The sequence below is a fragment of the Melanerpes formicivorus genome, unplaced genomic scaffold (assembly GCF_026170545.1).
Source record: "Melanerpes formicivorus ecotype bairdi unplaced genomic scaffold, bMelFor1.0.p_v2 SCAF_26, whole genome shotgun sequence".
NCBI classification, from domain to species: Eukaryota; Metazoa; Chordata; class Aves; order Piciformes; family Picidae; genus Melanerpes; species Melanerpes formicivorus.
This window is the reverse complement of record NW_027142378.1, coordinates 5,356,338-5,500,516: the sequence shown is the minus strand read 5'-3', so window position 1 is coordinate 5,500,516 and position 144,179 is coordinate 5,356,338. Positions and strand designations below refer to the sequence as shown.

Here is a 144,179-nt window from a genome sequence, read left to right as displayed (position 1 = left end):
ATAACCTACTGATATCACTGATGCTCCTTACGGCAAAGAACAAGTATGGGATAATAGCCATGAGTGGTACTTTGGATACACATCTAAGAATCTAGAATGAATTCAATTTCTGGACCTCAGACTGGCCTGATATCTTATGGAAAGATTGCTAAGGATCCATACCTAGTGGCTACATCCCATACTAAGGAAAGCTGATGATGGGCAGAAGGCAGAAAACACTTGAATTGTTCACAGGGAACTGCACAATCACTGCTGAAGTGAGGGGCTCAACAGCAACACATGAATGCACAGGTCACTTAGAAAGGGGCCGACACAGGCAGAGAGACCACACCAATTCTCTGCATGGGTACCACAACAGGTGAAAGTCCCAAACTGGGTTGGGTTTGCAAAAGCACAGGGAGAACTCATAGCTGTTCTAGATTCTGTGTTCTTGAGAACTGAATGCAGTTCAGCTGAAACAAAAGAGGATTTTTTTAGTTAATTCCTTGAACTTGAAGTAGGGGCCTCTGGACTCCACCATAATTACAGTTACCTTCAGGAACTGGAGCATTTTCTATCCCCATTGTTTTACCCTTTAATTTCTTTTATAAAATGAACTTCAGATTTTATCAGTCTCATAGTTCAGAATACATATTCTTGGGTGTAGCAGGTGTAGCACTCTCTGAGTTCACAAGATGGCCTTTCACATCCCGCTCCTCTGATGTTTGCCTGCTTCTTCAGAGCCAGCAATGTAAGAGGTGTTGCTAAGTGCTAGCATCATTTTAGTGTCATCCCTGGACCCTTTTGTACATGCTGTTTGGAGGGAGAATCTCAGTCCTCTCTCAAAGGCTGTCCTTGTTTGTATTGCTACAGAGGAGCAGTCAAAGTTTCAGAAGGCTAATAAAGTGACTGAATATTTATTTTGTTTTCCTTTTATAACTTATGTCATAGGTTTAGCAATTAGATATTGCTGTAACCATCATCTTCATCTTCTCTCCTTGGCCACCACAGGCTGCTAGAGAGCGTATATGCAGAAAGGCTTGAAGACTATGATGTTCACAACCAAGGTGGGAACATTTCACACTTATCCTACTAAGATGCAACAGTGAGAAAGAATGATTGAGGATTTTCATGGCACTCTCCACTCTTCTACATTCATTGGCTGTGCAGCCTTAAGGTCACATTAATCTGCTAATAAACCACCTGTAATCACCCTTAGGCAATTTGTTCTGTTGAAAATAATTGAGATAAGAATAACAGGAAATTGCTAGATATTGGCAATAAAGTCATTTATTGTAATTGATTGTATAATATGCCCTATGTTATTATAAGGTTTAATAATCAGAAACACATAACTAAGTCATCTCTAGCTGCGGAGAACCATGAACAATATGTGCCATAAACACAGAGGCAGCTGTAGTCATTGATGTTCTCTGATCTTCCAAATGCACACTGGAAATTATATTATCCAAGATAACAGAAAGGGAAATGTCTTGTTTCAGAAATAGTATGAACATAATCAGATTTGTGAAACTAAATGGTTTGGGTAATATGGGACACTGCAGACTGAAAGCAGAGAAATAGTTTTTATGAATTATAACTCACCACTAGGTCAATAGCAGAAAAGAAGCCACAAGGACTTCATCTTTCACTGTTAGCATGATGGTTATTCTTGACAAACTGGTATAAATTCAGATTTCTCAGGTGCCACATACAGGAAACAAGAAATAGGGAGAATACTTAACACAGTAGGATCAGAGTAACCAGCTACACTAAGTTATATTGGAGGTAAGAAGTGCGTGGATATAAATCAAGTCAGTGAAAATCTGCTGCAGGCATTATGCCTTCCTTAATCAAGTCACACTGATCACAGGCAATTCCTTTGCGCATTTTGATTGTTCTTTTGGTGTCATTCTAGTTTTGGTGTCATGAGTGTGTCATCTTCCTTTGCCACCTGATCCTACTTGAGTAAAAACAAATAAAATGAAAAGTAAAAAAATATATTGGTACATTTTAAGCTGAAAAATTACTCCTATAAGTCAAAATATGCCCTTCACAGATCCTACTGGTCTGTGCAGAGTCATACTACTCAAAACTATTTGGGTCTATACACCAACTATATGTTCATTATAAAGAACCATAATAAATATATTTGAAATCCTGAATTTAACACTTATCTAACACACACTTCATGGATTGAGCTGCCCAACTAGTTCGTTGCAAATTTGCTGTCAGTCGGTGTGACAACATACTCAGAGTTACAAAAGCAAACAGAGAAGGTAACCTCATTTTGCTAACATAATTTGTTTGGAATGTTTTTCTTTGCATTTTTGCTTCTAACTATTACGAAGCTACAGGTGGAAATCACATTGAAGTTCTGCCTCTCTCCAAGCATCATCCATGCTGTTCCACATCAGTCCTCTCAAATCATACTTTCATACTTCTTTTCTTTTAAATTCCAGACTATCAGTACAGTTGTCACCTTTATTCCTTCCATGTTTTCTTCTGTTATGAGATGCTAGTTATTTAGTTTAAATAAGTTTTAAATAGAATGAATCACTTAAAATTGTGATCTTGCATGACTTAATATGTCGTTTGCTTTACTTAGCTTTACTTAGCATGAATAGCTACATTTACTGAAGCCTTAGGCCGCAACTTCAACTAGATATGCTGAACATGTGCAGAATTTGTATCTATTTAGTCATGGCAAGGCCTTCAGAGTCAGCACAAAATAGAGGATACAGAATGTATGGCAAGTGTAAGATGATGGCCTGCCTGAAGACAGTGAGAGAGCTCAATATGGAGTAAAAAAATCTTGAATGATCCCAGGTCACCACTAGACCAAAGGGTGCATGAAAGATTCATGAAGATTGTACGAAGGTCAGATGCATAATCTGCAAAGGGTATAAATGCCCAGGGATTTCTGTGTTTGGAGTCTCTCTCCAGAGAAACCCAGCTGACTCTGCTGCTACACTATAATTATAATGATGCTAAAGATCAGGGAAAAGACTAATGGCAGAAGAAAAATCTCTCCTGTATTGGAATACTCTTTTCTGAAGTAAGTGATGGAACATCATAGGGGAAGGATGAGGAACAAAATGGACTGTGAGTCTGCTTCCTATAAAATCACATAGATGTGAAAAAAAATACAGCACAGACACTATTGTGATAGCCAGAATATGCACAGCTGTGTCAAAACTATACCGCTTGTGTCTGTATGTCAATCTAGTTTTCAACTCCCCCTGTATTAGTATTTTTAATTTTGAGCAATTCTAGTCCAAAACTGAATTTTTATATTTTTTATTTACTTATTTATTATTTTTTTATTTTGAAAATTCTGGCTCATTTTCTATCACTAGATGAAATGACAGCATGGTGAAATCCAGCAGAGAAGAGTAGCTGCCCAATGAAACCATTCATGTTACCATGTCTCAGTGAACTTGTGAGCAATCTGTCTTTTCCCATGGTGGGGCTAATTGAGCAAGCCCCAATTCTAACTACATCTCAGGAAACCCTCCCCAAAGCCAGTTTGCTTTATGTGTTGTATAAGACTTTGGGTGCCAGAAGCCCCTCCCCCAAGAAGGACTGTGTCATATCCAAGTGGATGGAAAGGTCTCATCTCCTCCCTTACTCTTTGCTGTCACTCACTTTGCCCCATTCAAGGGGCAGTCACCATTTGGAAAGGCAGATTAAAAAGCCACCAAATGTTCAGATTACTAACTTCATGTCAAGGGAAGAGGGTAGAGGTTGTCAACCTTAATTAATGCCTGTTTTAAAAGCAGTTTGCATTCCTTGCCTGACATGTGCTTCACAAAAGCCAAGAGCTGTTGTTATTAACAACACATAACATAAACACACTTGGCCTGGTTTTCCTCTCGTTCACAAAAGGCTTCATGCTCGAGTCTTGACTGGGGTGTAATAAGCAAGGCTTTCTGTAGTCAGTGCAAAGGGATGCTTTGGGAGGTGGTGTACGAGAACCTCCAGAGTAAAAGACAGCAGGAATAAAAAAAAGTCTTGGTTAAGTACTCCATTCCTTGAAGGCTGAGCATGGAATCAAAACAACACCAATTGTACAAGCCTTTGCCTCTGTGTGCTTCTTAGTCACTTGAGTGAAAAATCATGTTGTTTGGAAAATTATATTTTCCACAAATGCTTTTTTCCTTTTTATTGTGTCACACTGCTTATGATCCTGCTAGAGCTAGGGAGACATCAAAGAAAATCTGCTGAGATGCTTTGATCAGAAAAAAAGCCAAAAGACAAGACACACACACACAAAAAAAAGGGGTGGGGGGGAAGGGGAGGACACATGGCTTATCAACTTGGGTCATGAAATCTGGAGAGGGGAAAGAAAACCCATCAAAAAACCTAATCAAGTTCTCAAATCAGTCCCAGAGGTTATGAGCTTTACTCTACTGCCGGTCACAGAAGGCCCTTTAGTTTGTCCTTGATCCTTTCAAGTAACTAGAAATGAAAACATGGTGAAGATGCAGCTTCAATTAGACTTAATATTGGGGGGTGTGTGGATAAAACAAACAACAACAAAAAAAAAGGTTGATAGCTCTTCCTTGCTAATGAGAAAGGAAGAAATGCTTTGGAAAAATACCATCCCAACTTGCCATCAATCGAGTATCACACACATCTATGTACTATAATAGTCAGAGTAACTCACAAACATATTTTGAACCTTCTTCCTCTGCTGGCTGGCTCCTTCAGAGATGAAGGTAAATCTCTCACTTTTCTTATAGTTAAAGAAGTTTTTGATGTTTTCTTCTCATCTTTTCAGCACATTACAAAAATCAGATAGGAAAGAAGGTGATGGATTTTTTGCTTGTTTTTCCTTCCTCCTCTAATTAACAAATCACAACAAAGAACCAAATCAGCTACTTCTTAAATCAGTTATGCCAACTGGTAATGCTGACCTAATATCAGAGAAGAGGTCTCTAAGCTTCACTGGACAGATATTATTAATTTAGGAGAAGAGACACATAAATATCAGTAAATATTGGTTTCATTCTCATTCTGCTTAACATGGCTTTCTGTGTGTGCAGATATTTAGGACTACATAAAGCATCTGTGCTTTCCCACCTGTCAGTTTATTGTTTGACTAGCAGAAAGAGATTTGTATTTAACAAACAAAACACAAACAAGAAAAGCCATAGAACAGAAGTGTAAAGGAAAATTACAGGGTCTGCATTCAGTTAGACCAGATCCTGATACCAACCTCCATGAATGCCATGAGGAACAGGCAGCCTTAGCTAATACAATGAATGACAACCATGTCAACTTGGGTCTTGAGATGGTGAAGCTCCATATTCTTAGGATCAGAGTAACATCAAAGCTCGTGCATACCGAGGCTCCATGTAAAACACCAAAATGTTTTATTCTACAGCAAATACCTTACAAACATCCCTCCACTATACAATGGGACTCAGAAAAGGGCCAAGAACATGGACTACTGTTTATTTTTTATTTTTTTAATGATAATTTCTGTGGACCCAGGTAATCAAATCCCTTTCAGTTAAAAGATATTGCCTTTCCTACCTGCAATCAAAAAGTATTAGTTCAGGTATATTTTCCTTCTTCATTTGCAAAAAGATTTTCCTAGCAGAAGGCATTAATGGCTGGGAAGAAACAATGTATTTGCCTGGAAGAAGATTTCCTTTAAAGTTACCTGTAATTTAAATAATATGTCAGTTACTATGATATACTAATATTGTTTTATAGATGATGAAAAATTAACTGGATACAATGATTCTTTTGAACAGTAGCCTACAGCCATTGCTTCACACATCACTCTAGGGTGAAGCGCAGTATGATATAAGGTAGAAAGCTGAGCTCAGTTCTCCCTCAGTGCCCTACAGTTGCTCAAAGATGAGGTGTACCTTGAACAAGTCATGTCTCCTATTTTGGAAGCCAATAGCTCCAGCACATCCCAGCAACAAAGCCTTGCTCCATTTGGCTTCAGCCACTGCTTCCGCAGTGAGCAGAGAAAGAAGAGGAGAGGGACAAAACGGTCACTGAAGACATCCTGCTGAATTGCCACCTCCTTTACCTAGGCAGAGTGACAACTCTCACCATTAATGCCACTTCCCTTGGTTCTGTGCTCCCTTTTTTAAAATGCCAAGAAACTGAGAACTGTGAGATAGTCTTCATTTTGTGACACTGTCCTCTATTTAGAGTGGGAACGGTTGCTCAATTGCTGCAAAAGGGGCAAAAGAAAAATGCTCACATAAATGGATTGGAGAGTCATGGAAAGTTTAAATGGAAAAGCAATTAACATACTGCAAAAATTACAAAGCATAATGGTGAGTGTAGCAAAGCATATAAAGGTAAAAAAAAAAAAAAACAACAACCCAGTCTACTCTTAACACACAAGTCCCTTTACACCAGATCAACACCCTAATACTCCTCTTCTCCCCAGCTGGGGTTCACCAAAAAAGTCCACCACTGCTCAGATGGTTTCAGGCTGGTCAGGCCTGAACTGCCCCCCTTTTTACCCTGGCATTAGTTCTAAACAGGCCAAGATTATGCAGGAAATAAAGTTACTCAGGCCACAGAGACCTCTGATACTCCCCCATTGTTATCAGATTTGAGAGCATCTCTCTCTCACAGGAAGAGAGAGGGAAGAAAAAGATAACAATTTTGCAGCCAGATTTGAAAGGGTGAAGGATTTATGGGTAGAAATACAATATTTCCCATGTCCACCCACTAGGCTGGACACTCTAGACACTGGAGGTATCAACTCTGGGGCTTCTTTTTCTGGAGGCATCCAGCCTAAATGACCACACACTGTTTAGCAGAATGTTCAGGATCTGCTTTTAAAGAGGAATTTACCAGTAAGGCAAAATACTGGCCACTTCCTCAAGTGAGACCTGATTAAAGTAAAAAAAAAAACCAACCAATCAAACAAAAAAACCCACACACACTCTCTCAGTGTATTATATATGTCACCTTCTCAGACAATTTTCAGAGTCTTTAGTAATTCTTACAAGACTTCTAGCACAAGTTGCCTGTGGAATTGCATAGCTATCATTGTTATAATGGAAGGTGTCAGGGAACTTTCTTAACACCCTACTTCTGGGTAGTTATGACTTTGCAAAACCTTAATTACTTCATGGATTTTGTGCCAAGGATGCAGGCTCAATAGATCCTATTAAGGGTACCTTTGAGAATCATTTGTTTGTAGGCAATTAGTAAAGACTTGCTGAACCTTGACAGCTACAATGTCTGAAAATCTTCCTGTGCATGGAGACTGTGCATAGCTCTTCCTATTGAATAGCTTGCACATGCATTAGACTAAAAAGCAAGCTGAACATGCTCTAGCCCTTTGCAGCCCCTTAATGTGATTCTGGGAGAAGGGAAATTGCTGTGCAACTTGCAGACTTCCCTTTTTTCATATACAATGAAAAAGAGAGATGGGGAAACTGCTTCTGTGGAAAGCTCTACCTAATTCATAGTTCACCAAGCATGTTATTCATCTTCATACCCTCTCCTGCTCAACCCCATAAGGTAACATAAGCATAGCTCAGACTCTGAAACTTCATATTTCATAGCTGGAATAGCTAAAAACTCAGCATATTAAGATGTTGAGACCTCGAAGCAGTCTTTTGCCCACAAAACTCAAGCCCAAATTTTCTACCACTTAAAACCAATTTAAAAGGTATTATTGGCATTTTCACCCACAAAGTCATAGCTGGCAGGTAAGCACCACAGAGTTCTAATATTACAAATATACGGAGGCTTTCGAGCATTGTGGCAATGAGGCAGTGCAGAGCAAGCTGGGAACACTTTCAAGCGACAGTTATTACAGCCATTTGTTTCCAGAATTATCACTTCAAAAGTGTTGCTCATTTTAATTAAAAAAAAAATAAAAATAAAAATTTAAAAGTAGTCCCTCAAATATATATCCCTTATTTCTTGCTCTTGTGCATCAAAACATTGTGTGTTTTCAATTTGCCTTTGCTAATATGTAGCCCGCACTGCTCCAATTCTGTTCCTGGGGAGTGACAATAGCTGCGCAAGTTTACTGACTGCTAACAATGCTCTTTAGCTTACAGAAAGAAATAGCAACTGAATAGTAAGACAACTGCCCTTATGGATAGCTGCTCTTTGAGGGGGGAACACTGGTTAGGCCACACCTCGAGTACTGTGTCCAGTTCTGGGCCCCTCAGTTTAGGAAGGATGTTGACTTGCTGGAATGAGTCCAGAGAAGAGCAACAAAGTTGGTGAGGGGTTTGGAACACAAGCCCTATGAGGAAAGACTCAGGGAGCTGGGGTTGCTCAGCCTGGAGAAGAGGAGACTCAGGGGTGACCTTATCACTCTCTACAACTACCTGAAGGGAGGTTGTAGACAGGCGGATGATGGTCTCTTCTCCCAGGCACCCAGTACCAGAACAAGAGGACACAGTCTCAGGCTGCGCCAGGGGAGGTTCAGGTTGGATGTTAGGAAGAAGTTCTATACAGAAAGAGTGATTGCGCTATGGAATGGGCTGCCTGGGGAGGTGGTGGAGTCGCCATCATTGAAGGTGTTCAGGAGGAGACTTGATGGGGTGCTTGGTGCCATGGGTTAGCTGTTTGGGTGGGTTGGATTGGTTGATGGGTTGGACACGATGATCTTGAAGGTCTCTTCCAACCTGGTTTGGTTTATTCTAATAAAGTTTTATTCTAATAAAGTTTTTATTCTAATTTCAGATTTAATTTCAGATAGAATAACTTCTGCTACCGCTTCCTATGGCGGAAAAAGAGGACAACAATTAAGGAGTCTTTTTTTAGGAAAAATGTTTAAGAGGACCATTTGAAATTGTACCTTACCTTCTTGCCCCTAGAAGATAATACCACTACCATCTGTAAAATCTCTTCAGATATGCAAGTGGAAAATTCTGTAAAGAAGTTTTATAAATAAGTCAGCTTTCAGAAATCATTACCCCTCCTCCATATATATTTTTTTTCTTTTCAGAGATAGGAAAGTAGTAAAATGTTTTAGATACCTTCAAGCAATGGTGTGGGGTTATGCTAGCGATATTTTCATGCTTTGATCTTTGCTACATCTCAACAAACCCCAAAAACAATTGATAAGAAGGACTGAAAGAAGGAAAAAAGGGAAGACAGCAGCTCCATGAAACCCTGGAGAGTTACCCATTCATAGATCGTGTGCTATAAAAGGCAAGCTCAGGATGCCTTTGATTAAGTCTGTCCTTAATTATTGAAGAGCGAGGTGGTAGAAATAAGGGAGAGAGATAATGTGCTTAGATCCACAGCATTTTTATACCTCTTGTATATAAACAGGTCATTGTATGTTTAGGTTCTCAGATCACATTAATCAGCACTCATTATGCTTGACTTTCTGAAAGGCTTGCTAGCACAAGAGCTGGGCATACTAGCTTGCAAATCATCATCAAAGATGTTTTAGTTGGAAGTCTTTGAAAATTGTTCTGGATTAACAAAAAAAAAAAACAAACAAACTCTAGAGCTAGATTTGAAATAAAATTTGATATTTTTATACTTTTAAAGTTGGGAGAATTAAAATTTAAACCCAGATGTAGTCAGAGAGGTTGGCTCTTTTAAAAAAGCATGAACCTTTTTCTTCCTACTATACAACAGCAAGTACAAGTTTCAACTGAACTAAAGGGAGAAAATTCTCTTCAGCAAAAGAGATTGTATTGTATTTTATTTACATACATAAACATTTCACTCAATATTATAATTATATAATGTGCTGTGTGTTGTATTTATATTGCACTGTTTCAAAAAAATAAATCTATTGTAACATATAGGAGCTTAGCAAATGTTTGCACCTAAGTCAGTTGAGGTGATAGTTTAAAATAGGCCTGTCCTCTCTAGCAGGTAGAGAACCTAAACAACTAACTTTTAACAGACTGCAGCCAAGATTAATCTTGCTTGATTACCTGATATGATAAATACAGGCCCAACAACCAGCAGTGTTTGTCTGAGAGCCTTTGTTTACTTCTACTCACATGACTGCCCCCACAGCGTTACAGCATGTAACTGGTAAATACATCTGAAGAAATACAAGTCATGGCTTACACTTTGGTAATGTATGGGGATTTTTTAGGGCAGGATGAGTGAAACATTGCAAGATTTTCAAAATGTATTTGCTACTCAGATGTCCAAAGAACTCTAACCTCTAACATAGTATCACAGAATCACAATATCACAGTATAACTTAGGTTGGAAAGGACCTCGAGGATCATCGAGTCCAACCTATCAACACAGACCCCATGACTAGACCATGGCACCAAGTGCCACGTCCAATCTCCTCTTGAACTCCTCTAGGGATGGTGACTCTACCACCTCCCTGGGCAACCCATTCCAATGATGAATGACTCGCTCGGTGAAGAACTTCACAGTATCACAGTATAACTTAGGTTGGAAAGGACCTCGAGGATCATCGAGTCCAACAAGTAGGCAGTGAACGCTTGAGCAGTTTTTCATCTTCCTCTGAAATCTCACATAGGCAGATTGTTTGACTCTTTTCTAATTTTATATCACAAAGAGCATGCCAGAAAAGCATCTCCAAGACATGCAGCTTTCACTAAGTAAACTTTAATTTTCAGAAATAAGCAGCTAAAAGTATACTCTTTAAGTATACACTTAAAATTATTTCTTGCAAGAATTAAATCCTGCATCTCATCCTCAAGCTGTGCCAGGAGAGGTTTAGGATGGATGTTAGTAAGAAATTCTTCATAGAGAGAGAGATTGGCCATTGGAATGGGCTGCCCAGGTTGGTGGTGGAGTCACCATCACTGGAGGTGTTTAGGAGGAGACTTGATGGGGTGCTTGGTGCCATGGTTTAGTTGATTAGATGGTGTTGGATGATGGGTTGGACACGATGATCTCAAAGGTCTCTTCCAACCTGGTCTATTCTATTCTATTCTATTCTATTCTATTCTATTCTATTCTGGCCCCACAGTTCTGGTTTGGAAGGGTTTGATCATCTACCACTCTCAAAATTACTGTGATAATTTGCTTTCTTTGCAAGGTGACTAGAATATTTCCTTCCTTGTAGCACAAAATAAAATTTAAAAAGTTTACTTATTTTGGTTGAAATGTATCTCCAGGGCATGCTGCTAGAGCTCAAAATACATTTTTTAACAAATATAAATTATTCTAATGGCTACTTATGAAAGACAATAGAAAAAACAAAACAAAACAAAACAAAAAATCACACAAACCCATGCATACAACAAGTAATTCTTATGATATTGTTGATGCCCACTCAAGAGTTACATGCACAGTAATTAAATTTAAACTTCAAAGCTTGAAGAAAAACACTGCATATCCTTGGAGATTCCAGCTCTTAAGATTATCAACTACACATGTAAAAAGAAAACCAGAAGTTAAATTGTACTGCTTGTCCCTGAAGCAGCCAGGCAGAAAGGGACCTGGGGGTACTGATTGACAGTCAGCAGAATATGAGCCAGCATTGTGCCCAGGTGGCCAAGAAGGCCAATGGCATCCTGGCCTGCATCAGAAATAGTGTGGCCAGCAGGAGCAGGGAAGTCATTCTGCCTCTGTGCTCAGCACTGGTTAGACCACACCTTGAGTACTGTGTCCAGTTCTGGGCCCCTCAATTTAAGAAAGATATTGAGGCACTTGAACGTGTCCAGAGAAGGGCAGCGAGGCTGGTGAGAGGTCTTGAGCATAAGCCCTATGAGGAGAGGCTGAGGGAGCTGGGGTTGTCAGAAAGCATTAGGTGACTTCTTTTCAAGATACTCTCCCTCTGGTATTGGTTAACATAAGGGTAGCTCCAAATGAAGGTATAGCTTTCTCGAAGGCATTGCTGAAAGCCCAATGTAAAACTCACTAACATGAAAGATGTCTTGCCCCTAATGGTATTTGATCCACACAATCCATAATGGATTTTATCATTACTTCTGGATACCAAGAAATGCAGTATATAACTGATCTCATATTTAATTCCTACCAACTTGTCCAATTAAGCTAATAAAAACAAAATCAGGAAACCAGACTCAGTGAGCCAGGGCAGCAGCAAGGTGAATAGGTTGGCAGCTTTTATTTTAATTTGCAGTGAGCTTAACAGGATAATTACTCCTGAGTTTAAGAGAGTTAGTGTGGTTTGGATTAAATGTTGTCAAGCTTTAGGTTAGGCGAACAAAGAATAATTTGGTTATAGTTTGAAAGTGAACAGATGAAAGAGGATTTGTTTCTTGGAAGCTTCAATAATTTTGTTCTTTAAAACTCTCTTTGCTATTGGTAGAAACAGAACTATATAAAGCTACATTTACAGAGACTGACTGACTGTTGAAAATCTAATTGTTTCTTCAAATCCTGGCCTGTTATCACATTGTTGCATTTTTTTCCTATTAAAATACGACAACTCTTTCCATGGTTCAGTTACATTAATTTCTAGTTAATACCAGTGTTACAGCAGATACACTCTAACCAGCTGTAGCTCCTTTTAGGGCTGTACTATTATTGAGACCATATGGCCATTATGCTGGTGGTGTTTCCTCTTTTGTCCTCTCCTCTTGACAAAATAATTCATCTTTAATGTGCTAACACTCTTCAGATCTGGCCTGAACACTGGTTTATTTTTATCCCTGGAGATGCTAAATGCCTCACAAATAATCAGAAGTCAAGGGAAAGAAGCATGGGTATCACAAAGGTAAAACTTGAACAAGTCTCCACCCCGCTTTTTTTAATTACTTTTTATTTTTTCCTTCATTAAGGATTACAGCACAGTTTGAAAATTAACAATGCAAAGTTATTTTCTGCTCTTATTTAATAGTTTGCCTGCTATTACACTCCCATTCAGATAACCCATCAATCTAAAATTACCAGGAGAAACATCTACACAACTGTCTCCCACTAAGGGGTCAGCTGTGCTATAGTCCTGCTAGTGTGGTCTTGCCATAAACCCCACATATGTGTTTTACTTCTGAGAAGAGCAATCAGGTAGCATTCTTCATTTTGAGCACAGGGGGCATTCTTTTAACCATTATCCTGATGCTTCCATTGCTTTCATAGACACATTTCAGTTTATATTTCATTCATGCCAAATGTAACATTTCCTACAGTTAAAGATAAAAATGTGGTCAGATAATCAGAGTGACCCCAGGAATATTTTCTACTTTGACCTAAATTTGAAGTGAACCAGCTGGCAACACACAATCAATTCAGAGTCTGCAATCACAGTCCCACTACTCATGGCTACTTCAGCTCGTGCCAGAGATGAAGGCGGCTTAATAACCCACATGATCAAGCAGACTGCTCTGCACAAACCAAGAATCTTGTGAAGAGATCTGACTTGGGTTAAAGAGGGCCATTTGTAGCTCCCAAAGCAACAACAAACTGCCTTGTAGTCTGTACAAAGAGCACACCAGCGTGGAAGCAGCTGAGGCAGGCTAAAACAGAGGAAGGAGCATCTAGTTCCCTGGAATGCACAAAGATATACACAAGCATCTGGCAGATGCAAACCAGAATCTAGCAATGCTTGCTTTTTAATCCATTTCTCTGCAGGAAGAATAAATACAACATTTTTAACTCTATTTGCCCACAGTACCTCAGCTGACATCTCTGGGTGGTTATCCAAAAGCCTTTGATTCCAGAAACTATGGTGTCTAGCACAAGGCTTTCTGTGGCCTATTGTAATAGTTTAGTGCTACTATATATATGTATTACAATAGCTTGGTTCAAAGTCAGGACAAGAGAATTCACACAGACGTGAATGGTGAGAACCTGAATGCTCAAGGTGGGGAGAGAGAATATCCTCTTCTAGAGAGATCAAAACCAAATCAAGTGACTAAGTCAACACAGAAGAACAAAGTGATAAACAACAGTTGTTTGAAGGGAGGTTTTAAGTATGAAACCTACACACTTGCTAATTAGGACTGAAAAGGCACAAAGCCACTTAATTTTCTGGTTGCTCATGGTGAGCTTCCCTGAATTGTTTCAGTGTTGTTCCTATATATCCAAAGCTAGTGACGCTTCTGTCAAAACCATATTTAGCAATTCCCAATTAAACAATTCACCTGAGAGCCCTAAGTTTTGCTTTGTTTAAAAAACAACCAATCAACCAAACATATTCAAAAACAAAACAAAACAAAAATAAACGAACCCAAAAGGAACAGTCTCAGGCTGTGTCAGAGGAAGTTTAGGCTCGAGGTGAGGAGAAAGTTCTTCACAGAGAGAGTTGTTCACCATTGGAATGTGCTGCCCAGGGAGGTGGTGGAGTCACCATCCCTGGAGGTGTTCAAGAGGGGACTGGACGTGGCACTTGGTGCCATGGTTCAGTCATGAGGTCTGTGGTGACAGGTTGGACTTGATAATCATTGAGGTCTCTTCCAACCTTGGTGATTCTGTGGGAAAAAAAAGAAACCACAAACCAAAACATGCAAATGGAAACACACAAATAAGACTGGGAATAATGATGTGGTTTTTAGGTACCATTTATGCTGCAACAGTACAGATTGGTAAAGAACAGAATAGAAAACTAAGGCCCAAAACCAGAACTTAAAAGCTAACTCAAAAATTTTCTTCCTTCTCTACTAAAGTGGGGACTTACTTGACTTCTCTTCTGAAGGACAGTTGCACACACTGATAATTGCTTTGTCCTTTCAGTTATATCTGGCAAAGCCCCACATTCATTAAGTAACCTTCAGCAATAAACTTGACAAAGCATTTTTTCGGTGTTTCATCACTATAAAAAATGTGAGGCAGTGTAGCAGGCAGTTCATCTGATCTTGTACAGCAAGGACTGCAAAGAAGCATTTCTCAGCATACTCAGAAAAATATTGAACACTTGTCTCTATTTTCAGCACTTCCATTTTTTAAAATGAGATCTAGAACACAAGAATTCAATGGGGACCTGAAGAAAACTGCAGCTTTCTATCAGATGGCAGAAGCAAGCTCTGTTGCTCCTCAGCCCCCCTGCCATATCCGCTGCAGAGTCACATCCAGTGTGAGCAGGCCGAGGTCACTAATCTTAGACCCTCTCTGATTATCAGAGATATTTTCTTTGCTCCTTTGTTGGCTCTAGGGCCTGAACTGTATGCATGGGGTTCTGGGTCCCTGTCTGGGGACCAAATGCTGGAAAATCAGGTTGTGTGTTGACTATTTTTAGGTACATAAATTCTTTATTGGACCTAAATCTCAGGGCTATACTGAATGAAGGCATCAATTATTAAGTATCACCTCAGTAATTAGTCTTTCATGTTAGCTGAAAAGCTTAGCATTTCTTCATTTGATCATATGTCCCTGTCTTCCAATTTTCTGTCATTTCAGATACTTTTATGTCAAGCTTGATCTTTTAAACTTGAGGGCTTATGAATTAGAAGGAAAATGTTCTATAATATAATAGAAGTGAGGGCTAGAAGTTATTCTCATGCATGTTCATTAAGTTTCTATTTTATTCTATCAAAAAAAGCCCACCCACAATAGCAGTTGATTGGCAATTTTACACATAGTATGAATTCTGCTGCCTGAAGGTCACACATGTGGCAAGACTAAATGAATTAATACCAGTACACGATATTCTAGCCTCATGTCTTGCACTTATGTCATCTTCATGTGATTTGCAAAATGAAATTCAGACACATCATGCCCTTTTCTGTACAGATCTTAGATGCACAAAGATTGACTTTAAAAGTGTTCTTTTGGTTTGTTCAGTTTTGTGAGTTTGGGGCTTCTTCTTTTGTCCTTTTAGACAAGCAATACCATGACCTTTATTTTCCTGCAGAGGCTTGAAAGCTGTGACAAGATCTTCAGACAACCTGAGCAGTGACATTGCAGAAGGAGGAAGGTGAAACAATTCCTCATCATCATACACGCCCTTTCTCCATACTGACTTATTAAAAAGGCAACAACACAAAAAATCCATTTGTAACCTCATCTGTCAACCTATCTGTCCTCCTGCATATGAAATAAGCCAAGAGTGACAAAGATGGGACAGGCATTCCCTTGGGTGGAAAAAATATCTTCAGAAGGTTTGGCTGCTTGCAGAATGTGAAACATCAGGTAGCCCTTCCCTCACTCCTTGCAGTTCAACACACATACCAGCACTGGTTCAGAAAGCAGAACTGCTGAGATGGCAAGAAAATCTCCCAAAAGCTTAGGCAACTCAAAATGCCCCAGTGATGTAACTGTTCTGCTTTCACCTTGAGTCCGTGATTGTAATTCCAGTATGTGAGATGCATCTTACTAGTGAAGGACCAACAGGAGAGGTCTGATGGGAATGAAGGTCACATGGCTTAGAACAGCCATAAGCAGGTCTACTTCAGTGCACCTCATCACTGTAAGACTCCCACAGCAGCTATTTCCCCTCCTGCCACTCAGCTACACTGATGGTGAACTGAGATGGCTGCAGACCCTGACAGACCTGAAAGTGACTAGATTTTGTAGCTTCAAATGCTAAGATGAATGAACATTCAAGCAAATTAGCAGCATCATTACAGTTAATTACACTTCTGTGAAGTTCCAACTCACTGCATAAATTGTGCTTTTGCAAACATTAAGACTTCTGCTTGTTGCAAAGCAAACCCTTTCCTGCAATATCTTCACTCTCCTACTTACCCTGTGGTTTATTGGAGGAGAGGCAATCGTGATATTTGGATGTAAGGCTCAACTGCACAAGCAAATGAGAACAAACTGCAAGAAAAGCCTTTTGTTGGTTTTGCTGTTGCCTCTATTCAAAAACTAGACAAAACCATAATTTCAAGAACAGAGTCACAAAAGAAAATATTGGAAAGGCGCTTTAACAACACACTTCATCCAAACTCTAGAACCTCAGAGAGGCACACATCATTGAAACTATTTTAGCAAACATTGTATTCCTGTTTTCAAGCCCAATTCTTCAGTTTCTTTGGGTAGAAACTAACTTGTTTTGTTCTACTGCAGGAGGAGACCAGGGGACAGAGTTAGTCAGAGAGACATAGCAATGAGACTGTAGCCTGATATTCTGACCAGATAGAAGGACATCCCTTTAGTAGCCTTCTCATAGAAAGCAGAGTTATTTCTCTTGCCTTTAATGAGAGTTTATTTGACATAAAACTCAGGACTGTGCCTCCAGGCTTTTTATTTTTAGTAGCAATTCTCAAAGCAAAGTTCTCCTTTTATATTTTCTTTTGTATATATTTCATTTCATGTACCTGCCACTGGACTCATGAGTAGAACTTCTGAAGCTCTCCAGCAATCTGGCTACCTCATTTATCAAAGAAGCTTCATGTCCAGTCTTTTGCTGTACTTTATCAGCATAGCTTTTAGTAAATTAATAATTGCTTTCATCTCCCATGAAAGGGAATCTGGAGGCAAACACTGCTCCAGATTAAAGTGTAGGACCAAGTTCTATCCCCTTCATACTCTTTCCAAGATTCTGTACTCTGAGGGTTGACTGTCTTTTTGGGGGAAAAAATGTTACATTTAATGAGTAGTGCTTTAAAGCCTGTCATTATGAAATTTCACTGAACCAACAGTTCTGATATGGGGAGAAGGCCAGACCCCAAGTGCTGGCTTTGAATTTGTGTGCCTGTCATTAGTCACTTGACAGATGTTCAAAGTGCTCTCAAACATGACAAACAAAATTAGCATATTATCTGTGGTCCTAGCCATGGTAGTTTTAGGCTATGCCTTTAAAATTTTTCACATATCTTGAATAAAAATTAGTAAAATGCAAATAAATCACTATTGGGTGTAAAAAGGAAAATAAAGATAATTCTAAACAATCCCATTGGAAAAGCTAAAGAACTAAAACTAGTTGTACCAAAACATTCTCTTCTCGCTTCTTCGCTTTGGGAGAGATACTAACTTGCTTATGCTTGACCTTGGCTGCATTGTTTTGGTATTAACTTCTCCGCTTCTCTCTCTTCTCCCTTTTGTATGGGGGAGAAGGGGGGAGCAGAACTGGGGGGTTCTTGTGCTGTTTATTAATTGTAAATACCTGCAAATATTGTAAATCCTGTATATTTTGTGCATATTCATTGCATTCCATTGTAGACTGTAGTGTCGCTTGCAAATACAGCTTTCATTTGCTTCCATCTCAGCTGGTCTGGCAAATTTAATTAACCCACCACACTAGCATATTATCAGTGGTTCCCATACTTTTCACTACAGCAATCTATTAATTTATTACATAGCCACAATCATTCCCAGTAAACTGCATGAGTTAAGAATCACAGCACCACCCTAATTCCACAAATACAGCAGATTTTTAACAACCTGATTCAAAAATATTTCTCCCATGCACAACATTTTCTCCAGACTCACCCTGCACTTTGCTGGGTATCCACAGTGATAAAGTGTTGGTGGCCAAGACAAGGGGGTACAAGTTCCTGGTACTCTGCATGACTGGGATGTTCAAGACCACTCATTTTCCTTGCCACAAGAAAGGAATTAGACATTTGGATATCCAACCCAGTGAAAAGATGAAACTGGATGATGACACTGAGAATCTGCATTACTGTAACACCAACAGCCATGAACAGAGTACAGCAGAGAGCAAAAACATGATCCATGCCTCCAAAGGTTATCATTCCAAGACAACAGAAACTACAGGGATAGAGACGGTTGTGGAGTATTCCAACAAAACAGAAGCCAAATGAGTGACCACAACAAATTTGCTCTGAGCAGAAGAGTAGCCAACGAGTACTCCATCTTTTTATCACAGCAAAAGAGAATTTCTTAGACAAATTAAGGAAAAGAAGGTAAAATACTTGTAGGGAGTTCTCTCAACCACAAAAGAAAGCGTGTGCTGGCACTAACTTGCAGCCATAAAAAGAAAACAAAGTGCTTTCTGTGTTAGATATGCAAAATATTATGTTTGGAATTTATTTATTTTTATTTTTGACAGAGACATCCTAATGCAATTGTTACCTGGGCTAAAGAGGTTCTTGTTGCTGCTGTCAGAATACAGACATAAAAAGAACTCAAAAGGGCTGAGGAAAGAAGGAATTCTGCTGAGCTCTTGGACTGATTTTTTGGTAATCATTTTTCAGGCTAATAATTTTTAGCTCTGGTTTAATCACCATCTGTAGGATGTAAGACAGACACAGTCAGGTGTAAGGGACCTGACTGCAGGGTACCCTGTTTTGTGGTGCTTTGGACTTTCATTAGGGATCATTTGCTTCAGATATAGCTCAAATACAGACTGGCCACAAAAAGCTCCTGAGATAATTATGGTCTTAAGAACATCTATCGCTTCTTCAAATGTGTTTCTAGTTTATTTATTTTAGCATAAGATATAGTAGAGGTCCACAGGCAGTTTCAGACCCAAGCTATGTATTTGCAGTGATGAGATAGCACTTCAGTTGTCAAGCTACATCCCTCACACAGCTTCCAAATAGCACAGGTGGAGGAAAAGATGCATGAGAACTTAATGTAATCACTGCAGCTGCCCCCAGATTCTTTCAGGTCAGTAACCACTGTCTTTCTCTTCTTCAAATATCTTTTTACTGCAATATTACCAAACTGACAGGCAGACAACCTACAAGAGATAGGAAAACAGCTTTATTTTGGTTGCATGCAATTTCAGCAGCGGTCTTAGGACTGCAGAAAATTGCAATGTGGAGAGGTCTGCACATGATCACGTTTTATTCATAGGTCATGCCACGCCACAATCTCCAGAAACCAAAACTATGAATGAAAGGAAGACATCCTGGCTTATCTTTGTAGCTCATTATGCATTTCTACATTCTGGTTTTCTGTACAGAGTAACAATTTGTAATGAAAAGGAGAAAAGGTTCACAGTATGCCCTGTAGTTAAGGGTTCTGCATATTCTCCATTGTAATCTTTTACTCAGAGGCTCTGTTGAAGGACAGTAAGCATGGAGCAACTTAATTGAGGTTAGCAGAGTTAAGCTGATGGGTAAATGCAGCCCTTCAATAAAAATTAGATTCAGTTCCAAACCTGATTTCCATGATGACCAGCTAAGAGAAAAAATTTAGAGGATTTTTCTCTCTGCTAATATTCAAGGAACAGGTTTCTTACACTTTCAGTCTACACAAAGGAAAACCACTTCTAGTGCCAATTCTTTTTGTTAAAGTCTTGCTAATTAAAACACAGGCAAAACTCAAAAGCAGCATGCAGCTGCAGTGATAGAACTGCTGCCTCTGCTCTGATCTTGATTGAGCAAATAGGACTATTCTTTTTTTCCCCACACCCTTTATGTACAGTGTTTTATGGGCTTCATATTGGAACAAGTGGATTTCATCTAGTACTAAGCTATGGAGTGTCTCTTCCCAAAGGCTGCTCCTGTCCTACAAAGGACAAAATTACCTCTTCATAGTCCACCTGTGTAATAAGAGCAAGAGAAAGTTTCTTCCATTTCAGCTGTCCCATTTCAAGCTCTCCCTTTGTCATTAGTCAACCAGCTCCCAGAAAGGTTTGATACATTTATAGCTGGGGCATATTCAGAGCTGGCCAAAGTATTGCAAAAGGGTTAAAGTACATTGATGTAACGCCAGCAACACTCTGACTCTCTTCTGACAGTCTCTAAGGACATTGAGAAATGAAAAAGTCTTTGTGCCTCTACCACCTCCACTTTAGAAAGAGCACAATAGTACATGACACGTTACTCCCACTTTCACTCTTCACAGTGGAGCCTAATTTTTTATTCTCCTTTTTGCTACAAACCATTAAGATATTCTCTATTAAAAAGCATTCAGACTTTGTGACTTTTCACTCTGCAGTTCATAAGGGACTAGACTGCCAACTCTTAGGCTATTACTCTGTCCAAATGTGCAATACAGGGCCATTAAATCTGTACATTTCCTTTTCTTCTGCTACAGAACAAGAAAAGGTGTCAAAAATATTCCAAACACTCTATACATTACGGAGAAGAGTGTGCTAAGCACGGCTGTGCTAGTTAAAGCAGAACCTTTCTTTATCATGTTGATCACCAGCTCTAGTGGACTTGAATCAATGATTGTCTGCTGCAGGGATGTGCTCTACCTTGTGTGAACACAGCTTATAATTTCAAACTATTAACTTCAATGCTCACACAGCCCTGTTGGCTTTGGCACTGAGCTGTCAGGAAATTTGTAGGAAACATAAGGAAACTTAAAACAAAACCATGATGGCGGGGAGGGAATTAGGAATGGCTTTCTACCACTGAACTGTAGAATTACATGAGTGCATGAATACTGATTACTATAATCTTTGGAGAAGATAAAAATCCACAGGAGTGGAAGGAGAAGATTTGTGACAATACAGCAATGTGTTCTCTCATGTTCCCATGGGAGCATTTTTAACTAATAGATTCATATTTCTTGTCATCCAGCAAACATAGTTTCTGTTTCCTCTGGGCCAAACAAAACTCAAATACACTTACTGAGAAAGATGTACCTCATCAGCAAAACTTGTCAGATCTCCCTGTTTAATTCAAAGGATTAAATTAATAGTGCAAGAAGGAAGGAAAAATAAAAAAGAGCTATCACTAAACTACTGTAAGAAGTCATTTCAGGGTGTTGTTCATATTCTGGTGAATATTATTATTTATTACTTATGACAATTAGTACATTCCACTCAGGATCTCTATTATATGCCTTTCTCTGGAGGATGAAGATCTCACTGAATTTAATTAGTCCTGAGAATTAGCGAGAATTACCAACTGAGTCAATAAAGTAAAAATAAAGGAGTTCCTCTCTGAGGATAATCATTTGCCAAAGTCAGACTAAAGATGTCTCTGTAAACACTCCTGTGACATTCCCAAATCAAAACCCAAAACAATGCACAGAATGTAACAAAAGCTACCAATAATAATTATTAACTGAAGACAGAACAACATATTATCCCAGTTGCAGTCACAATGAATTCTAATACCATAAGTCTAGTCATAGTGTATTAATTATAAACCAAAGAGAGATGAGTTGCTTCCACTGTCTACAGTGACTACAAAACCAGCAAAACATTCATAAATAACTAAAACAGGCACTAAATAATATATTACTTATTACATCACCTGTATAGGTAGACAGGTATAATTCATCAAAACTTTGTAAAGTCCACTGGTTTTCTAAGACACTGATTTTAAATTGAAGTTTCTTTTCAAATCACTGTTTACTAAATCAATAATCAATGTACCAACGTGGGGTTTTCAGTCAAGTTAAGATGAAACATATTGAAGGCAGAAATATAGCTTGGTCCAGAACAACAAGTTGTATATAAGCTGCTGTATCAGCTGTTGAGTATTAAGGGTAAAATGTGCTGCTCTTCACTAAGAAATGTATCTGTTTATAAACTCATTCAATGTATTCCTCTGAATGTTTGTGGCAGTATGATAAGTAATGGCCAAAACTGAAGTGTTCAAGTTTCCTAAATGTAATAAACCTATCCAAATCAATTCTTGCACAGGCTCTTTGCAATTGTACATCTCTGTGTAGCTCAACAGCTTTTTATTTCTAGTAAAACTAAACCAGCATCTTCTCTATTCCTTTCAGATGGAACACATTATATGCAAGTTATGTTGTTCATTTAAATCTGCAGGGCAATGTGAAAAAAGAATCTTATTCATATTTCTATGACAAAATAATTCCCTCAGCACTGACAAGTTCATGTGAATGTATATTTTTCTTAATATAGAAAATCCCTTCCTTTCAAACAGTACTTCAAGGTAAAGAAAGAAAATGTAATTGCCACATAAGTGTATGACAGCAATTTATTAGAAATATTACTCCTGTATTTCAACACTATACGTAGTTTCCCTGAAAGGAAAATTTCCTTCCCGGGAAATGAATTTATATATAGAGAGAGACTTGTGATGTGTATGTAGGGTTGACTTCTTCCACAGGGTGTGTTGTATTCCTATTTACCAGGTCATTGGTGTGAAAATAATGCTGGAAGAACAAGAAGTCCAAACAAACATACAGATCAGATTTTCTCCTGTCCTGGTCTTCTGGCTTGCTTAGTCACTTAAGAAAGCTTCATTTGTGTCCAACGGTGGTCCTTTTAGAGGTTTAGCACTTCTGTTCCTAAGTTCCTATGTTGCCCTCCAGCTTTTCTCCTGTTGTATCAAAAAAAAAAAAAAAAAAATTATAAAAAAATCAGCAAGGGATGAAGAAAGGAAGGCACAGCTAGGATGTTCATGGGATTAAGCAAGCTGTTCCAGGCTGGTCGCAGCTCAAACACCTCAAGGCAGCCTAAGTATTAGAAAGAGGAGGAAATACGGCCTGGAGCTCCAAAACACAGACAGCATGCCAAAGTAAGCTCTTATCCTGGTGCTCAGGCACAAATGGGGCATGGAACAAATTCTCTACAACTCAATCACCCTGCCTCTCATGCAAGGGCTATCCAAAAGCTGAGGCTTTGACCAACATAGATGCTTTACCTGATGCAGTACAGCAGAGAATGTGACAAAAAAGCATGACAATCAGGCAAAGCACACTCACTCTAGCTACTTGTCTAACAGATTTTGGATCATTTCTATTACTGTAATATTTCCTCTAACAGAGATATAAATTATTGTGGCACCCGTGACTTTAGATTCTTCTGTGCCAAAACTTGTCTCTCATCCAAAATGCTTTGCTAATGTCTTCTTTTCTTTTAATGGGATTTGCGTGTCAGTACCAAAGAAACCAACCCTCTACCAACCTGAAATGCCATTTTCACAAACCTGCTTAAGTAGCAACTATCCTAACAGTTTGGAAATGTCCCCATGCATGTGTGATAGAAATGAGGTTAACAACCTGAATTTCCTTAAGTTCTAATTCATGCTCCATATTTAAAGCTCCATATTTGGAAAGGAGAAGTGAGCAATGCAAAAAATCTTAAGGTTTTTAGCATAAAGTTCTCTCATAGGAAAGAAAAAAAAACTTTTATAGAGTTCATCAAGTCTTATAAATTCACTTACCTGTTCTCAGTGTTTGTGATCCATCACTGTATGTACAGAGGGAGAAAATGTTTTTCCAATAACATTTGGTCTCTTCTCCCAGGCAGCCAGCACCAGAACAAGAGGACACAGTCTCAGGCTGCACCAGGGGAAGTTCAGGCTGGAGGTCAGGAGGAAGTTTTACACAGAGAGAGTGATTGCCCATTGGAATGGACTGCCCGGGGAGGTGGTGGAGTCGCCATCACTGGAGGTGTTCAGGAGGAGACTTGACAGGGTGCTTGGTTACATGGGTTAGTTGATTAGGTGGTGTTGGGTGATAGGTTGGACGCGATGATCATGAAGGTCTCTTCCAACCTGGTTTATTCTATTCTATTAATGGCACTATATGGTCTTGGATTATTAGAAGACTAACTACTTATACATAGCACTCGTGTATAAGTATGTACAAGTACTTACACCATACTTACACATCTTTTCTTCTTCAGTTATTAACTTACAATTGAAGGCTTTCATTTGCTAATGCTTTATTCCAGACAGGCAAATTTAGTTTGATAAGAGGTAATAATTTAGATCTGTGGCAAATGTGAAAAAAAAAAAAAAAGAAAAAGGAAACAATATCTTTTATACATAAAATAACAGGAGTTCTTTTCACAGATTATATAGAAAGGTTTAAAAAAAATGCTGAATGCCTTAAATAAAATCTAAAATATCTCAAACTTTGTCACAGGGCCTCAAAACAACACACAGTTTTCAGCCAGTCCTGAGATGCCCAAAAAATTCTTTAAAATTAAAGAAACCACACAAGACACTCAATGCTATAGGCTGGTAAATGGAAACAAACTGGTTAGAATGATCTGAGGGTTTAAGCTATGATATCTCATCTCTGAGCATCAAAAAAAAAATAAGCATTAAACATTGCTAGTTCCTTTCTATAATCCTGATTCGAAAGACACTGAGACACATCCCACGCAGATCAGATTGGAACAACGCCACACAGTTGTGGGATATCATTCCCCAAAGAGACCTTTGCAAACTATTCACTGCAGAATGACTGCTCTGGTGTGAAAGGCTACTGCCCTTCAAGCTGCTTCTTTACATACTTCAGCAGAAGGTTACCAGCAGCCACAAATGAACGAGCAGGAAGAAAGGTCAGAGCTCCCCACACCTCCCAATTGCCATCAGCTCTGCAGCGCATGACAGGAGAAACTGCAGCATGCCAAGTGTTTGAAATAAAATAGCAAGAAACACAACTTCAGGTACATCAACCAAAGAGCATTATTTTTAATACCAAGAAAAAGAATTATTTCTGTGCTGGGTGAGTCAAGCTTTTATTGCTAAACCAGCTTAAATTAAAGCAGGTGGCAAACTGCTATATACTCTGTAACCAATGAAAGCACAAAAAAAATCAGTTTCACAAATTATTCCTTAGCATTCCAGTTGTAGCAAGCAGGAGATTCAAAAAAAAAAGCTTATTTTAATTAAAAACTTTATTTTTCATTACAATTCACAGTTTATGCATGGCAAGAGGAACACTTGCCATGCAGACATTCAGAACACTGTGCTGGGGAGACAAGGGTCTTTGTTATAAGAGCATTGCTCAGTGCTGTGTCATGAAACTTCCTTAGTTTTAAAAGCATACTTCTCTGTAAATGTTAATTGACTGATATTTACACTGAATCGATTGAATTTACATATTAACTTATATTTATTAGAAAACAAGCTAAGCATCCAAAAAACATTAACATTCATATCTTGCATGTTACCTAACGGTCTGAGATGCTGTAAGATTTGCCACTTGAATCATGCCCAATCAGCATTCTTATTTTTTTTTTTCCTTTTTGTTTTTAATTTACACAGAGCCTAAATTATTCTTTAAGGCCTGTTCTATTCATTTTATGTACAGCCAGGTTACAACAGACTAATGTAAGAAAAAAAAAATTATACAAAATTCTCCATTCCATCCTGCATTTCTTCTGAATGTCATGTACATCTATAAGCAAAACAGAAAGTACAAAATCAATGTGTTGTCTTAAAACCGATAAAGAAAACCCATAGTCTGTTTTAGGTCTGCTGTTGGTCAGCCTATCCAGTCTGAACAATCATCAGTATTCAGATTGTGCTATTTGTCAGCTCTTCTTCATGCCTGCACTCATATTCAGAGCCATCTCTATTTGAAATGTAGGAAGTCACAGTGATACCAGCTTCAGTTGCATTCCCATGCTAGCCACCGCCCCGGCACAGGCATCCACTGTACTATGTGACATTAGGGGAAGCGCTCCAGCAGGATTCCTGGGTAAAATATCGTATGGAGTCTGGTGTGACTTGACTTAAAGAGGAAGCTAAGAATCCTTTTCATAGAGCAAATATCTGGCAGAAGGATTATGCTCATTAAAAATTGCTATATTTTTCTGCATTGTTCTCTGGATGTGGTAATTAGGATACAGCAATTAAAAGCCTCTCCTCCCCCTCCTCATGATAATAATTTTTATTTGCTTGTCATCTATCAAATAATTCAGTGATAGATACACTGCAGATTTTTTGTTGTTGTTTTGTTGGGGGTTTTTTTGGTACATCTGACAGTGACAAAAAAAAAAAAAAAATGCTGAACTTTGCTGCAAAAAGTAAGACCCCAGGAAGGTCAGCAACTTCTGCATGTCAGTGTGAATAAGTATCAGCTGAACCTGAGTAAAACAAAAACGCTTCTTGGGGATGTGTTTGCAACTTCTGAAACTGCAGTGCCTTTACATTTAGAGCTAAGAATATCATCTGATGATTGTTGAGTTTTGGCATTTGTTCATGCTGGTTGGTATCTTCACCACAGACACCCATTAAAACACCATCATTTCAAGAAGAATGAAAGCTCAAATGAAATACACTTCTTGTGAGGAAAAAAAAACCAAACCAAAACAAAACCAAAACACCAACCAAAGAAAAACCATACAGGAACTGTAGAGGTTCTGGTTCTTCAAAAGATAAGGCACTGACAAAAATTTCTTAGGTAAAAGGCTGCATAAGAATTTCTTGCCATTTACAAATGTGTTGTAGTCCAGAAACGGTCCATTCCTAGGCTCAGTAAGGTAGACCCTGAAATTTTAAAGGACTGATCCCTCAAAGCTACATTGTTAACATAAAGGAGTGTGATTCATTCTTGAGGCCGTATGGCACATTAGTAGTGAAAAACAGTCTGGGCAGATAAAGGCAGAAGACATTCCTTGTTCCAGCATCTTTCGATAACAGAAGTGCCATTCATCTTTGTGTCTTTGAAGAGATGTGATGGTAACTCTGGACTGTAGTTTCTGTGGAACTCATGCACACATATAAAATGCCATTAGCATTTATCATCAACAGGGTGGAGGAAAAAATGGTATATGGCTAGTCTAAGCCAAGAGCTTCTCAAGGACTGGGATCCAAAGTCATGGCTACTTAATATTTTCAATAACAGCTATCTCTTCTGCTGCACAGTGCGGAGTCAAACCATTCATGTAAATGCTGTCTGTCTTTGTTAGAGCTGGCAAGATGTCCTTCTCACTGGTGAGATGGTTGACTGACAGGGTTCTCTTGCAAGGGGTCAGGTCTTGATTGTGGTTGACAGCGAGTTCTGCAGAGAGCTTCCTTTTGATGGAGGTTGCTCGCTGGAACTTGTCATAGATCTCCACGCTCAGGCGCCTTCGAGTTTCTTTGAACTCTGCGGTCACATTGGCTGTCCACTCTGCAGCATGGGCTCTGAATTCCCCCACCTGCAGCAAAAATGAGGGGGGGAGGGGGAAAGTCTTTAGACACTGTTTGGGATCAAAAGCCCAACAAGACCACAATACACCTTTGCACTGGGAAGTTACCACTGCTGCCAGCGCAGATTTCTTATGCCACAGACTCACTCTTTCATTAATAGTAACTAAGCAAGAAAGAAAGGTCACACTACTAAAGAGTTAACCACAATTCCAAAAACTCAACAAAAATACTTTCTGCTAAAGTTTTTTTCTTTAATTATAGGCAGTCATCAATACAGGGAAGCTGCAGTACACTGACATCTGCACAGTACCCAGCTGGTCAGGGGCTGCTGAAATCCCAGCAATCCAGGCTGTGTTATGCATTGCTACTCGGGTGCAGGGTTATATGCAAGTGCTCTTACTGTCTGTGGAAAGATCCCTGGGAGACTTGGCAAAATATTTTCTAAATTTAGACAGAAAAGCCTTTTTTTAAAAAAGAAAAATGTCAGCTGCTTATATTCTCTCTACTCTGTGCTTGCTCAAACGTAGCACCAGCACAGCAACAGTTTCCATCCTGTCAGCAACATGTCTGCTTACTGAAATGGCATACTAAAAAGCAGCAAGACAACTGTAGAGTGGAACTTGGAGAGCTGTTAACCTATCACACCTGAAGAAATGTGGCATGATGTTTGCCATTGCTGTACACTTACCACACAGCTGGAAGGGGCTATTTCCCCTGCTATGTGGAGATGTCCAGTCAGAGTGGCTTCAAGGTGCTGGGTTGTGCCATTTCATCAACGCATGTAGATCCCTGCTACCGAATCAGTTCCTTTTCTCTCTCTCTGTCCTTACATTGATGGCCTTTATGGCAAAGGTTGATCCATTTTCACAAAACAACTACCACAATTTTTATTTCTTAAAACTGCTTTCCACCATTTCAGCACTTCAGTACTAGGAAAACTGGACCATCCCATGAGCCCAGGGTCTGAGGGTTGGGTTGAGGAGAGGGGGAAAAGCAGCTGCTGGCAGAGAATCCCAAATTGTCCTTGTCTGTCCCTCAGATACAGCATGAGGTAGACTGAGCAGCTCACCCAGCTATTAGTCTGAAATGAGCGAAGGCCTTGTAGGTTTTTTGTATGCTATTTATATTTTTGCTGATGTACTTCAACCAAACTACTGTTACAATATTAAACAAGTTACATCATTAATTAAAGGAGGCACCTTTTGAAGAGATTATCTCATTATAGCTGCAAAGGAAATAGATTGTCTCCCTTTAAATCTCTGCTTTGTAGGCAGTTTCATAGTGGGAAGGTATAGCACAAGGAAGATAGACTGCTGATAAATATAGCTGCAAAGCATTTCAGAAGAATTAGCCCACTTAAATAAATTAGTCTAACTAGTACTGCTCAGTCCAGAATTTCAATCATTGGCAAGCAAGCTTGGACTTGATGAGTACAGAAATAAAAAACAACACAGAGAAATTGGGGGGGGGGGGGAGGGGGAGGAAGAAGGGAGGTAAACCATCAAAGAAAAGTGGTCATGGGCTTATTCATGCTTTGCAGTGCAGCAGAAAACAGGAATAGAATGGAGGTAGAAAATAATCAGCTCACACAGGAGCGACAGGGTTTCAGGGAAAATTTCCCCCTCCAGAAACAAAACAAAAAGATCTCTTTACCCAGAGGTCATTTTATTACATCTATCTCAGCTTCAGTGAATTACACAGATGACTAATGTGGAGCCATTATATATATTTTTCTAATCCAGGATTGTTATCTGTAAAACACACAGAGGACTCACCCAGCTGAATGATTGTTAGTATTTAGATTGTGCAATTAGAATCAGACACACTGCACTTCAGATCTGAAAGCAATGAAATCTGTAATGCTGGAATATTTGAGCTGCTACAATATTTTTATTTTAGTAAACAAGTAATAAAAAATATGATAAGCAGTATTATTGCACAGCCTGGGGCAGTTTTGGCCTTTTCCCCAGCTTGACTAAAGACAGGCAGCTCAGGTTCTGGAGCGTGCTTCTATTCAGGGGAGCAAAGAGAGAGTGTATAGGTTCCTATTGTACCCTACGCATTTGTATCCCTCACCAACTGCATAAGCATTTGGCCAGGGCAGTTGTTTTGCTCAGGCACCCATCTCTGGCACTGCAACTGATCACATTCAGGGGGTGTTATTAAATCAGTAGCTTTAAAATTGTGTGTTTGCAGCCAACTAAAAGCTACAAGCATCTTGAACTGTTTCCCTACATGCTTTTTAACCTTCCTTTTACTAGCAATTTCAGTTCCCACTTCTCTCTTGTTTTACCAGTAAACAAAAAACACCTGGCCATGCTTCTGAAGAATACAAGTCTATGTAATCCCTAGGGCAGGTTCCGAATTCCCTTGCCACATGCTAGTGATGAACCTGTCTTGTACAGGGCAAGCTGCTATATTTTCAGTCTTGTGCACATAAGTTATTCAGGAGAATCTTAAAATGGTGGTTGTTAGCATATCTGATGACTGCTGAAGAACATCATTAAATATTCCTTTGGAGGTAGATTCATGTTCCAGTTAATGTGATGTGGAACATGAACAGGGTGTACTCAGTTCTATCTGCCTGTAGACCAGAGCTATGATGCTGCTTGGCATGAGTTCAGTTTATATCAAAATCATTAGAAAAAATTGCAAAATGCAGTTCTATTGCTAAGCAGAACTGAAATGCATTAGTAGCAAAACAGAAGTAATTGCACAGCATGAGAAACTAGAAGTTCAGTGCTGTGTGGGCTGTGTGTGCCCTAAATTACTGCTTTCAGACCCTAGCTTTTGTGTGAACTGAAATGCACTCAAATAAATGTTATTTCTTCAGAATAAAACTCTTAATTCCACAGCACTTACAGACTCAAGCACAAAAGGTTGTAGGAAAAGAAATGAGCAATTTTTCACTACCAGTGTACATAAGCAACTTGCTATTCTAATTTGATCCCTCTGAGTTCCATAGGGACATTTCTGTGTATGTTCAGATTATTGCTGTCCTCAGGGTATAGCATTTTATCACACTGCATTACAGCTCCCCTCCATCTAGGGGCTGACAGCCACAAAATGTCTTATGCAAAGTGATTGAAATGCCAGTTGCCTATTCTGCTCCATAAAACTCTTAACATACCCAGCTAATGTAACAATTGTTTACTTTTCTCCAATTCTCCTGCCTTATTACACAGCGTAGCACACAGCTCTGTAGACTGTGCAGCTGTCATAGTTGGGGGCAGTGTGACATAAGGACAATGCCTCTTTTTCACATAAATTATTGACAACTAAGTACTTTTACATAAGGCTGAATGATGAAATACTTCAAAATTAATAGGAACATGTAACAGTGACAGCACTTCAGCAATACAATAAGCAGCAATAATCTGGTGCTGCTGCTCTCTCCTAAACTTCAGGGAACTGAAATGCCACCGGTACTGGGGGGACAGTCCCAAACCAAGCTCAGGGATTGAGTTTCTCCACACAGAATCATAGAATGGCTTGAGTTGGAAGGGACATTAAAAATCATCTAGTTTGAACCCCCCTGCCATGGGCAGGGGCATCTTTCACCTGACCAGGTTGCTCAAAGCCTCATCCAGCCTGGTCTTAAACACTTCCAGAGAAAAGGAACCCCCAGTTTGCCTCAGCAACCCGTTCCAGTGTCTCACCAACCTCATCGTAAACAACTTCATCCAATTAGTCCAAATTAGACTGGAAGGTGTTAGATATATTTCACAAGGGGTATCAGCTCTAAACTTTGAACATCGCACTCCAAATATCATCAGCTAGTAAATTTATTACATATTTATGAATCAGTAGCTTACTGCTACAGAGACCAGAAAAGTATCAATGACAAATTCTCATGAAATATGTTAATAGTAACACAAGTAAATATTCCGTACAGCATGCTTCAGCACAAAAAAAACCCTAGATATTTTCTATCAAATAAAGGGTGCTCAGTCAGTTCTTTGCCCAGCACAGGTTGTCTGGCCTCCAGTTACCACTGCAGATGGGCCTGGTATCCCATACACTATGCATCATATCTGACAGCCCCATCGGGGTGTCTCAAAAACCATGGGTCATCTCTAGTAAGATCTCTAAATGTCTATGTTAAGGTATCTCTGTCTACCTGTGGTGCAAATGTCACATTTACTCTATTAGGATATAATGAATAATAGCCTCTGAACAATTTTGAAGTGTGTCTACTCATTCCTGATAAAGTCACTTTTGATTTTTCTGGGAGTTTGTTTTCAATCATACATCAAAAAAAAAATACTGCATGAGCTTTCCCAATGACCTAACAGTTCTCCAACTGTGCATATACATTAGCACCAATATAATTTAATGTCAGACATACTAAATTTGACAGAAATAGGGAAAAACATGGACATTAAGCAGCCATTCCTTCACATATTCCTGTCAAAACCTATCTAAATTAATGATGGCCTAAACTTAGCTCTCAGCCAGCATCACTGCTGAAACCAAAACTTTCTATCCATTTGCCTCACCGCCAAATTTTAGCTTTCTCATTGTCTAGCTGAGCTCCATGCTTGGAGACAGGCCAACAGCACAACCCAGAATGCATTTCCATGGGGATGCTACTGATGCTCTGAGGAGACCTTCTTGTGGCCTTACAGTATCTGAAGGGGGCTACAAAAAGGTGGGGAGGGACTTTGCAGGGTGCCAGGTAGTGATAGGTCTAGTGGGAATGGAGCAAAACTAGAAGTGGGGAGATTCAGATTGGATGTGAGGAAGAAATTCTTCCCCTAGAGGGTGGTGAGACACTGGAACAGGTTGCCCAGGGAGTTGGTGGAAGCCTCATCCCTGGAGGTTTTTGCAGCCAGGCTAGATGTGGCTGTGAGCAACCTGCTGTAGTGTGAGGTGTCCCTGCCCATGGCAGGGGGTTTGGAACTGGCTGACCCTTGAGGTCCCGTCCAACCCTGACAGTTCTGTGATTCTCTTCAAAGAAAAAAAAAGGGGGGGGGGGGGGGGGGGGGGACGGGGACGGGGAAGGGAAGAGAACACATTTGAAGATACTGAAGTACCTGTTTCATTCTTCAGTATATTTACTCTAATTACTTGTCAGGAGTTTGAGGATCTTTCTGGTCACTCTGCTCACAGTGGATATCCAAAGAGCGGATATCCAAAGAGAGCTGCCCACCATGCAGGAAGACTGCTCATCCTATGAAGTGTGGTCTGCACAGCACAAGCCATGTAGCCATAGCTTTTACATGTGTAATCTGTACTTTGAACTAAGATGCATCTGTGGTCTAACAGAAAAACTCAAAAGCTTAATGAAGGACATCCTTAAATAAATCAAAAGGAATGCACATTTATCTAACTTAGCTTTGCCTTAATTTTGTTCCTTTCCGTCAGGAAGGAAAAATCCCAGCATTGAAATAGACTAGACATGGAATGGAATGGAATGGAATGGAATGGAATGGAATGGAATGGAGTAGAGTAGAGTAGAGTAGAGTAGAGTAGAGTAGAGTAGAGTAGAGTAGAGTAGAGTAGAGTAGAGTAGAGTAGAGTAGAGTAGAGTAGAGTAGAGTAGAGTAGAGTAGAATAGAATAGGTTGGAAAAGACCTTCAAGATCATCGAGTTCAACCTATCATCCAACACATCTAATCAACTAAACCATGGCACTAATAGGAGCAGTTCGTCTACAATGGGTTTAGTCAGACATGCAGTGTTGGGTAATAGGTTGGACTTCATGATCTCCAAGGTCTTTTCCAACATTATTCATTTTATGATTCTATGTTACTTACAGAGCACAAAGAAATATATTGTTCTTGAATGAAACTCAGATCTGTGATGTGAAAGTTATGGTATGGAAGGAGGTAAACCACTAGGTACCAAACAAGAAAAAAAGTAGCATAGAAATAGGAAATGAAAATATGTGTTTCTTAATAATGCATATAGCTTTCTCTTTCATAGCTAGACTTTGTACTGTCTCCCTTTGGCATCCAGGGTTCATACATTTTACAATGGTCATGTCAGTGAAAATAAGAAAGAAAAAATAATTCAAGAGAAAGTAAATGAGCTGGAGATAACCATCTGACTATTTTAGATTAAAAACCACAAAAAGTGATCTTCATTACAGATATTCATAAGAGTCTAGATATTCCTTAGTATATAATTTCTAACATTTATCCCTAATGCTTTCTCATAAATGGTTTGCAGCTTCATTTTTCCTCTCCAATGTACTTTTTTCTGTTACTTAAAAATAATATCCTCTCCATGATATGCTACTCAGAGACATAACTAAAAAGAGCATGTACATGTCACATTATCCAGGCAGCAGAGTAGAGTACATAGCATTGTCTTAGCTTTCAAGAAACTCATCCAACATTCACAGAAATTGTTCTCAAAGCCACACTTGAAAATCAAAATAGAAAAAAAAGGAAAGAAGTAGGTACAGAGAGGGTTGATGAGATTAACAATGCAGCTCCGGGGTGGCTCCATTCCCTGTATTAATAGGAGGGTTTGTCTACTTGCCATCTCACTTTCCTGCAGTTCTGGGCAAACATATGCCACCTCTGCCCACCTGAGCTACTGCTGGACACAAATTTTTGTTCACTACATTGGTTGTCACAGAATCACAGTATGTTAGAAGTTGGAGAGGACCTGTAGAGAACATTGAGTCCAACCCCCCTGCCAAAAGCAGAATCACCCAGGGCAGTCTGCACAGGAATGCGTCCAGGTGGGTTTGGAAAGTCTCCACAACCTCTCTGGGCAGCCTGTTCTAGTGCTCTGTCACCCTCACTGTAAGGAAGTTTCTCCCCATGTTGAAATGAAATCTCTATGTTCAAGTTTGTATCCATTGTTCCTTGCCTTATTACTGTGACCACTGAAAAGAGATTGGCCCTCTCCACTTGACACCCACCCCTCAGATATTTATACACATTAATGAGATCCCCTTTCAGTCTTCTTCTTTCAAGACTACACAGCCCCAGGGATCTCAGTCTCTCTTCATAGGGGAGATGCTCAAGAATCCTAATCATCCTCATGGCTCCCTGTTGGACTCTCTCTGGCAGATCCTTGTCTCTCTTGAATCGGGGAGCCCAAAACTGACCACAGCATGCCAGGTGTGGTCTCACCAGGGCAGAGTAGAGGGGAAGAACCTCCCTAGACCTGCAGGACACACTTTTCTTGAGGTGCCCCAGGATACCATTGGCCCTCTTGACCACAAGGGCACTTTGCTGTCCCATGGAGAACTTGCTGTCCACTAGGACTCCAAGGTCTTTCTCCATGGAGCTGGTATATGTCTATAGGCTAGAGAAGACTGGAGTGTAGAAGAGGGGGAAAAAAAAAAAGACAAGTTTCACAGCAACTTTTATCGAAGCATGTGCATTTCCTATACATTAATAGTGTAACTAAATAAATTCCCATACCAATTAACTGGCTTTTAGTATTTCTGTAATTACAGCAGTATTAGTAAGAACCCAAACACTGTTGTGCTATAATCTGGGTATTTAAAGAAGCCTGTGCTCTACCTGTCTTTAAAGGCAAAGGAAACCAATAATAAAATTAAATGTAGAAATACCTCAAGCACTAAAGAAGTACCTATGCTGAGCTTTCCCAGGGCTTTAACCACTACCTTCTATTCTTTCATTCTGTCAAGACTTCAGCCCTGTAGCAAAGAACTATTCCACACCAGGTCTTTAAGCTACCAGACATTAATTTTAAAGTAAATGGCACAAATGAAGCAGTATGTGATCTCTTTTTTCTGGTTACCCTCATTGGTATACACATCTGTCTGGGTTTTAAGCATCTATTAAAGGGGACAAGATTCTAGTTTGTGGAATTTTTATCTCCTGGAGGAGGACTTAAATTACATAGTTGTATTTTATAACCATGGTGGTCAGAAATGTTTTGGGAACAATGCTATCTCACTGGAAATGGACTATTCAGTCCGGTTATAAGTAATGTTTGTGAGTTTATTCTGGTTTGCAATAACGGTTTGGTTTCACTCACATAACTCTCACAAGCACATCAGATGCCTGAATGAAATGAACCACATTCTCCAATGGGAATGCAGAGAGTCCATGAATTTTGACTTTTTTACATTTTTTTTTTTTTTTTTGTGAAGGAACATCCATGGTGGCGGCTGTGGGAATATGTTTTGTAGAGATGTGGCAGATGGTAGATACAGAAATGGTCCTTTTGCTCTATCATGGTCTAATTCAACAAAATAAAACCAGGTAGAGTACAAAATTAAAACCAAAGTCACGTCTACAAAACCAGAACCATATATCCTAGCAGTCACCACACTTGTTGGTTTTCCCCCCAGAAATATGAACACTCCTATGCTAGGTACTGCCTCAGAACTATTATTGAATATTGCTCATTGGACACCTCTTTGCACAGAGCCGCATGTTTGTGTGTCTCAGTGCTGTACACAAGTTATTCACCTAATCATCTCAGTCTCTAATGTTCTGCTTTATTAATAAACTTCCAAAGATAAAAATGTTGCTGACATTTTCCTGTCAAAATTGGCTGTTCTGTTCAGTTGTTTCATCTACTTCAGAGAGCCATCCAATCCCTCTTGCACCTTGATGAGTGAACGGCATCCACCTATATTAACCACAAGAAACTACTTAGGTTTACATAAAGCTCTACCATCTGAGTCTAAGGTGATTCAGGGGAACAGCATGTATTTTGTCTGCACTACACAGTCAATGTCTTTGCTGCAGCCAGAAATAGCAAACATTTTAAGAATTATACTAGAAGCATAATGAAACCCAAGCCACAGGCAGTTGAACAACTGTCTCAACTTTCTCCCACAGGAGGCAACTCTTTCAGAAGCTCATTGGACTCTTTTAGCTTATAAAGGTATGCTAAAGAGAACATTTTTTAAAAAAGGACTCTTCCTTTTGTCTTGGCACCAAGTAAAGAATGACCATTGTAACTTCTCCCAGGAAACCAGCACCAGAACAAGAAGGCACAGTCTCAAGCTGTGCCAGGGGACGTTTAGGCTTGAGGTGAGGAGAAAGTTCTTCACAGAAAGAGTTAATGGCCATTGGAATGTGCTGCCCAGGTTGGTGGTGGAGTCACAGTCCTTGGAGGTGTTCAAAAAGGGATTGGACGTGACACTTGAAGCCACGGTTTAGTTAGTCATGAGGTGTTGGGTGACAGGTTGGACTTGATGATCTCCGAGGTCTTTTCCAACCTTATTGATTCTATGATTCTGCATGGTCAAGTCCCAGTATAATTTATTTTTTTTTTAACTAATATCAATTATCTTAAAGTGATATTTGTGTGAAATATTAAATCTCCAGTTCAGTTGTTCAACACTAGTATTAGAACTGCACTTATTAGAACTGCATTAATTCCTTGTAGAGAAAAGCATTCTGTAGTTTCTTCAGTTCCTTTTATCCAAGACTGTAGGGCAGCTTTCTCAGTGTCAACAGAACTTGAAATTGCAAAGGCATTCTGCTGAACTGGCTTTGTCTAGGGTCTGCTCCACAGAACAGCTATCAACTGCATACATACTCAGCATTACTGACATGTTTTGATGCCTTTTCCTAACAATATCCAAGATATTAGCTTCAAAAAGAAAGTACATTTTTCAGGAATATTAATCATGAAAATGTGAGCTGAACAGATACCAGATTAATTATCACTCTGACAATACAGTTAAATCGCAGATACATTTGTCCCAGTAACATCTTGTGTCTCCTAAAAGCAAGATTTCCTCATGTAAAACATGATAATGTACCTTCAGGGCAATTAACTCCAAGAGATGCCACTGCTATAATTCATTCCTCGTTAATCAGTTTCTCTTATTATGAATTATAAGTCACTTGCTCATTTTACTTTTGCATATTCAGCAGCTCTTGCCACCACTACCTGGTTGCAAGTAGCCCAATCTGGAGGCATTTCCACATCCCCTGAACCAACCAGTCACACAATGAGACAAGGAGGAGCAGGGCCAGGTATGGGGACTGGCAGACAAGGTGCCCCCTGCTTTCAGCAGGCACAGTGAGCCATGCTGCTCATGGAAGTGCATTTAGGCAGCATATCTCTTGTAATCAGCTGCACAACAGAATCACTTTGGGACTTGATACTTATTACGCAATAACAAAACAGCTGTCTCTAAATGGCTGTAATATGCCCAGCTAAGAGGTGTAATATAAATATAAACCCCGCCAAAATAACCATGTAGGTATTACACTTGCATGTGTTCAATCTGGCATTACACATCCAAAGTACACAAAGCTCTGAAGAAAGACATCTCAAAAAGAGTGTCAGAAATCATCAGCAGATTCGTTTTTCTGACTCTCAGAACAACATGTTCTTTCGCATCCATTACTGCACATAGTACTACAGTGTACTTGTAAAAGAGGGATCGATACAGAAACTCAGTAGTACAAATGTTGCTAGGGCAGAGCTGAGGACACCAACAGGAAGACTTATACTCAGTCTCTTGAGAAGCAAAAAGATCAAACTGCATTCAAAACCAGGTCAGCCATTTCTACCTACGCCTGACAGCAATACCATTCAATACATCTCTGAGACTCCTGAGCCATTATGAAGAGTATGCTCCCATCTTTCCATGTAGGAGAGGGGTTTGGGTTGTGGGTTTTGGTTTGGGGGTTGGTTGCTTGTTTGTTTGGGTGGGTTGTTTTTTTTTGTCCTGTCACTTGTCAAATTTGACCAGAGAGCTATGGCTGTATTTACTGTAGAAAGACTTTTATATTTTCCCCCATCTCACAGAAATTATTAGAAATTATCACCTTTTTGAATGTAGCTACTCTTTCATGAATGCACTTTTCTATAGTTATTGGGTGGACTAGGAAAAAACCTCTAATGCCAGGCAGACTTCTCTTCAGACAGCTCTTTTGGCATTTCTGTAGCCCTCTGCATTCTTTCCAAAGTTTAAACTACAGGTCTAGGGATTGTTTTCTAGCAATGCACCTTTTAATAACATATGCAGCAGTAATACCACTTCCCTACAAAAATTCATTGATCCCCTGCTTGCACATCCTAGAATTGTGTCAGCCCTATGTATCACTGCCTCACAAAAGGACTTTACATACAATTGCTGTCACACAACAACTGTTGATGCTTCAGCACTTTCTAGGAACACTTACGTCAAGTCAGTGTAACCTGTTCATTGAACTTGTGGATATACAGTTCTTAAAACTAAGGCAATTGTGTTTTTTCATTTTCTGTAAGTAAAGGAAAACCCCCAACAGTTGTTTTCTTCAATACATCTTATTCATAACAATGCACAATGCATCAGCAATTGGCTCAGACCTTCGTAAAAAGCCACTGCTCACCAGGCTGAAGAGTTACTCTTAACACCTTCATCTCTAACTGAACAGGTTTTGCTTCTTAAAACAGTGAGAGATAGGTTAAGAGCTCACTACCATTTAAAGAACTTCTTTCTTCTTGGTCACACACCTTCACAGAACAACTTCTGATGTTTGTTTGCCTGGCATGCCAGTTCAACTCACTAAAACCTTTTCTCACTTGAGTACTCTCATGTTTTCCTCTTTTCATGAATATGGCCTACATTTAGTGTCCTGTCTCAAGGAACATGATAAATGGGTTCAAATTCTCTTTAGGCTGTGAACCTGATGCTGTGTGAGCACCTTTAGCCTGAAGCTAGTAAAATGAAAAGATGTGTTATAGAGAGTGCAATAATGCGTCATGACAAGGTTAATTCTGTTTTGACAGACACGAGTGACAGCTCTGTCACTAGGTGCCAAGATTAAGCTGAATGATGATTCAGATGAGTCAAAGTTGTTTAAGTTGTTTATAAATATCAAAAATACAATTGCCTCTTGAATTTCCACAAGAAATGAATGTGCTATTTCTTGTGAAGTTTTAGGCTTAGTCTTAAGCTAGATCCATATTGTTCAATTCCAAAGAAAGACATCCAAAATGAAACACCATTTGTCCAAACTGAGTCAGTAGTCTGGGCTATTCATATGTAGTGAAGAGAACAGGCTCTTTAAGGATGAAATTCATCTCATACAGTAAATGCCTTAAAAATGTAAATGGATCAGTCTAGAAACACTCATTTCCTTCCACTGACTATAAAAGGAATGTAGATGACTAGGTCAGATGTTGTTATCTACACTGCAGATGAATCACATTTTTATTGACTTGACTGGAGTCTGGACTAGAGCTTAACAAAGAGAATATCGTGAGGCCAAGGGACATAAGCACTTAATTTTAAAACCAGGAATTTTAAATGTACAGTCTAAATGACTGAGATTCCTGGTTGGACAGGCATTTTTGCTGGAAACACTGAGATTCAGAAGCTGCTGCATACTGAAGAAGACAATGGCAAGTTAACTGTTGAACACTGTTGAAATTTTGCCTTCCAAAAAGACTAAAATCAGAAGACTTTAAAAGTGCTCTGAGTAATCATAGAGAATAATGAAGAGGAGGGAATTTAAGGCAAGCTAGTACAGCTAAAGCTGAACTTCAGAGACAGACCGCCTACTTAAGATTACAGCACACAGCATGTTCCAGTGACTTTCTGACACTTCATCTATCTTACTGTATGAACTGCTTCCAGGAGCAGATCTACTCTTCTAAAACTCCCACTTCTGTCTCTACTTGTCTTTCACTTCCATCCCTATTTGATGTATTCAAAACTCTCAGAAAGTATTTCAGGAGACAAAAGCCATTTGAGCAACTGACAGTCATTCTGGTTATCTGGATTTTAATATCAAAATTAAGCATTATTGGGGATTAGTGGATATCTGAGCAGACTTTTTAATTTTCACTTGCGTACAACAAATTTTCCTGGTAGTAACTTGTAAAAAAAAAAAAGAAAGCAAAAGATGCTTTATTTATTAAATATTAATGTAAAGTCTTAAGCAAACTGCTTTTATGAACAATGTAACTGTATTAAGAAAAATGTAAACAGGACTACAGATATAAGGTGATATTCAGCATGCCCACTTCCTGGAATATGGAGGTTTCTTTTCACAGTATACATACTAAATATGCTTTGATTAATTATTTTTCACTTTAGACCACAGGAAAAGGCATAAATCATATCATTACAGATGCCTATCAAAAGATAAATCAAACACCCCTGCTGATACACAGTTTTGGTTGTTGAGAGGAAAAGGGGCTTTTCAACATTTGCAACTGCTCTGTCTTCATCCTAGACTCTGGTAAAATTCGCCAGGCTTGGCTGCTATCAGCTCTTGGTCTCAAACTGCTGCAACCAAGACAAGTGATGACTACTGAATTATCTGCTCCCTCCTTTATCTAAAACATGGCAGGGTACTGCTACCTTTTCCATGAAAAGCATTATACAAATCCTACACAAGATCTTGTTTGCTTGTTGGTGTTGATACCTATAGTGAATCAGTTGTGTGAAGGAAGATTTCAGTGTCTTATGTTTCATAGTAAATATATTAAACTGTTTAAGTTTTCAAAGTGCTTTAGCTATGGTCCTAAAGATTTTACCATAGCCTTTATCACTCAGTAGATTTCAGTATATAACTTTATTTTAATTTCAAAAGCTATCCTTAGGTATAATGAGGTACCTCACTGAATGACAAAATGTTTCCTTAAAAGAGAGTTTAAAAAACATACTTGGAAATAGGTTTTTCCATTACACTAATTTCTACTATTTGACCTCTAGACAGGTTCCTCTAATGTAATCTGCATCCATAGAGGCTGAACAGACCATTGTAAATGTAACTTGAAAAAAAAAGACAATACAAGAAATTCACGACCTCTTCTTGAACAAATGTTATCAATTATGTTATGTCTGTCTGTAACACACAAGACACTCGTGTACAGCAAAATGCTGAATACCTGCAACAGCCAAGAGAATCTGGACATATCTGAAGAATGAGGTTTTCTTTTCTGTAGACAAAATGAATATGCTTGTTTAGGCTACAAAGATGAGAGCAATGGAACGATGAAATAAAACATACATTCCTGATGACTGAGGAAAGAAAGTTTGCCATAGTACTGTGCCATATAACCTGGCACATAGAGTTGTACTTGATAAGAATAGGAATGGATTTAATGTGTTAAAGGAATCCATGAGTTTGCCCTTGTTTCCTTACATCTTTTCCAAAGTTAGTCTATAGTGAAATAGCTTCAGTATGAAATAAACTCAGGATATCATAAAATTCAAACATTCTTAAGATAATATCATAATAATAATATAGATAATGAAACGCTCTAAACAAGATTAAACCCTCAGTGTGCTATGCACAGTTATACAGTCAAGAGAGCATCTTATCCAGAAATCTTACTGTCTGGATAAGAGAGAGTAGTATGAGAAAAGTGAGATTAAAGACCAGATTGATTCTAGTAAGTAGTGTGAAGAACTACATTGTCACCTGTCTCTGAGGAAACATTCCAAATCATAGTGGCACAGTCATATGACATTTCTTCAAGAATTCAGAAACAAGTAACCCAAGGAAACTAAGTGCAGTTTAGAAAATGCTCCAAGCTGAGAACAGTTAGACACTAGGGGAGTGCACACAGTTAACATTATGTGTGCTTGTCCTACTCTTACTTTTTCCTAGTTGAGGCAAAAAATGAGCTAGACAGACCTAATCCTGAAATGCAAAATGATGAAGAAAAGCCATGCAGGGTAATGGCATTTGAAGTGTTCTATTAGTTTCCCAGCTGTCAGTATAAGTCATGTAGATTGTGTGTTACAGACACCCTCAGTGCTTTTCCAGAAAACAAAATGGTGATCCTGCAAACTGTTGAGCGTTGCGTTGCGCGAATGGGAACATTCATGGGATAACTGCTCTCTGTTGGTATCTGTTTAAGGGCACTAGTAAAGCTCATTGTATAAGGAAAGTTATAAAAATCCTTGAAAATTTACAAAAAAGGGGCACAAGATGAAACTCTTTAGTTGAAAGTGATCAAATAGATATTATTATCTGCTTCAGAGCTAAGTGTTAATGAAATGCCGGTAAAAATGTACTCACAACACACCTGCCACAGTGCTGTCTATAAGTATAAAAGCTATGAGCATAGCAAGGGCAATAAAAAAGGGCTGCCCACCCCACATGCCTCACAAAGGGGTTTAATCCTGCCCAAGTACCCAGCTCATGTCCTCCCGCCTGCTGCCACCATAGCTGCTGCCCTCAGGTCAGAAAACAGCAGGATCTGTAATGAGCGAAGGGATGTAGTTGTAAACTACCCTTTATAGCATAGTCTTTGTGAACTCAGGGATTGCCAGGATTACATCTAGGCATTGATGTCATGCCCTACAGCTAGGAAAACCATTTAAAACATTATAAGTAGTAGGCCACTGCACAGTAACCAACGTATTCATTCCATCAAGAAGAAATTAGACTTTTTATAGTAGAGAGAACTGATGCATGTAGACGAACAGGAGTTAAATTAGAGGGAAATAATATGTTGCTTAAAAAAAAAATACAATAAGAAATTCTCAAACTTCCAGTAAAACCTGAACTCTGCTAGCTGCAATCAAAGGAAATTATTTATCCTCTGATGTATTCAAAACCAGGACATTTTCTTAAATGACAAAATTTCAAGTAAAATGTTGTAGCGTCATTGGAATGATAAATACACATTTATAAGTAAAATATGTATGTGAACTGAAAGTAATGCACCTGACTACAAACAACTGCTGACTACAAACAAACTCTTCAACATCAAATTCAACATCTTTGTCAGTGACAAGGACAGTGGCATTGAGTGCACCCTCAGCAAGTTTGCTGATGACACCAAGCTGTGTGGTGCAGCAGACACGCTGGAGGGAAGGGAGGCCATCCAGAGGGACCTTGACAGGCTGGAGAGGTGGGCACAAGCCAACCTCATGAAGTTCAATAAGAGCAAGTGCAGGGTCCTGCATCTGGGTCGAGGCAATCCCAGGCACAAATACAGGCTGGGCAGTGACTGGCTGGAAAGTAGCCCTGAGGAGAGAGACTTGGGGGTGCTGGTGGACAAAAAGCTCAACATGAGCTCTCAATGTGCACTTGCAGCCCGCAAAGCCAATCAGATCCTGGGCTGCATCAGGAGAAGTGTGGCTAGCAGGTCAAGGGAGGTGATCCTCCCCCTCTACTCAGCCCTGGTGAGACCCCACCTGGAGTACTGTGTCCAGGTCTGGAGCCCCTATTACAAGAGGGATCTGGAGGTGCTGGAACGTGTCCAGAGAAGGGCCACAAGGATGATCAGAGGGCTGGAGCACCTCTCCTATGAGGGCAGACTGAAGGAGTTGGGGCTGTTCAGTCTGCAGAAGAGAAGGCTCCGAGGTGACCTCATTGTGGCCTTCCAGTATCTGAAGGGGGCCTACAGGAAGGCTGGGGAAGGACTTCTCAGGATCTCAGGTAGTGATAGGACTAGGGGGAATGGAATGAAGCTGGAGGTGGGGAGATTCAGGCTAGATGTGAGGAGGAGGTTCTTCCCCATGAGAGTGGTGAAACCCTGGAATGTGTTGTCCAGGGAGGTGGTCGAGGCCCCGTCCCTGGGGGTGTTTAAGAGCAGGCTGGATGAGGCTCTGTCCAGCCTGATCTAGTGTAGGGTGTCCCTGCCCCTGGCGGGGGGGTTGGAAGTAGATGATCCTTGTGGTCCCTTCCAACCCTGAATGAAACTATGAAACTATGAAACTATGAAACTGCTGAAGATATTGTGGCGAAATACACGTAGGGATATTCAAATAATTCAATCCAATATCATGTATGATATGAAACATTTATTTTCATACCACTATAAAATGATCAGAGGTATCTTGACTGTAAATACTCAGTTATTTAGTATTTTTCTTTACATACCTGCATTCCCTGTAGAAACAAAGCAGGATGATATTTGCTTCAAAAATTAACAACTTCATTCTACTATCTAGAATAATGCTCAGAAAATTTTTGTCCTGTAAGTCGGATGCAATCATGCATATACAGTTAATCTAGTAATACATTTAACCTAATTTTATATGTAGCCATAATAAAATCACAGTACCTTTGACTAGACCGCAACAAAGTTTGCTGCAGTTTAAGTTGCAGCATATATTTCATACATAAACAGACTTGACCTATGCTCTAAGCAGCTGTAAGCTCATCTGACTTCTGAGCAAAGATTTTTTTTTTGAAGTAGCATTTCTTCCCCTTTGAAAATGTTCTTACCTCTTCCTTTGTCTTTTTTGATATGACTCTTAGCCAGTCTCCAATCATGCTGAGTACAGCTGCAAAGTAAGCAAGCCCAACAAGGATCCAGAACCACACCACTGGCTTGTAAAAATCTAGGTACTCAATATCTGATCCTCCTAAAAAAAAAAATATATAGTCGAAATTAAATCACATTTAATAATTATAGATACAAAACTGCTTTAAAATTCTTTCCATAAAAGAAAACCCAAGCAGTTTCTTACAACTTCTATTTCCTTACCCATGCAAAAATTCATAGAGAAAGAATTTCTTGAATTTATCTAAACAACCACCTAAATACATCCACTCTTGACAGCACAGTTTGGAGAATGTGAATTTTACATAATGATTGCTGATCATTCCTAATAATTAAAAAAAGAACACAAACTGATTCAAATTCTGATAGATCATTATTTTAAGCAATGTCCTTGAGGTTACTGGGGACAACCTGAATGAAAGGAATTCCCACCTGCTCCAAATAACAATGCTGTGCCGAGTTTTAAGTACTGATCTGGATTATGTAATGTGTTCACATCCTGAGAAATCTGATTTTGCAAGACCTGTGAAACCCATCTCAGTACTTACATTAATTCATTAGCCCTAATAAAGAAGAATATCACATGCTTTAACAAATGTCCGTGTTGGACAGGCAAACATTAACATCTCCATCTAGAGAAGGAAATCAGGGTGCAAGACCTTGAGCTGAACTGAGCATACTCAGAAAAAGGTAGACAATAGACATGTCAGCTGAAGGCAGCCTTTTTGAACTGGTGCACTGCTTCCTTTATTTCAGCGTTAAAGTATAAACTGATAAATTTTAGCTATGTCTGTAATGGAGTTTTCAGGTACAATACAGCTAGAGAGAATAGATGCCTTGTATCTAAACACCACTCCTCCCCCCCCCCCCCCAAAAAAAAAAGCAAACCCAAAAAAAAAGAAATTATGTTCATCCAGAGCTCTTGAAAACACAAAATAACTCACATTTCACATTTTGCAGTACAATAAAATAGAAGCCTGGAACTTGCAATTCATCTGTTTTAGAACAAATAAAATCACGCTCCTAGTCTGGGTTGCTGCAAAGAGAAGCTTGATGTATCAGGCCACAGCTGAAGAGATTCCAGAGTGAAATATTTTGAGGCCCATGACAGTAGCCTATATGGGTAAATAATATGTTGCTTTGTGTATCTGCATCCTCTTGAAATAGTTAAAAAATATATACGGCCCCAAAATATCAAGCACCTTGTTGCAGTAACAAGATTAACTCTCGTGAAGACTAACAAATTTTCCTAGCTGTTATTATCTAATCATCACAGAGATTATGTGCAAATAAAGATTTTGCTCCTCTTTATCTTTGTATGGAAGCCTTTGTAGACAGAAATTTTGTTAGACTTATATCATTAAGCCTTTTTTATTAATAAAATCTGTTGAGCTGTAGCAGTTTATTCAATTATCCAAAAGATGAATCCACGTTGCAAAAATGGGTATGCTTCTACACTCTTGCATAGTCACAAGTAAGGCAGAAGACGGGGCTCTGTCTGGACAGAAGACAGCAAACCACCAAAGGGTTGAGTTTGTCACTGCCCAAGACAGGCAAAATATCAGAAATGAAGCTGCTTGTTAACATCATCCACCTCATGTCAATCCAATCAAACAGAATTTAAAGAATGATTCACACAAGATTTGTTGTTGTTCCAAAATGGTTGATTACCTCCATCCATTCTATCAGAAACTAGAAAGGAACTATGCTCAGTGGTTCATCTTCTTCTCCAGCTGTTCATAACAATATACAAGAAAGTATCATAAAAAGCACCCACTTGGTTTCTAATTTTTGTTATGTTACGTTTATAAACTGAAACATAAGTCTGCCAGTCGGCAGGGAACATTTCCTTTACAGTTTATATCTAACTCATTTACAGCAAGGTTAATTACCAGGGCAGGAGTTAGGACACATTCATATTCAGTCAAGAGCTGGCCAGGAGATGGCTCCATCTAGCTATGCCCAAAGGACTTCCTAAAGCTTTCTTTCCTAAATTAGAAAGGGACAGCCAACAACCCTCTATAAAAAGGCTTAAGAGCTAAAATTTTATTAGCTAGGTTCTGAATTTCATTGACTCCTCAGATGAGGTCTCAGTTTGATGGAACAGTAGGAAGAGAAAGACATGGCTAACAATGTTTGTCCTGAGATAACTACCGTCTTCTGTAATGAATTAACATCACATAATTGTTTTGGTTGGAAAAGACCATTAAGATCATTGAGTATAATTGTTACCTAACTCCTACAAAGTCTGGTGTTAAACCAAGGCCCTTAGCACCAGATCTCTGCATCATTTAAACACCTCCAGGGAAGGGAATTCAACCATCTCACTGATCATGGAGTACCATAATGCATTTAACTAGGAATATGATTAAATAGGATTTCACTGGTAGGAAAACACAATCAAAAGTCAACTGTACTGATTTTAAAGTAAATGGAATTCATTAACTACTGACTTACAATTCATAGAAATGGATATCAATGTATTTGGATATGAGTATGTATAGATAAATATTTCTATACTGAAGTTTATGAGATAATTCATCTAATGATTTTACTGCCAACACTGTAAAAAGTGTAACTACATGATACATTTGTATGGATTTTCCATAGCATAATTTTGACTTAATAATGCTATCATGTTTAAGCTGCAAAGTAGATTATTTTAGAAAGCCCTTTAGGAAGCAAAATGCTGAGAAGGCAGAAGATAAATTGTGTTGTTTGTTTGGCAAACCCAGTTTTGTAGGCCAAAGGACAAAACCTTTTTTCAGCTTTGTTTGACCTCAGTCTCAATAGGTTACAACCACAACAAAGAATAAATATATCTCCCAGCTGGAGTGCCCTTAATCTTCAACTAGAAGCCTTGCTGACATAATCTTTTACCAAGAGCAGCCACAGTTTATAGCTGAGATGTTTTGTGGTGCAAATCTTGTTCAAAGACCCTTGAAATCTATGAGAAATCAAAGAGTATGTCTAAGTCTTCATCACAGGCTAGTGTATTGCTGCTGATACCATCGCTATATCTGCCAAACAAATTGTTTTTGAAACACTTGGATTACAAACTCTGTGGCCAGCAGGAACAGGGAGGTGATCATCCCTCTATACTTGGCACTGGTGTGACCACACCTCAAATATTATGTTCAGTTCTGGGCCACTCACTGTCAGAATGACATAGAAGTGCTGGAGCATAATCAGAGAAAGGGCAGAAGGTTCACGAAGGGCCTAGAACAGGTGTCCTATAAGGAATGGCTGAGGGAGTTGGGGGTGTTCAGCCTGGAGAAAAGGAGGATGAGGAGAGACCTCATCCTAACTACCTGCAAGGTTAGAGCAAGGAGAAGGACAGCCTGGTGGCAAGTGATAGGACTAGAGGAAATGGATGGAGGCTGTGCCAGGGGAGGTTTAGGCTGCATACTAGGAAATATTGCTTCACTGAAAGGGTTATCAAACATTGGAATGGTCGGTCTGTGGCAGTGATGGAGTCACCATCTCTGGAAGTGTTTAGCAGCCGGTGGACCTGGTGCACAGAGACATGGTTTAGTGGTGAGCGTTCAGTGATGGGTCAAAGGTTGAACTAGATGATCTTCAAGGTCTCTTCCAACCAAAGATATCCCGTGATTCTGTAAATTATTTGGGAGTTTCAGCACTTTGGAAGGTATAGGTTATTCTTGGCCCCAAACACATATTCCTTACTGAGGTGAAAAGCTCTATGTTTTAATGAAGAATGGCATTAGAGAAGATTTCAGGCACACATTATGACAGATTCTGGTCCCCATTAAAGGGATTAGGTTTTCCAAATAAATGTACTTGATTTTTAAAAGTTTGTTTTATTTATAAAGCAAGTACACTTTAAAGAAATTATTTTATTATTGCCATTCTGTTCACCATTCCTTCTACAGTTAACCAACTCAAAATAGAAACATGCAATTATTTCTGGAAAGTTGACTGGTTTTGTTTGCATTTTTATTTCAAAAGTAGAAGCCAAAAATAGAATGTGCTACTGGCATTGACTACTTTAACTCCCGACCAGTATAGATTTCTGGGTTGTTCAGAAGCTGGCCCTTCAAACCAGGAAATGCCTTTAGTAATTTTTGTCTGCAATACAAATTATTCTAGGTATAGGTATATGATGGAATTCAAACATATTTTTAATTGTAGAGTAACAAATGGCTGTCCTTCATGCCCACTGTGACAAACCTGGCCAAAAGACTTAATCCAGAAACATCATTTGTCCTTGTTTGAAGAAATACTCTGGTTCAGCCATGCAGTTTGAAAGAGGACTCCAAGGACTGCAAATGGGGCCAGGGAAAAGCTAGCTTATGTGGAGATGTGGGAAAGAACCGTGCCTGGGACAAGATCTTGTTGCACTACCTCGAAGAGACAATATAAGTAGGCCATACAAGTCACTTGATGCCAGTCAGTGAAAAAAATGAATAGCTACTTCAGAATACAAAGCACAGCTTATAAAACACTCTGTACACGATGTCCTATAGAGAAATTGAGCAAGGCATCACATGCTGACTTGAACTTAAAAGTAGGCTGCGTGGTTCACACCAGACAGACCCTATTATGGACGTGAAGTCTTGTGGTGGAAAAGAGCGCTTTCAAAAGCCAAAAAAAGATACAAAGCCTGTGGGAGAGTGCATGGCTCTCTTATAGGATTCTTGACACCTGCCTCTTGTTCAACATAACAGCAATTTCTTTCTGTTAGAGGTCTTTCTGCCAGGTAAGTAATACCACATGGTGAGAGCGACCACCAGGTGAAGTGTTCCTGTTCAGTGACATTAAATGAGATGAAAAGATCTCTGTACTTTACAAACTGGGTCTCAGGACAAGCAACATAGTGCAGACCCAGATACCTGTATTACAGTGGCAATACATCAAATTCAATTACAGACCAAAAGAGAATGGAAAAAAATAGGCTAAACATCAGAGCTCAATCAATGGGGGTGAAAATGAAAGAAAGAAAAAAGAAAACACACCAAAAAAACCCTCAGCCAAACAAACAAAAAAACCTCATGCAACAGCCATAGGCACAGAAGGAAGATGAGAAGGGACCATGTCAGGTAGATGTCTACTGGAAACACTTCCTTCCAGCAATGTAGGTCACTGACAGCAGCCCAGCACCACTGTCTTCAGCTACCTCTACTTTGCACAGAGTTCAGAGGCAGGAAAGAGGCAACTCAAAAAAGAGAGAGGTGATTACGCTGAATGAGGAGAAGCATGAGACCAGGCTGAAGAAAGCAAGTCTCAGACTCAGAGCACAAAGCTCTGAATTGCTAATCCTCACATCAACACATCACTCACTCAGATCAGCACACTTTCTCAACACAGACAACACGAGAGAAGTGGTGCAACATTTTTAACACTTTTTCAAGGAAAAAAAAGCCAAAGAAGTAGCCCAAGGTTTTTTTTTAGCTAAGTATGTTAAAGTTATTTGCAACCAATCCAGTCTGGGTTAACAGAACCATAAAATTGGACACGTTAGCTACAGTTTGTGCTAAACCTACTCCTTGCACTGCAAAATGCATACAAAGGAAGAATTGCATTTGTAACAAACGAAAGCAAGCACAGAAGCAGGATCCAAGAGCAATAAAGACAATTCAATGGCAGAAACAGAGCTCTGGAAAAACACTTCGAAAGTAAGAAATGCACAAAAAACCTGAGTCATACAACTTCAAAAAGTAGGGCATTTTAAGCAACTCCAGGTGAAAAACAAACAAACAAACAAAACACAACTTATTCAGCAAACTAAGATATTGTACTAATTCTTGCACTTTACTCAATCTGTAAGAATAAAAAGTCTTCCTAAAAAAACAAGTAAAGAATCTTTGGAGAAAAAAATCAAGTATGCAGACACAGGCACCACAGATTTCACTTTCCCACCTCCTGTCTCTAGGCTGCCACATCATCCAAGATGAGGGCAGGCCCCATCACATGTGCTGACACAAGAATTATAAAGGGTAAAACCGAGAAAGAGACCTCACAGCTGAGATGTATCTGTCACAAAATAATATGAAAATGCAGGACATATATCACAGTGCAAAATATTATAAGATACAGAGCTATGAGAAAAACTTACCTGCAACATAGTCACCAAATCCAATGGTAGTTAAAGTGATAACCACAAAGTAAATTGCATCTAGTGTACTCCAGCCTTCTATGTGCTTGAATATAACTGCAGGAAGAGCAACAAACAGCACGCAGCCAAACAGTATGAATATAATTGTTGAAATTATGCGAATCTTTGTCTGACTCACATTCCATTTCTGGAAAGGGAAGGGGAAAGAGAGGAAACCCATCATTAATAAAACTGCGCCACTGTACACAAGCACCTACCACCCACAGTGACACAGCCTAAGTTGCTCGAGAGGACAATGCATTACAGTTCTCACACAGGAAAATCAAAGCAAGGGTTCCAAAGGAAGGTATTCTTGTATTTAAGTTTAGTGCCCATGAAACCACATTTTAGAGTCAGCATAAGAAAAGTCCAGCTCTGTAACCCAAATCACAGTAGTAATTTGGGTTATTGAAACATGAAATACCCTGCTCTGACACATCAGAATCTCCCACTTCTTCTGTAAGTAAATAGAACAAGAGACTGTTCCAGACTGCAACACATAGATCATTGTTTTCATTCAGATATTAAGAAATGGAGGCAAGATGATGCTTTTTATGTTGAAGCATTCTTGTGCAGGGATACATCTATTGCCCAAAAAATTGGAACTCATTATCTCTATGAGCAAAAGGCTGAGAGACACGTTAATGTCAAATCTTCTGTACTTTTAAGAAGGAAAAAATAAAATTCTGTTATTAAAAAAAAACAACCACAGAATGAATGAAAATAAAATGTTCTTATGGCATGTTTTTGCCTTTTTTAGAGAAATCTCAAAGGAAATGGGTGTTATTCACCTGTATCTTGTCTGGACTTGAACTGATGTTCTTAAAAAGCTTTCAAGCTTGTATTTTCCTGTTGCATGAGACTACTCTGCACAGCCCCAGTTTGCCTTCTTCAAAAATAAAGCCATGGCATATACCCTTTCTGCATAGAAAATGTGTCCTGTCCCCAGAATTAGAGCTTGTTGTGGGAAAAAAAAGTTCTTCTAATATTTGCACTGCTGCTGCAAACAGCTGTAAAGTCAGGCTGCTTACTTAGCTGGATATGATGCATTTTACATCCCAAAAGAGAAATAGTACATCAGAAATCATTTGACCACCAGATAATAGCTCTACATATAACATTTTACCAGAGGTTAGTAATGCATCTAAAGAGCTAATTTGATTAAGTTTCGCTATCCAATTTATCCTATGCTCCTAAATTCTCAGAAAATATCCTTTTAGTAACTGTGGTAGTAAAAACACAAAGTTGAACATTTCCATATGTGAAATGGAGACCAAGTTAAGCAAATGAAGCTCTTCTGCTAGAATTCAAGGCATTTGGTTGTTAAGGTCTGGTTATGGCTGAATTTTTTTCAACAGCTACATATGCTTCTAGTCTTTTTGACAGGTGTCTTCCTCTGCTGAAGCTGTGCCACTTTGCATGAATAATTAAACACTGGTATCCAAAGAAAATGAAGGGCTAAACCTCTAGGCTGTGCTAAGCAGTTTAGTCAAAGAAGCTGAAAATACCTTGAGCTAGAACACCCTGCAGCCTAGTGAAGAGACCACAAAGGACCAATATCAGGGAAGCACCAACAGACTCTCTCTCTTTTAGATTGTTCTGCTTCTGTGAATACCCAAAGCCTTAGCCACCTAGAGACCCATACATCTTGAATTGTAGGTGCTTATATGCTGTAATCATCTCCTTAGGTATGATGACTTCTGAGTAGAGATTTTAAGAACTGAGATTTTAGACTCAGACACTAAATGTCTTCTGTGAAACAACTCAAAGCAGCAGCAAGAATTTCCCTGCAGCTCCCTTCTTCAGTCTCTGAGTCATTGATCTCCCGTCACAATCAATATGAAAACCTTCAAAGGGAAGCATCAGAGCAAGCATAGGAGTATTATAAGTGCAAAGTATTTTGGATTTTGTTCATTTTTGCCAACCATAATTATTGCAGGTAACATTGGGCTTCACCCAGTTCTCAATTAGAGGTATTCAGTAACATGTTCAGACTTCATAAAGATCTTCCTACCTTTAGCTATACATCTGGTTACAACAATGAGGTACATTCTGTTTTTCAGACTTCACACTTGTTAAGTTCAATGAACAGCATGAAGAACAAAGAAGGCAGTCAGCATACTCACAACAAAGGTATCTTCTACTTTGGCAATTCCTTTTCCAAAGATTGTCCCTAGTTGATCTCCAACACCAGCCAACAGAAAACCAAACAGGGGAATTCCCAATAAGGCATAGATGATACAGAATATCTTTCCACCTTGTGTGCGTGGAGAGATGTTTCCAAAGCCTAAATTACAAACAACTTGAGATGTTTAAGAAGTTACATATATTACATTACACATTTTAAAAGGACTGCAGGAACAGAAAGGTTAAAAACAGATTCTACTAGATTAGCCGTATGACACAGCAAACATAAGAAATAAATGAAATGTGGGTCATACAACCATCTCTGAGCTAAACAAGTCACAATCCTGCTACACAATTCAACAACTCACACCATATTTTATACACACTGTGGAGAAGTAAAACTCAGATAATTTTTTGGGGTGTTTTGCTGTTTGTTGTGGTTTTTGTTGTTATTGTTTTTTTGTTTTTAAATAAATGACAGCTTTTCTTATCTGCTACAGGTAGTTAATACCAATTGGTTAGGCTATGCCTTATCCTCTGCTACGTGCAAATAAAGGTCTACTATTGTACTTGTAATTGGTAGGCTGCAGTACTTGTAAACAAGCTACAATTTCTGTGTTTCAAAGTGAAGCAGCCTGAAAACAAAACAAAACAGCATTTGGGTTTAACATACAGATTTTTCTCTATGAAACCTACTATTTTTTAGGTTCTACTCTCATGTAGGTAAGCTACACTGAAAATATGTTGTCAAAACTACTTTTTTCCTTTCAGTACATGGAAGACAAAGTTGCCCTTCACTCAACTCCATTGAAATGAAATATAATTCAGGTTTGGAATATATTTTACTTCCATATATATATATATATATATAAACAACAAATGCAATGTTGATAAAGTTCCATTAGATAAAGTTGTATAAAAGTTAGTATTAAAATTTTCCTCAAATCATGACTTAAAAAACAGTCAAAGAGAAAAAGTACACAATTACAGGAAACACTGTCAATTACAGGTTGTGTAGCCCTCCCGCTTGGTAAATTTTCCATGCACAAATTTAATGAGCAAAAAAACACCTGACTCAGGCAAGTGGAAAACTCACAGCACCTTTGGACCAACCTTATATCCTCTCCCTAACCCAGAGCCATGGACAAACTTACTGATTACCATAATTCAGTAAATTTCAGATACACTTTGTCCCTTCATGCACCAACCAGAAAAGACCCTTGAGTTTTAAAATAAAATTAGTTCATTACCAACCAAAAACAAGGGACAAATAAATCCAAGCTACTTTGCATTCATAAATATGCTTGCTTATGCATCAACAGGAGCTTGAATAGTTGCCAGGGTGTAATTCCTGAAGGGTCTTAATACAATTCAGGACCAGAGGTCTGGATACACCAGATTAACAAAACTCATGCTAGGGGATTTGGGAATTGCTCTCCCTTTTTTACTTCCCTCCCCACACCCCCCGCCCAAGAATATTTGCTCTCAAAAAGTGGTGTCTTGTAACGGTGACAAAATACCAGCCCAGTGAAGCATATGCCAAGCAGGCAGTTTTGCTCACCTGGCTTCATAAAGCAAACTGGCATTCTCTGTGCATCCCACAGCTATTACAGAGGCAATTGCTGCTGTGGCATACTTCTCATCTGCTGCTAATTGACATGAGGATGCAAAGTTAATGTTCAGCTCTGTATATTCTCCTCCCTAAATTGAGTCATGCCTTGCTCAAGCAAAGGATAGTACCTCACTTCTACACTCACAGATCCTTGCTTTTCATCCTGAGAATGAGAAATGCTTTTCTTCCATAAACAGCAAAGAAAGTAATCTTTTATCAATCACACTTTTATGAAAATCTCACACATTACTGAACATTACAAACAGACAGCAGTTGATCTCTATCTAGACACTCGCTGCATATAAACACAAACCATGGTGCTCTCATGATACAACATGTACTTTAGTGAATGGATCTGCCAAGGGATTTCCATCACATATTAATCATATTTCCTACAGTGTCATGTTTTGTAACAGTCTGCTGCTGTACATCACAGCCTACTTTGAGAGTTACACAACTTGTCCTTACATCCTACTCTTGGTTTCTCCAGTGAAAAACTAATCCATAATTTATGCAATAGAAGAGAAAACATATTTATATTTCATAAGGCTAGTGCAATTCCTCAGGTTTTTGTTTGCTACTATGTAATACCCAAGAAAAATCTCATTTTGGGCACTGTGCTTAGAAAGGAGCACATGGCCCCAGGAATGCCACCACTTACTTATGTCTGCATATCACACAGCTCTTCTGCATGTGCAGGGCAGGAACACCTGGTACCTCTGCAGCAGCTCCCTGGCAGAGTGTTGGCACTTCAGAGATACCACTTCTGCTCCAGAGGCTGACATAAGGTCTGTCTATGAATATCTTGCTCACTGACAAACCTCAGGGAATTAGCCACATCACAACATGCTCTCTGCTGCCTCCCCTCTGCCACCTCCAAGCTGCTTGCCTAGAATGGATGGGGATGGCCTAGAAGAGATGGGGATGGCACATGCAACCTCAGTACCCTTGTCACTCTTCACATCCCCAGTCCCAAGCAGCTTTTCTCTTCCACTGTTACTAGCAAGTTGGTTCCTAGAGCCAGCTGCTTCCCCATTACAACCACCACATTTGGTTTTGAACATGGAAATGAACAATACACTTGATTTAAACTTGCTAAATTTATATGGAAGTTTCACTCACAGGGCTTTTAACCAACACTATCTTCAATAAACAATACAGAGTCCAAAATTTAACTTGCAGAATGAGACCAGTTTCACCCAAGATAATGTCAGCACATTTTCAGACTGTCCTTATCTAATGCACTCTCCCCACTTCACTTTCATAATGAGGAGCATGATTTACTTCCTAGTTTCACCAAATTCCTTTCATGTCCTGCTAAATGCTTAGCCTGCCTTTAATGCCCAAAGGATTTTGCACATTTAGAATATGTTGTCTCTGACAAGCAGCTGTGGATGAGAAATGTGTTTCAGAAGGAGCTTCCAGTAACCATTGAGTGAACTAAGCATAAAAGGCCGTTGTAAGTAGATTGTAACTAATTGCGTCATTCAACAAAATAACATATCCACTGTTTCAGCTCCAAAACCCCTACGGCCTCCAGGATTCAAATCAGATTCAACCTCAGTGCCTTTGGTCAGCAACAGAGATGGAGGTAAGGGTATGCCAAATTAAAAGGGAGAATAAAAAATATTTTTAAAACATACAAAGAAACCTAAACCAAATAAAAATAAAACATCAAACCAAGAATTTATGGCAAAATCTATTTTTATTTTCATATCCCCCCCCCCTTTTTTTTTAAATTCATTTCTTTGAGGGTGAAAGTGCCTGTAACTTTCCCCATGTGAAACAGACTTGCTATTAAGTAGGAATTAGTAACTTTGATGACTACAAATACATCACAGGTTTTGAGAAAAATAATGCTTGGAGTTTCAATTTCTAGTTAGGTTCTCCCTCCCCTGCCCTGATTCTGTGCCAGTACAAACAATATGTCTCATGGCAAATATGGAAGGGTTTAAAATGCTAAAAATTCTCATACAATTGACAAGATGCTTTTGCTCAGATGCTGAGACTGTCTTTGCATTCAAACCTTCACAGAAAGGAAGACTGGCAACTCATTAAAAAAAATAAATAAATCATTTCCATTTTAAGTAGAGAAAAATGTATTTTTGCTTTGTAGTTAACTGGTATCTCAGTCTTTCAGAATGCTCTTTTAGATCTGTGTTTTCAAAGTGGAGTGAGAAGAATAGAGACTCCAAAGGAAAATATTTCCATGGAAAATTCCTACACAAAGCAGGGCATCTACTGAAGCTAACTGGCTGCCATTAAGTATTTCTCATGTGAGAGAATATAGGTGATTTTGAGAGTTCTAGGACTAGATTTTGCTTGCAAAATTGATCAGAAAAGAGTGTCACCACTTATGATTCAGTTATATCTAATCGCTCAAGTGGGACTGAAACATCTGGGGAAGGTTTGAAACATTTTCTGTCCAAACAAGAAAATGTAAATTCAAATACCAGTAAATGTTTGCTCACTGTTTTTTGACATAACTCAGATTGCACAAGACATCATTCATAAGGTAGCAAACAAAGTGAAGATTATACCAAAACAATGTCACATCTTTTGAGGTATGAGAAATTGCTCTCAGCTGTAGGTTTGGGTATGTGGGCAATTGATGAAACAGTTCACTACTGAAAGATAAATGAGTTGGTGAACATGCATACACTTAATTACACCCAAAAAAAATGATTACAGAAACTTGATACTGAGAAAATTGCATAGACTCATAGAGGAAAGGCTGAGCTCCTGGCTGCTGAATGCCATGAGGCTGGAGCCAGGTGTGGCTGCTGTGCCCTCAGCTTCAGCCACCAGCTGCCATGTGCAAACCGGTGGCAGTATTGCTGTAGATTCACATCTTCCCTGACTGTGCAGCTCAATTACAGTGATTAGCCTTTTCAAAGGGCACACATGTATTTTGATACTGAATGTCAAATTGATTCAAAGAGATCAAAAGATGCTTTGTCCAGGCCCTAAGGAGTTATTTGATAAAATTGTTATGAAAGGTACCTCACTGTATTTCCCGATGCTTTTTCCCTTTGGATTGTCACTTGGGCTCAGGGAACTAGTATTTAAATGCAAGCCTGCCCATCACTGCCAAGGCAAAGATACACACTTATTCATAGATAAACAAGACATTACTTTTAGTATAAATAATGATCTGGACATAATCATTAAACAAAAAGGCAGTATGCTGCATACTGGCTATGTGGAAATCGCTGCATCACTGCAGAAATACTAAAACTTGTGCATTTGTGTTCACTGTGTGGAAAACATCTGTCCTACACTCCAAACTTTAACATGCCTGTGTTTGCCCATGCCATATAGTTATATATTACAAATAAATACTTCATGAACTTTTATGGCTTTGGTTAGTAATAGTACAAGAGCATATTCAGTCTTCCATGTGATTCCCCCCCTAGTGATGTACACTCTGAAGCAGATTGATAGAAAATTGCTATTCTCCTTTTTCCAAATAGGTAACTGAAGAATAGAGGGAAGGAAAGTGCAAAAATCTCTGTATCATTTAAGTCCATAACTCACACCATTAGGTCCATAACTCCTTGGCTAAGGACCAGACAATCACATTACATCAACCCTTAACTAGGGAAAGTCTGACTTCTAAAGTTCCTCAAAGTGTCTCAGTCAAGCTTCGTCAAGGTCACACAGAAATCTATTGACCCTTGTTCTGTCAGGGCCAACATACATTCATACATTCATGCACATATATTCCCGAGCACAGTGCAAAAGGATGTGAACAATGAATAAGGACAAAGACTATTTTGCAAATCTGAACACATGAATGTGTTGAGCATAAGTACCCTTGCAATGAAAGCCCAATATTTCTCTGTCACATATATACATTAATTCTTTCATACATATATCTTACAACCTTTGCTCAAAATTAACTGAATTCTCTGAGTTTTAGTCCATGATTTAGGATGATATTGCCACAAAGTACTGCTGTTTACTTAATATGACTGCTCAGCACAGCACTCTGTTTGGTGTTATCTATATTCCAACCTATGAAATTCTAATTGTTAGCACGCACCCATAAGTCTGTGTCACAGAAATGTCAACATATTATTCTGAAAGTTATAATGTTCTGGCTCAAGCTTGAAAAAAAATACATTTTATTTTTAAAGCCCTCTCCATTATCAATACTTTTATTATTCAATTATGAATAATGACAGGAAAGCCTAGACTGACGTTGAGAAAATGTGTAATATTTGAGAACTGACAAGACAGAGGCTGATCTCCTTTCAGTGGTTTCTTTTCATCTGTGTTGTGTGGGAGCAGTAATCAAATCAATAAAACTTTCAAAAGAACAGGCTATAAATATTCATAGAAAAGAAGTTTCCTTCAAGTCAAAGTTCTGTACTGGAGAGGTGAAGGAGCATTGTAAGGGAAGTCTGTGTATGGATATGAAGTTGTTGCAGTGTTTAATAACTCATATTTAATAACTCATATTTAGTTGCTAAGGCAGTTTCTCAAGGAACTAAGTAACAATTGTTAGAAGGCTTTTAAAAGCTTAAACACAATTCAGACAGCTCTGCCTCCTAGTACAAGTTGTTCATTACATTTCATTCAGCTGTCACTTTGCCCAGTGAAGAGTATGTACTTATCAGTAGTAAGACTTCTGTCCCTTTTTCAATCAATTCCTTTTTGTTGTTGTTGTTATTGATTGCATTCTTTTTACTTCTAATTCCTATTCTAACAATATTGAATTGGCTCTAAAATCCCAAAACTCCCACTTGCTTTTTACCTTTAAGTGAGATTACTCCATGAGAGCAAGATGCCCAGCTAACAGCTAGCAAAACCATAATGTACTTCAAAGTCAAAAGTTCACAGTACCATGAAACTTTTACCACCCACATAGTCTTATCAGGAGTAAATGCATATCAAATGTGACAAAGCAACAATTGTTCCACATCAAAATCACTGATATCAATATGTAGATTAAGATTCACTGATCAAAGTTATCCACAGAAAAACAACAATTGTGAATTTTAGACGTACTGCCAAAAGCAATCTATGAACAATTTTTCTGATGCTGAGACTTGATAGAAAAGTGAAATAATTTTTTTTCTAGAGTTTCGATGTTTTCTTTTATTATGTTTCATTTTTGATCCCTGTGAGTAATTGAACAAACAGGTCTGGGGGTAGTGTTTACCAATAAAGCAATTCTTGGTTCTGGTTAAAGCAAACTCTTGTTGGCTTCTCCATCCCAGCTACAAAGCAATGCCCATGCTTCCCTGCAGGGTTAAAAGCCCCTTGCCATCACATGTTTCTGTCTGCCCTACAAATAATAAAATGTAGCAAAAGTGTTAGAAAATTAAAACTGTGCTAGATCTACAATAACAAATGAGATGTGAACAGCTAAAACATGTCAAGACCCCAGTACCTGGCCCTTCTCTCCAGGGGCACTGCTATTCCCAGAGGTAAGTACATCCAGTTTCTCCTGTGAAACACATTCCATGCCAGCACAAGTATTCTGTAAACACACCCTGGTTTCAGTAAAGTCACGGATTTAAAACAACAACTAAAAATCCCATAATCCTGCAACCAGCAGACTCAGACCTTGGGTCATGTTAAACTGATACAACTGGCCAAAATGAGTGCAGGTACCTTGACTTATTAGGTAAGCCACAAAGAATATTGAATATTCTTCATGCAGCACTTTAGGAGACCTGTCGCCAACTCAGTGTTCAAAAATGCAGATTTTTTTACCCTTTTCTTTTTTCCTCTTGTATGTCCTGTATCAACTCTTACTTATAAGCTACACACACAGAGCCTGTATATCCAGACCATTAGCCCTGGAACTGAGATATGCAGAGATGTTCTGGGAAACAGAGAGTAGTTGAGGGCAGATGGGAAGCAAGAAGACTGTCAGGAAGGAGATCCTCCTCTTTGCACATATTTAAGCACACAATTGCATGCTCTTATGTATATATATATATATTGCAATAGGACAAGGGGTGATGGTTTTAAACTAGAAGAGGTAGATTTAGACTAGATACAAGGAAGCTTTTATTTTTTAACAGTGAAGGTGGTGAAATTGAATCAGATTGCTCAGAGATATGATAGAAGCCCCACCCCTGAAAAACTCAATGTCAGATTGGACAGGTCTCTGGGCAACCTGATCTAAAGATGTGCCTTCTTATTGCTGGGGAATTGAAGTAGATAACGTTCATAGGACCCTTCCAACCTAAAGCATTCTGTGGTTCTATGATTTTGCACATTATGTCGGAGTTAAACATTTTATTATGAATAAAAATGTCTCTCCTGACACATACCAGTATATTTTAGAGATACAACTGCCTCAAAAGACTTAAGGTTATAAAAGAGCACTACCAAGTTGCTAAACTGAAAAGCTCTGAAAATCTTTATTCATAGCATTATTTTCCTGAAAAAGAAAACAAGATAAATTTTTTTGTCAGTGCAGCTCATTATCAAATACCTGGAGGTGTGAGGTTATTCTCCCATTTCTCTTTCTTGCTTAGCCTGCAGAAGAGGAGGCTCAGGGGAGACCTTATTACTCTCTACAACTACCTGAAGGGAGGTTGTAGACAGGTGGGGGTTGGTCTCTTCTCCCAGGCAACCAGCAACAGAACAAGAGGACACAGTCTCAAACTGTGCCAGGGGAGGTTTAGGCTGGATGTTAGGAAGAAATTCTTCATAGAGAGAGTGATTGGCCATTGGAATGGGCTGTCCTGGGAGGTGGTGGAGTCACCATTACTGGAGGTATTTAGGAGGAGAAATGATGGGGTGCTTGGTGCCATGGTTTAGTTGATTAGATTGTGTTGGATGATAGGTTGGACATGATGATCTCGAAGGACTCTTCCAACCTGGTCTGGTCTATCCTATCCTATCCTATCCTATCCTATCCTATCCTATCCTATCCTATCCTATCCTATCCTATCCTATCCTTTTTTCTTTTTTTTTTTTCCTTTTTCATGGGAAACTCTTTAAAATTGGAATTAATGTGGAATTCAAACCAGAAAAAAAATAGCCACCATGCATAAACATGCCCTACTGACTTCACATTTTGGCTTCTAGCTTCTTATATGCGATATTCCTTATTCAGTATAGCAAATAATAGGCTTAACTTTTAAAATGTTTGTTTTATCACTAATCAGGTAACATTTAAATAGTTGTGAAAGCATGTTCATTCTGTTGGCACATACACCAGTACATATGAACAAACATAAATATTTTGTCAAATGACATCTTTAACAGCTTTGCAATTTATTTTCAACACTGTCATGATGTGTCAGAAAATCATTCCTGGAAATCATGCTGTCACCAGCTCTTTAGTTTCCCAGAATTTTGCACTATGTATCAAAAGTCTTTTGTTAGAATATCATTACACAAGCAACTGAAGAAAGGGCAATTATAAGACTGCAAAAATATTTAAAATCTTTCAAAGGAGCAAGAATTAACTTCTGCTTCCACAGTATTCAATTTTCAGTAACCTAAAACTATGGAAGTGTGTGGGTTTTCCCTTTGCAGTGAGAGTGCTTTAGCAGAAGGTAGTGGAAGATGAGCACTCTGTGGCTCACAAGTGTCCTACCAATCCTCAATGCAAATCCATGTCTACACCCAAGCCACCTGGTGAGAGCTATAACTGAAGATTCACACTTAATTCTTTGCCAAAAAGAGCAGTATAAAGATGGGGATCTATAGAAAAGAAAAAAAAAAAATATAAGTTTCTCATAAAAGTTTGTGATTCTAACCAGAAGTGCCTAACATCAGTAAATGAATAGAAAATGCTCTCTGTGCATAACATAAAGCCATAGACAGCAATCAGGCAGTGCAAAAGAAATTCCAAAATTCACTGAAATATTTTGGATTTACATCCCCAGCTGGGTTTTGAAAGAAGCCAGTGTGATTTACAGTGGACAGGAATTTCAGCAAGTTGCAAAATCATGGCTATGATTTTTCTTTCCTGAGTAAGAGGAATCCTTTAGAAAAGTCTAATTACTTCACTTGCACTTAGGTAAATAATTCAAAATGGGATAAAATTCTTTATGAGACAGAGAATAAAGCTTTACGTTTATATAATCTCACATATCAGGTCACAGATGGGGGAAAATCATGAATGTGTGTCCGTTTGTATACACATATATAAGTATGTGTATGTATACTTCTTCCCTTACCTTCCAAAGTCCTGAGCTGGAATACAAATAGCTACGTTAGTGTAGACTAAGCCATCTGACTACACACAGAGTCTTGCTTAGACCACAGTCTTCTGAAACCAGATATGAAATAAACTCTCAGTTAGACCAAGAGCACCGAGAGTAAAAACTTATTTATTTGTTAAGCAAAGGGGAAAAGAAGAGGAAATTACTTGAAAATTTAACCTCTAAAAAACTCAGAACATCAGCTCAAACATTTAATGCTCCTCTTTGTCAAGAGAGAGGCTGTGAGGGACAAGGCAAGGCCAGTCTCTTCCCTTGCCTTAAGGTATTCCCTAGCCTTAGATCCTTGCGGAAACTATCAGCCTGCTGTCCTATTTAACCCTAAATTACTTGAGGGCATTACACATTAGGTAGGGTCAAATTCTTTGTTTTCTCCATCCTTTGCCTATATGAAACAATATCTCAGGAAAGATAAAAGAGTTACCAGTGACAGTCAGGAAAGTGAAGAGTACCACCTTTGCAGAGTGCATTTTTGTGTCTTTCAGTATAAAAGTTTTAGGATTAATGGATGCAGGTTTGATCTAGTTCCTACTTTGAACAAACATCTTCTCCCAAATGCCAGTTTTAAAATACAGAAGCAGGAAATTACTTTTTTCTCTGTCTCAGGAGACAGTTCATCTTGTAAAAGTAACAGCTCACTTTTCATCAAAAGTACAATATCTCTCTGAACTGAAAGACAAGAAAATACCATTGCTCAGTAATACGATATTGAGGTTTTTCCCCTAAAACCTGAAAGCGTATAGAGGTATGGACAGCACAGCAGTTAGGCAAGCTGCAGACAGTAAATCTTAATGACTTTTAAGCAGAACTGTTCCTGGTAGGAGAAGAGGTCAGTTACATTAATTAAAATACACTCCATGCTCTTATTCAGCCTTAAAAATTAAAAAAAGATGGAGGTAAGAAGAGTAATATTCTTCTTTTAGCAGATGATAACATATATTGACATTCATTTTTCTGCTGTTATTACAGCATTCTGAAATGCATTGCAGAAAAGTTAATTAGCCTTCCTAAAGGTCAGTACTACTCCATTACTACCAGAAATAAGCAACTACTAACTCAGACTCGTCCTTATTTACAGGGCAATTTTCATCAACCTTTTAGCTGCTGTGAATTCCAACAGTCACTTCAGTTTGAATTAGCAAATATGCATTCAATTTAAAACTCCCCAAGCTACATTTCATTAAAAAAATCCTGTATAGAGAAAGAAAACTGCACTCACTTTATTTAAGTACATTTTGCCCTCTCACATAGAAAATATTTGCCACAAAATATTTATAAGGGTTTTTTTTTAAGAAATATTCTGCAGCAGTGTTCATAAACTGTCTTTGAAGATTGGAACTGCCAGTAAGTCTAAGCACATCTCTACTCCTTTGGGCTTTTAGACACTTATGACATTTGTATATAGTGCTTTTCTTCATAAACATATTTACTAAGTTGTTGTCTGGAAGCATTTCCAACCTGAACAGATATTTGTGCTTATTTGACTCATCACCCAGATGGAAAAGTGTGGAAACCCAGACATTACAAATCTAGGTTAATACAAGAGTATTACTCATCATACTTTTATCTACCCCTTCCAAAGGTTTCCATTTTTGTGTAGGGATATATGATCCTGAAAAATCACACCGATATAACCAACACTGTCTGTGTTGAAGGGTTTGGAATAAGCCAAATGCTGTAAATTAGTTTTTCCATTTTTCCTTAAGAAATACTAACAGTTCATTTTAAAGAAGCCTGCGTAATAATCATAGAGGGGAAAAAACCAAACCCAATCCACTCTGTCTTATTTGTATTCAGCTTGAGCAAGGAAATCATAGTAGCTACCTGATATTCAAATACACAAACAAAATTGTCTCCTGTTTAAGTTCTATGAATTATCAGAGAAAGATGTAACTCCAGCTGCTTTTGCTTAAAGGATCTCCTTTTCCTGGAGCAACCACAATGGAACTCAACTGGGATTAAAACAGTGCACATTTTAAAAAAATCCCACTCAAGGCCCAAATTAATTTGTTCAGACTACAATTGTCTGACTCTATTGGACATTGTTCAGGAAAGAGAACACCATAATGAACCGGTTATAACACTTTCGTAGCAAGTAATTAAGCTTTCATGAACTGAAGCCTAACTATTTTTAGCTTGCCTTAAGCAGAACTTCTTTTTTGGGGATCAGAAATATTTGTAAGAGCAATCTGTGTCAGTTTGGTATCTCACAGCTTCATCTGTCAACACAAAGACAGGAAACATATTGTTTGTTGCCATTTTGATTTTCTCAGCACAGCTCTGTGATTCTCAGTAGAAAACAAACCTCTGCAAGAATTCTTTATGTTTACACAGAAACAAATGAAAGCTAAAATATCACGTTTAGTCACACTCCCAAAAACTCAGTGGAAGCCTGATCTTCCTCTCTAAGTGATCATGTACAAATACTTTGATATTCATCAACTGGCATTTTTAATTTTTACCCACCAAAAAAGTATCTTCAGACTCTCACATGGCTACTAAGACATTAATTAAACCCTTACTATATTGCAGGTGCTAAAGTTGAATACATTTTCCCCCAAATCTGACCACAAAATTAACTGCTTCAGTGGTTCAACATACATTAGCTTCAATCAAAAGGATGAAACTCTAAGACCTAAGGGATTTCCATACTATAGTCTCTGAGATCAATCTTAAGTAGTACTTCAGAATTCAAAGCATAATAAAAGTATATTGCCATGACACAAAAAAAGGGTGCAGAAGTTAATGGCAATAACAGTTCTTCCAGACGGGATTGTTGGCAATTTAAGTTACTTGGTAGGTAAATACTACAGCACTACATACATCAAAATGCATTAAAATTATGAATAATCAGACTACAAATATTTATTCTAAACAATTTTATATGAATTTAACTTACATTTAGTTCTACAGTTCAGAAAGATCAAAACAGATGAAAAAATTTGAACAGAAATAAATTCTTAATGAAATGGCTACAGATTAAACTTATTCTCAAAAGTAATACTGTTCCTACATGCATTTTTCTACTAGAATAAAGTGATTATATGTGCCTTCTGGTTGAAGTCACAGAGGTAAAGGTGAATGATCCAAAACTGTCTTCAATTGGAATAGGCATTAAAAAAAATGTAGATGTAGGACTCCCATACAGCTACATTCAGAAACATGGAGAATGTACAAAAATTCTACATAATGATACCCTACTCCTTTCGTGCCTTCAATACTATTCATGTAGCATACACACGCACAAAAATTAAGAGCAACAGATGTGCCTTTTTTTCTTGTCACTGACTTGAAGGAAATTGCTCCAGACATTAGCTCACAGTAAATCAAAGTGCTCCAGAAATAGAGTGCATATTGGGGTATTTATCTAAGTGAAGAAGAAATGCCCTTCCGAGAAGTTATTAAGACTAAGCGTTGAACACTTCTGCCTTTAGGATCCACACATAGGAGTTAGAAATACATGCAGGCAGTAACGAAATGGGCCAAATCAGGAGTCTGCATGCAAAGAGCCAGTCCCATATCTCTTGAAGTTTAAAAAAAAAATAAAAATTAAAAATTTTTAAAAATTGAATTTTAAAAATCAGAATCCTCACTGCAGGTACATAACAACCTTGAAATAAGACCCCACATGTATTTGATTCAGAATTTTGAAAGTGAAATTTCAGGTTATTTATTTTGATTAAATCACAGACTCACAGAATCACCAAGGTTGGAAGAGACCTCAAAGATCATCAAGTCCAACCTGTCCAGAGACCTCGTGACTAAACCATGGCACCAAGTGCCACATCCAATCCCCTCTTGAACACCTCCAGGGATGGTGACCCAACCACCTCCCTGGCCAGCACATTCGATTTCAATGGTGAACAGCTCTCTCAGAGAAGAACTTTCTCCTCACCTCCAGCCTAAACTTCCCCTGGTGCAGCTTGAGACTGTGTCCTCTTGTTCTGGTGCTGGTTGCCTGGAAGAAGAGACCAACCCCCTCCTGGCTACAACCACTTTTCAGGTAGTTGTAGACAGCAATAAGGTCTCCCCTGAGCCTCCTCTTCTCCAGGCTAAACAATCCCAGATCACTCAGCCTCTCCTCGTAGAGCTTGTGCTTGAGGCCTCTCCCCAGCCTCATTGCCCTTCTCTGGACACATTCAAATCCTTAAGTACTTTGACATCACAAGATGTTAATCATAAAATATGAGTCACCTTCCTTATTTTAAGACTTTTGTCAATTAAAAATGCAAACCAACTACAAGAATAGTATAACAACTTTCCATGGACATCTTTAGAAAAATAATCTGCGTTTGAGATGAAATCTCTTTTCAAATGTGTATTGACACAGAAAAGGAATTTCTAAAGAACTGTTTTAACTATCTCAAAATAAGTAATGCCCTTCCCAGTTCTCCATGAAAAGAACATACTCTGAACTGGAAAGTATTCAATACTACAGAGAGAATAGCTAGCTCTGTATTCCACTTTTTTTTTCCCCCTGCACACTTTAAAAAATAAACATAAAAACTCTACTGCATAGGACTGAATCACTTGATGCTACCTCTTCTACCCTGAAAATAGCCTCCAGATGCTAATTTTCATATGTCAGTAGAACTGAAGGGAGAAACCACCACCAACAACAAAAAGATAAAGCCAATGTCTGCAGTGGAGAAATACAATGTGTATTTAACAGAAGCTGGTACAGAGTGCAACCCTCTTCAGCCAAAAACTACATTGTGTGCCTCGGCTGTGTTCTGCAGCCCTGTACTCATAAACTCTTGATAAGCATTCCAGAGTCCTAACAAATATCTAGCTTGTAACCAGTCTTTCCTACAGTACTGTGGTCATAATTTTGCTGAACTGAGAACCTAGAAAATTCCACAGAAACTGAAAACTTGGCTAAACAATTTAGGCTAGGAAATACAGGATTCCACATAAAAATCTTCTAACCTAGTTTTCTCTAGTCAGTATATCATCTTTGAACATGACAGCACTTAGCCAATAAACAATAATTTCTTATTTGGTATCAGTAGACTAAGAGAAACTGGGCAAGTGATATAAGAGTGGAGGAAGTTCAAATCAAAGTTTTAGGATTGGACCAAAAAAACTGCACATTTCTTGAAGTAGCTAGTGTTTTCCATTTACTGTCTCATTTGTTTTAAACCTTTTGCTGGTTTGAGATCAAAACTCCTTGCAAAATTACTGCCATACATATAAAAAATTCAGAGCTCAAGCACAGAAAAAAAATCATATATATATATATATAAAAGCCTTCAGGTCATGTAATAAAACTAGCCGAGAATATAAATTATAATGCACCTTCCTCCTGTAACAGTTCCCTCATGAGCAAAATCATCTCTTAAAAATTCCTCCATGTTATTCACACACCCAAAAAAAAATAAATAATTCCATACACATTGCTAACTCCTTTCCTCTTCTTCAGGGCATCTACGAGTGTGTCCTTTTTTCTCTATATATTTCTAAGTAGGCACAAAAGGACAGGCCTGGTTACACACCATTCCCCAATTTCACTACCCACATAACTGTTTCTGGCTTCAGCTGCCACTTTCCCTGTGTTTCTTGTTATTTTCTAACATGAAGGAAAAAACTGTATCTTGTAGCCTAGTGACATGAGATGTCCCAGATGAAGAGGCTTGAAACAAGGGAGAATGTGAGCAGGAAGGAAAAAAAGGCAGAAGGGTTTTTTCACCCAGTTACCAAATTAGCATTCTCTTCTTTGCTCCTACACTCCTTTCACAACATCTCCTTCAGAGAAAGTTGACAAACTTTTAACTCACACAGAATTTAGCTCCATGAATAACCTCTCTGAACACAAATGAGACCAGGATCCAAATCACAAGAATCCAAATTGCAGAATCATAGAACTGTTGAGAGTGGAAGGGAGCTTTAAGATCGTCAAGTCCAAAGTTCAGCCAGAAGCCCTGGCAGCAGTACCAAACTCTGAAAGGTTCCTAAGGGAGTATCTTATAAAATTTGGATATATTTATTTTTTTTCTACCAGAGACTAGACCTGCATAAGGTAGAACCCTGCTCAAGGCTCCAAAAATTCCTGAGAAATACCTTAGAGGAGTTACATACAACTGAATTATTCTCTAAAGAATTGATAATATGCATCCAATATCACTCATTCAACCAAACACCTCCTCAGTCAAGCTTAGTTCTTACTAGAAGAGCTACACAAAGGACAAAGCTACAGAGCACAAAGTGCCACAGAACCCCTCTCACCCGCTAGGGAAGTATCAAGGCAAAGAGGAGAGAACCAATAGTGTCACCACATCAATGCCATAAGCTACTAGGTCACACAGCCTGTAAAACCCCGTTACCCCAATTCAGGCTGCAACTGCAGAGGTTTTGTATCAGTGTCTACTTACATACTGGTTACATCCCAGAAACAAAGACATTATTCAGCAGTTACCCAGGGATATCAGTTGTATAGGAAGTAACACTCAAAACAACACTTAAGTACACAATTTATACACAAGAGATCTGATTTCTCAGAGCTGGTCAGCCTCTCTCCTCTTTATATTAATGTGAAGAGAAATCTCTTCATGAACAGAAAGTTGTTAGCATACATTTACTTGGATAAAGGTGGGAACAGTAAGTAGAGATGCAAACATAAATATATGCACATACACTTAAAGGGCCTTGATGCACATACATATGTCTAAACATATTTCCATACCTTTAAACATACTGTTTGAGCAGTTAGAGAGTCAAGACGGTTTTTTCGTACAAAGACTGTATTATACTGTTTCTCCTGCACCAGGACTGAGCCATGGTATTGCCAAATACCAGGAAATCATTGTATTCTTACATACATACATGCTTACAGACACACATCCTTCTGCACATCTTTCACTGTTCCAGTTATTTTAAGTCCCATTAGCTCTGAGCAAGCTGAAGGAGGCTATGGGAACATCTGTGGCTGCCCTATGAGCATTTACAGGGAACTAATTGCTCCACTGTTAAAAAAGGTAGGAGAGAACCTCCAAAACCTCCCAGTGCAGAAGTACTTTACTAGACTGGACTTCATTTTTTTCTGCCTTGTCAGATAGGACAGCATATGCAGTGCTTCAAAGCAGCACAGTGGTCTACATCACCAGCTCTGAGTGGGACCTCTGTGGAAAGTACCACAATACAGTGAGCATGGTAGTAACTGAGACATCAGTGAAGCTGACAATAGGTGACTGCTGAATGTATATGCTTTAAAGATACCTAATGTCATGGAGCTGACAGAAACATGCAATTTCTATTAAAAAGAGAACTTTGAAATATATATGAAAGGATGAGTATTGGCAGAGAGGACTTTAGGACTATCAAAATAACTCACCAGAATCTAACATGTAAAAGAGAGAAAATGAGAATAGCATTGATTTGAAGAAATATTAAAGAATAGCCTGTTAAAGAACAGCCAAACAATCTAGAGGTAGTTTCAGTAAAACTACCCTTACAATGGATCTTGGTGGTATTTTCAGATTGAAGGGGGGGAAAAAATTGCTATTTTTTCCCAGTATATTTAAATTCATTTTGATTAACATTAACTAAGAGGGCCTCACAGGAAGCACAAAATGTCATGACTACATAAAGACTTCAGAAACATATGCCTTTTTCACTGATCAAAACTAGAAGAGTTAAAAAATGCTGGGGTTAGACATCACTGAACTTGCAAATACTGAACCTAGCTGTAACACCAGGCATGCTTTCTAAGCCACTAAATTGACTTTTCTGCAAGAGTTCTCCAAGGTCCTGACCCACAGAGAATCTCCCAATGCTCCTCAATCAGGCATACACACAAGTGTTAGCAGACTCAGGACCTTGCATTTTAACTGCCCCATGTGTGACATGCATCATTTTTAAATGTGCATGGGTGAATACAATTCCATCTCATACATGTATTTAGTAGCAGTGTGCATCAATACTGTCAAGTGCTGTCAAATCTGCTTATTCTCTCTGAAATCCTCAAATGTCCCTAGTATTTGTTCACGATCTAGTATTTAGCTATATCATTAACAATAGTACCATATGCAATAAATTATGTAACAGATGTATTATTAAGGGCTCACAACTGAACTAAGATTTTAAAATGCTTTGTCATAAAAAAGAAGCAGCTCCATTGCCACTTGCTGTCTCAAAGCCCCTTCTTTATCCAGATGCAGGCTGCAGCCTTCCCCAGTGAATGTTCTGTTAGGCCTGCAGTTCTTATTCTGGGTGAGTTCAGAGGGAGGGCATACAGCAAAAGATACAAGAAGGGTTGATGTAGAAGAACTTAAGATGAAAAGGATGTCAGAAAAAGATGGAAAGAGAATGAGAGAATGATGAAGAAAGCAGCCAGCAACAGAATGAAGAACATTCACTTGGACTTTCAGACAACTCAGAAAAACAGCAGATTCTCTTGGGGGTTTTGGTTTGTTGTTTTGGGGGATTTTTTTGCATAAGTTAGCAAGCAGATCTCTGTGGGAGCATTTTCATAGAGGACCACAGCTGAAGTTCAAATCCTCTCTCTGTGTGACTACTTAGCATGCTGTTCTAAGAAGCATCTGGTAATCTTTCAGTCTTCCAACAGCTATCAATACTTCATTTCTCTATCCTGTCATTAGAGATAGGTGCTTTAAAAAGAACACAAAAAATTATCTTCTAAAAACTTCTGAACTTTCTAGCTGAGGATGAGAATGTAGTTATAATTCTACATTCAGCATATAAACCATCTTAAGAACTGCATGAGTGCATGGCTAACCAGTGGCAAGCTGCCATGAGATATTTATTGCCCTTCTGAAACACATCACAGCAGATATCCTCAGCAAAGGCATGCTGCTTACTGTTGCATGCATCTTGGCTGGCAAGGAACACACACATGCCCAAGACTGGCAGGATACTTTCATGAATGGATAACGTTATATATCCATATATATGCACGCACACGCACTCACCCATCTGTCAAGGACAGGACTCACAAAGCACCACAGTGTAAAGCTACCCACTCAAGCACAGTGGGTTGATTCCTCTCAAAATCAAACTTCTTAATGTTGATGAAAACTAATGTGGGTCCCATGCTACCATCACAGTCTCTTTTACTGCTAGTTCTAGGGTAAAATCCTCATGTGTTTTTTTCCCTTTGATTCCCACCTCTACTGCCCTACCATGGCTGCAGAGTGCAGGCCAGGACTTGTTTAGCCAGCCAAAGCCTGGAGAAGGGATGTCTTCAATGTGGAAGCCAGTGTATTACAAATTATTTTCTTGACTGACAAATAATTTTGACTGCTTTTATGAATCACGTGTTTAACTTATTCTAAATCTGATCTCTTATTTTCAGCATATCATGGAAAGAATGGTTCTTTCTAATTGGCCCCTACAAGTTACCACTCACAGAGATATTATGCAACCACTAAGGTTGAAGTACTCTATGAAACAGGAAACATAGTGAGGAAAAAAAGAATAAAAAAACCAAGTAGTACAGATGGATTTTTACACTTCCACTGTCAGTGCTGTTCTTCATACTTGCAAGATGATCTAGCAGCATATCACTATGGAAATGTTATTTTAAAAATTAAGTGAGAACACAGGACATGTTTTTAAATGTTTTACTGTAAGAGTGGAGACACGAGTCTCTCAGTATCTGCAAGATAGTTCAAATATTTCATAGAGAGGCCTAATAATAGTTCTTTTAGAATCAGGATGGAAGAAGAGTATAAATGGGATAGCATAATAGAAAAGTGAAATGTCTTTGAGTGTGTGCCAGGTTATGCCCATCCCTGGAGCGAGCTGAAAAGGACCCAGCCTCTCAGGTGGGCAAAGAAAACCTGATCCAGATAGGCGGAGAGAGAGATTTGGGTTTTCCCCTTTCAGGGGGAGGGGTCCCTGGGGTCAAGGTCTATTCCACTCCCCATTACTGTCCAGCAAGCCTATTTAAGGGGAACCATTTTCTTGGTTCTCTCTCTTTTTCTCCTGCTTAACAGACATATCTACAGGAATAAATACCTTGCATATAACATTATCATGCAAGCTCGTTGACTCACTACCTATGAGGTAGCTGGTTACTTCATAAAACAGAATCAAATTGTTTCAGTTGGAAAAGACCTTTTAAGATAATTGAGTCCAACCATTCCTAACTACCAAGACTAGTGCTAAACCATATCCCTCAGCACCACATCTCTGCCTCTTTTAAAGACATCCAGGGGTGGGGATTCAACTACCTTCCTGGGGAGCCTGTTTCAGCAAAGAAGTTTCTTCTAATATCCAACCTAAAGCCCCCCAGGTGCAACTTCAGGCCATTCACTCTCATAACCCAGCTGGCAGATGCTGGCATATTTCTAAAAGCATTTAGTGACATCAAATGCATTTCAGCATATTTATGTCCAAATTTAAGACTACATTCATAGTGCCAACATGACTTTAGAGTGAGTGCCAACAATGTATAATCAAAGACCTTTTTAAACCATTAAAATTACCGAAGTTATTTTCTATAGAACATTACCTACTTAAAAGCCAGAATTAAAGACTCAAGTAGCCTCTGACATTACCTTATTTAACTAGAAGATTATAGCGTAAAATTAGGAGATCCACCTCTAGATTGAAGAAAAGCTTCAATCCTTTTTAGTTAGTCTGTTGTGTTGGTTTGCTTTGGGTTTTTTAATAGTGTTCCACTATCACATAAAATTAGGCTATGTAAATTAGAAGTGTTAGAGATGCTTCATCTCAAAGAACTTTGATGCAGGTATAATTTCAGGCAGCCTCATGACAGTCTGGCAGGTAAGAAGCACCACTAATGTGTTGGTTTTTTTTGAGGTAATGTCATCCTTAACCATTTATATAATCTTAACACTGGATACCAGAATTTAAACATTAGTTTCACAGAAAAATAATAACAAGTACTGTGGAATGAAATAAAGAAGTACAAATGTAGTTACATTCAAATCACTGGAAAAAAAACAAACCCTACCTTTGCTTTGATGGATTTTGTGAAGTATGTGAATTCTCAAGACAGGTTTTCTTTTTCCTACTCTGACTGCTTGATGCTTTCCACCTATTCATCTGAATATTAAATTAACACTTTCATACTCACAGTATCTGGGCATACTGCATTATTGATTTCAGATGGCCCACTGGTTTTGAGTAAGGAATCCTGCAAGTAAGGAGGACTAACTGATTGCCATCAAATTCCTGTCCAACATGCGAAGCTTGACTTTAAATAGTCTGTATCGTTGCTATGAAACATCTACAGTAAAGATGTCCAAATGCAATAATGTTTTTTTAATTATATTTGGCTTTCTCTAGGCTCTGGTTACTGGTCTAGCAAAACACAGCAAAATCCCACACAAGGGCAGAAAAGGGAGAAAAGCACATCCCTAGTAAAGCTGCAACAGTAAAACCACCTGTGTATTTGTCCCCACAGAATCAAAAAGCTAAATACTTAGATGCCAATCTTTTATCAACATTAAAGAGTATTTCTAACTGCTTCTCTTAAAAGAAAACCAACCAACCAAAAATAACCCCATAAAAATATATTAGTCTGAGACAGTCTTAGCTGTGACTTTCAGAAAGTAAATTAACTAGAAGGAATAAGTTGTTATTCTTCCTGATCCTCCTGCACAAGTAGAATCATAGAATCAATAAGGTTGGAAAAGACGTTAGAGATCATCAACTCCAACCTGTCACCCAACACCTCATGACTAACTAAACCATGGCTCCAAGTGCCACATCCAATCCTTTTTTGAACACCTCTAGGGATGGTGACTCCACTACCTCCCCGGGCAGCACATTCCAATGGCAAATTACTCTTTCTGGAAAGAACTTTCTCCTCACCTCCAGCCTAAACTTCCCCTGGTCCAGCTTGAGACTGTGTCCTCTTGTTCTGGTGCTGTACTCATGTTTTACAGTCTAATAGTTATACTCCCACACATATTTATTTGCTTTCAGCTAGTATATAGCAGATAATTGTCCTTTCTTTAGCTTACATCCTAATTCTTTTTTCACACCTGGAAAAACATCAACCTATTTATTGATGAATCCCAGCATGACCAGGAAAGAGTAGATAATGAATGTATATATAATTTTTTTCTGCACTGTCACCTAAAATTTGCATCCTGCATGTCCTATCTTACTATTAACCTGCAAGTAACAGGTGTCATTTGCAAATGTCTGTTCCTCCAAAGTTAAAAACTGAAGTAATCAGAATATAACTTTTGTACTTAACAGTTACACTTTAATTATCAGTACCAAATCAGGTTGTATCACTCTTTACCTTAAGCACTGCACACAGATTAGATGCACATTGCTGTAGAAATTGAGTACTGCATACAGCTTTGGTTCCCTCTATACAAGGATGTGAACAGGCTGGAAAGGGTCCAGAGAGGAGCCACAAGAATGATCACAGGACTGGAAGACCTGTCATATGAGGAAAGACTAAGAGAACTGGGTTTGTTCAGCCTTGAGAAGAGCAGGCTTAGGGGAGACCTCATAACCCTGTACAAGTACATAAAGTGTAGCTATCAAGAGGAATGAGACTCCATTTTTACAAAGCATCACATGGTAAAGACAAGGGGTGATGGGGACAAGTTGCTACTGGGGAGGTTTAGACTGGATGTCAGAAAAAAAATGTTCACCATTTGAACTATTAAACATCAGAATAAACTCCCAAGGGAGCTGGTGGATTCCCCTATGTTAGATAGTTTCAAATCCCAGATAGACAGGGTTCTGGGCCATCTCATTTAAACTATTCTGTTACCCTGAAAGGTTGGACTAGGTGATCCTTGAGGTCCCTTCCAACCTGGTATTCTATGAAGAAAAAAAATAGACTTGTACTCCTGAAAAATAAGGATCTCTAACCCACACCAAGATGCGAGCTACAAATTTTCTTGCAGTTATACTGACTGATGCAGATCTTGCAGAAAAAAAAGGGTGACACCAGAGGGTGAGATTTTCCAAAGCACCAGAGGATTCAATACTGAAAGAAGTTAATGGATTTTGTTAATTTCCCCTTTGTCTGTATTTCTGCCCAGATTCCCTTTTGGGTTGCTTGTTTGGTTTGGTTTTTTTTTCAGTTTTTTTTTAGTGGAAGCAAGCCTGTGGCTATAATAAGAAGCCTATAAAATATAGAGAGGTCTTAGTGTATAACCCACTTGCTTTTATAAAATGCTAGTGGATATTCTCACACACTGTAGTGATAATTTCATGTCATTTTAGAATAGAATAAACCTTTATGAGAATAGAATAAACCAAACCAGGTTGGAAGAGACCTTCAAGATCATCATGTCCAACCCATCAACCAATCCAACCCACCCAACAGCTAACCCATGGCACCAAGCACCCCATCAAGTCTCCTTCTGAACACCTTCAATGACGGTGACTCCACCACCTCCCCGGGCAACCCATTCCATAGCGCAATCACTCTTTCTGTATAGAACTTCTTCCTAACATCCAACCTGAACCTCCCCTGGTGCAGCCTGAGACTGTGTCCTCCTGTTCTGGTACTGGCTGCCTGGGAGAAGAGACCATCATCCGCCTGTCTACAACCTCCCTTCAGGTAGTTGTAGAAAGTGATAAGGTCACCCCTGAGTCTCCTCTTCTCCAGGCTGAGCAACCCCAGCTCCCTCAGCCTCTCCTCATAGGGCTTGTGTTCCAAACCCCTCACCAACTTTGTTGCTCTTCTCTGGACTCGTTCCAGCAAGTCAACATCCTTCCTAAACTGAGGGGCCAAGAACTGGACACAGTACTCGAGGTGTGGCCTAACCAGTGCAGTGTACAGGGGCAGAATGACCTCCCTGCTCCTGCTGGCCACACTGTTCCTGATGCAGGCCAGGATGCCATTGGCCCTCTTGGCTGCCTGGGCACACTGCAGGCTCACGTTCAGCCTACCATCAACCAGCACCCCCAGGTCCCTCTCTGCCTGGCTGCTCTCAGCCACTCTGACCCCAGCCTGTAGCACTGCATGGGGTTGTTGTGGCCAATGTGCAGAACCCGGCACTTGGATGTGTTAAATCTCATGCCGTTGGATTCTGCCCATCTGTCCAGCCTGTCAAGGCCCCTCTGCAGAGCCTCTCTACCCTCCAGCAGATCAACTCTTGTGCCCAGCTTGGTGTCATCAGCAAATTTACTGATTATTCCATAATTCTAGTGGCACAACACATCAGATTTAATCCTACTGGAAGTTCACATTTTCAAGGAATCTTGAAGCTCTTCCAGCCTATCAGTACAACTTATTTTACATAATCTTTGGGTTTGGTTTTCTGTCATGTGTTTTTTTTTTTGGGTTGGGTGGTTATTTTGGTTTTTTAGGTAGCTATATTTCAAATGTCATTGAAATAGAATCCATCGGATTTTTCATTCCAGCCTCGTTTGCATACAAACATTTGAATGAATAAGGATGATCTGTCCTGGCCAGCTGAGTCTTTCCTTCAGCAGATCCTAGATGTCCAGTTCAGTAGACTACAGACACAAGCCTAGCAATTACCCATAAGCACTAGCACTAGTTCCTGTGCCAGCCACAGTGCCAAGGGGCATTCCTGGGACATACAAGCAGGTGCACAGTTGATGTATACACTGCATTACCCAAGCTATTTCCAGATCTTAGTTTTCATGAAGGAAAACCACCTCATCCTACGTTCTGGTCAATCTGATAGGTGGAGTGGGGTTTATATTTAAGCAGGGTCTCACTTGATAGAAAACAGTATGCTATTAAACTGATGTATTAAACTGATCAACAAGAGATCTTCAAGGGTCCAGAACTTTTTGCACTTTCTACAGCAACCAGCAAGCAGGAACACCAGGTGAGCTGGTCAGCTCCACTTTCAATGGAGGTTACAGTCCAACACACTACTCTCATATTGTTAATTATCAAAATAATAATAATAATAATAATAATAATAATAATAATAATAATAATAATAATAATAATAATAATAATAATCTGTCATTGATTACAGCTGCCTTTATAAATCACCTTTTTAAAAGCTGGTCTTGTTTAGTAGCTCAACTAAACAGTAAGTGCAAACACCGAGGAAAACAAGCAGCACATAATGCTCAACAGCTTGACATGGTCAAAAGGGGAACTTACCAACAAAATCATCCTGATAGAATATACACACTACATATAAGTGCTTTTATTTTGACCTCTAAACCCTTCACACTCAGTGACTCCAATTTTGTTACTTCATTTTGTAGAAACAAAGCACAAAGCATTAACCTTTTTCTGTATTTTCCCAAAATCAGGTGCCTCTGTTTGCTCATAGGATTTGAGGTTCTCATGGTTGGTTGGTTGCACTGCTCCTGATGCAATTACAAAAATAAACAAAAAGGGAAGCAGGAAATAATTGCATTCATTCTAGCATTTTGCAAAGAGTATAACCATTTTCAGCAGTTCTTCCTGGCAGCCTTTTGTTTATTGATAACAACAAGCTTCTGTAACCTGGAAATTACAGCGGACATAATCAGCAGGCTCAGAAACCCTCCACTGATCAGCTAGCAATGAGAAATCTGAATGAAGAAAACAAAATCCAGTTCCATTATCACACTAGCAGTAACAGAGTAAGCTGTGAAAATTTCAGTGCTCATTTGCAGTGTAACTTGGCAATTTTGTCACAGCCAATGAATTTTTTTCACTCTACTGCAAAATGGCATTAAGTGTAAGTTTGTAATTTAGGAACTCACAGAAGGTACAAGAGAGAGATGGAAAGCTGCATACCTGACAATTTGTTTTAATACAACATTTTACTGGGTTTAAGGAAAAGGAAGATTAAAAGGTCAGAATGTACAAGCACACCAAAATGGTATGTCTTCCTCCTTGCTTTGCAGGATCCAACAATAAATAGATGTCACACCAAAGTAAAACCACCAGTGCTGCCTCCCAAAAGCTCACTGATAAAATTAAAAAGGTTTGTCAGACAGGGGCAAAAAAAAAAATAAATGAAACCACATAGAAGTTGAAAAACATTCCACAAAGTTGGAAAAAATATTCCAGAATATAAACATATTTGGAAACTTGGTGTTACAAGACAAGTAAGAAAAAATGTGCAAAAAAAATAGCAAAACAAAAACAACAACAAAAATATGAAAAGTGATATGAAATGTCTCTGTCTGATGCCATCATCTTCCCTAATGAGATAGCAACCCTTTATACTATCCATTGCTAAGTTTCTTGTCTGGAATTCAGAATTTACCAGGTCAACAACTCCCACATACATTTACACTCCAAGAGATTGCATTGCTATATGGCCCACAGAACATGCAAGTTACAATATACCTGCATGTCTGAGACCAGTGTATCAAACCCACGTGCCTAAGAAAAACAGCATTTCTCTGTGTAATTAAATCTGTGTATCATCCCATAAACCTGCCCTTCTACAACTTTGAGGCTACCCTTAGTGTAGTTGAGAATTCTAGTATGTGAACATAAAAACAAATGGTCCTGCCCTTCTCTTACCTTAGTCATTTTGGTTAATCAGGCTCAATTTCTTTTCTCTGATTTGCTCATTCAATTTAATTTTTCTGATATACTAGCCCTCAATGTCTCTAACTGAGCTCTTCATCTATTATTATTTCATTTCAGCTCTTCACCATGGTTCTTTCTCCATCACTGTTTCAGGTTCTGTAGATCTCAGCACCCTTATTGTAATCATTACTTCTGAAGCTTGTACAGTCCAAGTTCTACTTCCTCACTGTTCAACTATAATAAGCCCTCTTTCTCCCTGCCTGAACAAATGCAGGAGAAAATAAAGGGCAGAGTGGCAGTACACTAGCTACTTGATGTTCCTGGGAGAAATAATTATAGAGGAAATCTTGTTTAGTTGCTTCTGTCCTGGGAGAGAATATGCTCGGTTCAGATGAAATATATGGAGACTGTTGTTACCAAATCCTAGCAGGGCTCTCCAGGGCACAAGCAAACCACTATTTGTCAACAACTGATAAGTGGGTCAAATTCAGACACCTTTTCACAGGAGCAACAGAAGCAGCAAAGGAGATAAATCATAAACAAACAGACTAAAAAGCTATTTTAGCTCTAACATTTCCTATGAAGAACAGCACTACAGGTATGGGTAGGTAAGCACAGTGCTGACCTTCAGAAGACATCTCAGGGGGATTTGTTTTTTTAAACAAAACAGTTCTTTCTTGTGACGTTTTATCATATGAGATATACATATTTAACACACTTGGAGAGTTGCTAGGAAATCACATTAAGACAGAAAGAGCTTTCAGTGGAGTCTTCTACAGGGTAAGGAATAGAAGGAGCATTTCCACCTGATTCCCTAGTGACCTCTTCAGCATGTCCCTCACTACCGCCTTTTCGCAGGCCATAAATCTTAACCACTCATTTTCTGCATTCCTCTGCAGCTGCCTTATCATCTGGTTACACTCAGCTTTGCCACACACATACCCCTGCTACAAGCTATCTGAAATCTGGACACGTGCATCCAGGCTGCGAGTGGAGGGTAAGATTCATGACCTTGCCTTAATAAAACTATACCTGGTGCTTTGGAAAGGGAACCAAAGCAGACTACTTCACATTGAGGAGCCTTGAAAGAAACAGGTCCTCAGAATCCATATAGCCCAGTGTCCTATATAAGTCATAGTCTCAATGCAGATTTGACTGCTGATATGATGGGGAAAAATCACACATCAGAATATTTCTCAGACAAATGTAATTTATGGATTTTACTTTTTGGAGCTTTTCACCAACCCCCTCCTCGATCCCCTCAGCATTTGCACATCACTCTCTTTTGCTTGGTTCTTCTCTCTTCACTTTCAAATATACAAACAGAAATCCCAGCATTTATATTCTGATAAGCAAATTGGAATAATCTTTTCAAATGAAAATTTGATGCTCTTCCTTAATAGTTCTGTTTCTTCTCTGGTGACCAAAAAAAAACCAACAACCCCCCCCCCCAAAACATTCCAACATAAGTATGTGATGTTTCTTACTTTTCTAAGGGAACATATATTTTCAACATAATTTGCATTTGTTTTGCTTATTATCTGACATAATAGGTAACATATTTGATCATCAACAATATTTGTCTTTTTCATCATATGTACTTTGCATATTTTCTTATTAACACATTATTCTGTTATTTTGCGTTTAAAAAATGCAGTGAAATGGTGCCAGAAGGGACAGATTTAGCAGCAGGATTTTGTTATTGTTTCAATTCACTAAGCAGTGTAATAAGATGTTTCTAAAATACCCTGCCTTCCAAAGAAAAGACTGTGCCCAAGCAGTAGGAACATGACAGAAAGAAGTATTCCTTACAGGGAAATTGCATTTGAAGAAACATAACTAACTGCAATTCTTCAAGTGACAATCAGGTGCAGATTTCTAGTTAATTTTTTTTGTTTTCAGAATTTTAGTTTAGTTTTATTTGCAACTGCTCTCTAAATCATAAATATCTAAAGATTTTGTTTGGTTTTGGTTTTATTTGTTGGGTTTTGTTTGTTTGTTTTTAAAGAGTCACATTCCTTTGCACTCTTTAATAATGGTTGCTAGGCTTTTCAATCAAAACAAAAAAATACTCTCAAAACATAACTCTATTGCCATTGATAGATGCATGAAGCTAAGTTAAAGGCTTTAGTCACGGGTGAACTTATTAAGAGGTTTGGTGGTTTTCTTATGTATGAGAAGATTGGGTCCAAAAATTAAGGGCTGGTGAAGAAAAGTGGAAAGGGAAATATACATAGTCCTCATTTTTTTATTTTTTGACTCAGTTACTAGTAAATATTGGATTTGGACATTAATATGACATTAATTGGGCAGTGACTGGCTGGAAAGTAGCCCTGAAGAGAGAGACTTGGGGGTGTTGGTGGACAAAAAGCTCAACATGAGCTCTCAATGTGCACTTGCAGCCCGCAAAGCCAATCAGATCCTGGGCTGCAACAGGAGAAGTGTGGCTAGCAGGTCGAGGGAGGTGATCCTCCCCCTCTACTCAGCCCTGGTGAGACCCCACCTGGAGTACTGTGTCCAGTTCTGGAGCCCCTATTACAAGAGGGATGTGGAGGTGCTGGAACGTGTCCAGAGAAGGGCCACAAGGATGATCAGAGGGCTGGAGCACCTCTCCTATGAGGACAGACTGAAGGAGTTGGGGCTGTACAGTCTGCAGAAGAGAAGGCTCCGAGGTGACCTCATTGTGGCCTTCCAGTATCTGAAGGGGGCCTACAGGAAGGCTGGGGAAGGACTTCTCAGGATCTCAGGTAGTGATAGGACTAGGGGGAATGGAATGAAGCTGGAGGTGGGGAGATTCAGGCTAGATGTGAGGAGGAGGTTCTTCACCATGAGAGTGGTGAAACCCTGGAATGGGTTGTCCAGGGAGGTGGTCGAGGCCCCGTCCCTGGGGGTGTTTAAGAGCAGGCTGGATGAGGCTCTGGCCAGCCTGAACTAGTGTGGGGTGTCCCTGCCCATGGCAGGGGGGTTGGAAGTAGATGATCCTTGTGGTCCCTTCCAACCCTGAATGAAACTATGAAACTATGAAACTATGAAAAATATCCTCGAGTGCTAAAATATTAATCATATTAATGATATTCTGTGAGTTCACCCCTATGAAGACATGGCTGGCTTTGAAAGGAAGTGCTGTGGCAAGCCACAGCTACCAGTGAGCTTGCTGGCACTCCCAACATGCTCACAACTGCTATTCAAAATATTCCATCTTCCAGGATTCTGAATAAACACCCTTTCCATTGTATGTCTACTTGCAGTGCTTAAAAAAGTCATTACAGGTTGGCTGGAATAACAGCAGAAAAAAATACAGCTATTTTAGATAAAGATCCATGGGAGTGTAATAGAGGGTTTCATGATACATTTTCTGCTATTACAGTTGATGCTACATTTCTAATGTGCTAAGACACTAAGCACCTGGGGAAACAACTGCTAAGCTCAAGGCCTTGCCATGTCAACTTTGTTTGATACAGGTATCAAGTTGGCAGTAAGAGAGGTCTCTCTTCCTATGCTGCTGCTAATACAAAACTTTCTCAATTAAAATATAAGTTGTCTAAGGGATGGCAGGGTGTGCATAGCTCATGTCTTTGTGCCCATTTCTGAGTTAAGATACCTACTGAAGGAAATTTTCTATAGAACAAAAACCCATGCATGGCAGCAGAATAAAAAGACATGACAGAGATTATTTTCTTCTCCTTTTCCTCAGCAGTACCTCTGGCTTTACCATTGAGTTACCATTTTTCTTCCTTTTCTTCCCAACTCTTTTTTTCCTTTTCTTTGGACATGTGGTCTTAGAATGGGGCCAACTGGACAATGACATTTGCAGGTAGAAAAAATAGAGCATCTTTTGTGCTTTGCAACATGCTCAGTATCCCAAGGGTCAATGCAACAATATTTTTCATAGACAATTTTTCCCATTTCTCCCTGTTAACCTTTTCTGTCTTAGGGACTGTGTGAAACTGTTCCATACACAGAGAGTAATCACAGAGTATCGTATGTCTTTGTTGAGATGAGATGTGTTCCTTCTAGAAACATATCCACAAGCATAAACACCTAACTAAGCAAGGCAAGCCTATAGCCAGTGAAGTCCACTCCTGAAACAAGTTTTGTGCTGTTGCACAGCAGTAAATGCAAAGTCTAAACCAACCCACACAGACACGGGGGGGGGGGGGGAAAGAAAAAAAAGAGGGGAGGGGGGGAAGAAAAAAAAGAAACAACTTGCAAAGGATCTTTTCTAAATAAAGTTTTGTGAAATTGTTTGACCCTGATCCCTCAACTAAATCTATTTCTTAGAAAATATCTCAAAGCAGTATGACAGATTATGTTCTATTAAAAGTGAGTGTATTAATTTTATAATATGCACTGACTGCAGCATTTATTGGATAACATAACTAAAAATAAACATCCGCTTTCTCTAGTGTTACCTCTGCTTTTGTTAGCTGGCTTTGAAGCTCAGCAGGTTTACATGCCCCCATCACTGAGCCTTTCAGCAGCCTGCAGGAGACCCAGAAAAGTAAAAAACTACATGGGTGTGGACTGCTGCAAACAGCCACAAAAATATACAGTCCATATTTTTCATTTAAATGTCCAGCACCACTGTGATACAGTAATAAAAGTAACTGTAAAACAGTAACTTGTTGCTTAGGAAAATGCTAAAGGCCTTATTTATTACTCCTTTTCCCCAGGATCCAAATACTTCTGGGATACAATTGAAACTGTCATTAAAGAAAGGTCTGGGAAACACAATCCATGAATAAACTCTTGGTTCCACTTTAATTTCTTGCATTCTGAGTTATCATCAAGAGTAGTGTGAGTTAAATGATAAGGTAAAATTATAGTAATAAGAATTTTGGAAAGCTAGAGAATCTGTTGCAACAGTAGAAAGCTATCATTTTCTCTAAGTGGTAGTAATCCTTTCTTCTATTCAAGTACTTCTTAAGGTATACAGTCTAAAGAACATAATATTTATAAATTCTATTCATACTCGTAAAATCACTTTTACAAATTATATCTCCAAAGTTGTTTCATGAATTTATAAAGTCCTGTCTTTTTCCACAGAGAATATGTATAGTGTTCGGTTAAAACCTATGGCAATTCTCTGGAAATGTTAACAAGCTGCCTTTTCAGTCTCTTAGGAAATTAAAATATCAAGTTATATGATAATCATATGCCCCTTAATTTGAAAGAACACCTTCATTTTCAACAAATTACTCACGTATGAAAGGATCTTGTTCTGAACACAAAATTACTTGATGACATGTATTAATATGAAGAACAAGGGAAAGCACACCCAACTGTTACACTTGTCACAGCTTTCCCTGGAAAGTCACAATTCCAAGGGGTTTTTTTGACAGCTCTGCCTGCTGTCACACTGCAAGTCCTGTGAACCATTGGTAAGACAGCACATAGCAGTAGGACAACACCAATTGCACTATGGCTTTCACATAAGCATGCTGTCCTGAGGTTCCAAGAAACCAAGCTCAAAACTGCAACTGACCAGGAGCAGCCTCTCAGAAAAGGTCTGTGATGCAAACACTATTACTCCACAGGCAAAGTATGTTATTGAAGATTTTTTTTCCCCCAGATTTTCTCAAGTTTTTAATCAAAAATCCTTAAATAAATATTTACAGTTGCCTAGTTTGACCTGAGTCTGACTACTCTGGTTTGTAGAAATTACCTGATATATTCATAGTATCATAGTATCATTCAGGGCTGGAAGGGACCACAAGGATCATCTAGTTCCAACCCCCCTGCCATGGGCAGGGACACCCTACACTAGATCAGGCTGGACAGAGCCTCATCCAGCCTGGGCTTAAACACCTCCAGGAATGGGGCCTCGACCACCTCCCTGGACAACCCATTCCAGGGTTTCACCACCCTCATGGTGAAGAACCTCCTCCTCACATCTAGCCTGAATCTCCTCACCTCCAGCTTCATTCCATTCCCCCTAGTCCTATCACTACCTGAGATCCTGAGAAGTCCTTCCCCAGCCTTCCTGTAGGCCCCCTTCAGATACTGGAAGGCCACACTTGAGTAAAGTTTTTGTGTGTAGATCATCTTTAACACAAAATTCTGACTTTGTCTAACATGATACAATATATTTCCTACTGGGTTATATTGCCTCTTGGGGACAGTGGATCAGAGGCCTGGATGCCTCTGCAGATGCCCCACGCTCCTCTAAACAGTACTCACACATGTTTTGGTAAAATCAGGTCAATAATATTTTGAATTAGAAAAGTCATTTTACTGGAAATAAAATGACCAAAAAATGTTTTATCACTTTAGAATAAATTTTGAATCATTTAATTCTCTGAAAATTTCTTACATTAACTTTTATTCTCATTGGGAATGAAAAATATTAAGCACTTTCTACAGAACCATAAATACTTAACAACTTAAAGCTTCATGCTGCCAGAAGAGGACAACATAAGGTGGATCATAAAGATATCTTTCCAAGGTTCTTGCTTTTTTTGTGTTTAGTCTGCTAAAAATACATTTTTTTACACTCTTGTCTTTTATTACCTTGTGGACCTATTACTAAATAATGAGTAAGTTTAGTATTGATCTCAAGGAGGCTAAGAGTTTCCCTTTGTTTTCACTAAACCTGTTTCCATTACATGTGGGAAAAACATTACAGTATTTAAACACATATAGGTATGCATATACTCAAACACACACAAAAATCTCATTTTTACATAAAGAAAGATCAAAAACACATTCAACACTTGAACATCCTCTTAAATAAGCAAATCAATGCTAGGTAGAGGTAACTATTGTAACAATGCTGTGATTCCTTCTACAATACTCTCATAATGTAGGTCTTAATTTTTTCTCATTTGATTTCTTCTTCAGATTTTCCATTCATGTTTGTGGACTCTCCTTCTATGATCTACGACCTACACTACATCTCTGAACTGTGTACCATGTGAACTGTATTGTAGACAAAGAGAAGAAACTGAAAGATCAAACACTGCTCCTGCTCACACCTGCTCACAGAGACAGTGGTTCTCCAATGCAGAAAGGATCCAGAAAAAAAATCTTTGGGCTTGTGTGCACAGAGAATCACCCTGCAGTTTTAGAATTCTCTGAGTGCAATAGAAGTCTCAAAGTTAGCCTTTGAATGTATATCTGCTTGTCAATACAATGTTTACAGCTGATCACCATGTTCTCATCTTTTTTTCAGAATTTAGGGGGGAAAAAAGAAAAAGGAAAAAAAACACCACTATAGGAATGTGTTTATACAGACTTAAAATTCCATAAATCTCAGTCAAGGTTTAATGCACATGCACTTTAACTCATGCCCTACTTAACACTTGTGATTACACAGTTGACCAAATTGCCCCCAGAAAATGTTTCTACAACATCTTCTAGTTACCTCAGAAAAACACAGCAACAATTTCTAGAGAAGACTCATTGACTCAGCTAGGGACGCTTACAGACTGCTATAATTTGTGCCCTAGCAGCTAACAAGTAACTGTACTTTAAACCAGAAGACTTGGAAGATTCACCATTAACAAATATACACACTGGAAATCAAAACAGTTTCAGCTTATTTACCAAGAAAAGAGAATAAGCTTTGTCCTACCTATTGTGGTAATAACAGTGCCAGCAAAGAAGAAGGAACTTCCCAAGTCCCAGTGACTGATCTGAGTAGTTGTGTTTCCTAAAGGTATGATTCCCGCATTTATTGCTGCCACTACTTGCTGCAAGTTTAAAAAACATTTTTGTCAATATTCATGAAAGATTAAGATTTATACACATTACACAGTAAATTGATTAAATCACTTATTTAACCCAAGCAATAAACCCGAAAATGATCAGTGTGGCACTGCTCAAGTTTTATCATTCTTGCAGGCTACAATTTAATCTTCAGCAGACACCCCAAGCATTTCAGCATGCAGCAGAGCCATAAGCTCCAGACCATTAAGGAGAATACAAAATCCACAGTATCTGTAACATCAATGACTTAGATAGATGGCAAACACAATTATTTTCACTGTTGCAGCTATTTGGTGAAGAAAAATATTCATTAGGCAAATATTTACATTGAGAGTTTCCCAAAACATTCCTCTATTGAGTTAGGCAAGCAAACATACTCCTTAAAATAGTCATTTCAAAACTCCCAAGAAAAAAGGTCCATCCATTCTTTTGGATCCAATAATTAATTAATTAATTAAACCACCATTGTAGAAGAGATAATTTAATAAATTAACAATTACACTTATGGTTATAAAAATGTCATTACATTAATTAAAACCAAAATCAAATATGCATCCCTATGTTTATACAACTTTATGCTTCATAAACATCATTCTTGAAGAAATCAGTTCTAGCAGACAAAATGAACAAGTTTGCCACTAGAGACCTTTTCATAGTCTTGAGAAATATGAAACACTTCCTATTTCAGCAGAGCCACCTAAGGTAAATTCTTAACAAAAAGCATTCCTGTTTAGTTACAGCTCTATTGCAGATATGTACTAGTATTTGAGTTAAAGAGTACAGGTCAAGAACAATTAATTTTAAGCTTGCAATAAACCTTTCAAGGAATGTAAATTATCATTTCATTCTGAAACTGTAAAATAAGACTTATTTCCTAATCATGATTCTTATAATTGATGTTGAATGGAAGAACAGAAGAACAAGTACTGCAAAGCTAAGATGAAGATTTTAACTAACAGTTTCTGCTTGATGAGCTGTCCAACAGTTATTACGCACATAAAGACATTCAGAAATAGATCAAGAGGAGTTTTCTGCATGGCCAGTCTGTTGCAAAAGAATAGTGCTGTTCAACAGCAGTATTTTATTCAACAACAAAATATATTGATAATTTGCAAATGGAAACATTTCTGTTTCTAAGGAGTGCTCATGGAAATCAGTTGATCTGGACAGAAATAACAAGCTACCAAGACTGGATTTACACCATTTTTTGTGATGCAATCTCAGACTAAGTCAGTTTCCAGTTTCCCATTTTCAGAGCTCAGATGCAAAGTAGCCATTTCAAAGACCACAGCTGCATCTCCACAGCCAGAAGGATCTTACTGCCGCACCTAAACCATTTTCCACACCCAGAGTTGTCAACAGAAAGCACGTTGGGGTATCTTTACATACAGTTTACAGTATTTTATCTTCGATACTTTCAGCTGTTCCCATTTTTACTTTTTTTTTTTTAATTAAAGACCAGAAAGGCAGACATCAAAGACGCAGAAATTTCAATACTAGGGAGGAAGGAGAAAGGATGGGGCAAGAAAGGAAGGAGAAAAGAGTTTCACTTTGAATTGGAAGAATAAAACTTCTACATTTGTACATCATGTGCAACTGGGCAAGAGTGAACACTGCAGCAGTGATACTGGGAGATGTTTCCATTACTGTAGGAAGGGATTGTGACCGTTTGACGCTGTCCCCTTAAGAAAGGGAATATGGTGGACGGAAGTTGATAAACGAAAAGAAGGATCTTAACTAATTTCATTGGTAGAGTGGGAGGAAGCACCTTCTGAACTGGGAGTGCAGGAGGGTATCCTGGGCATTCCAGCACTTTTCTATCAGTCTTTCTTCCGCTTCTCCTTCGGGCAGCAGCTTGCAGCTCCTGGGCTTTCAGCCAAGGCTTTGGCCTTGAAACTGATAAGGCCTGTATTAACTGCTTTCCAATTAACACAACAGCTTCTAACCTTTTTTCTCTTTCTCTCCCTTTCTAACCCACTCTGGGGAAAAGGGGGAGAGAGGGGGAGAGTGGAGGTGGGGAACCCCCTCAGCAGAGGGGGGAACTCTCATTTCTGTGCTACTTTATTGTATATCTTTGTATATATTGTAAATATTGTAAATTTGTATATATTTCCCTGCATACTCTATATTGCCCTGTAAATATACAGCTCCACTGCTTTGCTAATTCAGCTGTGAGTTTTTTTTTCCCTTTCCTTTCAATTTTCTTTCCCTTTACTTTACAGGGGGGAGGGAGGAGGCTTTTTGGCCTTACCCTTCCAACCCTACGACAGGGATACATCAGACTAAGCAGCATGTGGGAACCATCTCCATCTCTTGTATTGATTTTATAATTTACACAATACAGATATTCCTTTAATTTATAAGCCACAGCATGCTGCACTGTAAAGCCCAATGAATAAATTTTGAATACAGTTTCATTTCAGTGAACTAAGAACTTTCATCACAAGTCCTTGCACCTGCAAATGAGAACGTGCTGTTTAGCGAGGGCATCATATGGTACAGCACTGGGACCATTCATGCTTTATTACAGTTTGTTGTACTGGATGAATGCACTACCCAGAGCAACACATCTGCTTAGGCCATTTAACAAGACCAAGTTTTACACAGATGCAGAGAAAAAATGTTTTCAGAGCTTCTTATGATCACTAGACATTTTTGAAGCCATACTACCTCAACATCTTTTATATGAAAAGTGTGCCAACCTAAAGTGCTCAAAGATCCATTGTCTTTCCTAACTGCAGTATATTGCACCTACAAGCTTCCAAGAAAAAGATTCAACTTAACCCAAAACTGCTCTGTTGGGGCAGACTTAACAAAACACAACATATGGCTACAAAAGACAATTAGCCACTATCTTTATGTCTGATTTTAGCCAACTGTTAATTAGGAAAATAATGAGGGTAAGTAAGCAAGTAATGCTTTCTCTTCATACATCCCCCTAACTATTGACTAAGCACAGTTTTAAAGACTTTCTGAGTGGGAGACTACATCTGCATCACAGTGTTCAGATCGGTTTGGGTGGATTATTTTACCATGAATTTATCTACCTACTTTTGGAACTCACTCATATTTTGGGAGCCTAGTCATTCTGGGGCACTAAGTTCTACAATTTACTTGTGGATCATATAAAATGCTTTTCTCTTTTGAGATCTTTATGTGCTTAAAAGTAAATTTAGAAGTTCTTACATCATGAGAAACACTTGAACAGTAATTTCTTATTTGCCTCCTTGAAGAAATGAATGATCTTGTAGATCCATCATCTGCCCCTTTTTTACAAATAAAAAGCTCTTTCTTATTAAATAACATACTTACTCATTTAAAGAAATCTGTTGTAAATGAGTATATATAAGTAATTTTTAATTGACAGTATTTCTTACTGACTTTCTTTGAATTCTTACTGATTTACCTTATCAATTGTTTTAAACATAGTTTTACTCATAGAGGGCCAGGTGATGCCTTCTTCATCACAGGCCTATTAAGTTTCCAAAAACAGTGCTTTCTCCTGCACTGCTCTTTTGTTTGGGAGGAGTCAGCCTTAACTACTAACAAAGCTTTCCCTTCAGAAAAAGGAAATTCCTTCAGAATTTCTGGTAAGAGTCCTCCTTACTAGCAAGGATGACAGATAAGGGTGCTGGTTCACTGAGATCAACCTCATAAAGCCTTTGAATGTTGAGTACAGAGTTTTTGGGAGGGAATTTTCACTTCTTTGGATCAGAGGACCTTTTCTTCTCAGTTTGGTCAGTGCCTATGAGCAAATCTTCAGCTAAGGCTATACCTAAGTATAATTTAAAAAGAAAATTACATATAATATAATATAATACAGTATAATATAATATAATTATATAATAAGACTCTTAACATTTATATTATTACATCCACTGCACAATCTTACCTAGAATATTTGCTATTAACATTTCCTTAGCCCAGACTAAAAACCCAGGCTCACACTGCTGATTTCCACTACCTTGACTAAGGGCCAGGATCTCACCCACAGTATTCAAACTACATGCTAGTCATTGTCAGTACCCTTAGATTCAATTTCACTGCCACTTTTTTTCTTGGTCCTCAGCCTTTTTTCTTGAGTGATGCCTCATTCCTAGAGCACATACAACCACTTCATTTGTCACAAATATGGCCATGTCATTCTTTCCTTCCCTCATAACTTAATTCTGTCACCTGAGCCCTGCAGCATATCCTAATTCATACAATACCAAGAGTAACTCTGCATTTTGACTCTTGAAACAGTTACTATTATAAAAACTCTACATAATCTCTGTTTATCATATGCTGCAATCTGTAAACACCTTATGCCATCTTAACATGCAAATTTCTTGAGTTTTAAATAATTATAGTGTTAAAATTAACTGACTATTTTGGTGGCAGTCTTTTCACTTTCTATTATTTTTATTCCATATACAAACTAAATTCTGACTTAAAAATCAGTTTTACTTAGCACTGCAGAATCACTCAGCATTAGGATAGGGATGTGGACAGTTTCAGTTCTTGAGCTATGTAGATTTCATTTGCTTTGCCTTCTTCCAGAGCTTTTGTCTACTGTTTGTAGAGGACTGAGCAAAGAAGGGATCACCCAGCACATGGCACCAAATCAAGACCTCTATGTGTAGTGATTTTAAGAATAGTATTATATGCTTACAGTGGAAGTTTTTCTTCTTTAGTTGCCTTTATAATGGTGAAAATGTGGGCTTTTTTTTGATAATAAGGAGGAGTGAAATAGAATTTTCAAATAACTTTTAGGAACTTAATTCCCATTTTTAAGTCATATGGATTCTTAACCCAGCTCTGTTCTGTATCTTAGGATAGCCGTGAGTTGTGTCTGAGGAGAAGTCCTAGTCTGTACCACATCCAACCTACTGGGCTTTACATTTGTATTCAGGAATAAGCTTCATCAGAACAAAGAGGCTTGAGCACAGAAAGGACAGGTCAGACATGACCTGTCTTACTTTCAAAACCAGGAGCTGAGCTCCAAAAAACACATCAGCTCACACTGTATGTTTGGTTTGTTTGTTTTCATTAAATCAGAACACTGGGGAAAGAATTGTGACAATACAAAATTCTAACTTTATTTGAAGGTTAGTGTTTCATTTCCCATATAATTTAGAAACACTTTCTGATAAATACATTGCAATTTTTTACTATGACATCCTTGTGTTTATATGAATATCTGTCCATTAATGCCACACTGAGCTACCCTTGTAGATTAAGACACAGAACTTTGTGGGGTTTTTTCTGTCAAGACAAGAGATAAAACCGCCTTTCAAACAGCACAGTCATTTTGTGAAAACAGAAGACAATCTTCCTAGGTCAGAGATTTCAACCTCTGGTCCTCTGACCCTGCAAGGAGTCAATGGAGATGACTGACAAAACCCAACCTGTTGGCCACAGTGGAAATACAGAGAGACTGTAAACTGAAAATGCTAACTTCTGGTAGTCAACCATTGCCTCACACAGAGATTAGGCAGAAACAAATATGTCAAACCAGTCATCCTGATGCTCACCTCCCTCTACACTATGAATACATGCCTTTGCATCATTTTCCAGTAGTTTCATTTTTATGAAATGATGCAACACAACATTTCAGCTTTTCTGTTCCAACATTAAAAGAGAAGCACCTTAAATTATGCTTGTGACAAAATACAACAGTGTGTGCAATATTTCATTACCCAGCTTCCCAAGAGTAAGCTTGCGCTTCCTGGCAATCATTTAACAAGTGATGTCATAAAGTCAGATATGCCTCACAGTTTCTAGAAACCCATTTCTCAGCCTAGATTTCTTCCTTCATTATCCTGTTGCCATTTGACAAGTGCACTTTCTCACTTTCTAGTATAGCAACACATCTCATATGGCTCAGCTACTGCACAAGTCCTGCATTTTTATTACAATTCTGGTTTACAAAGAATGGAAATCCTAGCTCTCTGTTCAGAGGCACACTAGGATTCTGTTAACACTCAGCAAATTGGTTTCCTACCTCCAAAAGCACATGCTTTTTGAGACTTCTTGTTGAAAGAGATTGCAATGCTGTTTATGTTACAGTTTGTGACTCCTTGTTTTTCAGTTTTGTTTGAGTAATATATCACTGGAATATGCACTGGAGACTAGTACCTGACACACCACAAGAACTGAAGTACTCTTTTCTCCCTATGTTCACAAGCTACTTGAACTAAAAATGTGAAGAAACATACTGAAATAAATTTCTATTTCTAAATATGCATTACAAACAGACTATGTATATAAATCTTGTGTGTGTGTGTGTGTTCATATCTATATGTATGTATACACACACATTCAGGGAAGAGGGCTTTTCTTCTTGAGATTAAAGACTGGAAGAATTATGCAGACAGCTGCTCAGCAAAACTGACTTAGTAATGAGTCATATCTGCCACCTTTTCTCAGACAAAAGCTGTCATTCAGATGCATTCAAGCTAGCTACTGTTCATCTGATGTAAATATATCCTTTAAGAACCCCAACACCAGAAGCAGCAAAAAAAAAAAGAAACCAACCTGCTGGAACAAAGAAGTGGCAAGGGCAGTCAGAATTTATTTATTCTTCAAAAAATCTGTATCACTCTTATGCTTATGAAGGATAAAGACAGTGCTTTAAAAAACAAAAAAAAATGTTTTAGTTTAACTGCCATGTACAAAATAACTAAAGCAAAAGGAGTTGGAGGGAATGCTCCCAGGCAACAGAAAGTTTAGGGGGAAGTTTGCTCCCTCCAGAAGCTAAGTGTAGAGCCAGAAGAAGGGATAGGGATATGCCTGCAAGAGGACAGCTGGAACCAGAGCAGTCCTAAGCAAGGAAGGCACACAACCCAGGGGATTCTGCAGCCCACTCAGACTCACACATAGCAGGTGGGTATCTGCAGAGGACAGATCTGAATGAGGCTATGATCAAAGGTCTTTCACAGAGATCTTTTATGTAATAAATAGTTCTCTGATCAGGTAGAATTTGGAGGGATTTACTATGGAAAGAGACAATAGCATCAGAACATGCATTTCTGACAGTAAAAAACTATTAGAGTGACCACTAGACCGACAGACTCATTGAGAGCAGAAGAGAAGCAGAGTCTTACTGTACAAGTTAGGACTACCTTTACACTTAAAAGTTAAGAATACACAGAGTCCAGTGCTTGGACCCTTTACTAAGGAGACACACACACATAGCGTGATGATGCAAACTATGATTCCTGAGCTTCATGTTTGAACTACTTTAAGACATACTCATTTCATGTTGCTTTGAAAACACCATCAACAGGCAACTCTGCTGCAGGTACCTGCAACCTGCCATAAGCTTCATGTGTGAAATGCATGCCAATAAAAACTTCATGCAATGGTATTCTGGATAACCAGATAAATATATGCTGCAGAATCAATTCATTTTATGCTGGTCTACCAATCTTTTCATGCATAAACATGTGCTGCACATCCAGACGTGGGATGATTCCTATTTCCTTTAGGAGATGCTGGAAGGAATTACAAAAGGGAAAGATTAATAATATTTGGGCTTGTAACTGGTGCATTCAAGCTCCTACAAGAAGTTCCTGCCTAAAGAAGCTTTAAGCTCCAGCTCACAGCACTGAGAATGTCTGTAAATGTTGCATTTCAAAGAACAAAATTAGAAAAATAAATTAAGATAATAAATAGCTAATAAATTTTAAATTCATCTAAATAAATTTCAGGTTTGTCTGAAAACAAGATCTTTCCACCTCTTGGATTTATTATCTCAACAAAAATGATACAGCAAGCTCAAATACATTCTGATCTATAGGTGAAAAAGAAGGATTTGTACTTCTTTACTTTATCAGTTTTCTAAATAGTCAAGAGTTTGAGGCTCAGGGATATTATCTGGCTGAAATAAAAAGAGGTGTTCTTAAGAATGAAGAAAAAGAAAAACCTAGTTTCCTTGGGGCTACAATGCAATTTCAATTTGTAATTTAAAAAATAAATAAATAAATAAAAAGCTACTGGTAGAGAAGCAACATTGTAGCTCTCTACCTTAAACTATAATCATTAAGTCATGGGAAACACACACTTTAAAGTAAAATAGTTTTATGAGAAATTAATCACATGAGAAGCCATGATGACATTCTAGTGATGACAGCTTGATGAAAGAAATACTGCTGCCACGGCATTCATAACTGTGTCAGACTTCTCTCAAGAGAGATAAAGAAAAAAAATAGATTTTTTCCTCAAGGGAGATAAAAAGAAACACATTTTGGTCTCATTCACAGTCTAAGGGATGAATGGAAAGAGAAAGGAGAACACAGATGACACAAAGGCAAGATGAAAATTGGCATGGGACATGACTGTGGACCCCAGCACAGAGAGCTGTTCTCCTCATGTTAACCACATGCCCCCACAGAATCCAAGAAGATCAACTTGTGGGATCAAGATCAGTTCAGTTAATCCTGGTGGTTCTGTTTCTTGGTTTTGGGTGGGGTGTTTTTGTTGTTGTTGTTGTTGTTTGGGTTTTGTTTGTTTGTTTGTTTGTTTAATGCAAGCACATTTTTGTGGTCCTTCAGTTTTCAGAAGAAGCCACATACCCTGAAATGGGCTGGACATAAAATTCTACAAGAGTCTGTATTGTTGAGGCAGTTTGGTGCAGCAACCAGAAATCATGTTTAGATTTCAAAATGAATACTTTATAAGGCAGAAATTACCACAAATAGCACTTGAAACACATTAAAAGATTGCGCTGTCTAGTGTGATATTTCTTTCCACTTGTTAGGGTTTTCAGAATAAATATATTTGAAGGACATTTCTGCTAAAGGAACTAGAAATGAGGTTTGTTCTGTTACTAAGTTTCAGTGCACTTCTACTGGAAAACTCTTTTAAGTTTCAGAATTAACTCACTAAGATTATTAAAATAATTCACACGAGCTTGCTGGGACATTCTAGCTATTTTAAAAAATATAACTGAAATGTCTCTTATTTCCATTTCTTGTACGCAAAAATGATATATTAAGCAACTTGATGCTTGGGCATTAAAAGAAAATTATTATTTTTTTCCATTTTGGTTTGTAAAGGTCAACACTAAAAGAAGTAACTGCAGAGCAATATTTAGTTAAGTGATATTTAAATGAAAACCTCCTCTTTTTTTTTTCTTTTTTTAAAATCATCTTTCTCTTTAGCAGTGGGGACAAATATTTGTCTCTCATTGGCAAGACATCCCACAGCTCACAATCATATCCATGAGTTCTGGGTGCTGGGAAAGCAATTTTTTTTTTTGTCCTATTTCTCATTCCCTCTATAGACAGAATGAGATGTATGAAACAATACAAGATTACAGCTTTACAAAGTTGTTGGATACTGTGTTTGGTCAGACTCAACTGTCCCCAAAGATAAATTCCTAACCCCAGGAGATGCCATGAAGGTGTATGTGTGTATTTCACATCTGCACAGCTTTGCAGGAGGACATACATGCAACTCAAACGTGCCACCTAAGGTGTCTTTAAATTTGTTACTATGCACAGGTGCATAAATACAGCAGGAGATTTTTCTAGGTACCTGGCAGCACACTGAGTTTGAAAACTATCTCGAACAGTCAACACACTAAAGGAGGAATAGATCTAGATTAAAATAATTGGATACAAGTTCTCCAGTTAGAATTTTTTTTCATTCTTTAATGCTTATTATTACTTGTGTGTGTGTAGACGGATTACTCCCAAGTTTCTCTCAGCCTCTGCCAACAGGAAGCTCACTGGTGAAGAAAAACCTTTTACATGCAAGACGTAAAAAAGTCCCTAGTGTAAATGAAGATCCTGTTTATATATTTTCTCACATATCCACACAGTGTAAGCTACACTTAGGCTTTTATTCTGTCACCTGGCAGTTACTTGCATGGCAGGGCCAAGCTGAGAGCAGGCATGAGCAGAGAAACCTAAACACCATCCAAGAGTTCTTCTAAAAAAAGGGACAGTAGTAAAGTAGCTTTATAACCTATTAGATATTATGCATAACCTTCACCATGACAATACTTTCTCATCTGATAAGTGAGATCCTTTCAAGATTTTCCAACTGAAGCTTTTAAAAAACCAAGTTTAACATCAGACCATGCACTGCTTACCAGTCTGTTGTATCATCATTAGACTCACCATGATAGTGCTATACATCCACAGGCTTCCCTTCTGGGATATTTCTCTGGTTGTAAATGCAGATATACCATCACCAATTGCTGTGCACTGCCCATCTACACACTGTTGTAAACAGCACTTAGTGATACACTTAATATTGTTGTTAATACTGGTTCCAGGCTACAGCAACAGGAGTTGAAAATGCCTGGAAAAAATAGCCTCTGGGGTTTACAAATGGACTCTGCAGGACTTCTGCACATTTTAGGTACAGTGCTACATAGAAGTACTCATGAAATAGCAAAAAAAAAAAAAAATGTATAAAAATATGTGCTTGGAAGCAGTTATACATTGCTGATAGTCATGGCAGGTATAGCTTGTCATAGTGAGACACTGATTAACTGAAGTGGTTTAGCTTGAAAGATTTGCAACACCAGACCATGGAAGTCCAGACAGAGAAGGTCATGAAGACCACCTGTTTGTCAACAATTCTGCTGGACTGGGATGAAATGTTAGGAGGAAAAGCCAGGTCATTTTTCTGAAGCAAGTGAGGCTACTTGGTTGTCATCATCAGAGCACTCTATTTCATGTACTTTGCACATTTTCTATGCTGCATAGCAGCTCTTCTTTGTCCCATGTTTCATAAGTATATAAAATCTATGAAGTGTATAAAAGTATAATTCTCACTGAGTACACCCAGAAGAGCCACACAAAGTACATAGTTTCAGGAATCCATAATGTCCTAGGAATAAAGCTGCATGCATATATTGTTGTGCCAGAACAATATATGTGGTGATTGGTGGGATAAAATAAAGGATGGAGAAGACAGGAAGGGAAAATTTCCTATCCCGTGTGCATTTATAGAAGCACACAGCTCTCTGTGTTACTTAGCTCTGTGGCAAAGGAAGGTGATGGAACCTAGGTAGTCCTTGGGTGCTAGTGAACTAGACTTTCATTCCACTTAAACAACTTTTTATAGCTGAATTTGTGCTCTCAAACTAGTTTCCCTAATTTGCTCACCTGACTAGGCCACTGCACATTGTACTCTTGGTTAGCAGTCTTGCGATAATCAAGCCTGCTTCAGGGTAAATGGCAAATCAGAAGCTGTGAAGATTGAAAAGTCCTGGCAGGATAAGCACCTTGAGCAATGACTAGCACAAGCAAAAGCCAAACCAGATTCTGGAATCCCAGAACACCAAGTTCAAAAGGAAAAGTTTATAATTAATTTCATTATAGTTTGACTCAAGGTATACTTGATTAAAGAGATTATGCTCTATAAGCTCTGTAATTTTCTTCACACACGCTAATCATTCCAGCTTCCTACTACACTAGTACATATTAATTTTCAGGTTTATAGCTTTCAGTGAATTCTTAAATATTATTTACTTGTTCCTCACATACACTGTTGGTTTTTTTTTTTTTTCATTCATACAGACATCCAAAGAAAACTGAAGAAACACTGCATTAAATTGTAGTAGCAGACAGACCTAAACCCAGAGAGACAAATAGTAAGCCAGTAATTTATTTTCTGCAACAAAGTGGGTAAATAGAGCAGAAATATGACCCCATGGTTAGGGTACAAGCCTAGACTTGAAAAAAATTATTTGAGACTCTGCTTTGCCACTGATTTTCTATTTTACTTTGGGCAGTCAATTCCTGACTATTAAACAACTTGATGCAATTTGTTGTCACTTGCTCTGCATAAAGAAAGGCACATAAATGCACTTGTAGGACCAGACTCCCTATGCCTCAGATTTTCTCCCACAAAAGGAGTGTAGCAGCACATTCCTACCTCCACATTGTGGGATTCTTCTTTGCAGAGAAGCAGAAGGGAACAAGGAGAAATGAAGTTTTCCATTTACCCCAACTACAACCTGAGCAAACTCTCCCACAACCATCTCTCATCCACATGCTGTAGGAGGCTGTGTCACCTCCCCAACACATCACAAGCCTGTGTCTTCCTGATCATGCCAAAATCACTAGCAAATATGGGAGGCAATGCTGATACAGGTATCTGTGCTCTGAGACATTTACATGGAACATAAAACGGGCATTGAATGCTGATGAAGTGAGGCTGTATTACTAATCTGTGCTTCTGGGTATGGAATCATAAATGTTAAAATATCTAAGTAGTCCAGAGCAAATTTCAACAGTTTTTGCCTTAAGGACCATCTCAGATAGTGTAAGATAGTATTGCTTAAAGATTTCTATTTTTATCTTCACAAGTTCCGTATCTGACCTAAATACTTCATATGGGAATATTTATACTATCTGCAAAAAAAAAATGTTCTGAGCAAAATGTGTCTGTGTATTTCTCTGAAAGATTCTCACCTTGTGCCAGTGAAACCACTAAAACATTGTTATTGCACAGCATCAAAATTGGCATTGGCAGCACCTCCTCAGACATGCCTAGTCAGGACATAGTGATAGAAACTGCCTGACAGTCATTTAAAGGGTGGCAGTTTGGGAACACATTTTGGCAACAAGGCGGGAGAGAAGTAAGAAAATAGAAATCATTTTTCCTGTTTGCCTTTAAAAATCAGAAGTAGTGTGTCATAAAAATAACTCAGTATCCTAGAGCTCTGCATTCAAAACTAAGAAGAAAAAAAAAAATCAAACCAACACAACCCACAGGTGTCCACATTGATGCTCAAGGCAGATTAGTCTAGAAAGATAAAATTCAATTCTAAACTCCCAGACATATCTGCTGTCAAAAACCAGAGCGCTTTGCTGCCCATGCTCCAGATTAGCTCATGCTAATCTGGGTCTGGAGGCCTGCCTGCTCTCCACTGGTCCATCTCAGGCTCTGCAAACTCAGATAGTCCCATGGCTACTATTAAGGAAAGGGTTACTCTTTGCCAGCTCTTGGCTGTTCATTCTCGGTCTCATCTCCAGAACTGGCATTATTTGGCAGCCCCTGGAAAGCCATTGGCATTATTTGTTCCTTACAGTGCCATTGGATGTTCATAAGAATATGGGAACACAGGAATTAATTTGGAGAAGGCCTCAGAAGGCTAGGCTCTGGTTCTAGCTCTGTGATACTGTAAATAAATATTTCCTATGGGACAGAGACAGGTGACTGGCAAGGGTAAAGTCTTGTTAGTAGGAACACACCGATGTATGTCAGTTGTAGACATGCCTTTAAAAAGTAGAGAAAATTGAGCAAGTCTGTAGTACTTTCCTCTGCTTAAAACAAAGTCAGTAACAGGAAAGATACAGCTAGAAGGAAAGCTAGTGTGATACAATCAGAGTAAATCAGAAGTCCCTTAAGGCAAGGGAAGGTGTGTTTTCTTCCTCAGAATTAGGCATTTCAAATATCGACAGACCTAGTAAGGCACAATCAATACATCAATTCCTATGTGAAGTATTAATTATATATATTGCTGACAAATAATCATTTAATTACCATAATGGGAGGCTTCAGTGAAAAGGATGTCTATCAAGCACACTGAACCTAAAAATAGGAATAGCTTTTCAACCATGAGGCTTTGCATGAAAATGTTGTTGCTCAGCTTCTGGTCTTGACACTTGTTACATCACCTGGCCATTACAGAGTTTTGCTAATAAAGTTCTCCCCTTTCATCACAGCAATGCTGCCATATATAATTTGTTCCTCTAGGGCATAGTGACAAGGGTTTGGTATGGATTACCTGAATTAGTTCATCAAGCTCTGTTGCATTTACACAGGAATGCTGAGATACAAAAGTCTGCTTCTGAATCACAATGGTGGTTCTCTGGGAGGTCTCATGAGGCTGCTCCAGGGCTTTAAACACTGTTGCTCCAATTATCAAATACACAACTACCACCAGAAAGATTGTTGAGACTGTCTTCCATTTCATAACATTAATAGCTGAATCGCTTTCCTCCCGTGAAGTGAGCACTGTAGGCTTGGTGGAAAATGATAATCTTGGTTTGGAGTTCTGAGTGGCCGATTTGGGATCCAGCAAGTCAGGTGCCGCCACTGGCAAAACAGAAAAAGAAAGTTATTTTTGCAGTGCCACTCATGTTTTGCTATCAGTGTCTGCCAAGAGGTTACAGAAATCCTGTTGCTTCTAATGTGAATTCTTAAACTGTTGAATCTGTCCCTTAAATCCCATGCCACCTTACAACAAATCAGCCACTTTGAGTAGTATTATCCCTTTTACCTGCATACACACTTTTTGCAACATTTTCTATATGCATCTGCTCCCTTATGATGTTCATTTGCAAAATGCAGATTTCCCCTACACTCTTGCATTTCATTACCATGAGTATCAGGTGGTATTTCGCTGCAGATTCTTTACATCCGCTGCTCTCTTAAACACTGCTAAGCAGTTTTCCAGCTGTGTTTTACCTCAGCATTACAGAAGTAGCAGAAAAATACAATTTTTTCTTTCTCTAACCTATTTTGCCCTGTGCTCCAACAAATGTGCTCCAGCAACAGTTGCATGATCACTTCTGAACTCCCCAGACACAACCACAAAAACAATACACTGCTCATCATACCAGTCTTAAAGCACTAATTAGGTATGAATTACACCTCTCAGAAAACACCAGTAAAACACAAGTGTAGTTACTGGAAAAGTGACCATTGGTTAGAGCATGTATTTTTATTTAGAGCTACAAAAACCCACCGGCCTAGGAAACGAGCAGCTGTGTGTTATCCCGATAACCCATGTGACTCCCAGCAACTACATGGGCACTAAAAGTATCTGCCACAAGTGCAGGTAAAGGTTTCCTGTGGGCAGATGGCCCCGGCAGCTGACCACGCGAGATATATTTAAATTGTTCTGAATTACAAGTACATTCTGAATAGCCACAACATCGCTTGCAGCTGCCAGTGGGGAAAGTCCAGATCTAAATATCTAAACGCAAAGGAAAGTCGCCCTTGGGACGGCAGAGGTGGGAGACTCTCTCAAAGGGATTAGCGATACGGTGGTACCCGGCAGGGTCACTCACCTCGGGGCCAGGAGGGATAGAGTCAGCCATTGTCCCGGGCCGAGCGGGGACCCGGGGCACCCCACAACCCCCATGGGCTGGGCTCCGCGCATCACAGTCACACCGCCGTCCCTGCCTCCCACTGCCAGTCCCCCGTCCCCCACCCCACGGGCACCGGAGGAAAGGCACGACCCCCCCTCCCGCGCCCCACACCTTGGCAAGGGAACCTCCTACCCGCCGCTTTCACCTCTCCTGTCGCACCCCCGCGACCCTCCGAGCCCCCAGGGGTGATGCCGAGGGCCTCGGCTCTCCCGGTCGGGTTCGCCGAGCCCCCCGCCCGCCCACCCGCCGGTAATAGCTCCGACCCGCCGCGGCCGCCGGCGGCGAACAAAGGAGCGGGCACCGGGCACCGCCGCCCTTTGACCAAGGCCGTTCCAAAGCGCTGGGTTATGCCCACCGCCCCCGAGGGGCGCAGCCCCGGTCCCGCGGGCAGCGGTGGACGAGACCCCAGCCTCCGCCAGCAGAGATGCTCCGCGTCTGGGAGCAGCGCGGGGGCGAGGCGACCGGCGGCGCGGCTGAGGAGCGGAGCGGGGCCAGGAAAAAAAGGGAAAGCAGCCAGGCAAGGTACAAAGGGGGCCCGGGCCGCCGCTGCGACTATCCCGGGGTCCCCTCCGGCTCCCGAACACGGGGAAAGCAGGGGCGCATGCAGCATCCGCAGGGCTGGGAGCGGGGAGACACGCCATTGTGCTCGTACTCACTTCTTATTTACCGACCCGGTGCCCTCTCCTCGCTCCACGGGCAGGCATTTTTTCAGGGCTTGAGTAGATACAGTTAGAAGAAATTAAAAATTTAAAAAATGTTTCAAAAAGGAATTTTTTAAAAAAGAAAGAAAGAAAAGAAAGAAAGAAGAAGACCGAGAGGAAGAGACTGATGGATGGGTCTGGAGGAGAGGGAGCGGCAGGGGCGGGCGGGCTGGCAGCGCAGATCCCGCCGGCTCCCCCCGGCCCCGGGGCGTGCGAGGTGCCTCACGTCGCGCATCGCGCATCGCACATCACGGCGTGTGAGTGTGTGGGTGCTCTGTGTGTCCGTGCGTGAGAGAGCCAGTGTGTGGCTCCGTGCGTGTGTGTCCGTGCGTGCTCCGGTACGCGGAGCGTGCGGAGCTGCCCGAGCCCAGCGATGTCATTTGTGGGGTGGGGGGCAGCCGCGACGAGGATTTCCCCCCCGCCCCGCCGCTCCCGGCCCCCCGGGGTGTGCGCGCCACTCCGCGCCAGCAGCCCGGATGGCAGATGCTGCAGGGGCGCAGGATGGAAATGAAGAGCGGGCAGACAGCGTGGTACCTGCGGAGACCAAGGTCTCGCCTGGAAACGAGCGAGGGGAGCAGCAGGAGGGAGCAGAAGGCACCGGCCACCTCTGGCGGCAAGGCAGGACCTGTCGGCGATCTCTCTCCAACGCCAAACGTGACAGTCTCGGCTAGAGCCTCCCCGTGAACTTTTGAACTAGGCGAAATGTCACCGCAGCCGCAAGAGCCGGGGGAACATGAGGGGAGACCTCTCCGGGCAGAGAGAGGTCTGCGGGGCCGCTCCGTCCTTCCCTGGCTTGGCCTGATTTTTAACCCGTGTGCTTTAAAGCCCGGCGTTTTGCTGCAAGGAGTTAACGAGGTGGGATCTAGGAGTCAGGGATGGCAGCTGCTCTCCTATAGCACTCCCTGCCAGTGAACTGCCTCCTTCCGTTTTACTCTGATAGGTACACATCAGAAACGCTGCTTCAGCTGTGGTTTGAGCCACTAAAAAGCCTGAAATTGTGCTTTTTATCCTCTCCACGGGCTAACTCCCCAATTTCCCGTTCATCTGACACCTGCGATGCTATCCCTGGGTCAGTTGTTCATACTGAGGTGATGAACATCTACACTGGCCTAAAAGGATTTACTAAGAGAATCAAAAAACTGCTGCCACAAACCACTCTCTGAAAAGTCTCTGCAAACATGTTAAAAGATTAGTCACCATAACTAAAAGGAATAGGTCACAAGCATTTAAAGCCAGAGTCTGTATCAGTAAAATGGCCAAAGTCAGTCGTACGTGGGGTGTTTAATGCACTATAATCCTGCTCAAATCAGCAGCACCATTGGCAAGCATTTTAGAAGTCACTTACTTTAACACTTCCCCCATCAATGTGACATAATACAAATGAGTGTAATATTGAGTTCCTTAGGACTCCAATTTCAGCAGCATCAGTCATGCCAGTCTTACCTAGTGTGGTCACACATCTCAGAGATGCAGCAGGGGCAGAAAGCTGCATCTGCCACTTCAGCTTGAGCTGTAGCTCATCGCTTCCCATCACTATGAACCAGCAGAGCAGTTGTTGAGTAATAAGAGACACTGGGCCCAGTCCAGGAAACCCTTTTGCAAGCAGACCTTTACTGTCACAGATGACTTCATCAACATAGTCCCAGTATTCAAAAAACTGAAGAAAAGTGAAATGCCTCCTCCTGTCGACTGATACTCCCTTTCTCAAGGGAGTCTTGAAGACTAAAGATCTTCACACCTGGATATTTTGTACATACACACACACACACAAAAATCATCAGCTTTCTCCCCAGAAGATTTCTGTCTGTACCTACCTCATGGAAAATAATAATTTCACACAATTTTTTCCAACATCCTATGGGAAAACAGCCATAAATTTCCTTCCATGCTGACCTGTGCCTCTAAAATACTGTGGAAAATAGTGCTACATGCCCTTCTTTAGCAATCTAAATATTTGGAATAAGATTTTGTTTTGCCTTGAGTGGGGAAATTATTAATAAAAGCTGAAAAAAGGTCAGACTTACTGCCTAAAACTTAAAAGCAGTGGGATGCCTCCTAACAGCTTCACAACAGTTTGGATGAGGCCTTAAATTTAAGCATTCTACCCAACAAGCAGAAACTATTTTCACATCCACTGCAGGAATGACTGCATTGGTGTCTTAACTTTAATAGCTAAAGGGCTGTCTCTGTGAAAGTAATTATTTCTATTAATTACCTAGTAAATATCTCCAATGTCTTCTTTCAGTTGGCTGATCATTTTCCACCTATTGTGATCTCAGATGCAGTCCTCACCTGGAGCATATCACTTGCTTAAAGTGAATTTGCTCTTCCACCAGGAATATAAACACTCCATGTAGGAGTGTTATCTGGCACATACCTTTAGTGACAGGCATCTTCAAATCCAGCAGGAAAACCACTAATTCTTTTGTACAAGACAAACTGTTTGTGTATAGCAGCTCCCACTTTCCCAAGGCCTTACATAGCACCAGCATTTATTCTGTGGACTCATGCCCTCTAATATTTTAATCGCAATGTACACCACATATTTTTTTAAATATTGTGACCATCTTGCCCTCAAATTTGGAACTGATACTCGACCAGTTTGACACATCAGGGCTGAGCTTTACTGAGCAAATACACTCAAATGCAGTGTATCACTTACAAAACATGCCACCAACCAGCGCTGACAAGATTAAGTAATAAAAAGCGATACAACACAGAATCACAGAATGTTAGAGGTTGGAAGAGACCTCCAGAGATCATCAAGTCCAACCCCTCTGCCAAAAGCAGGATCACCTAGAGTAGCCTGCACAGGAATGCGTCCAGGTGGGTTTGGAAAGCCTCCAGAGAAGGAGATTCTGCAACCTTTCTGTGAAGCCTGTTCCAGTGCTCCATCACCTTCACTGTAAAGAATTTTCTCCTCATGTTGAGGTCAAACCTATGTTCAAGTTTGTATCTATTGTTCCTTGTCTTATTACTGTGCACCACTGAAAAGAGATTGGCCCCATCTACTTGACACCCACCACTCAAATATTTATAGACATTGATCAGATTCCCTCTCAGTCTTCTCTTCTCAAGACTAAAAACCCCCAGGGATCTCAGTTTCTCTTCACAGGGAAGATGCTCAAGTCCCCTAATCATCCTCATGGCTCTTCATTGGACTCTCTCTAGCAAATTCCTGTCTCTCTTGAATTGGGAAGCCTAAAACTGGACAAAAAATTCCAGTGTGGTCTCACCAGTGCAGAGTAGAGGGGGACAATAACCTTCTTAGACCTGCTGAACATACTTTTCTTGATGCATCCAGAATACCATTGGCCCTTTTGGCCACAATAGCACATTGCTCTCCCATGGAGAACTTGTTGTCCACTAGGACTCCAAGGTCTTTCTCTGTGGAGCTGCTCTACAGCAGGGCAACCCTTAACCTATACTGGTGCCTGCTGTTATTACTACACAGATGCAGGACCCTGCACTTGTCCTAGTTGGACTTCATGAGGTTTGCCTTCACCCAGCTCGGCAGCCTGTCCAGCTCTCATTGGTGTAGTAGTTTTAGGCTATGCCTTTAAAAATTTTTCCACAGATCTTGAACAGAAAGTGGTAGAATGTAAATAAATCACTATTGGGTGTAAAAAGGAAAATAATGGTAAGTTCTAAACAATCCATTGGAGAGATAACTTAAATTAGTTGTACGAAACAATCTCTTTTTGCTTCTTTGGCTCTAGCTGATGTTTCTCCTGGCTTTACTGACCTTGACTGCATCACTTTTGTTGTGTCTGGTATTAACCACAAATTTTCTGCTCTTTCTCTTGTCCCTTTTTGTGTACATGGGGGTAGAGAGAGGAGCAGGGTTGGGGAAGAAGCTGCAGCTGTTTGTCAATTGCAAACACCTGTAAATATTTGTAAATCCTATAAATTTTGTACATACTCATTGCATTTCATTGTACATTGTAGTTTTGCTTGTAAATACAGCTTCATTTGCTTCCAACTGAGTTGGTCTGGCAAATTTCATGTTGGGAGGAATTTTCAACCCACCACAGTTTGATGGCAACACAGTATAATGGGGTGTCAGCCACCACCCCACTTCCCCAACCCCCACCTCCCATGTTTTGTATCATCAGCAAGAGGTCCAACCTTGCAAAGAAAGAAGCTTGCTGCTGAGCCAAAGAGATTTGTCTGAACTAAAAATAAATAAATAAATGTTTGTAAGAATAAGTACATGCAGGTTTGGGTATTTCATGCTAACATCAGAAAGACTCACAAAGTACAGAACTGTCAAACACTGTCTAAAAATGTGTTGGCATGAGTTTGGGATGGCCACATTACTCACAGACAGTGGCTGCTGGAAGCTGCTCAACTCTTTGAAATGTTAAAAGTAGGCTCAGCCAAGAGAGACAGGCATGCAGAGGAAGTCAAAGTTGCATGATAAACAGCAGTCTCATAATCACACAAATAATGGCTGCAGATGATATAAACATAGCTTTGATAGGACAGAAGCACACTTGTAAGGAAAACTCATTCCAGAAAAACATCACCCTAGAAAGACCAATTTTAAAAGCATACATAAAAAGTACCCTTATCTGTTGCTGATGCTTTCTTTTCCTCTTACTAGTGGCAGGATCCATCCCCTCCCTGGAACACCATGAAGGACACTTCCTTTGTGTCCAGAGCAAGTGACTCCTGCTAAACCCTCAAGTCCTGGTACAATAAATGCTCTTCTTTAATCAGCTGTGTTCAGCTGTGCAACAGGAAGCACTAGAGGTTCTAGCCTTCTTCACCCTTATTTAATTGCCAAGGATTTCTACATTCCCAAGGGACTGTTATAGTGATGCTTCCAGTAAGGGCATTTCCCTCATTGACTTGAGCAGACTAGTCACATAAGCACTTATTTAATTCACTGCAACAGACACATGTCTCTGATCAAACAAGGTACTGCTATAGACTTCAGACCTTGCTGTGGACAAGGCTCCTTTCCCACTAAAGGAAATCTGCTTCCTCGTGACTTGAGAGCAGGAAGCCTCCACTTCTCTCCAGAACAGGCCAGACCACATACCTGGTTAAAAGCAAGACTATACCTTTGCTACTGCTAGGTTTTACTACAACAGACCTCAACAGAAATACCACTGGACTTTTAGTAAGTGATTTTTAAGGCTCATTTTACTTATTCAGCAGGACTTATGAATTACTTTCTTCTTGATTTCTTTGGAGACACTAAAAGACCCCCGTCAATTCTTTGTGGATAATTATGACATTAAGTCCATGCAATGTTACTGTATTCTGCCATTAAACCATTAGTCATATCCTGCTACGGAAATTTATACCAAAGGAATAACTAAGAGCATATAACTCGCTTTTCTTTTGAGCAAATGAGATGTGCTTCACAGGCCACAAGGATGCAGGGCTACCCCCAGTGCCCATGCTGAGAGTGCACCTTTCCAGTTCACCACCAGTGCTAGGAGGGCAAAGAGAAAGCAATAGGCAGGAGACACTTGCAACCAAGCGATACTCAGCCCTTATCTGGCTCTGGAAATGGTAAAGACTTAAAGCAGTTCAGTTTGAATACACATGATCACTTTTAATTCACACTTGTGAATGAGTAAAGTGTATGAGGTGCAACTAGAATATGTATTAATGAATTTTACCTCACTAGCAAGCTATTACATCTACCATGAGTCTGTCATACAGTGTGATGAATCATTTGTTCAGCAGAGAAGCTATTGTTTCTCACCTCATCAGTTACCAGAAAGAATGTTTACATGTGCCCATCTATTTTCAGACAGCTTATCTGTCAGTTTTAATTAGGTTCTAATTCTTTCCATCACTAGTAACTCTTATCTATTTATCCGTATGCAGCAAGTAGGAAGTTGTTTTGGAACCCATAAGGTATTTGCTATTGTAATTAATATTGTGAACATGCATTTTTCTTTACTGGCATGCAAATCTCCCAGTGGCTTTCCTCCCTGCCTCTGTCATGGTACCAGACCTAATGGGATTTCTTTCTCACATGTTCTTCCACTGTTTTTTTCATATTTGCTTTCACAAACAAGTTATGCTTGGGCAGCTTCAGAAGAAACAACTTTCCGATGCTTTTTTTCATCAATGATAAATGTGGTTTGCCATATGTCACTTTTATCACAGATTATTTATGCACAGGAAAAATCTACTACTACTTTGAGTTACTGATCTCCTTGAGGGGAAGCTAATGGTGCTTTGGGATGATTACAAAATGTTTATCTGTAATGATGAAAATGTTCTACGAAACTACTGGTTTGTAATTCGGTTTTCATTTTTTCTACTTGTAGTCACTTCAAAATAGGAGACTGACAATGAGAATATCTAGATTTTCTATCTGGCTGTCCACTTCCTTTAGTACTAGTCATGTAGCTCTCCTCAGATTTCCATGGTTGTACTGGATGACTGGAGAGTTGGAAACCTAATCTCTGTATTGCCTTTGTAGACTGATAAAAAACCATGGAGTATTTTGAAAGAAAAAGAATGTACATGAAAGACTGCACACATCAGGCTTGATGAGAAAGTGGCCAACATTCATGCTGACTCTAAAGGTAGTTTTTCTTGAGTAAGCAAGCACGTGCTTACTTTCAAACTATGCCTTGAGGAGCTGAGGATTTGATATTTATATTTGTGAAGTACTATATCCACATTTTAGGGAACTCTGGAAATAGTGACACAGACTTATGACACAGCAACCCGTAAACAAAATAAAATACAGAGAGAGGACACTGGAAATCACCTAAAATTGCATTAGTGGTTTAGTTTTTTTTTGCGGGGGAGAGTTGTTTGTTTATTGTGGGGTAATCCACAAATAAAATTTGAAATAAACCAGATTAAATGAGAGAAGAGAAAACAGCCTTGGCAAAACAAAGTATCAATGAAGGAACTTGCTAGCAGAAGTGAAAAGTACAAATGGGGAGATGGAAAAAGGAGAATGGTAAGTATCATCTATCTTTCAAACCAGAGTTACTCTGTATGGCAGTACATATAAGAGAAAGTGAATGAACTCCAGGAATTCTTTTCAAATGTGCACTAGAGACTCCATTTTCCAGCAGCCTCAGCATGTTCAGCTACATGGAGATACATCTGGAAAAGATGCTACATATCCTTTATAGAAAAACAGCATTTGGTAGTTTGGGTTGGTGGGTTAGTTGCTTTTTGTTTGTTTGGGTTTTAATTCAACAGCTTGTTCTAAGGATAGACCTCTTGTTTTATCTCAATTGTTTTCTCAGTTTCTCCTCCCCACCATGCCAGGCACAGAGCTCACAAACCACACTGTGAAACTAAGCTGTGCATTAATGCTTATGTCAAAATATGGCAGCTGTAAGCAATAGTTAGTTAATTTAGAGAGTCATAGAGTTTCAGCTATTAAAATTCGAGGGGAGGGAGAGGGGGGGAAGTATCTCTCAGTTTTACACTTAAGCACCTAAACAGAGGTGAAGAGGTAGTTTCATATCCTATTAAAAGACTGATTGTGAAAATCATTGTGTCACAATGTGTTAGCTTAATCTGCAAAGGATCAACTGCCCTTTCTGATGACCAAATCTTTCTGCTGTGATAAAGATGCCACTGGCACCATGGAGACAGAAAGGTGGGTGAACAGAGCCCAGTTTTTGTGAGGTGTTGTACAGCAAGAAGCATAAATTCCTGTTAGTTAGATGCATGAGGCATTGCCATTGCTGAGCACTCTCCTCCTTAAACACTCCTACCTCTATTTTGTGTAAAGTGTAGACTTTAAAATTCTGGGTTTGGTGGTTTAATCTTGGGCTGGCAGCTACGGACAGTGTTGGCAGGAGAACAGGCTACAGGTTTATACTGATCTTTTCAGCTTTGAAGTATCTGTTATTAAGCCTTTATAGTTTTGCTAGAAAGAAGGATTGTGTCATGTCAGTTGTGTCATGCCACTGATGTTAAGCATGCAACGAAACTGATCTATTATTTTGTACACTTTCCTGGTTTATTTTCAGTTTTAGAGAGAAAATTAAAAGATGGCCTCCAGGTTCAAGGAGAATGCAGGTACCAAATATAGGGGGAGGTTGGCCCACATTTTCCTCTTTATAGAAATGTACCCCAGTTGTAAATATCCCAGGCACCAAATGGCACCAGACACATTTTGGACTGTAGACTGGTGAGAAAGTTTCTTTATATGACTCCTTCAAGCAAAACAGCTAAAATTAGTATTATGAAATTTCCATGACATTTTAGCAGCCTGGACATGGAGGCTGTTCTATTTCTAAATTCCTCAACATCTTAATATTTTCATAATCACTTGCCCTATCACATAAAATGGCAGAGTAAGACTGTAAAAAATTCATGGCATCAGTATAAAAAGGTAGTCTTCAATAAAAACTAGTTTTCTAATTTTTATTAGCAACAGATATAACATAAGTGACCCCCATAACAATTCATGTAAACTTCCTGGTAATTTTTTTGTTGTTGTTAAAAATGGGAATAAACCAGTTTAAGAAGCATGAGATTGCCAAAGAAAGTTAATAGAAAAGCCATAAAGAAACCAATTCCTGAAATTACTGCTTTCCTAGCTTCTCATGTTCTCTTTCATAACAACTTCATACACTAAGAGGATTACTACTTGAAATTTTTACTTAAGGCTTTATCCAGTATGAATATCTCAACGGAAGAAACACAACAAAAGCAATGAGTAAGGAAGCCTCAGGCTGAACATTTTTACTGGATTCTTGGGGACTCATTGGCAATTTCTTTATTTTAGAGGGAAGATCTGATGATTTTTCTTACTCATAAAAACTGCCTAGAATATTTTGTGGCAAGTCAGCTGCAGTCACAATATTGCAACTAGTAAAATAAACTTGTGGGGAAAGCATCTGTAACTTCCAGGGTCACAGGGAGTAGGTTCTGCATCTTGCTAGCAAATCTGCAGAAATAAATGTAATCCAGATATGAAGGGTTTTGGATATAGCTGCACATCACAGCAGAACTCCATACAAACAAGCATGTGGGAATCCAGAGCAAGCTGCTGCATGCATAAGATTGCACAGCATAACAAATAAATATTGCCAGCTCCTGAAGGTAGCAACACACTCAGACTAGTAACTCTGAACATTGTAAACTGGCTCAAATACAGTACTACTTTGACACTTCTTTGTTACCTCCAGTTCTGGAGTTACCTTATGTCTTTGTGTTTTCCTATATCACTGTGCAGGGGACAGACATCTCATCTTACTTAGACAATTTTGCCTATATGCAAAATTGTGATGCTAAGCCAAACTTACTCCTTTTAATTTCTCTGTACCACTGGTTTTCTTTCACAAGGTTTCTGCTTCTGGACACAAAAACACTTCCCACTGTGCTACTCAGCACGAATGGCATTCTTATGCCCAACTGATCCGGAAAATAAACCTTCCTTACTTATCTCCTCAGGGGAGTTTATTTGGTAGGCTTTTCTAGACAGCTAGCAGAAGAAACTTTGTGTAAAATGTAGGGATGGATACCCTTTTCTTTTAAAGCATAAATAAAAGAACTGCCCCCACCAATTTTATGCAATAGTGCAATGATCAAAGACTCACTCAGGATAGGGGGAAAAACAAGAACTGTTTATTCTGCATACAGGAATTTAAACCCACATCTTTCACCTTCCTCAAGAGACCTTATCACTGGGACTACCCCAGTTCCAGGAAGCCATACTTTGAGATCACCTATCCCAATATATTATTGAACTTAAATATGCTGTTCTGCAATTGCATCAGGTCCCTAGGAAATATTACTGGGCTGTACTTGTAGTCCTCATATCTTTGTGCAAAGTTATGCTTATACTTGGAATATACTGTCTACATTTGGCCTGTATTTAGTCCTAATCTATAGCAGTTACTCCATCACTCAGTGACCACTCTACAGCAGAGAAGGGGAATCAGAAAAAGGAAAGACCCACGGGCTAAAACAAAGGCAGATTGAACAAAATAACCAAATTAATACCAATGTCAGTACAAGGTAAATCCAGTTATACTCAACCCAACAAAATCACAGCAGTCCCAATATCCAAGAAGGCAGTCCTCCAGAGCAGAAAGGAGGTCAAGCTGGGAGCCAAAGCAAGAGGATCCTCCCTCCTTAGCAAACTTCCTCCTTTATACTTGGTGTGATGCTTACGGTCTGTGATACAACTGTGAGTCAACTAAATTCAGCTGCCCTGGCAGACTCAGAACTGCTAATGGCCTGCAGCCCATGGCTGGCTTTTGATTCTGTCCCAGCAAAACCAGGACATATACTTACATGAGTACACGTTTAACCTCCATTGCCATCATTAGAAAGAGGTTTACTGAAAACAAGTAAAGGACCTGTTTACCCCAGAGCATGTTCTGAGCTTGTCATTATGTTTTGTCTTCCTATTGCATAAAGGGTTTCTTCAGAGCCAGTTAGCTACTGACTTCCAGCTGAGCCTATGCTGTCACAGAAAGGCACTCCAAAAGCATCTTTAAAGATCAAAGACTAACCCACGGCAAGCAAGATGCAAGAGACTAGATCCCAGCACCAGAGGTCTGTGTCAGTTATTTTGTCAGTTATACGGGGAAGAGATTTGGCTTGAATTTCTGCTAGCTATATGGGAAAGTTAGGCTTCAAGATGATTTAAGCCTAACCAGAATGAGATGTAGCTACAACACATTTTATTATTTCATTTCTCATACCTCTCTCCAGAAATAGTTACTGATTTATTTTCATAATCTTAACATTTTATTATAATAAATTATACTTAATTTTTACTGAAAGCTAGCTAGAGCAAAGATGGATTTCAGGATGGCTGACAAAACTTGAGCAGCCATCTTCTCAGTATGTGGCAAATCCATCAGTGTATGTAAATCTATTTTTACAGTCCCAACCACCCCTGAGTGTCTCCTTCAGCTAATAAGATTCAATCTGCTTGCTGGAAAAAAAAAGACTCCAGGTAGGAGATTGGGTAGCCCACTTTCAAAACCTCCCCAGCAAGCATCAGGGTAAGAAGGAGATGGCATGAGTTTCAAGGGACCTCTTTAGATTTATGACAATCCTGTAATCCCAATGACAATTATGTAATCCCAGTTCTTCCTGTAAATTTCAGGACTCATGAAGTGCAAGAAGGACAGAAGGAGGAAGAGAGAAAACATTCCTAGCTTAGTGATTATATATTCACTTGACAGAGTGTGCTGGGTGACACCCATCCTGCACGGGGGGGAGGGAGGTGAAAGAGCCCAGGCCATCAGGAGGACACAAGAAACTTTATCCAGGTGGGCAGAGACCAGGGAAGCTGTTTCACTGCCCCCCCGTCCCAAGCGAGAAAAGGGGTGGAGAGAAAGCAGTCAGACTTAACAGATCAGCCAAGGCCAGCCGACAAGCACGTTAATCTCTCCCGAGCAAAGCAAAAGAGCAGAGATATGAAAGAAGAGGCAAGAATTTCCTTGTGGTCTCTTCCAACCCTGACTGATACTATGATAATTGTTTAGGTACAGCCCATCTTATTCTGGATATTTATTAAATGAATTTGTTTAGAATAATCTTTTGTTTTCCTTTTTACACCCAATGGTGATTTATTAGCCTAGAGAAGAGGAGGCTCAGGGGAGACCTTATTGCTCCCTCTAACTACCTGAAGAGCGGTTGTAGCCAGGAGGGGGTTGGTCTCTTCTCCCAGGCAACCAGCACCAGAACAAGAGGACACAGTCTCAGGCTGTGCCAGGGGAGGTTTAGGCTGGAGGTGAGGAGAAAGTTCTTCACAGAGAGAGTTGTTAGCCATTGGAATGTGCTGCCCAGGGAGGTGGTAGAGTCACCATTCCTGGAGGTGTTCAAGAGGGGATTGGATGTGGCACTTGGTGCCATGATTTAGTCATGAGATCTGTGGTGACAGGTTAGACTTGATGATCCTTGAGGTCTCTTCCAACCTTGGTGATTCTGTAATTATGTGATTTGTATTTTTCTACTTTTCTGCTCAAAATCTGTAACTAAATTTTAAAGGCATAGCCTAAAACCACCACAACCAAGTTCATCCTTTTGGCGTTCAAGAAGATAAACCATCAAGGATACTTCAGTGTTCAGAAAATTCCTGCTAACTCAGTTGAAACAGAGCAACTAACAGAATTCGTCACTTTCAACTGAATAAGATCAGAGAAATCTCCCATCAGGTGGCTGTTTAGAACAACTCAAGGAAGATTAATTTCTATCCATGTTTTCTTAATTCCAATAGGTTGCTGATGACAGGAGAGTAGAAAGAAAGCTTTTTGTCATCAATCACTTTCATTAGTACTTGGATACCCACTGTGTACAAGGATTCATACATTCCTCTATTTTTAAGACAGAAAAGCAACCTGTCAGTAAATGAATAATAGTAATTTACTGATCTTGTTTATACACTTCTCTAATGCAACAAAGATAGACCTCTCACTTAACAGGCCACTGGTACTGAAGTGTGTGACTTTCTGACCTGCAACCAAGAACAGTCTTGCTACAAGTGTTCCTTAGGGATCCTTACTAGAGACATACTGACATGCAAGACACCACAGTGGTAAAGTCTGTAACTTTACATTCCTTAAACTCGTATCCATTTATTGTTACAGAATGTATAATTTTGAGTAGAGGCTGGAGGGTCACCAGTTTATGATCTAGCTACCTGCAATAACAGGGTGGAAAGGTAGCTGAGCTAGTCTTTCTTCTAGTCCTGGTTCATATCTTGCCACTTAACTGTGTATTGATGTGAGCTCACTGACTTAGATGGCAACACTGTAAACAAAGACAGCTAAAATTTGGTCATGGTCTCAATACAGCAATTCCAGAGTCACTGTGCTCTGCACACCTGGCTAAACGGCAGATGCAGTCTGAAGTCAGAGCCTGAGTCCTGTATATAACATATGGGGAAAGGTAGTCATCCACAACTCACAACAGTCCTCCAGGAACCACTATCAACCAGCCACCAGGCAACACCACAGAAAAGAATCCTTGTCAAGCTCTTTGATCCAAGTCTCTTAAAGGAGGAGATTCCAGATGTTGTCTGGGTGGACTTTTTACAGTATTTGACAGGGACAAAGTGGGAAGAGAAGAAGGAAAGGGAGAGAACAAAGAGCTACAAGGCATCATTAAGTACAACTCAGTATCCGAAGCATCCACACAGGAAACAGGAGAGGGGACAGGGGCTCACAGCTGCCTTTATAGGAATATTCTAACCAGAAATCCATTGGGTGGAATATTCTTAATCCTCAAATATTTAGCTGCTTACGATTTCAGCAATAAAGCATTTAATACTGACACCCATGTCCAAACAGGCCAAAACTGAACACTCTTATTCCATTCTTATGCATACCTTACTCAGGCAAATTCCCATCAACTTCAAAGGAACCCTGAAAACTTACAGGCATTCAATTCTCACATTATCTATGGCTGTGTCTTTATTTATGTTCTCATACGTGACCTGGCATGCCTCAGGGTCCTGCTCCACAAACTTTCAGACCAACGCCCGGCTACAACATGCCATGGCTCATGTTCAGGATCTGGGTTTGAGCTTTCCTTGGCATGGCAACTAGATGTGAGAGATGTGGGGACAAGGGATCAGTGCACACCTGGGTCTAGCCCCACTACAACAGTGGCATTCAGCCTGCATCTACTTATGAGCCCTGAGACACAGCCATGATGCAGAAGTATGCTACCTGCTTAAGAAGTTTCCATGTAGAACACAAAGCTCAGATAATGCTAAGTGCAGTAAAGCACAAAAGGCAAACACTAAAAAACAAGTGTACGGGGGGGGGGGGAGGGGGGAGGAGGGAAAGGGGGAATAAAAAAGAGACATATGCAGCTTGGTTTTGGGTGAAGTAGAACTATGGTAGAAACCACCTTACCCCTCATGTTCAAAATCAGCATATAAATCAAGCCAAAACACAGTCACCCTTTAATTTAGAATGCAAGCCATGCCACTTACTCAAAGTCCTTAAGACCTTACCATAAATTTTCTCTCTAGACTGCTGAGTCTTTCTGGGGAAGGGGTGTGTATTAGCCACATTACAATGGCAAATATATGTTAAACATTGCTAAGCTCTTTGTTTCATTAATTCTTTGAGGCGAAAAAGTGCATTTTTAATAAAGGGATCTAAAAAATAGTCACTTGACAGTATTACATTAAGGAGTTCCCTGTGGACAAGAAATTTTTAACAGGTTTAGCTTTTTTGTGTACTCGGCTGTAAACATGCACTGAGAGCTGGGACGTTTTCCTCTTTTGCAATGGACGTTTGTTTCTAAAATCTCCAGAATATGCAATCATGGATAGAAAGTTTAAGCATCTGCATATGTTCAACTACTGATCTTTGTTCTATGTTTTTCTTCGTGTTCTCTTAAAACTGCAATGACTATTTCAGTATCCTTTTTTCTTTGTGAAATTTGCTTTATGATTCTTTCTTTGCTGTCTATGTCTTTATTTATTTGTTTGTTGCTTCTTTTAATCTGTTTTTCTTTCTCCAAGTGCATCTGGCCTTCTGGCTTATACATTCTCCCTGTGAGATGAAGTGCCACATGCAATTCCAGCTTCTGGCTCCCTCAGTAATCAGTAAAAATCTGTTTTCAAGAGACTGTTTTGCAATTATATCTTGTATACAGTTATTACAGAAGTGAGTTTATCACTGCACAATCTGGGCTCTCTTGTTTGTATTCAAACTTACTGAAGATTTCATGTTGACCTGGATATCAATATCCAATCGGATTCATGTTCAAGGGGGCATTTCAGTCTTCTGAAATAGCTCTCTATTGGTGCAATTTCCACAGAATTATCTTCTTCACTGTGCAGAACACTTATACTTAATTTTCTTTGAGGTACAGCTTCCCACACAGCTTTGTTTCTTGCCAAAATAGTAGCTCTATCAAAAGCCAGTTGTTGTTTAGTCCCCCTTTTTTGTTTCCTTCACATGTAAATTTCCACATTACTTCTTGTAAATTCACCACACATGAGAATTTTCATGTTGAAGTTTTTTAGTAAGATTTGTTTGTCAGCCCCATCTACTGTGCCATCACCTCTTTTCTTTCTAAAACTTCTATTCTCATCCAAGAGAGTTCTGCAGCCTGGCAGACTAGCACAGCTGCTTCTATACTTAAGTTAGAATCTCATATGATGTTTCAGGTTTGGTCTCTGCTACAATCTGGTCTCAAAATTAGTATCCCATAAACAGGGGGGAGAGAAAAAAGTGTGGGTTTTTTTTTTTTCTTTTACAAATATTAAATAATTTTCTATTTTGGATATCCTCTCAGAATTTCATTCTTTCAGAATATGACTCTATGTGTTTTTTCTTTTTCACAAAACCATGAGAAGATCCTGCTTCTGGAACAAACTCTTAATAGGGAGGATGAGAACAAAAACCTAACATTTTAAAACACAGGATGGTCAGTTTATAAAAAGAGATTTATCTGACATGCTGCCTGCAAAAACAGATTGGTCTCAGAGGCTCAGTGGAGAGATGGTCAATCTTCCTGACCCCATAAGCCACATTCTCTTTTCTTCACAGAGCCACATAGACTTCAGAGAGCTGTGGGGAGAGTGGATAGCTCAGCATGTCCCAGATCTTTTAGTGTTCCCTTGTGGATTTGGGCTGGATGGCCTCCACATACCAGACAAAATCTCATCAATTGGCTCATGTCCCCCAGCGACCTCCAAACCAATGCAGCCCACTGTCACATGAGTGCTGTAACCCCAGCATGGGAGGTCACTTGGTGTGCAGCTCAAAAAATCCAAGACCTTCATCCCAAGCCCTTTCAGTCACACACACTGAGATGTAATATACTTCTAACCCACAGCTCTCAGGTACCAGGCTGTCCTTTCTATCTGTCTCCAGACTATGGAGAAGAAAAACCATCTGGAAGAGTGTCTTGTACAACAAGAGTTTTTTTTTAAGAACTTGTTCTCTGATCTGTATTTTTAGCAACTGTAACACCAAGAACCATTGTGAAAATTGAACATTTTTGTGCTAAGTTATCATCATCAGGGTGAAACACTGTACTGATAACGTGAGAAGATTTGAGATTCAAAAGGCAATAACAGTGTCCTGGACTGCATGTTCTACCAAAGCCAAAACACTCACAGCAAGTGTCAAAGCCAAGGAAATGTGCCATTTATTAATAGAAGATGAAGCTATTGCTGAGTTAAGAAGTAGCCTCAAGTTACTAATATAATTAAAAACTGGAATGAAATATTAAGATGAATGAAAAAAATTAAATCATGAGCGGTCAAAGTGCCAAATAAATAATTTAAAGAGAGGTTTAAAAAGCAGTTGAAACATCCTTTTTATGGGTTTTGGGTGGGTTTGGTTTTTTTTACTTCTTCATAACACTAACCTTTTTTCACCCTTTCTAATATAATCCTCACACTCTTCTCTGGTATTTGCATAGGTTAGCAAGGTTACTTTCCCTCACAATATACGTGCTTGGCAATTGCAAAAGAGGCTGTGCTTGTCCACGTGAAACAGAAAAAATGTCATAGTGACTAGGAAGACAACCTTTTGGGGGACAGTCACAGAGAACAAAATATGGAGGAAAATGAACTGGAAGAGTGGACAAGGGCTAACTGTGGGCTATTCAGCTATCTAAAGCTTTAGCTTTTCAGGATTTTTCCATCTCCATTTTCTCTGCTGTTAAGAGCTATTTTTCTTATTCTGGGTAAATAAAAACCTTTTCTTCTTTCATTTAAAGAGTGTCAGAGGCTAATACTACTTATTTACTGATGAGGAGGATCTAAGAAGACAGGCAATTGTTGAAGCTAAGCTAAGATGGCAGCATGTACACTAACTGCACATATAGAGAGAAGCTGGATCTTGCCACAGATGTGAACGCCTGCTTCCACAAACTGTGAGAATGGAAACCTTAAAAAAATAGTTTGGGCTTTGTTAGGTTGTTTGGTAGGTTGGTTTTGTCATTGTTGTTCAAAACAATAAATAAAAGGTCTTCACAAAGCTCACAAAAGCAACTAAACTGTTGCCTGGAATATGGAAGGGTCAAGAGACAATATTCCCTGCTCAATCCAGCACCTTATAAAGCCTGGCATTATCATGTAGTTGCATTATTGTGTGCTTAGTGGAGCTGAAATGCAGGTTTCCATGGGAAATTTCAATCAGAGTGGTGCTTTCCCGTGGCAAAGGTTTTTATTTTGAAATGTTAGCTTCTGTCACTGAAGACATTTTACCTCAAAAAAAATTCTCACCATCTCTAATTCATGCTGGCAAAGAATAGAAACACAGCCTTGTCCTTGCTTTATCAGATGTGCATTCATGTTGCCTAGTGCTGTCTGCCACCAACCTGGATGAAGCATTAGTCTTTCATGAGTATTGCACATCCCTATAACTATGTGCTAACTCTGTAGTGATGCAAATGGGCATCCATAGTTAGAGAACAGACAGCCACTCAGACTACCCTCTCCTTCAGAACTCATGATTTTCTGTCTAAAGATCTGTCATATAGGCTGCCTTACAGCACACTCTCAAGTCATATGGGTGGAAGCATGCACAGCTCTGCCACTGCTGTCCCATTACAGTCCTGTCTTCCCCAAGCTTTAAGTATAAATGAATTTTTGTGAAGAAGCTGTTCTCCATCCCCAGCTACCAAGACTTCTGCAGTGTTTGTTATCGTTTACTAGAAATCCTAAATACTGTTACAATGCCTGTTGATACAGGCTTCCTGGATTTAGCTGCATTTTTCTTTCCTGTCATTACATCTCCAGTGAGAGAAATTTTGTATCCACCAGGTTTCAATTTGATTTTTTAAGCCAACCTGCTCCATGTATTTGCATTTGTGTTAAGCACATTTGCACTGTGATGATATTCTCTTCCTTGCACAAGTGCTCAGTTCTCTGTGGAAGCAATAGCATCTATACCCTATAGAAAACTTCTACACAGAATTTAATTCCTCATCTGTGTGTCTTCTTTTGGCCACGCAATAGTAGTCTGGATGAACTCTTCATAATAGCATCCCCTTCTGCCAGACACTTACTTCAGTTAAATAGACACTTGAAGTAGATTCTTGAATATGAGCTCCTTACAATCTGTATGAGGATAAGATTAATGGAATTAAGCATACAAATGACCAAAAATGTATATTTTGCCACATCAGAAATATGTGGTTTCTTCCCTCTGAGGATTTTACTTATGTTAAAACATTTTTCCTCATAGTCATAAAGCCATTGCTGTCACATTAGATTATAATTGCCACAGACTCAAAATGGAGTCAACTAAAAGCAGCATTGCATTCCAGAGGTCAACAAATCCAAGCAGCCACAACTCATACATTACTAGGATTTTACTTTCAGTGCCCTACACTTTATTCTTTATGTGGCTTTTCCAAATTAAAGCAAAAGCATGATGAGGTTTGTGATTTTTATCATGTTATTTCTGTGTATACCTTGGCGACAGGCACTATACATCTCCCCCTTTCAGTTACAGACCACATTGTTTCTGCAACTGTGGTTTTTGTACTCTTGACCAATGGTCTTCAAAATTCTTTAAAACAATTGCAATAACATTTGAAAATAGTTAATATCTCATCTGAAGCACCACAGCAGTCTTAAAAAATGACATCACTAAAAGTTCAGAAACCTTTCCTTACATGAATTGGTAGCAGCTATCTTTCCAGTATTTGATTTGGTTCTTTGCAATGCCAAAGTTATACTGAAGGTATGACCTTTAAAAAAAAAAATTCCACTTTTTAAAAGGTGTATCATAAAAGTTCATTGTGATTTTCAAAATACTGCATTCAGCTCCAGTGTCTGATTTCTGCCTGCCTGGACTTCTTTAGAAGCAAATGCTTATTTGTGTGAGAGATCAGACTATGCGTACATTAGGCTCAGATAGCAACATGTGCACATTACAGATGGACCCTGCTGATCTGGAAGTTAGAAGCAGTTTGGGCAGCACAAGTCAGATGCCATCCCTTATTTGAATGTGTAACATGGTGTTCAAGGCTCTGCTGCATTTCTAGATGGGGATATGATCAGAGCTGCTGTCTTCCATGTGACAGAGATCACCTGCACAACTTCTAGTGTTGCCTCTGCACTTCTCCTGTCACTTCTAGTATGGTGGTAACATCTCTGAATCTCTCCTCGTCAACTAAGGAGTAGAGGCAAAACAAGGCTTTGATGGGATCCTGCAGCAGCCTCTTAAGAGTTCTTTAAAGGCAAAGTTACAAGTCTGAGAAAATGGAACATGGTGTCAGTGCATTCTTTAGCCTTCTACTGTCTTTCCTATGTGTAGGTAAGTGCACGCAATGTACTAAGTTGTTTCATGAGCAAATACAAAGCAAATGGTAGGTGGGAAAACTGAAAGATCTATTTGAGGGAATAATGGCAATATTAGCAAGATAAAGTCATTATGTAGGCGTGTCCCCCACTGAGGAGTTTTCGGGTTGTACATGTATTTCTATGAAGAGTGGGGAAAAAATAGAAGAGGCATTAAATGCAGCAGAGAAAATCCAAACAAATGGCGTTACCTCAACCAAACAAGAACACAGCACACATCTAAAGGCAAATCAATGGGAATTCTGCCTTATTTGTTAGTGCCCTGTTCCTGGGCTTCCTTAATTGTAATGGTTTTATTCTATAAATTATACTACAATCCATAAGTTGTTTCTCTCTGATCGTATAAGGTGGTTTCCATTTGAATTTAAGTTATGTGGTTTTACCGGTTTGCAAGGGATTCGACCTTTTACTTGCCTCTCTCTATTACCTGCCAATGCATTTTTAGACAGTGACGCATTGCTGGTTTGGAACATGATGGAAATAAAAACAGAACAACAAAACAGCAGGCATTTCTCAGTTACATAAAGGATAATAAAACTGGAGATTCTGTGATTACTGTGCAACTCAATAAGTTTCCAAATGAGCAGTTCAGAAACCACCTCTCCATCATTCGAGTGACTGTTAAGAAAGAAATGTTTCTGGTTTTCACAGACAATTCAATTCATAATGTGATACAGAACACGTTATTCCAAGTCTCTGAGGGTGAGAACAAGTAAAACAAATTCTCCTAATTAATCTATGCATAATGTTTTTAGAACAAATATATGAATGAAAAATATATATATATTTTTTTTTTTTAGGTTTGGTTGAAGGATTGATCCAAGAATAAGCAACATCTTTTGGTTTAGAACATAGACTTGGCAGGGTTTCTTCTGGTTGTCAATCAATTACGAATAGATTGCTATGCCTAATAGAATTCCACTGATTTTATATGTGAAGACTTAACTATTTATGAGGTCAGCAGAAAAAGTGAGGTTATGAGCTTCCTTAAGTTGCTTTCTAGCTGATTTATCTGTATCAAATATATTGTTCCAGGGCAACACCTCTTAAAAATACTGATCCATTTTGTAGAAAAAAAATGTTATTCTTCTCAGCGCTTCTCTTCCCACCACATATAAGTAAAAAGCATTATATTATAATCTTAATCTCAAAGTAAATAAAGCAATTTCCTTGCTAAATTTATGTATTTTGAATCACTTGATTTTGTCACCAAGTTATTAAATATTTAGCTGTTTCAAGGTAGACTTTCGTCATTGGTGCTCGTTTGTAAAGTTATTTCAAAAGCCAGAATTAAAGATGTGGCTCCAAAGTTAAAACACAAAAGCTGCCTACCCACATGCCAAGTTAGCTGCTACCATGAGGACTATTCATCCAAGAAAAGAACAAAGCTCTGCAGTTCTGTCTTCAATTTAAGAAGAAAGAGGTATTCCATCTAGCTCAGTATTTACTATGCACCCTAGATAGGGGAGAAAACACTTTGCATCTAACTAAGGCCTTAGTTAAAGCATTGTGGATATTCCAAAACACTAGGAATAAAATCTGAACACTGAAGACAGGCTGATGTTCTGCAACTTATGCCACTGATTTTGGTTTAGAAGAGTGCTATTGCAACAATGCTTTAGGAGGCCAGATCTCAAAACCACAGCTATTTTTACTCAGTACTTATTCAGAAGAGTCACACTTGATTCTCACTCAAACATTCTGAATTGTTCATATCAATAAGAACCAGAACCTGCCCAAACTTTATGGGTTCTATTAGTCAAAGTGTGCAGACAGAACTGTTGTGGGGAAAAAAAAATAAAATAAATTAGATCCTGGCCAAATCTCCTAGGGATGTGAACAACAAGGTAGGGGAGGAAAAAACCAAACACCCAGCAAACTTTTCCTAGACTGATGTGGAATTCTGGACTGCAGTATAATACATTTCACTGTCATTTTGTCTTTACAGGAAACACTGTATGAATAAAATCATCCCTCTCCCAGTCAGCTCTGACCTCCCTGTAGAAAGATGTCCTCTTTCTGAACAACTCAAAAATCATGAATAGCCAACTCTTTGTAACTACTGTAGAGTTTCATGTACCAAGTATTGTCTCAAAAACCAAAATTGTTAAAGTTGTTGTGACTACATTAAATCACACATTTTTTTCCTCTCCATCTGTCAAAAATTAAGGATGTAATAAATAAACCCATGTAATAAAGCCAAAAAGGTAGTTGTCTTCATGTTATTTTGTGGTTTACCACATCACACTGAAGATCTCAGGATCATACCAAGTTCAATATTATATGAATTTGCTGCCAGCATTAAGCAGTTCCTTTCTCTTCCAGAACTGAATGTAGGAAGCAAATCTGCTCTTTTAATTACAGATTAATTAAGATGGGAATTGGTGATACATGAAAAAAAATTAACCTACCATCTATTTTATCTATGTCAGTCACTCACATTAAAATAAAAGTATGAAAAATCTGCTTAATCTCCATGTGATGCCTCTCAACTTCTCAAATGTGCTTTATCTATACCACTTATTTTTTGGCCTCATGCTTCAAAGGTATTAGGAATTAATTACCATCTATTTCCTTGTTGTTTTTCACATCCTGTCTTATTTTCTGCTCCTAAACACTTTTCAGCTTTCCCCTGTTCCTGCACTTGGTAGATTTCAAAATTCAAGACCTTGACCAAAGTAGAATTCTCACCAAGAGCCAGGAGGAACACAAAGCCTCCACGCTAAGCCTCCACACATTTAAACAAATTCTGAAAATGAGGTCCTAGCATCTGCAGTGTGCTAACAAATGCCTACCTATAGTTATTGATGCAGCACTTCTTAACTTATTTAGAAAACTACAATGTTTGAAGACCAATGGAATAATGGAACAATGGCTAGAGGAATAAAACATCACCATTTGGCTGGAGTGTGATTTAGTATGTACCAAAAATATATGCAAGGTGAAAAGTTAGTTAAACGACGAGTGCCAATTCTGGGACAGCCTTCCACTTCTCATCCTCTGCTTTCAAACATAAGAGCTGTTTCTAGAGCATTTAGGAATACCAGAAATATTTTTTCCTTTCCATTCTCTTAAAACTTTCACCTCAGCTTCTCCAGTATCCCTTAGAGAGAGAAGTTGAAGTGCTGTTTGTAGTATTAGGAAAAATCGTTATTGTTTATGATTATTTCTTATTTATGCTCTTAGTTCACCTTTCTTACAGCTTTTCTGGCAACATTTGCCTTGCAAATACTGAAACAGCAACAATAACCCTAAAGATGTACAGATTGAATGTCTATTTTACAGCCTTCAGAGCAAATCACCTCTGATCCTGTTGGCTTCTTCGCATCATGTTTTGCTTTTCATGTGAAGAGGAATTTGTGCTACAGCCCACAGCTAATATTTACCTCCATCTTCCTCTTATATGTGGTGCACCAACTCTCTTCTGAGTCGTACTCTAATATACCCCTCAGATTCAATGTTACAGGTAGACATGGAAAAGGATTGTGTCCTACTAATCCAAGTCCCTGTGCAAAACATCCATATCAGAGCGGACAGAGTTGGTACTTCCTTCCCCTTTTCTTTTGAAAATTGTTTTTTTGTTTTTAAGTGCTACGTTGGTGTGATTCCACCCAGTACACAGCAAATCATTGAAGTTATATTCATGAATTCCATATAATGGAGATTGCATAATATAGCATGATGGCTCTATTCCATCATGCCTCATTACTAGTTGAAAATTACTGACATTGTAGGCTACTTTATGTAGTAAATAATCCAAAAAACGTTTCCTGCCTGGCACCCTACTAACAGTGAGCAACAGCTTCCTTCCCAGGTGGCCCTGAAGACTTACTTAAATTCTCATTAGGTAATGCCTGCCTGAGGTCTCATTTAGGTTTTTGCAAATGTATGCTTCATTTGTCATGAGTTTGTAGTGGTGCTGCAGGCTGTGGAACAGCTTCAACTGGGTGCTACAGCAGTCTTGCTATCTCAATATCACTTACCTCAACTGTTTTCCATACCTTTTAGAATCATAGAATAGAGAGTGATAGAAAAAGTTTAGCAGTGGTGACGGTGGTGTGTATTCAGTTTGTAAAAATAAATGCTTGAGTTCAACTTTCTAAAGATTCAAAACTACTCATTCTTCAGCTGTGACGCTAATGGTTGAGAGGTTATCTAATGCTTCTGACATTGCTGCAGAGAGCAATGTTAAACTACTTCTAGAGAAAAGTATGTAATGACTGACTCTGAGAGAGCAGAGAAGGGAATAAAGTAAAATAAGGAGAAATAACTATAAGCTGGGCTTTTAAATCTGTGAATCCATCCTGAACATCCACATCCATAATATACACCTTGAAGGAGTATATGACAATAGAATCATAGAATCATCCAGGCCAGAAGTGGCCTCCAAAGGTCATCCTGTCTGACCTCCCTGCAGTCAGCAGGGACATCCCCAACAAGACCGGGCTGCCCAGGGCCTCATCAAGCCTCACCTTGAATACCTCCAGGGAAGGAGCCTCAACCACCTCCCTGGGCAACCTCTTCCAGTGTTCCACTACCCTCATAGTAAAGAACTTGTTCCTAACATCCAATCTAAATCTGCTCTTCTCCAGCTTAAAGCCATTGCCCCTCATCCTGTCACTGCAAGCCTTTGTAAACAGTCTCTCCCCATCCCTCTTGTAGCCCCTTCAGGCACTGGAAGGTCACTATGAGGTCTCCCAGGAACCTCCTCTTCTCCAGGCTGAACAACCCCAGCTCCCTCAGCCTGTCCTCATGACAGAGGTGCTCCAAATCCCTGATCATTCTCCTAGTGCTTTTCTGGACCTGCTCCATCAGGTCCATGTCCTTCCTATATTAAGGGATCCAAACCTGTATGCAGTACTCCAGGTGAGGTCTCACCAGAGCAAAGTGACAGAATGACCCCTCTGGATCTGCTGGCAACACATCTTTTGATGCAGCCCAGGATTTAATTTGCCTTCTGGCCTTCACATCTATAGGTCATCTCTTACCTACTGACATAGTCACTCTATCACAGAAGGCCACTAGGTTAGTCAGGCAGGACCTGCCCCTAGTAAAGCCATTCTGCCTGTTCTGAATCATCTCCCAGTCCTCATCTAGGAGGATCTGTTCCATGACCTTCCTAGCTACAGAGTGGAGACTGACAGGTTGGTAGTTCCCAGGGTTCTCCTTTCTACCCTTTTTAAAAATGGGTGTGATATTTCCTTTCTTCCAGTCACCAGGAACTTCACCTAACTGCCAGGACTTTTCAAATGAAGGATAAAGGATTGAATTAATTCATGGGAAAACATTCTTCAATAGAAGGGTTAAGTATTTTGGAAAGTATCATTCCAGCATAATTAGGCATTTAAAAGAAAGATAAATTCTAGTTCACTTTCAGAAAGGTTGACAGTAGACAGCAATCCAAAAAGACACATACCTCCGAAAACAACAGAACTGCGTCAAAGTTCTGTTACATGGCATTAAAGGTTCCATTATGGCGATAAGCTGTTTATCTCCCACCCAACACAATTACTCAGTATCATGTTTACCATTATGCTCAGTAAGGACTATAGACAACCAACCAGAAGGAGAAAATTCTCGCTCACAAACAAACAAAACCCACCCATACATCACATTGGAAGAAAGCAGACATTTTCTAAATTGGGCTTTTTGCAGGAAGAAAAAAAGAACAACCTATAAAACCAAACAAACAAGTTGTCATCCCCCCCCCCAAAAAAAAAATAATTAAACAAAACCAACAACCCAAAACCAATGCAAAAGCAAAGGAAATCATCTAAACCCAGAGCAACTGCTTTTGTGGTAGCTCAGAAGACTCTTCTTGAATTCAGAAACCCACAGTTCAAGTCCTTAGACTGACAGATATCTGCAAACAGATTTTCCTCTTTCATGCGATCCAGCACTACAAAGTTAATTTCTTCTTTCTTGAATTTTGGGCAGGATTTTCCTCAGTTCATGAGAAAACTTAACACAGCTGCTGACAATTCCCAAACAAAAACACAAGGACCTCCAATATCTGACTGCAGTAGGGGCTACTCACATCAGTGTGTTCAAATGAAAGCCTGTTTTAAGTGGGGTTTTCAGGTGAGGATAATTCTGTTCAACAAGTTTCTTCATCTCCAAGCTCCAAATTAATCATCACAATAGTTTATATAAATGAATATGCATTTAGGCATTTCAGTGACATTTGTGATTAGAGCAAAGGATATCTTCAAATTCCCCAGTATAAAGATTCTCAGTAACAGCGCATGCAATAACTGACACAATTTGTCTGAGTTCTACCATTCAGATACAAGAAATCTTCAACACATAGACAAATATTGCATCTAAGCAGATCTTACTACAAAATAAACAGTTCAAAAGGAAAGCTATTCAGTAAAATGACACTTTATTATGGATAGGTATGTCATCAAGGCATTTTTGCTGATCTAAATATGAATCAATCTAATTCTACATTATAGTCCACCAGCTCAAGTAATGGAACCTGGCTAAAAACTGTGAAGTTTAGATGAATTAAGAATTTGTCTAAAGTAGTGGTACTTACGGTAAAAATTATGTCTTGCTTGTGGGTTCCTCATTTGGTGATGTAGCATTCAGAAGTCACCATGCTTTTGGTCTCAGATTAAGCATTTCTTTTGTTGCTGTCTTTAGGTAGTCTTCTGAACAAGTCCTTTTGTCATAATATACTCTTCCAAAGCACACGTATGTTCTTTCTCTGTATTTCCTGTCCAAAACAGTCAATGTACACACATGAGTAAACTATTAAGTTACTATTTATGGCACATGGCATTTCTGTCATGTTTTACATTTTCATAGGACTTTCAAAGGACAGCTGATCGAACAGATTAGGAAGCACTTAGAAATCTGAGCCAAAATTAACCAAAGTCCCTTAAAAGATTGAATAATTGTATCTCAGATGTTCCAGAAGATTTTACATGTCCAGACCTACAAAAAACCCCCAGTGCTCTCATTAAGTCTTCCTTTCTCAAGCATCATTCACATGAAACATGCACATGCAGCAGGAAGACTAAATGCCATTAAAAGATCCCCAGTATGTTATAGGGAGTCGGGTGTGCCTCAAAGTATAAAATTTAGAATAGAATAGACCAGACCAGATTGGAAGAGACCTTCAAGATCATCAAGTCCAACACATCATCCAAAACCATCTAATCAACTAAACCATGGCACCAAGCACCCCATCAAGTCTCCTCCTGAACACCTCCAGTCATGGCAACCCCACCACCTCCCCAGGCAGCCCATTCCAATGGGCAGTCACTCTCTCTATGAAGAATTTCTTCCTCACCTCCAGTCTAAACTTCCCCTGGCACAGCTTGAGACTGTGTCCTCTTGTTCTGGTGCTGGTTGCCTGGGAGAAGAGACCAGCCCCTGCCTGTCTACAACCTCCCTTCAGGCAGTTGTAGAGAGCAACTTGTTCCATTGTTTAAAAGTGGAAGACGTTCATTGCTACAATTTCCTTTTTAATTTAGGAGTTTCTTCAACAGCAGTCATAAAAGGAGATTTTAAACATCTTTTTTCAACTATATCAATACTTATTGATTAGGACAACAGAGATGGGAATAACACAATCTTTAGAGTTTCATTTTATTCTCTGTAACTGTTTTTAGAAATTTAATTTATCATGTCTCCTCTCTCTACTCTTCCTCCCCATTAGCTGCATCACTCTGATTATCCCAATTATAAATTTTGAAAAAGGACCTGGATTTGTTTAGTTCCCTACTTGCAGTTTCACACAGATTTGTCAAGTTCAGATGTCAGCCAATTTGAGGCACACCATTTAAAATTCCATTCACTTCCCCCTCCCCCTCCAAAAAAAAAAAAAATCACATAGGAATCTTAGAACAACTCATGTGCCCCTGTACTCAGCACTAGTTAGGCCACACCTTGAGTACTATGTCCAGTTCTGGGCCCCTCAATTTACGGACGCTGAGACTCTTGAATGTGTCCAGAGAAGGGCAACAAGGCTGGGGAGAGGCCTCAAGCACAAGCCCTGTGAGGAGAGACTGAGGGAGCTGGGGTTGTTCAGCCTGGAGAAGAGGAGGCTCTCTACAACTACCTGAAAGGAGGTTGTAGCCAGGTGGGGGTTGGTCTCTTCTCCCAGGCAACCAGCACCAGAACAAGAGGACACAGTCTCAAACTGCACCAGGGAAGGTTTAGGCTGGAGATGAGAAGAAATTGCTTCACAGAAAGAGTTGTTAGACGTTGGAATGTGCTGCCCAGGGAGGTGGTGGAGTCACCATCCCTGGAGGTGTTCATAAAGGAATTGGATGTGGCACTTGAAGCCATGGCTTAGTAGTCATGAGCTATTGGGTGACAGTTTGGACTTGATGATCTTTGAGGTCTTTTCCAACCTTACTGATTCTATGATATTCCAGAAAATATCGTTGTCACAGGAGTAACCTCACAAAATAGACTAAGAAAACTGTTTTGAGTAAGTACTCGTATAACCTATATAACCTTGTTCTAAAATTTCTGGTATACCCTTTTAAATACTTGAAGGTATGTTGAGGGGTTAAAAGAACAAATGTAACCATCTCTCTCTGTAACCAACTTCAAAATATATGCATCCACAAACAAAGGCATATTATTGTCAGTAAAGGAACACCTGAATTGACCACTGAGACTTTAACTTCCAGGCAAACACTTGTGTGTGCTTGATTTCCAGTCCCCTACTTACAATCTTAATTCTTTTATGACCAATAGTTGAACTTCTCTAGGCTAAATATATAAATAAATAAGTGTTTCCAGAAGGTGTGTTACAGAGAACCAATCCCCACTCTTATTAAATTAAAAAGAAACTTTTTCTCATTTCACAGGCTTATCACCTGTGACCAGACTAGGCTGGTAATCTGGCACAAGACTCTGGAAACACTAAAACAATTATACTGTTCACAGACAGTCACATAATGGTATTTCTTCAGGTTTTCCTAGAATCTCTCAGTGTGGAGATGTGCCATATGTGAGTCCTTGTGACAGATACTTCAACAGTTTCACATGCCTAACTTTCACGACCTTCCACCAGGAACTCTAAAATGGTTACTATTTTGCTTAAAGCCCTAATGTATGAAGTCAGGCAAACATTTCAGGACATCACATTATTTTTTTCCAGTTTCTTGGTCTTTCATTTGGAGTGAACAGCTGGAAATAGAAGTTGTAGTTGACAGACAAAACAAAATAAAATCATTGTAGTATTTTTTTATTAACTTTAAAACTTCATACTTACCAGGAGCCTGACAGCCATAATGAAGGTGTAGATGCAAATTAAAGGAACATCTACCTTATAGCAAGACTTAGCTAAATATAATTTGGTAATAAATGACTAGGGCAAGGATTTGTTTAATTTAGAGAATATAGAATAATAAACCAGGTTGGAAGAGACCTTCAAGATCATCGTGTCCAACCCATCAACCAATCCAACCCACCTAAACAACTAAACCATGGCACCAAGCACCCCTTCAAGTCTCCTCCTGAACACCTCCAATGATGGTGACTCCACCACCTCCCCGGGCAGCCCATTCCAATAGGCAATCACTTTCTCTGTATAGAACTTCCTCCTAACATCCAACCTAAACCTCCCCTGGCACAGCCTGAGATTGTGTCCTCTTGTTTTGGTACTGGCTGCCTGGGAGAAGAGACCACCATCCACCTGTCATCCCAGCTACTTTGTAAGCAACTGTTTGAAGTAACAGTTCTGATAAACAGTATTCCTCTACTCCCATTTAATTTGAAGTGCTACCAGTTTTTCGATCCGGCTTTCCATTTCTCTGTGAAAACAAACATGCATATGCTGCCATCTAAGAACCAACAAAAACCACTCTCACAGAAAACCAAGCCTCAGGAATTATATTTCAAACACAAGTAAGAAGTTCTTGGAACTAAAAGAAGCAAAGACGGTCAAGGCAAGCCTGACACTGTGATCTGAAAGCATAAATTATCAAGAGACATTTTCTACACAGCATGTGTTTCTGCTGTAATTCTATTTTGATTGCTTGGTTGGGGTTTTTTTTATAGACAAAAATATTTTCCTGGTTTGCATGTCTATGAAAACACTCGCAGATGATCAATTCTCTTTATTTAGTCCACTTTTGATCATTTAGTTATTACACAAGTACACAAATTGCTTATTCTCATTGTCCATTTCTGTAAGCTGTGTAACTCCTTTCTATGAGCGACTACCACAACTCTAAATCTAATGTCCTGCTCTTGGGTGCTGACAATAATTAGAAATGTGTGAAATTAATTCACCTAATACGAGTCAGTTAATGAAGATCTTTGAGCATAAATCCATAGTGGGGAAGAGTCAAACTGTACAAATCAGTGACTAATTAACAGGTTTTCTTAGAATTCCTAGGGGCATGGGAACTCAGCTGGCTTGTCCCCTGAGAAGTAGGACAGATCAAACTATCTTTTCTTTGATAAAATAATGCAAATCTCATTTGTAGTCCAAGATTATGCAGCCACAAGTCTGATAACGTATCTCTCACAATGTTCAGCTGTAGTAATTTGAATTTTCTGGAAACTGGAAAAATATTACAGCTAGCAGATCTTACATTAATTTCCACTTTGTCCTTACTGTCCGTTTTCTTCCTTTCTTTTCCCTACCTTTTCTCTCCAAGTCTGTACCCAAAAAATGTTTGGTTTTTTTTCCAGGATGTCTTTAGTCTCTGCTGTAGAATACGCTTATATCAGATGATCTTAGTGTCAGAGGGGGCAATTTTAGACTTTAAAAATGTTATAATCAATTCCATAAATTTTTCTGCTTCATAAAATGGTTTGGGTATATCTTGTCCATGTACCTGTAGTTCTTTTGTCATGGGGATAACAATTTGCAGTTGTGAATATATTCTCCCAAAAGCATGAATTATTCATTTTGACAGAGTTCAGGAATACTCTTAAACCCTCAAAATTGCTTTATCTTTCTCCTTTTGCATCAAAAAGTCTCTCAATCACTTCCAAGTTTCTCTTCCTGATGGAATTTTAGGACATGAAAATACAATCAGTTTTGACTGGTGTACCACAAACACAACATCCCTCATTCACATGCAGTGCATATGCATAATAATCTACTCTCTTGAATATAGTAGCAATATGTGCCCAACCTTGGAACAGAGCCCAGAAACATTTTCCCTAAAGTATCAGTGAAAGTTTTACTGTACTATACTATATTCTACTCTATCTGATAGAAGGCAACACAAGAAACATTTGAAGTTTCAAATGGCTTTTTGGTCTTCTATCATCAGGCATAAACCTGGTGACCTTTTGTAAAAAATGAAATAGGTTGCTCAAATTGTCCTTCTCTGAAAGAGGTCATAAAAGACTTTCCTGTTTACAAAGTTCAATGAAGTTCAGATGCCTGTCTCACACCTAAGCCATGGAAAGCTACCGAAAAAAATACGCAGGAAACACTTGCCCCAGTTACTATAAATGCTAGGCTAAAGACATCCACTTCCTGGCTTCTGGCTTCAGATCCCAGTATCTGAGAAAATAGACCAATTCCAAATATGGCCCAGGTTCAAAGCCAGTGCACAAGGACAAAGGTGCCCCAAGGACAGGAGGTGGTTGTCCATGTGGCTGCAAGCTCCTGTGGGTTTGGAACCCCAGCCATGTGGTGGAGTTGTTCACTGAAAAATTCATTCATAAGTACTCCTAGTATGTTCCAGAGGGGGAAAGAAAACAACCAAACAAACACACACCAAAACCACCCAAATATGCAGTCCTTACCATCTCCCTAAAGCCTCTCTCACTTGTACCTGAAGATATGCCCTTTTCATGCCTCAACACAAAGTCTGACAAATGAGTTTCAGGAATTGCTGGAGTTGGCTTTAAACAAACTCTCATTTTGTCCTGAAACAAAGTGAGTAGTGCCTACATGCTGCCTTATAGTGATTCATCTTTTAGTAACTCATTGTTTTCTACCTCTTATCTTCTATCTAGCACTTCAGCCAGTGAGACCTAGATGAGCTTGAGTAAATAAAACAGTAGTGCACTCTGACTGAATGTGTGGCTGCCTCAAACACCAAATGTTTTCGTTATTTAGACCTTGTGGAGATGTAGCTTCCCTAAAAGTAAAAAGTTTTATATATTCATACCAGATATGGATTTAGAGAGATAAAGAAAAAGCACACAACTAAAAAGGTGACAGCATTATGTTATTAATGAAGTATTCAAAGTACTTTTCTTACTAAATTTTATCGGATTAATTCCATTCCTTCTGAAATCAATGGCAAAACAGCACTGCGGAGAATTTGTAGAATCACAGAGTCACAGAATAGCTTAGGTTGGAAGGGACCTCAGAGATATCTACTCCAACCTCCCCACCATATGCAGGGACACCTCTGAATAGACTTAGCTCAAAGCTTCATCCAATGTGGTCTTAAACACCCCAAGAGGAAGCATCCACAACCTCTATAAGCAGTCCATTACAGCCTCATACTGAAGAACTTCTACCTAACATCCAATCTAAACCTACACTTCCTCAGCTTAAAACCATTCCTTCTTGTCCTGTCACTAGACACCTTTGTAAAAAGTCCCTCTCCAGCCTTCCCATAGGACTCCTTCAGGTACTGTAAGGCAGCTATACAGACACCCCAGAGTCTTCTCTAAGCTGAACCCCAGCCACCACAGCCTATCCTCATAGCAGAGGTGTTCCAGCCCTTGGATCATCTTTGTGGCCTTCCTCTGGACTTGCTCCAATAGCTCTGTGTCCTTCTTATGATGGGGACACCAGAACTGGATGCAGTATTTTAGGCGGCATCTCGCAAAAACATAGCAAAGGGAAAGAATCATCCCTCTTGCTCTGCTGACCACACTCCTCTTGATGAAGCCTAGGATTTACCTTCTGGACTACATGAGTGAATTGCCATCTTATGTTGAGCTTCTCATCAATCAATACACCCAAATCTCTTTCCTCAAAGATACTCTCAACCCATTTTGCACCCAGCCTGGATTTGTGCCTGGGACTGGTCCAACCCAGATGCAGGACCTTACCCTTTGACATATTGAACCTCATACAGTTGTCACTGGCCAGCTCTCAAGCCTGTCAAGATCCTTCTGAATAGCATCTCTTCCCTCAAGTGAGTTCACAGTACCACACAGCTTGGTGTCTTTGGCAAACTTGCTGAGGGTACACTCAATGCCACTGTCCATGTTGCTGACAAAGATGTTAAACAGCACTGGACCCCAGTACAGGTCCTGAGGAACTAGACATACAACTCTTCAGAGTTAGAAATATAAACTATTTTTTCTAATTAACAATTCACCTTCTTTCAAATGCTTATGAATCCTATCTAACCAGTGTTCTATAATTCCTCTCTATTCAGTCTCTATTCTGTGCCAGGGAAAGTTTAGGCTTCAGGTGAGAGGGAAGTTCTTCACTGAGAGAGTCGTTAGCCATTGGAATGGGCTGACCAGGGAGATGGTGGAGTCACCACCCCTGGAGGTGTTCAAGAGGGCATTGGATATGGCACTTGGTGCCATGATTTAGTCATGAGGTCTGTGGTAACAGGTTGGACTTGATGATCTTTGAGGTCTCCTCCAACCTTGGTGATTCTGTTCTATTCTACACATAAGCTATTTGGGCAAAATAAGGCATCTTAACTGTGCCAGACTTGAAGAATTAAGGATAAAACTGTTCTTGCCCTATACTTTAGTCTCCGAATCAATTACAGAAAAGTCATGCAGTGCCTACAAAATGCTGATCTAGAGATAAAGCTAGTAGATTAAACTTTGAATATATGTACCTTCAACAGCATCACAGGCATAATCACGCCAGTGGCACCACTGATTTCCCATATGATTTAACTATTTGAGCTTGTGATTTTGTTTTCATCTGAAAATGGGAAACTGCTCCAAAGAAATGTAACTGTAGATTTTAGAAGCAAAATTATACCTTTAAAGGCATAGACATCTACTCACTATGTAATAAAAATTGAAAGCATTGTTACACCATAGGAACATCATACTACACTGACACACGATCACAGCTGCAGTGAAAGTAAAAGGTGATGAACTCAAAACTGAAGAGAAAAATCTTTTTCATTCAGTGTGACAAGAATTTGCAAGATCAAAATCCATCTAGGTATTCGTGTGACTAATTTTTATGTAGAAGAATAGCCAGAACTACGTCTTTGTTACAAAGGCTACAAAAGAAATTAAGTAATTGGTAGAGATTCCTAACAAAATTTCTCCTTACTAGTATTTTAGTTGAAGAATCATAAAAAGCTTGCAATGGCTACAGGACTAAGGATGAATATGACAAAATAGCACAAGAATGCAATAACAGAGTCAGAAAGGCTAAGAAGGAAAATGAACTTTAAAAGCAACAATGAAAGAAGAAAAAAAAAAAGCCAAAACAATCAAGAAAAAGCTTTATTGTTAGTTCAAAATTAAACAAAAAACCCAAAGGAAAGTACAGATTCATTATGCCACAAGGGAAAAAGCAAATAATAGATGACTCAGAGAAAATGAAAGCCTAAGGTAATTAGGTATACTGTGCAATTAACATAGTTTTAGTTTTAACACAGGCTTACTGTGCTAAGCTGGCTTCCCCTGTCCCCCTTTCCCACCCCCATCCCCTCAAGAATAAGACTCCCCATGTCTCCATGTAAAATCTAAGTAACTGTGAGGTAAGTATATTGTCAGCCACAAAGTTGGTGTTAAAGTAATGTTTATGTGGTGGCCATAAAAAGGTCTGGGAAGAAAAAATGGACAGTTACAGCCATTTTACAGGGAACAGTGTGGCATACAGACATATTTGGGGTTTAGGGGAAAGGACAGAGTATGACAACAACTTGTGTTTCTAACAAAAGCACTCTCATTTTAAATTATATTGCATCAGTCTTAGAAATGGTCTCATTGCCAAGAGTTAGGGGAAGGAATTAGTGTTCATGGAAACAGCTGCCAATTTGGAGGAGAGAATGGACCATGAAAAGGGAGGAATCTGGGACATCAACAATCCCATTCTATCTTGTTTTGGTCTGGCACAGCAGCTTTCAGCTGTTTACTGCACTCATTTTTTCTTATAAGATCATCCTCCTCCAAAGAACACAGAAACAGACTTTCCTTAAGCAGCTGATCTCTTCATACATGCTTGCAAATTGCCAACTTCAGCCCAGACAAGGATGAATTTTAAGAGCTGTATTCTGTTCCTCCTGGATGAACAGAATCAGATGGATGCTGTCTGCAGCTAGATCTGCAGTAACTCGCTGTGCCCAACAGGTCTGCAGAGACAGGATTAATTTGAAGGCTGTGAGACTGTATCACTGGAAAGAGACAGCATAACTCAATATCTCTAGCATGAAAATTGAGTTATTTGCTGTCACTTTTCAAAAAAAATGAGTAGATTTTTTTTTTTTCAATTATAGAAGAGCACACTAGAGTTTTAGAAAATATGGGTGCTGCTGTATACTTGAGGCAGACAGATAGCTGCTGTGTCTTAGAAAAACACAGGGCTGCATGTTAGGAAAACAACATCCCATCAGTTAATATTTAAATATTTATATATAAAATAGGTGACACCAAACACACAAACATCTTGCACATGTTGTTCACATTAGATTAAGCTGTTTTGTCTGATGATTGGAATGTAACTTAGGAAATTATAATGAGCCATTTTGATGAGTCTAACCGCCACCCAGGTAGCATCTCTGAAGTAAGATTGGCTTTATAAGTTGTTCATACCCCCACCACCCACTCAGCATTTATGCCATGAGGCTCAAATCTACATTGATGTCACACAGAGATGAAAAATCTTACCCAATAAAAAAAACAAGCCATAAATGGTTGGAACCAAGAGCTAGTTCGATAGCCACATTTAACTTCCAGCGCTGCTGGCTGGTGTATTCCAGATGGTATGAACATCTCCAACTGCCTTCGTCTGAAGGAAAGCAAAAACTCCATGGCCTTTTAAAAAGATCAAGGCTAGTGGCTCTCTCAGAAACAGTTTATAGAAAACCCAAGCCTGCAAGTTGATTATTATTAAATATAATGATTATATTAATGGGCAGACATTACAGATGTACCTCTGACTTTCTAATGATTTCATAGTCATGAGGAACAAAATTATTTCTATTTCCCGTGGAGTACCTCTGTCAGATATAATGACCTGAGAGATAAATAAGGGCTGGCTGCTAAATCCATAGTAGCATTCAGTATCCACGAAAATCAAATGTTCTATATTGCACTGAAACAGAGGGCATTAGGTATTTTCGCATCATAATACAATATATAATATAAACTTTGCCCAGAAGGCAATTAACAGTAAACAGAAACATTTTCAGTCATTTCTGTACAAAGCATAGATAGAAATCTATTGCTAAAAGGCAAATCTGCTCAAATTTGTACTCAAACTAATCAAAAGGACAAAGTACTTCAAAGTTCCTGTGGACTGTACTGTTCTTTCACAGACTTAGAGACAATTACAGATATTTGATTTCTATAAACAAGGTTTTGAAAGCACAGCTTCCCTTGTACAATGAGACGAGGTGATGTTGCTGACTGGTGTGTTTGAGGAAGAAGAGAATTATTTTTTCTCCCAATTCACCAGTCATACCAAAACTAGACTCTGTTCTGGCTTCCTCCTGTCAAGAAAACATCTTCTAGGGATACAGGTGTCGTATACTCCTGTGCCACATAAACATTTCAAGGCCAGCAACGTTTGGACTGGATAGCATGGAAGACATACAGGCAAGGATGAACACAAGAGAAGGACTCAGTCTCTACTGCATGAACTGCAGCAATCTGGAAAAGCAAGCTGAAGGCAGGGCAGGAAAAGTGCAGAAGCTTTTCTGTCTTTTGTCTAACCCAAAGCCTTTATAATCTAAGTTGGCTGCAATTGTCCCAGGGAACACTGGGGAATATGTAGAGAGGGCAATAAAAGTAATCAGACTTTGATTTTCTTGCCAACATCTATTATCAGGATGGGAGTAGTTAGCTCAATTCCAGCTTTACTTTCAACCACTAGCTTTGCAACTTAAACAAAAATACATTTCCCACGTTGCTGGAAAGCTTTGCAGCAGCTCTGTCACAAAACAGTCTGGGGTGGGGGTGCAGAGGGAATAAGTAAATAACTGTTCTCCAATTGCTTTTAGCCTACACCTTCCCCCAACTTAGAAATCTATCTGACCCGCCTCACCAACCTGTGATTTGTTCCTGCATTTTGTCCAAATACTGCCAGATTATCAGAACAGAAAACCAAATCATTATACATATTCCTCAAATCACTTGAAGGCACTAAATGTAATGATGAGATAAAATGGTACCTATTACATCACATTAAAAATCCAAGCACCTAAAAGCACGAAAATGAATAATTAAGAACATCAGTCTTCTGCCCACAATATAGCCACTTTACGCCTATTTCATCATAACACCATTTACTGTCACATTCTGGTTGTTTTTAAAACATATAATCTTGTTTTCTTGCTGTTAGTGGCTAAATGTGTTCTCACACACACACACAAAAAGGTGGGATCTAGATAGAAGTTACATAGAAACTAAACAAAAAAGGGGAGGAAAAGGGGGGGGGGGGGGAAGGAAACATTATAAAGCTTTTAGAAATATGCTGTATTGAATATTGCTTCATGGCTTTTACTGATGTCTAATGGAGAATGAAAGACATGAGGTACATTAACTGTAACTCATAACACAGTGAATGTCTAACAGAAGGAGAAAACAAATTACCATCCCCACCACTAAATCACTGTATTTCCCACCAAGTTTTTATTGTAGTGAACTAGTCAGGGGAAGCAGAAATGAATTATCTGATATTGTTTTACTCCAGGTCATCCAAAACAGAGTTTACTCTGATCTCTTTAATGTCAGGAAGTTATATTTCATCCATCCTGACCAAAAATTTTTGCATAAAATGGAAAAGACTTTGAATAAGCACTCATACAAATATTTACACTGCAACAACATCAGCCATCCTTACATCCTCTTTCTTCAAAATGACAAGAGACACTTCATAAAGCTGAACACAGAAAATAAATATGCTTCAAAACTGCATTTTCAAGTCTGAATTTTAAATTTTCACCTGCAGGAATTGGGACCCAATCTGAAATCACTCATTTCCAAGTCCATGGGAGCTGCGCCATTCACTTCACCATTGTTAGAATGTAACCCATGTATCCATTTAACCCAGAGACTAAAACATCAGGGCTGAATTTCACAGGTTTCCCCTTGCACAGCCCTTTTGATATGTTTCTGTTTAAGCAGAACCGAGAGCCTGTTCACGTTATTGGAAACATCATCCCAAAGGAAGACAAGCACAGCTTTGAATGGATTCAAGAAGTATCTGGATAAATACATGAGGGAGCTGAGACCTGAAGATGGTTTTCACAAGCTGAAGAGGACAGAAGAAATTGAATTATTCATCCAGCTGCAAACATCGATTAAATCCATAGCTGGTGGCTAAGGGCTCAAGAAAACAGATTTCCAACTGAATAAAATTCAGTACCAGAAATAGTTCCATCAGTAGTCCTTGCAGAGCAGAGTGCAGTTTCCCCTCTCTCATTTTTGAGATACACTCAGTTATTATCTCATTGTCTTCCTTATGGAAGGGAGGGGGATAAGAGGATTTACATTTTTCTGTCCTGCAGTTCAAAGAGTATTGCCTCTTTGGTTTTACAGAAATAGAACTGTTCTGTTAAACTGTTGGGTTTTTGGTTTTGGTTTTTTTTTTTTTTTTAAATAACAGAAGCACATAAATTCAGGAAGTATTTGCAGCTATATTCTTAAAACAATGTTAATTAACAATCAATGCCTATGGATAGTTTGTTTAATTCCTTAAGCTGTGATAGGAGCAAGTAGGAGTTACTTTCTCTCTTTAGGCTGGCCACATCTGAATAACTGCTGTTTGCAGCTGTGAAGTATTAGGTCATGGCCATTGTAGGAAGCAAAATACCTGACTTGATCTGTCAATAGTATAATGTAATTCAGGAAGTCATATGTCCCTGTCTCCTCTAAAATACACAAACATATAAACGTTGATAAAATCAGGCTACTCTCATGGCCTATTTCTAATGCGCAAGGCAGACTGCTACTGGGGCAACATAAACTCAATCACATCAAATGGTTCATGAAAGATACAGCTTGTTGTTTAGGTTCTGCCTGTTAGGAGTTTTGCTGAGAGAAGACAGGTACTGGTGAAAAGTCAAGGTTTTGCAGGCTCTTTTTTCTGATGACGACTCCCCCAGTTAGGCAGACTAGACTTCAGCAGGAGTAATGCCCTGAAAAGTACTGCAATTTCTGTACTAGGAGAATGCATGCACATAAGTAATCCACACACTGAAATGACATTGGACATGCTACATGCTTTCCCATGTTGTTGAGGGCACAAAAATAAACCAACAGCAGGCACATGTGGTTTGCTTTTTTCAACACAGAACATAGAAAATGTCAGACTTGTGCAGAGAGCTTTCAAAAGGCTCTAGGTTCACTAGGTCATTTCTCCTCCTATTTACATTTGGTTTCCTATTGGCAGAATTATGGAATGACTCTTGAATTTCTCAAGTGTAAGAACCAAACAATCTGATTCCTCTATTCTGTCTATTCCAAATCAACATTGTTGTGATACTTCCAATTGTTTCAGCACTTCATGATTTAAAAAACACATGGTCTTCCAAAAATTGATCTTTAATCTGTTTTATCTGGACCAAGTTCCAAGCTTCATCTAATTCATGTTGCTAATATTACCTCATTTCAAAATAAGGCTTTGTACATTTTTTTTCAGCTCATAACCTTCCTTAATATAATTGCTGTAATTGTACTTTAGGAAGAGCACTTGAACAGTTGAGAAAAATATCTGACTAAATCTGTGATAAAGTAGGGGCTAAGCAATTATATACTGGAAGGGGGAAAGATCATCATCAGCTGCACATTACAAAGGCTTCAAAGTGCCTTGATGAGCTGATTATGGCCTTCTGATTGATGAACAGCAGTAGATATGCATAAAAGAGTATGGGTGCCTCAGTGAAGTCAGAGAAAAGGAAAAACAAAGCACTTTACAGAATCCTGCTCTATTGCCTGGACTCAGAAGCATCCAAATAATATACACTGAACATAAATAAGTAGAATGCAGAGAATATATGTCCTCATATATACCCTCTTTCAGTATATTCATCTAAACTAATCTCCTGGTCTGTTTCTGTGGAGCTGTTTAATACAGGACAAATGTGGTTCACTATTGACATGTATTATGATCTGAACCAAACCATGACAATAGGTGTGTGAAAACCTAGGACTGAGATCCAATCCTTCAGTCACCCGTGAAGTGGCACAGTTCCAGGTGAAAGGGTATGGAATCATAGGATGATCTGGGTTGGAAGGGACCTCCAAAGCTCATCTGCTCCAAACCCCTCTGCAGTAAGCAGGGGCATCCTCAACTAGGTCAGGCTGCCCAGAGCCCTGTCAAGTCTGACCCTGAACATCTTCAGGGATGGAGCCTCAACCTCCTCCCTAGGCAACTTGTTCCAGTGTACACTGCCCTCATGGTAAAGAGCCTGTTCCTAACATCCAATCTAAATATGCTCTTCTCTAGTTTGAAGCCATTGTCCCTTGTCCTATCACTACAAGCCTTCTTGAACAGTTTCTCTCCATCCTTCTTGCAGCCCTCCTTCAGGTACTGGAAGACCACTATTATGTTGCCCTGGAGGCTCCTTTTTTTCCAGCCACCCTGCCAGAAGCAAGCAGGAAGATTGCTACAAATAGCAGAAAACATGCAGTCCCAATAGCAGCAGACACCAACAATGACATAAGCTCCCTCTGAAGCTATGCTCTCTTTACAGAGGCAAGTACTCTACCTATATGCTAGACTCTGTGGGACAAAGTAGTGTCAAGCCCACACTTCAGCTGCCACAAATGTGGAGAAAAACTTTATCACAATAATTCAGCAGGGAAGGAGAATTCTGCTGGGGGAATCTGCATAACACAAGAATTACAGTAAAACATTTCCCTCTCTTTGCAATAGCTGCATACACCAGTGCTCACACCACAAAGCGTTCCCAAAGAGCATCCCTAGAATCAGCATTAGTACCTGCAGTTTCTGGTAAAGTACTCTAGTTTTTGCAATTGGTCTTTTTAAGGGATACATGGCAAATGTGAATACAAGCTTTGCCCAGTATAAGGAGATGTGAAAAGCAACAATATAGAAGAACAAGTTTTGAAGATTTAGGGTAGTGTAATGTTACTGAATATGGTACTGAGATGGGCTTTTGTTTATTTGTTTGCTTTGGAATGAGTAAAATCAGGTTACTGAGAACTGATAATTGAAATCTTTAATATTAAACTTTTTTGATGTGTACCCACTGATTTCCCATCTACATTCTGCTGTGTTTCATAGAAATCCCATGCCAGCATTATTCATCTGTAGTGGCCTACATTTTACCCACTGCTATAGCAACAAGTCCTCCCCAGTTCTATTTCCTCCAATAGTTCCTAGAAGGATCATAATTTTCAGCAATACAAAGTTGTTTTCTATAGTTAAAACCTATGGGTCATAACTAATTACATGCTGCATCAATGGGAAAACTCCACTGACTGGAAATCAAGGTACCAATACTGAGATCCCCTGAGAAAAATCCACATTTATCTTGATAAAGAAATAAGGTCCAGTATCTATACTTAAGGCAGCAATACTACTTGCTGCTATAGCACACAAATTCCTAGTAAATCATTCCTGAGGCTCAAAACATAAGTTCTGTGGTGTCTTGAGGAAAAGGAGAATAAAATTTTCATGCTTATTACTTGTCAACAATGGAAGAGCCATTCCTGAGAGGATTTTCATCAGCTTTCTACTACTGTCTGCTTTCAAAATTATAAATAAATTCCTCTAGGGAAAAAAAACAGAGAAACAAACAAACGCCCACACACAAAAAACCCAACCCCCACACAAGCAAACAAACAAAACCCGAACCCAAACAACAAAACCACCACCAAATAAACAAACAAACAAAAAGCCCGCGTGCTCTACTGGTTCTTTTAGATTTTATCACTTGCAGAGATGTACATCACATTCATTTCTTTTTAGCCAAGGTTGTTTCAATGTTCAATTGTGACCTGACCAAAACTTAAAAGTAGTTGTTTTTATCAACACATGGTGGTTAAGAGGCATTGTACCAAAACAAATGGCAGATGTGCTTTCAGTTGCGTCTTGCCCTAAAACTCAAGAGCCTAAGCAACTTCGAGACCATTACAATTTAGTAGACAATTCTCTTCCACATTTCACTTCATTTCACATGACTTGCAGATGTTCACACAGAAAGTTATCAAAAAAAATAATAATA

General features: G+C 39.2%; 1 protein-coding gene across 3 annotated transcripts; it reads right to left on the bottom strand.

Moving 5' to 3' along the window:
• Window positions 1–25,043: 25,043 nt before the first annotated feature.
• Window positions 25,044–128,481, bottom strand: KCNK2 (potassium two pore domain channel subfamily K member 2). 3 transcript variants are annotated; one of them, XM_068153465.1, is made up of 8 exons: window positions 103,167–103,455; window positions 102,588–102,645; window positions 100,563–100,873; window positions 86,694–86,811; window positions 52,890–53,050; window positions 50,725–50,911; window positions 44,591–44,730; window positions 25,044–27,514 (listed from the first exon to the last, which is right to left on the bottom strand). In XM_068153465.1, coding segments are annotated over exons 2-8 (1,236 nt in total). In that variant the 5' UTR covers window positions 102,589–102,645; window positions 103,167–103,455; the 3' UTR covers window positions 25,044–27,196. The 3 variants fall into 3 exon arrangements, with proteins under 3 accessions (XP_068009566.1, XP_068009564.1, XP_068009565.1); XM_068153463.1 differs by lacking the exons at window positions 102,588–102,645; window positions 103,167–103,455 and adding an exon at window positions 128,426–128,481; XM_068153464.1 differs by lacking the exon at window positions 103,167–103,455 and having other exon boundaries at window positions 102,588–102,948.
• Between the last annotated feature and the right edge of the window lie 15,698 nt (window positions 128,482–144,179).

Bases quoted from the DNA above. Each gene is read 5' to 3' on its own strand.
- KCNK2 (XM_068153463.1), bottom strand. From the start codon at position 128,474: ATGCTACATCACCAAATGAGGAACCCACAAGCAAGACATAATTTTTAC. The intron at 86,812-100,562 runs GTAATCCATACC...TTAAACTTGCAG, and splicing joins AGCTTGATGAACTAATTCAG to CAAGTAGTGGCAGCAATAAA. The intron at 50,912-52,889 runs GTGAGTATGCTG...TTCCCTTTCCAG, and splicing joins AAGTAGAAGATACCTTTGTT to AAATGGAATGTGAGTCAGAC.